The sequence below is a fragment of the Hakea prostrata genome, chromosome 9 (genome assembly GCF_041222555.1).
Source record: "Hakea prostrata isolate BN-2017 chromosome 9, UWA_Hpros_2, whole genome shotgun sequence".
Lineage (NCBI taxonomy): Eukaryota > Viridiplantae > Streptophyta > Magnoliopsida > Proteales > Proteaceae > Hakea > Hakea prostrata.
Genome location: NC_142608.1, coordinates 32,630,898 through 32,775,076, shown reverse-complemented (window position 1 = coordinate 32,775,076; position 144,179 = coordinate 32,630,898). Strand labels below are relative to the sequence as shown.

Sequence of the window (144,179 nt, the reverse complement as noted above, 5' to 3'; positions counted from 1 at the left end):
TATTGGCTGTCATACCTAGGACTTGTCTAGCAGTGTTTGGCTAGGATATTCCCTGTTATATCAGACCCGATTCGGAAGGGTATTGAGACCGAACGACCCGTGGTAGCAATGGGGATTCATGGGCGCTCAAGACCAGTAACCAACCCGTGAGGGGACATGAATCACATTGTGGGGGCCATTTATGGGTAGGGTTGCATATGGATAGACTAGGGCTCATGGGCGCTTAAGACTGGTAACCAACCCGTGAGAGGACATGAGAGCTTCCCGTTTACTATATGTGGATGACCTATAGGGTTGATGAGTCCGTAGTCTGGGACTATGCTGACTCTAGTGTGAAGGATACCGGAAAGGATCGCCAGGGGCGAGGAATGAACCTATCTGGATCTGAGTTGATATGACTAAGTAGAAGACTTGCATTGGGCTAGGCTTTACCTTGACATGCGCCAATACTTAGACCAAACGGTTATGTGAGAGAGCGGTGACTTAACCCCCATCCATGGATTGTCCAAGATGGATGAAGGACCCTTTGCCAACCGGCGTTGTGAGATGAGACCTACCCAAAGAAGTATGGTGCTATGACTTAAAGCATGTCTGCCAATAGAGACCAGCATACATATATAGAGTTAGAAGCATATTTGCATATATTGTTTCATATCATTTCATATATGTTTGTTTGTGAATGCATGTGAAGATGCTTATTGTGTTTGGATTACTTGCTAAGTTCTTTTGAGCTTATCCTTCGGGGGACTTGTTTTAGATGACATTGCAGGTACAAAAGAGAACTCGTGCACCAGCACGGAGAACCTTTCCTAACATGGTACAGCTCCGGATGTCCTTGGACAAGGTAATGAACAGCGAGGCAGCCAACACTCGGATTTTGGCTGCACTGATGACTCCTATTGATGGCAGCCGGCATCATCTTATTCGCCGATGGGATCATGCGCTAGATGCTGATCTGAAGCTTCAAGAGCATGACCCTAAAGTGAAGAAGATGAAGACTGAAGAAGAAGAAGAAGAGCCGACTGAAGATGTTGATTTGTTTCTCTTGTTTCTTCTAGACTTATATTTTACTTGTATTAGCTTAGAGCTTGCTTTAGATTTCGATCTACCTTCCGCATATGTTGTGGGGTATATTTCCGCTATACTCTACAGTTGTCTTTTGATTTGGTATCTTGTTATTCCGTACTCTGATATTCTTTAGTGATCCTTCTGTGATCCTTTCTTGACTTTTATTATTAACTTATTAGAATACAATGATTTGTTCTTGCTTTTGATTATGTTATTGTGCTAAATGGATATGATCGTTCCTAAACTTGATCTTTTGGGCTGTGGATCACTCCCCCGGGTAACCCAGATAGGGTATAGGCTGGGTCTATTTGGGCGGGATGTGACACCTATAGGGTTGATGAGTCCGTAGTCTGGGACTATGCTGACTCTAGTGGAAAGGATACCGGAAAGGATCGCCCGAGGCAAGGAATGGACTTATCTGGACCTGAGTTGATATGACTAAGTAGAAGACTTGCATTGGGCTAGGCTTTACCCTGACATGCGCCAATACTTAGACCAATGATGAAGTGAGAGAGAGGAGACCTAAACCCCTAACCAAGGAATGTCCAAGAGGGATGCAAGACCCAACTACCACCGGTAGACCCAAGATGCCAAGATGGCTGAGGGGGAGTGATTGACCTTCCTAAAGAAGTATGGTGCTATGACTTAAAGCATGTCTACCTATAGAGATCAGCATACATAGAGTTAGATTCATACATGCATTGTTTGTCTTATATCATATCACATTATGCTTTGTTTATGCGATCATGTTATTTATAATATTATGGAATAACTTGCCTTGCTGAGTTTCTTTTGAAACTCACTCCTTTTTGTACAACATCTTTTGTTAGATTATTCTTCTGGCCTTGATGATTATGAAGCGCAAGATGAAGAAGCGTACCATACACAAGGTGTTGGCAACTATGAAGATTACATTGAGGATTCCTCGAGTGGTCTCTCTTGTTACCAAGATTAGCCCTACTGTGGAGTGGGAGGGTCTGAGCGTGATTAATGAAGTCTATGTTTACGAAGACGTTCTTTGCAAATTAGAATAGACTTAGCTTAGTTAGATTATATCTTTCTTTCTTGTCTTTAAAATCAGTTGTAATCTCCTTTGACTTTCGAACTACATTCCACTGTACTCGTGGAGTGAGATTCCGCCTCACTCTACATTTGATTTTATATATCTATTGTAAAACCCAGCCCTAACCTTGACTCGGAAACCTTGTTATTTGTAGGTCCGATGACCCGGAGTAAAGTAAGAAGTCAGCTTTGGGCCATCCCAGTGGAGGACTTGGTGTCTGGCTTTGAATCCATGAAAGTTGATGATGAAGTTCTATTTATGGAAACTGAATCTTGATGAAGATCTGATTAGTTGATGGACTTGGAGTGCTCTCTATCTTGGTTTGAAGGCATTTCTACCTATTAGGTAAGTCACTTGACTTGTGTGAAAAACCCCTTTAGGATTGGATTTGATCTGGGCCTTCAATTCCCTGTTTTGGACTTGCTGTCAGCATTGGTCGACTGATTGGTCGACTGGGCCAGTCGACCAATCCACTCGACCAATGAGTGCTGTCTTTGGCAATTAGGTTTTTCTTGCTCTATTTAAGTCCAACCTCGAGTCCACTTCATATTTGCTGCCTCCAAACTCTTTGGAACGAACCAAAGACCTCTGCAAGTCATCTCCCTTGCATCCTTGGTGTTTTCTTGACGGATCTTCGTCGAAACTCTTCCTTTTGCATCAAAAGGTATGTCTACTCTCTCTTCTTCTCCTCCATCTTTGTTTTTCTTTCCTTTTTGAGTTGAGACAGTAGAAGAGATGCTGCGTTCTCTGTTGCAAACATCTCTGAACATGTTCTCATGATCATCCTAAGGATTTGAGGCTAGAACAATGATCTTAACCATGATCATTGCAAGCTTTTGAAGGAATCATGATCAAACCATGATCTAATCTTGTTAAACTTCTGATTTGAATTCTGATCTCTTTGGATCTTCTATATTGATCATGTTAGTAGTTAATTACTGTGTTTTCTTTCCATGATCCATAATCTATCAATTTCTAGTTGTTCTCTTCTACCATACTATGTGTTCTTCATGAAGCATGGTAGTTACATATATGGTAGGTTTTATTTCCTTATTTAGATTTATGCTTCTAAGCTTTTTCCTTGAAGATCTAAGTATGTTTTCATGATACCTTTACCTGAAGCAATGATCCATCCTCCTATTGTTCTTGTCTTTGATTTCTATTTCGAATTCATCAAGATCCATGGTTGATCTAATTATGGTAACTTTTTGTTTCCTAATTTGGATCTTGATGTTTTGATTTGATTGGTGTTTTGAAGTCCCCTATATGTTAGAATACTACTGATGTAGTTTACCCCTTGATTAGTACCCTTTTGAACCACCAAATTCGGATTTCATATCTTAAAACTCTGTTTTTTTTAGGCTACTGTCTGCATTGGTCGATTGATTGGTCGACTGGACCAGTCGACCAATCCACTCGACCAATGAGTACAGCAACTCCAGAATTGGTCTGTGTTGGATGTTTTGGTATCTTTTCTGTTAGGGATCTTTCCTAATATGTTGTATATACTTGTTTAGGACCTTCTTCTCAAGTTTGCCAAGATCTTACTTGATTCTTAGAATCCCTTTGCAAGTTATAAAAGGTAAGGATGGTTATTTCCTTAATTACATAGATAGCATGAATCTAGTTTCTATATTTGAATATCATTGATATGATTCCTAAATTAGATTCTTACAATGATATACTACTGTTGCATAACTTTGATTACAGTAGCATTACTTATTCATATTAAATTGATTCATGTACGATTTACTTACCAATGTTATACAAGTGATTGTAATTATTGATTTCTTTCCATATATGAAGTTACCATATATGTGATGATATGAATTGATGCATGTGTATGCTTAAGTATGGTTTGGAAAGGAGAGGTGTCCTTTTGACATTTCTGTCCTTGGACTACTACGGGAATATTATGGGATGTTTCCGGAGATGCCCTCTGGACACCTTTCTAAACTGTTGGATGACATATCTAGGATTGTCTAGTAGTGTTTGGCTAGGATGTCCTGTTATGTCAGACCCTAATCGGAGGGGTATTGAGACCGAACGACCCGTGGTAGCAATGGGGATTCATGGGCGCTCAAGACCGGTAACCAACCCGTGAGAGGACAGGAATCACATTGTGGGGGCCATTTATTGGTAGGGTTGCATATGGTTAGACTTGGGCTCACGGGCGCTTAAGACCGGTAACCAACCCGTGAGAGGACGTGAGAGCTTCCCGTTTACCATATGTGGATAACCAATAGGGTTGATGAGTCCGTAGTCGGGGACTATGAGGACTCTAGTGTGAAGGATACCGGAAAGGATCGTCGGGGACGAGGAATGGACGTATCTGGATCTGACTTGATGTAACTAAGTAGAAGACTTGCATTTGGCTAGGTTTTACCCTGACATGCGCCAGTACTTATACCAAATGGTTGTGAGAGAGTGTGTTGACTTAAACCCCCTGCCATGGTTTGTCCTGAGGGATGAAGGACCCATTACCAATCGGCTGCTCAAGACCGGTGAAATGATCCGTGAGAGAATCCAAGATATCTTAAATGGTTGAGGATGTGAGTGGACCTTCCTAAAGAAGTACGGTGCTATGACTTAAAGCATGTCTGCCAATAGAGACCAGCATACATAGAGTTAGATTCATTCATTCATTGTTTGTCTCATATCATATTGCATTTATGATTGTTCTGGAATCCTGCCATTTATGTTATTATGGATTTTAATCGCCTTACCGAGTTTCTTTGAAACTCATTCCTTTATTGTACAATGTTTGTTAGACTATCCTGCAGTCTACCGAGTACTATGACGGTCCCTATGAAGAAGCGCAAGGCGAAGAGGCATATCTCCAGGAAGGTGATTGCGGTTACCACAATTACTCTGAAGATCCCGCGAGTGGTTATGCTTCGTACGATGCTTAGTCCGACCATTGAGTGGAAGCGTCCTTGTGCCATTTATGAGATTTACACTTATAAGGATGTTGTCTATAAAGTGGAGAACAATTTAGTTACCCAATGTACTTGCTACTGGGATTAGATTGTGTCTAGTTTATTCTTTAGAGCTACTTTTCCGCTGGTTGTAGAGTGGGATTTTTGCCTCACTTTACTTATTTGTTTGACACTCTGATTTTATCTATTATTCTGATTCATTTATGATTCATTCTTTCTTTATTGGATCTATGGTTTATCTTCCGCACTTTTATTATGATTGTTCATGATTATGTTATTGTTTATGTGGGAGGTTGATCACTCGATACCTGATCTTCGGGCTATGGATCACACTCTCGGGTATGCCAGATAGGGTACCGGCTGGGAGGACGTGACATCTATTGGTATCATTTCCGCACTCTGATGATTATCTCATTACTTTACTTTGATTCATTTGAATAATATTGTTAACCTTGATTTAGTCTTGTTCTTGATTATATTGTTGTGAATGTGGGAGGTTGATTTTACTAACTACGGGATCTTGTGGACTGTGGATCACACACTTGGGTATGCTAGATAGGGTACCGGCTGGGTGGATGTGACAGTTTGGCTAGGAAAAACCCTGTCATATTTGACCCTATCGGAAGGGGTATTGAGGCCGAGTGATCCCTGGCAGCAATGGGGATTTGTGGGTGCTCAAGACTGGTAACCAACCTGTGATAGGACATAAATCATATCGTGGGTGCCATTCATTGGTAGGGTTGTACATAGTAAGTTTGGGCCTGTGGGCACCCAAGAAGGCAAGAAGCATGAGGGGACATGAGAGCTTCCCGTTTATTATATGTGGATGACCAATAGGGTTAAAAGTCTACATAACCGGGAAGGAGATGGTGACTCTAGGGGGAAAGATACCGGAAAGGATCACGAGAAGCGAGGAATGAAAATATCCCACCATAAGTAGATGTGACTCAATGGATGACTTGCATTGGGCTAAGTTTAACCTTGACACGTGCCGATCCTCATACTAATGGTGGTGAGCAATAGTGTTGACCTAAACCCCAGCCATGGTGTCACATCCACCCAGTCAGTACCCTACTTGGCATACTCGGGTGTGTGATCCACAGCCCTGAGGATCAAGTATTGAGGAACCAACCTCCCACATATACAATAACATAATCATGAACAAGATAAAATCAACATAATATCATATAAACAGTGAGATCAAGATAAGAATAAGCGAGACAATATAATCAAAGTGCAGAATTTAAATGATACCAGTTACGAAAATCATAAGTGTAGAGTATATGGAGAAATCATTTCCCCAAATCGCATCAGAAAGTAGTTCAAATATAATTAAGTTTACAATCCAGTACTCAAAAGAAATAAGGAAGCGATAAACATCTAAACTAATGTTTCCTCAGTCTTATACAATATGTCCTCATAAACATAAACAAATGAAACAAGACAAGGCCGGCTCCGCTCCTGGTATGCAGCATAATCCATCGAGGGATCTTCTGAGTAAGCTTCGTGATTGCAAGCACCTTGATGGTAGTATGCTTCATCAACGGTCGTCTCATAGTAGGGGCCATCAAGCTCTTTTGTTCCTGTAGGATAGTCTAACAAAGCATTTGCACAAAAAGGAGTGAGTTCAGAAGAACTCAGCCAGGCAGTTATTCCATAATAATATAAATAACATGATACAAAACATAGCATGATGCAATATGATATGAAACAAACAATGCATGTATGAATCTAACTCTATGTATGCTAGTCTCTATGGCAGACATGCTTCAAGTCATAGCACCATACTTTTTTGGGAAAAGTTCAATCACTCATCATCGGTTGGTAATGGGTCCTGCATCCCTCTCGGACAATCCATGGATGGGGTTCTGGTCACCGCTCTCTCAAATCACTGTTTGGTATAAGTAATCATGATAACAAGAAAATATAAAAACATGGCACTACTATACTTGAAGTACTACAGTAGTCATATAATGTAAGAAATACGATAAAGAAGGTGAATCTAAGAAGTTTTTAAAGTAGAAACACGATTCACATAATGTAATTATGGTAACAACCGTCCTTACCTTAATTCGAATTGATGATAGTCCAAAGATCAAATAAAATGGTCCCAAGGTTAGTATTTGCACCCTAGACAATCATAGATGCAATATTAGAATAAGAATCAAGCAAATCGGAGGTCAAACAGATCAAATCGGACAAATACATCAAAGTTGTATTCAGCTGGTCGACTGGCTTGGTTGACAGACCCAGTCGACCAAGCAGTCGACCAGATGAACAAGAACGGGGCTAAAATGAGACTTTTGATCCGAAACCTAACTTCCGGGACTAGGATCACTCCGAAATTTGAAAGGAATGTTAGGAATAGTAAATGAAGACTATCTAACAAAGATTTAACATCAATCAATGGTCAAATTAAGATTCCCCAATTTGAAACCCTAGCTTCTAAATGCTAAACATCATGTTCTTCAATGAAATCAATTGCAAATGCAAGGGAAATCAGGGATTCAATGAAGGGAATGATGAACAATAGATTAGAATCAATTACTAACATAAAATCGGACTTGGTATACTATAGGAATCATTTTAGGAGATGAAATCATGTTGCTATGAAGAAAATCATAAGAATGCAAGGTTAACAATCAATATAGGGAGCATAGCATTGATAGAATGAGAGGAGTTTATACAAATGCAAGGAGAGAACACAAGAAGAGGTGGTTGCAAGGTTGCAGCACCATCTTCATAGTCCCAACAGTAAGAATGAGATGAGGTAGGAGTAGATTAGAGAGAGAATGAGAGATTACATACCTTGTAGAAGAAATTTGAGAAGAGAAACTTTGATTCTTGTAGAAGATCTTCAGCAATGCCAAGGAGAGGCCTAAGAGGAGTCTCTCCACATTCTCAAGAGGTTCTAGCAATAGAATAGGGTTCGAACTACAAGGTTCACTTAAGTAAGTCATAAAATAATCAAAAAATCAGAATTTTTGTATTTAATAATAAGCTGGTCGAGTGGCCAGTTGACCAAGCAAGAATAGCAACTTCAGACAATGGAAGGCCAGATCAACTCAAATTCACTTGGGCTTTCTCCTACAACTCAAAAACTAGTCTAGGTCAAAGAATTACCTTCTTATCATGTCCAGGAATGCATTAGGTACATCAACTAAACTCCCCCTCTTCAAGATGTAGTTTCTTATCAAACACTGACAATGCATCGATGTATGGGGCACCATCATTAATGTGAAACCCAGCCCTATCCTAATCCTGACCCTGACCCGTATCCTTTGAAGTTTGTAGGTCTGAAGACCTGGAGTGGTGGAAGAAGAGACTTGTGGGCCCTCATAGTTGAAGACTTGGTGTATGATTCTGAGCCCATGGATATTGACAGTGATGCCCCTTACTTGGATACACTGTTAGTGTTCAATGAGAAACTGCACCTAGAAGAGGGGAAGCTTAGTTGAAGTACTTGATGCACTTCCGGTCTTGTTTCGAATGTATTTCTCTAATCAAGACTTGTTAATTGACTTGTAGGAGAAAACCCAACTCAATTCGGATCAATCTAACCCTTCAATTCCTTGGAACAAGCATGCTGTCCATGCTTGGTCGACGGAATTAGTTGACTGGGCCAGTCGACCAAAGGATGCCCAAATCCGAGAAAAAGATGCTTTTTGGATATTCTCTTCCCTACTTAAGTGTTTCTTGAGTCTTGAACCCTATTCTACTCATTTACACTCCTGAGAACGTGGGGAGAGCTTCCCAAAGCACCTTCTTGGTAGTGGTGAAGATTATTCCATTCAAATCATTGCCAATCATTGCCTCTTGTCTCCACTATCATCTACAAGGTATGCATTCTCATCCTCACTCTCTATTCTACTCTTTTCTCTTCTTCTTCTTACTGTTGTAACCTTGAAGTTGATGCTGCAACCTTGCAACCCTCACTTCAAGTGTGCACTCTTGATTAGTACATGATCCTATTCCATTTCTACCTATGCTATGCTCTCATTTTGATTCTTGCATATACATTTCTATGAATCTCTTCTTAACTTCTTGTATTCTTGTCCTAAACTGAAGTATGAAGTATGCTAAGTCTATTTTCTATGCTAGCATATGATCCTAATCCTTTGTTTATCAATTCCCCTAGCTAATTCCTTCATTTCCATTGCAATTTCATTTGATTTCAATTGATGCTATGATTCTTGTATTTAGAACTTAGGGTTTCAATTTGGGGATTCCTAATTAGACCATCATATTATGCTAATTACTTTTTAGATAGTGTTCTTATACTATTACAATCAATCCCTCCAAGTTTCGGATCGATCCGAGCCCCGGAAGATCGGTTTCGGGCCAAAAATCACTATATAGCCCCGACACTGTTCACTTGGTCAACTGCTTGGTCGACTAGGTGAGTCAACCAAGTCAGTCAACCAATTGATGGTTGAACTGTGTACTTCGCCGATTTGACCCGTTCGATATCCGATTTTCCCGATTTCTTTTCTAATCTTTCATTTATGTTTGTCTAGGGTCTTAATACCATCTTTGGATCATTCTTTTGTGACCTTTGGATTATCATCATCGTGACTCAAGGTAAGGATGGTTATACCCATATAACATAGACTATGTTATTATTACACTAATGTTGACAACTTAGTAGGCTTAGCTTATTGGTTGTATTTGGACATCATATGACTACAATAGGTACCTTGTCACAGTAGCATCATGATTATATACTCTTGTTTATCATGTCTATTCATTCTTGTTAAGTACTTATATACTTGATCATGTGATGTTATGACTTATCTTTTAAGATGATGAATTATCATGTATGTATGATATGATGAAACTTAGAATGTGATTGGATAAGTACGAATTGGGATTGGGTAATGTCCTTTTGACATTTATGTCCTTGGTCATCGGAGAGAATAGTATGGGATGTTCTCCGAAGATGCCTGTCACATCCACCCAGCCGGTACCCTATCTGGCATACCCGGGAATGTGATCAATAGTCCAAGGATCAAGCATCGAGGGACCATGCCTCCCACATACCCAATAACACAATCATGAACAATGATAATCAAGGTAAAAACAATAAATAATAGATATCATGAATAAGATAAGATCAAATAATCAGAGTGTGGAAATAAATGATACCAAGTGTATAAGTGTAATCATAAGAATGAGAAAATGAGTGAAAGTCACTCTCTCAATGGCAGCGCAAAAGTAGTAAAATCAAGTTAAGTTACAATCCCAGGTTTAAAAAGTAACTCAAAGAAAGTTAATTACATATCCCAAATGTTTAACAAAAATCCAGGAAAATGGGACAATAAGCAAGGGTTTCTTCTATCTTAATGTTGATCTCCTCAGAAGTACGAACAAAGAAAGCTCAGCATGGCCGCTCCCTCACTACAGTGGGGCTAACCCTGGTACATAGAGTAATCCTCTTCAGCACCATAACTCTGATCTTCACCGTAGCTACCACCCGGAGGGTAGTATGCGGGATCAAAGTCTGTCTTGTAGAGTGTGCCATCAGAGTCTTCAACACCTGTAGGAAAATCAAACAACACTTGCACAAAAGGAATGAGTTCAAAAGAACTCAGCAAGGCAGTTATTCCATAATTCATAATCATATAAATACAAATCATAACATAATGCAATGTGATATGAAACATATGATGCAAGTATGATTCTAACTCTATGAATGCTAGTCTCTATGGTAGACATGCTTTAAGCCATAGCACCATACTTCTTTAGGTAAGTCTCAGTCACTCAATACCGGGGGGAATTGGGTCCTGCATCCCTCTTAGACAAATCCATGGTTGGGGTTTCGGTCACCGCTCTCTCACATCACCATTTGGTGTAAGTATTGGCGCATGTCATGGTAAAGCCTAGCCCAATGCAAGTCATCTACTCAGTCATATCAAGTCAGATCCGAATACGTCCATTCCTCCCATCCCGGGATCCTTTCCGGTATCCTTCACACTAGAGTCACGGATATTACCCACTGGACTCATCAACTGTCACATCCACCCAGCCGGTACCCTACCTGGCATACCCGAGTGTGTGATCCACAACCCCGAAGATCAAGTATCGAGGTAATCAACCTCCCACATAAACAATAACATAATCATGAACAATAATAATCAATGTGCAAAAGATAAACAAAAGATCCAAATAAGGAAAGATTAAATCATATATCATCAGAGTATGAAAGACAACCAAAATGTCTAAATCAATAAGTAAAGTGAGGTAGAATCCCACTCTACAACCAGCGGAAAAGTAGTACTAAACGAAAAGGAAAAGGAATGAAACCTAATCCCAATAGCAGGTACAATAAGTAACTAAATTGTTCTCAATCTTATAGACGACATATCTATAAGTATAAATCTCAAAAATGGCGCAAGGGAACTTCCACTCTATGGTCGGACTAAGCATCATACGCAGCATAACCACCCGCGGAATCTTCAGTCTAATTGTCGTAACCGCAATCACCTTCCTGGAGATATGCCTCTTCTCCTTGCGCTTCTTCATACGAGCAGTCATGATACTCAGAACCTATAGAGAAATCTAACAATACATTGCACAAAAGGAATGAGTTTCAAAGAAACTCAATAAGGCAGTTAATCCATAACAACACAAATAGCAAGATTTCAAAGCAAAGTAAAATGCTATATGATATGAAACACATGATGCAATACGATTCTAACTCTATGTATGCTGGTCTCTATTGGCAGACATGCTTTAAGTCATAGCACCGTACTTCTTTAGGAATGTCTCATCACACAACGCCTTTTGGTAGTGGGTCCGGCATCCCTCGAGACATTCCATGGCTGGAGGTTAAGTCACCACTCTCTCACATCACCAATTTTCTAAGTACTAGCGCATGTCAGGGTCAAAGCCTAGCCAAATTCAAGTCTCCTATTTATTTACATCAAGTCAGATCCAGATACGTCCATTCCTCGCCCCGGCAATCCTTTCCCAGTATCCTTCACACTAGAGTCCTCATAGTCCCTGACTACGGACTCATCAACCCTATAGGTCATCCACATATGGTAAACGAGAAGCTCTCACGTCCCCTCACGGGTTGGTTACCGGTCTTGAGCGCCCGTGAGCCCAAGTCTATCCATATGCAACTCTACCGATAAATGGCCCCCACAATGTGATTCTTGTCCTCTCACGGGTTGGTTACCGGTCTTGAGCGCCCATGAATCCCCATTGCTACCACGGTTCGTTTGGTCTTAATACCCCTCCGATTAGGGTCTGACATAACGGGACATCCTAGCCAAACACTACTAGACAGTCCTAAATATGTCATCCAACAGTTTAGGAAGGTGTCCAAAGGGCATCCCCGAAAACATCCCATAATATTCCCGTAGTTGTCCAAGGACAGAAGTGTCAAAAGGACACCTCCCCTTTCCAAACCATACTTAATCATTCACAAACTAAATCCATAACATCACATATATGGTAACTTCTTATATGGAAAGAAATCAATAATAACATCCAACTTGCATATATATTTGGTAAGTAAATCATACATGAATCAATTTAGTAATAACAAGTAATGCTATTGTAATCAAGATAGTTGCATCAGTAATATATATCAGTGTAAACATCTAATTAAGGAAATAAACTAATAAGATTCAAATATAGAAACTATGATATGCAATCTATGTAGTTAAGGAAATAACCATCCTTACCTTATATAACTCACAAAGGATCTTAGGAAATCAAGTAAGACCTTGTCTAAACTTGGGAAGAAAGTCCTAAACAAGTATATATAACATATTAGGAAAGATACCTAAAAGGAAAGATATCAAAACATCCAAAACAGACCAAATATGAGATTGCTGTACTCATTGGTCAATTGACTTGGTCTACTACCTCAGTCGACCAATGAGTCGACCAACAGAGACAGTGGCCTTCAAAAATCAGATATTTAAGAATATGAAACCGAATTTGGTGGTTCAAAAGGGTACTAAACAAGAGGTAAACTACAATGGCAGCATACTAGTATATAGAGGGCTTCAAAAAACTCATCATATCAAGTCTTCAAGTTATAAATTAGGAAACAAAAGTTACCATAATTAGATCAATCATGGTTCTTGAAGAATTCATAGTAAAAATCATGGACAAGAACAATAGGATGATGGATAACTGATTGTGATAAAGAAATCATGAAAAGCATGCATAGATCTTCAAGAAAAATAAATCTAAGACTGAAGAACATGATCTAAATAAGGAAAGTGAATGAATACATGTTTTCCTTCAAAAGCGAGTGATGATCTTGATGAATATCATCCACCAAGCTTTAGATCCTTAGGAAAAAAGAGAGAATGAGTATAATGATAGTTGCAACAGAGATACAACATCACTACTACTGTCCTCAATCAGAAAAGGAAAGAAAAATAACGAAGAATCAAAGATGAAACATAGAAGATGATGATCACATACCTTTTTGTGTAAAAGCACGAGTTTTGACGAAGATCCGTCAAGATAATCACCAAGGATGCAAGGGAGATGACTTACAGAGGGCTCTGGTACATTCCAAAGAGTTTGGAGGCAGAAAATATGAAGTAGACTCAAGATTGGACTTAAATAGAGCAAGCAAAGACCTAATTAGCAAAATCAGATCCCATTGGTCGATTGGATTGGTCGACTGGTCCAGTCGACCAATGAGTCGACCAATCAGGACAGCAAGTCCGAAACAGGGAAATGAAGGCTCAAATCAAATCCAAACATAAAGGGGTTTTGCACACACACCAAGTGACTTACCTAGTAGGTAGAAATGCCTTCGAACCATGACAGAGAGCACTCCAAGTCCATCCACTAATTCCATCTTCATCAGGGTGCAGTTTCCATAAATGGAACACTGACATCAACACTCATGGATTCTAAGCCAGCCACCAAGTCTTCTACTGAAATGGCTCAAAGCTGACTTCTTGCCTTACTTTGGGTTGTCGGACCTACAAACAATAGGGTTTCCGGGTCAAGGTTAGGGCTGGGTTTCACATTCTCCCCCCTTAAAGAAATTTCGTCCCCAAAATTGAAAGCATACCTGTGCTTCCAAAGAGGTGAGGAAACTTCTCCTTCATATCTTCTTCCTTCTCCCAAGAAGCTTCTTCAGGGGTATGGTTCTTCCACCGAATCTTCACCAAATGAATGGTGTGATTCCATAGCTGTCTGTCCTTCTTATCCAGGATTTCGGCTGGTTCTTCATCATAGGTAAGATCAGCACTAAGTCCTTCAGGTGCTTGCTGTAAAATGTGTTCCGGATTCTCTATGTATTTCCAAAGCATCGAAATATGAAACACATTATGAATTCCAGCAAGAGGCGGAGTTAATGCCAATCGATAAGCAACATATCCAACCTTCTCCAGAATCTCAAAAGGTCCAATGAAATGAAAGCTAAGCTTACCCTTAACATTGACTCTCATCACACCCTTCATTGGTGAAACCTTCAAGAAAATTTTCTCTCCAACCAGAAATTCTAAACCAGTCCTTCTCTTGTCGGCATAAGATTTCTGTCTTGACTAGGCAGACTTAATCCTTTCTTTGATCATATCAACCATCGCACTCGTAGCTTCAATCATCTCAGGACCTAAGACTTTTCATTCACCCATCTCAGTCCAGTACAATGGTGTCCTACAAGTATTACCATACAAAGCCTTGAATGGAGCCATGCCTATTGTTGCTTGATAACTGTTGTTATAGGCAAACTCAACCAAAGTTAAGTGTTCATCCAAATTTCCACCCATATATCCACCACACAAGACCTGAGCATGTCTTCCAAGGTATGAATTGTTCGCTCAGATTGTCCATCCGACTGTGGGTGATGAGCTGTACTCAAATTCAATTGGGTTCTCAAGGCGTTCTACAAACTGTTCCAAAACCTTGAGGTGAACCTAGGATCACGATCAGAGACAATACTCATTGGCACTCCGTGCAAACGAACCACATTGTCCACATACAGCCTAGCTAGCTTATCCAGAGTATGAGTGATCTTCATAGGAATGAAATGGGCTGATTTGGTCAACCTATCAACAATCACCCACACAGTGTCATTGCCTTTACTTGTCCGAGGTAAGCTAGTCATGAAGTCCATAGAGATATCCTCCCACTTCAACTAGGAACAGGAAGGGGTTGAAGTAATCCAGATTGGGGTTGACGAATGGCTTTCACACACTGGCAAGTCTCACACTTGGCAACAAAATTATCAACATCAACCTTCAAACCAATCCACAAAAAATGTTCCTTCAAGTCCTTGTACATCTTGGTGCTTCCAGGGTGTACTGTAAAGACTGACTGGTGTGCTTCCTTCAATATCTCCTTCTTAATATCTTCATTTGCTGGCACGCACAGTCTACCTCTAAACAATAAAGCACCATCCATGGATATACCGAAGTCAGGATCCGACTCAGGATTCGAAGAAATCTTCTCAACTTTGTCCTTAAATTCTTGATCAGAACTCTGCAAGGCAACAATCCTATCTCTAAGGCTAGATCTTGCCGTCATGGCAGAAAGAACGAAATAAGAATTCTCAGGGAAAACTTCCAAATCAAAACTCTCAATAAAAGACAACAAGGGTAGACTCAAAGTATTCAAATCCAAAGTCTTCTTCTGATTCTTCCTACTAAGAGCATCAGCAACAACGTTTGCCTTACCAGGGTGATACTGAATATCACAATCATAATCAGAGACTAGTTCCAACCATCTTCTTTGCCTCATGTTCAACTCCTTTTGGGTAGAGAAGTATTTCAAACTCTTATGATCCGTGAAAATGGCAATCTTCTCACCGTTGAGGTAATGTCTCCAAATCTTCAAAGCAAAGACAACAGCGGCAAGTTCTAGATCGTGAGTGGGGTAATTCTGCTCATAATCTTTCAATTGCCGAGAAGCATAGGCTACGACTTTACCATGTTGCATCAGCACACAACCCAAACCAATCTTCGACGCATCAGTATAGACCGTCATACCACCGGAACTATCAGGTATAGTCAAAACCGGGGCACTTGTAGATCTATCCTTCAACTCTTGGAAATTCTTCTCACAAGCGTCAGACCAAACAAACTTATCTTCTTTCCTGGTCAGCTTAGTCATAGGAGCAGCCAACCGAGAAAAGTTCTCAATAAACCTTCTGTAGTAACCCACCAATCCAAGGTGTCACATCCCGCCCTAAATCCACCAAGGGGGTACCCTATCTGGATTACCCGGGGAGTGAATCACGGTCCTGCCGATCAAGTTTAGGAACGATCATAACCACTTAGCACAATAATATAATCAAAAGCAAGAATAATTCCTTGTATTCAAATAATTTAATAATAAAAGTCTAGAAGAGATCTCAGAAGGTTTCACAAATAATATCAGAGTGCGGAAATGATACAAATAGGACAAATAGTCAAAGTGTGAAAAGGAGGGGAAAACCCGTCCTATAATAATAGCGGAAGGTAGATCGACTAAAATTAAGGGTTACAACCGGTTCCCAACATGACAAGGGAACAGACTAAACTACGCTCTCAACAAATTAACTAAAAGGTTAAAAAGAAAATGGGACGATATCCCAACACTAGCACACAAGTGCAAAGGCCGAACTGCTCCAGATAAGTTCCAATCTCAGACTACTAGTCTTTATCAACGTAGTCACCATAATCAGTAGTTTAAGAGTCATCAACTTAGTCTTCATAGTGTTGACCATCATAGTCAACAGTAGTAGTACCTGCAGTAGAGTCTAACAAAAATGTTGCAAAAAGGAGTGAGTTCAAAAGAACTCAGCAAGGCAGGTTAATCCACAATAACATAGATACATGATACAAAACATAGCATGATGCAATATGATATGAAACACATGATGCAATTATGATCCTAACTCTATATATGCCAGTCTCTATGGTAGACATGCTTTAAGTCATAGCACCATACTTCTTTGGGTTGTCAGTCACTCTCCCTCAACCCATTCCGTATCTTGGGAATGCTGTGGTAATTGGGTAAAGTCCTCTCAAACCATGGTAGGGGAATCGGTCACCGCTCTCTCACATCACCGTTTGGTATAAGTACTGGCGCATGTCACAGTAATGCCTAGCCCAATGCAAGTCATCTACTCAGTCATATCAAGTCAGATCCAGATACGTCCATTCCTCGCCCCTGGCGATCCTTTCCAGTATCCTTCACACTAGAGTTAGCGTAATCCGAGATTACGGACTCATCAACCCTATTGGTCATCCACAAATAGTAAACGGGAAGCTCTCACGTCCTCTCATGGATTGGTTACCGGTCTTGAGGGCCCGTGAGCCCAAGTCTACCTATTTGCAACCCTACCAATAAATGACCCATTTTGGGTATCCCTAGCATGGTTTATGTCCCCTACCGGATTGGTTACCGGCCTAGAGCGCCCATCAAACCATACACTACCACGGGTCGTTCGGTCTCAATGCCCTTCCAATTCGGGTCTGATACGATAGGGACATCCTAGCCATACATCTAGACAAGTCCTATATAACAACAACAACAACAATAAGCCTTGTCCCAACTAAATGGGGTCGGCTACATGGATTCTTGCCCTCTAATCAGTTATGTTCGAGGCCATGCTAGATACAAGGCCTAAGCTATACATATCCTTTCTCACCACTTCTCCTAAGGTTATCTTAGGTCTACCCCTAGCTCTTCTAGTTCCTTCAATATGGATTATATCACTTCTTCGTACAGGAGCATTTATAGGTCTCCGTTGAACGTGGCCGTGCCACCTCAAACGACTTTCTCTAAGCTTATCACTTATGGGAGCAACTCCCAGCCCAACTCTAATATGATCGTTTCTTATCTTATCCATCCTAGTTTTGCCACTCATCCATCTTAGCATCCTCATTTCTGCTACACTGAGTTTATCTATATGATTCTTTTTAACAGCCCAACACTCTGCACCGTACATCATAGCTGGTCGAACAACGATCCTATAAAATTTTCCTTTAAGCTTTAATGGAATACGCCGATCACATAAGACCCCGGACGCACCTCTCCACTTCATCCACCCTATTTTAATTCTTTGAGAAACCTCATCTTCCAAATCACCTCTTTTACTTATGATTGAACCTAGGTACCTAAAACAATCACTCTGAGGAATCTCTTTATCGTCATGTATCACCACCTCATCATCTGGCCAATCCTGACTAAAGTTACAAACTAAATATTCTGTCTTCGATCTACTAAGTTTAAAGCCTTTTGATTCCAAATCTAATCTCCATGATTCTAATTTGGTATTAATCCCCACTTGGGTCTCATCAATCAACACAATATCATCCGCAAAAAGCATACACCAGGGGACCTCATCTTGAATGTCTTTGGTTAATTCATCCATTACCAGTGCAAATAGATATGGGCTTAAAGTTGACCCTTGATGTAGCCCAACTGTTATCGGGAATTCATTACTTTGTCCCCCCACTGTTCTAACACTAGTCACCGAACCATCATACATATCATTAACTATATCTATATATTTACTTGCAACACTTCTTTTCTCTAGTACTTGCCAAATTAACGCTCTAGGGACTCTATCATAAGCTTTTTCTAGGTCAATAAATACCATATGAAGATCTTTCCTACATTCTCTATACCCTTCCATAAGTCTCCGAATTAAGTAAATAGCCTCCGTTGTAGATCTTCCCGGCATAAAACCCAAATTGGTTCTCCGTAACTGTAGTTAAGTGTCTCAAACGGGTTTCAATTATTCTCTCCCATAATTTCATCGTATGGCTCATCAATTTAATGCCCCTATAGTTATTACAACTTTGAATATCTCCTTTATTTTTGTAAATTGGAACCACAACACTTCTCCTCCAATCATCTGGCATTTTCCCTGTGCTCATAATCTTATTAAACAACTTAGTCAACCAAATAGTCCATGGGTTCCTAAGCTCTTCCATACTTCAATTGGGATTTCATCAGGACCTTGTGTCTTGCCGAGTTTTATCCTCCTTAAAGCTTCTTTTACTTCGGACATCGAAATTCTACGTATATAAGTTCTGACCTTGGTGCCTTGGTGAAAAGTGTAATCGTCCGAAACATAAGTGCTTGAAAAATGCTCATTTAGTAAACTAGAGAAATAGGTTTCCCATCTTTTCTTAATATCCTCCTCACAAACTAATACTTTACCATCTCCATTTTTAATACATCTAACATGGTCAAGATCTCTACTCTTCCTATCCCTCATCTTAGCTATCTTATAAATAGATTTTTCCCCTTCCTTTGTGCCCAATTTATTATACAACTCTTCATACTTCCTTTCCCTTGCTTTTCTTGCAATTTTCTTAGCTTCATTTCTATCCAACCTATACCTATGAAGATCCTCAACATCTTTAGTTCTTTGCCATGCCTTAAAACTAGCTTTTTTATTCCTAATGGCAGCTTGAACCTCACTATCCCACCACCACGTCTCTCTATAAGAATGGGTATTTCCTTTTGATTCACCTAGAACATCTTTAGCCACCTTCTTAATACACATAGCCATCTCATTCCACATTGCATTGGTATCCCCTTTAAAATCCCATTTTCCTTGTTTGACTACTTCATTAATGAAGGATTTAGAGTACTCTCCTTTCAAATTCCACCATCTTATTCTGGGATAGTTTACCTTGGACCTTTTATGTGTTCTTGGGACTAAGCACATATCCAAGACCACAAGTCTATGTTGTGCAGTTAAGCTTTCCCCCAGTATCACCTTGCAATCCTTGCACAACACTCTATCAGTCCTTCTAGTTAGGAAGAAATCTATTTGGCTTCTATGCTGTCCACTTTTGAAAGTAATTAAATGTTCATCTCTCTTTTTGAAGTAAGTATTTAATATAGATAGATCAAAAGCATTAGCAAAATCCAAAATTGAAATCCCCTCCTCATTCCTTTCTCCAAAACCATATCCTCCATGAACACTCTCATATCCTCTTTGATCTTTTCCAATATGTCCATTTAAATCACCTCCTATGATAATCTTTTCTCCTTGACGAATTCCTTGCATTAATCCATTCATACTTTCCCAAAATTCTAGCTTTAGACTTTCATCTAATCCTATTTGAGGTGCATATGCACAAATTATATTTATGCATTCTTTCTCCATTACAAGCTTGATAGTAATAATCCTATCACCCACTCTTTTAACATCCACCACATCATTTTTTAAATCTTTATCCACTATTATACCCACTCCATTTTTATTTGTTTTATCCTCTGTATACCAAAGTTTAAAGTCATCCAACTCTTTGGCTTTTTTACCCCTCCATCTAGTCTCTTGGATGCAAGCTACATTAATCCTTCTTCTCCTCATAACATCAATCAATTCTAAGCTCTTACCAGTTAAAGATCCTATGTTCCAAGATGCCAATCTAATCCTACGCTTATGGACTAGCTTCTTTACCCGCACTCGTCCACGGCGCGGGAACCCTTGCCTACTTATCACCGCATCCAGGAGCCGATGCGACGCGTCGCTTACAGGGGACGCCCTAGCTAACCCTTGCCCACTTATCACTACACCCGGGCCATAGTGTAGCGCGTCGCTTCTTTTTTCGGGGAACGCCCTAGCATAGCTTTTATCATATAAGGTCGAATCCATGAAAAAATGTTTGGCTAGATTTTTTTTCCGGTGCCGGCTGCCGACTTGACGCACCAACCCTCCTCCTTTACCCAGGCTTGGGACCGGCAGCAAAACACTGGCAGAGTTTGACAAGTCCTATATATGTCATCCAATAATTCGGAAAAGCGTCGATGGGCATCTTCGGAGAACATCCCATACTATTCCCTCCGATGTCCAAGGACAGAAATGTCAATAGGACATTCCCCAATCCCAAATCATACCTATTCAATCACATTCTCAATTCCATCATACTATACATAAATGGCATTTCATCATATAGAAAGATACATACCATGACATGATCAGTTACATATGAATTTATTAAGAATACATAATCATGATAACAAAAGAATATGTAAACATGGCACTACTATACTTGAAGTACTTATAACAATCATATACTGTAGGAAATATGATAAAGAAGGTAAATCTACTAAGTCTCTAATATAGAAGCAAGAATCACATAATCTATGTATTTATGGTAACAACCGTCCTTACCTTAAGTCACGATGATGATAATCCAACAATCTCAAAAGAATGATCCAAAGATGGTAATAAGACCCTAGACAAACATAAATGAAAGGTTAGAAAAGAAATCGGGAAAATCGGAGGTCGAACGGGTCAAAATGGAGCAAGGTTGCTGTCAGTAGCAAGTTTGGTCGATGGTCCTTGGTCGATGGCATCAACCAAAGAGGATCAACCAAAATGTCTTCGGGACAGAATAGTGGGTTTTGGGGATTTTGGTCCGAAATGGGTCTTTCGGGGTTCGGATCGATCCAAAACTTGGAGGGAATGCTAGGAACAGTAGCATGAGACTATGTAGTAAGAATTAACATGATCCAATGGTCAAATTGAAAACCCCCAAATTGAGGTCCTAGGTTCAAACTTGCAAAAATCATGTTCTTCAATGGAATCAATTGCAATTGCAAGAGAACTTAGGAATTCAATTAAGGGAATGATGGGCAGTAGATTAGAGATACATACTAACATATAATCAGACCTAATTGAAAGAGAAAATCAGATTAAGAGATGAATTCATGTTGTAAAGAAGAGAAAAATCAAAATAATAAAGCAAGAACATCATGTATGAGAATCATAGCATAGAAAGGGTGAAGAGAGGTTTAATCAAAGCAAAAGAGCTTGTAGAAGAAGTGGTTGCAAGGTTGTTGCACCTTCTTCACGAACTCAGTAGCAAGAACAAGATGAGGTAGAAGTAGATTAGAGAGAGAGTGAGAGATTACATACCTTGGAGAAGAGATTAGAGAAGAGAGACAATGATTCTTGTAGAAGATCATCACCCAAGCCAAGGAGGAGCCTAAGAGGAGCTTTCCCACGTTCTCAGATGTTGAAATGAGTGAAATATGGTTCTAGGTTCAAGGTTTCAGATATATAGATAATATCCAAAAAGCATCTTTTTCTCGAATCTGGGTAACTTTGGTCGATGGTCCTTGGTTGATGGCATCGACCAAAACAGGTAACAGGTTTCAGCAGAAAATCCAGAAATAGTTCAGCAACTTCGAACAGGGATTCAGAGGGCTATACGGGGTCAAATTGAGTGAGGTTTTCTCCTACAAGTCAATCAAGAAGTCTATTTTCCAGAAATACCTTTTTATTAAGCATGGGAGTTCATTAGGTTCACCAACTAAGCTCACCTTCTTTGATGCGGAAGCAGGATTTGCCAGACATAGTTCAGCAACTTCGGACAGGGATTTGGAGGGCTATATGGGGTCAAATTGAGTGGGGTTTTCTCCTACAAGTCCATTAAGAAGTATAGTTTTTGGAAATACATTCGGATTGAGCACAGGGGTTCATTTGGTATTTCAACTAATTCACCCCTCTTCGGTGTGCAGATTCAAAGCTAACACTAACAATGCTCTCAAGTGAGGGGCATCATCGTCAATGTCCATGGGCTTGGCCTCCGACACCAAATCATCAACCAAAAGGGTCCACAAGTCTCTTTTACCCCCACTTTGGGTCTTTGGACCTACAAACATAACAGATTCCGGACCGGGCCAAGGTTAGGATAAGGCCAGATATTACAAATCTACCCTAAAGGAAAGGTCTGGCATGACTTCTTAAGGTTTTCAAAGATAATAACACTGAAATCAAGGTCCAAATTTAAGGTCTAATATCAAACAAATCTTTCTTCACCCAAAACAAATAGGGTGTCCTGGTTAGGTTTGGGCTGGATGTCACACAAGGAAACTTCTTATTTCCGTAACTGTCTTCGGTCTTTCCCAATCAGCCACTGCTTGGACTTTTTCAGGATCGACACGAATACCTTCAGCTGAAACCACATGGCCGAGGAATACTACTCTCTTGAGCCAAAAATCACACTTGCTAAACTTGGCGTACAACTTCTTTTCTTGCAGTCTTTGCAAAGTGAAACTTAGATGGCTCGCATGCTCTTCTTCATTCTTCGAATAGATCAGGATGTCGTCGATGAAGACAATCACAAACTTATCAAGCACATCATGAAATACTCTGTTCATGATGTCCATGAACACTGTAGGAGCATTAGTCAAACCGAAAGGCTTGACTCTGAACTCATAATGACCATACCTTGTTCGGAAAGCTGTCTTGAAGATATCGCTTGGCTTCACTTTCAACTAGTGATATCCAGATCTCAAGTCAATCTTCAAGAACACAGCTGCACCCTTCAACTGATCGAAAAGATCATCAATTCTGGGCAGCAGGTATCTATTCTTGATGGTCAGCTTATTCAACTCACGATAGTCGATGCACAAACGCATACTACTATCCTTCTTCTTGACGAACAGAACCGAAGCTCCCCAAGGTGACACACTAGGTTGTACAAAACCTCTATCAATGAGTTCATTCAACTGGTTTTGTAACTCCTTCAACTCAGTAGGAGCCATCCTATACGGAAGCCTTAGATACCAGAGCGGCACCAGGGATGAGATCAATAGAAAACTCAACATCCCTATCTGGAGGCACTCCCGATAGATCATCAGGGAAGACGTCAACAAAGTCACAGACAATTTTGATTTCGTCAACCCTTTTCTCCACTTTACTCTTGCCTTTTGATGAAGCATCATCCACTAAGGCATAGACTTGCATCAGTGCAGACAGTATCTTCTTAGAAACCCTTCTTTTCTCACCTTGAAATTCAAAAACCGGACTTCCACAAATATGGAACTGAATCTTCCTTGAGGAACAAAGAAACACAGCTTTGTGGGTTGTTAACCAATCAATTCCCAAAATGACATCAAAGTCCTTCATATTAAGAAGTACCAAATTGGCTTCCAAGTTCTTCCAACCAATCAACACAGGACATTTAACTAACCTTTTATCTAGTTTCACAACAAGACCAGTAGGTGTACTAATCAATAAACAACTAGACAATTTCTCAGGGATTAGGTCAGTCTTCTTGATGAATGCAGATGACATGAACGAATGAGATGCACCCGTATCAAATAAGACAAATGCAGGAATAGAAGCGACTAACAATGTACCTGTAATCATGTCATGGCTTGCTTCTTGCTCAGTACTGGAAATACTGAACATCCTACCAGAGGGAGGAGCAGGGGCATTCTTCACCACAGGAGTAGACTGCTGGGCATGTCGCTTCGGATAGGCACGAGCAAAATGACTAGCTTGCTTACAGAAAAAGCAAACAGGATTGCTACGTCCCACTGGAGTAGCTGCAACAGGAGGCTTCTGAACCAATGGCCTAGGATTCGCAATCACAAGCCTAGCATTTGCATTCACTTGTCACATCCTCCCAGCCGGTACCCTATCTGGCATACCCGAGAGTGTGATCCACAGCCCGAAGATCAGGTATCGAGTAATCAACCTCCCACATAAACAATAACATAATCATGAACAATAATAATAAAAGTGCGGAAGATAAACCATAGATCCAAATAAGGAAAGAATGAATCATATATAAATCAGAGTACTAGATATAATCAGAGTGTCTAAAACAGATAAGTAAAGTGAGTCAAAATCCCACTCTACAACCAGCGGAAAAGTAGTTCTAAAAGAGAATAAGCAAGACAAAATCTAATCCCAGTAGCAAGTACAATGGGTAACTAAATTGTTCTCCACTTTATAGACAACATCCCTATAAGTATAAATCTCATAAACAGCACAAGGGCGCTTCCACTCAATGGTCGGACTAAGCATCGTACGGAGCATAACCACTCGCGGGATCTTCAGTATAATTGTTGTAACCGCTATCACCTTCCTGGAGATATACCTCTTCTCCTTGCGCTTCTTCATAGGGGCCGTCATAATATTCAAGTACTGCAGAATAGTCTAACAAACATTGTACAATAAAGGAATGAGTTTCAAAGAAACTCAGTAAGGTAGTTAAATCCATAATAACATAAATGGCAGGATTTCAAAACAAACATAAATGCAATATGGTATGAGACAAGCAATGAATGAATGAATCTAACTCTATATATGCTGGTCTCTATTGGCAGACATGCTTTAAGTCATAGCACCGTACTTCTTTAGGAAGGTCTCAATCACTCATCATCAGTTGGTAATGGGTCCGGCATCCCTCGGGACATTCCATGGCTGGGGGTATAGGTCACCACTCTCTCACATCACCATTGGTCTAAGTACCGGCGCATGTCAGGGTAAAGCCTAGCCAAATGCAAGTCTTCTACTTAGTTACATCAAGTCAGATCCAGATACGTCCATTCCTCGTCCCTGACGATCCTTTCCGGTATCCTTCACACTAGAGTCCTCATAGTCCCTGACTACGGACTCATCAACCCTATTGATCATCCACATATGCTAAACGGGAAGCTCTCACGTCCTCTCACGGGTTGGTTACCGGTCTTGAGCGCCCGTGAGCCCAAGTCTGACCATATGCAACCCTACCAATAAATGGCCCCCACAATGTGATTCCTGTCCTCTCACGGGTTGGTTACCGGTCTTGAGTGCCCATGAATCCCCATTGCTACCACGGGTCGTTCGGTCTCAATACCCCTCCGATTAGGGTCTGACATAACAGGACATCCTAGCCAAACACTACTAGACAATCCTAGATATGTCATCCAACAGTTTAGGAAGGTGTCCAGAGGGCATCTTCGGAAACATCCCATAATATTCCCGTAGTAGTCCAAGGACAGAAGTGTCAAAAGGACACCTCTCCTTTCCAAACCATACTTAAGCATACACATGCATCAATTCATATCATCACATATATGGTAACTTCATATATGGAAAGAAATCAATAATTACAATCACTTTGTATATAATTGGTAAGTAAATCATACATGAGTCAATTCAATATGAATAAGTAACGCTACTGATATCAAGATAGTACCACAGTAGTATAACATTATAAGAATCTAATTAAATAAATAAATTAACAAGATTCAAATATAGAAACTAAGATATGCAATTTATGTTGTTAAAGAAGTAACCATCCTTACCTTTTATAACTCGCAAAGGAATCCTAAGAAATCAAGTAAGATCTTGGCAAACTTGAGAAGAAGGTCCTAAACAAGTGTATACAACATATTAGGAAAGATCCCTAACAGAAAAGATACCAAAACATCCAACACAGACCAATTCTGGAGTTGCTGTACTCATTGGTCGAGTGGATTGGTCGACTGGTCCAGTCGACCAATCAGTCGACCAATGCAGACAGTAGCCTAAAAAAAACAGAGTTTTAAGATATAAAATCCGAATTTGGTGGTTCAAAAGGGTACTAATCAAGGGGTAAACTACATCAGTAGTATCCTAACCTATAGGGGACCTCAAAACACTAATTGAATCAAGCCATCAAGATCCAAATTAGGAAACAAAAAGTTACTATAATTAGATCAACCATGGATCTTGAAGAATTCAAGATAGAAATCAAAGACAAGAACAATAGGAGAATGGATCATTGCTTCAGGTAAAGGTATCATGAAAAGCATACTTAGATCTTCAAGAAAATAGACCTAAGAGCATAAATCTAAATAAGGAAACAAAACCTACCATATATGTAACTATCATGATTCATGAAGAAAACATGGTATGGTAGAAGAGAAACAACTAGAGATTGATAGATCATGGATCATGAAAAGAAAACACAGCAATTGACTACTAACATGATCAATATAGAACATCCAAGGAGATCAGAATTCAAAACAGAAGTTAAACAAAGACTAGATCATGGTTTGATCATGATTCCTTCAAAAGCTTGCAATGATCATGGTTAAGATCATTGTTTTAGCCATTAATCCTTAGGATGATCATGAGAGACAAGTCCAGAGATGTTTGCAACAGAGAATGCAGCATCTCCTCTACTATCTCAACTCAAAAAGGAAAGAAAAACAGAGATGGAGGAGAAGAAGAGAGTGTAGACATACCTTTGATGCAAAAGGAAGAGTTTTGACGAAGATCCGTCAAGAAAATCACCAAGGATGCAAGGGAGATGACTTGCAGAGGTCTTTGGTTCGTTCCAAAGAGTTTGGAGGCAGTAAATACGAAGTAGACTCGAGATTGGACTTAAATAGAGCAAGCAAGACCTAATTGCCAAAGACAGAACCCATTGGTCGAGTGGATTGGTCGACTGGTCCAGTCGACCAATGCAGACAGCAATTCCAAAACAGGGAATTGAAGGCCCAGATCAAATCCAATCCTAAAGGGGTTTTGCACACATCACAAGTGACTTACCTAATAGGTAGAAATGCCTTCAAACCAAGATAGAGAGCACTCCAAGTCCATCAACTAATCCGATCTTCATCAAGATTCAGTTTCCATAAATAGAACTTCATCATCAACTCTCATGGATTCAAAGCCAGACACCAAGTCCTCCACTGGGATGGCCCAAAGCTGACTTCTTACTTTACTTCGGGTCATTGGACCTACAAATAACAAGGTTTCCGGGTCAAGGTTAGGGCTGGGTTTTACATCACTGGTGGTCGATTCCCGCCATACTGTTTAAACTGGCAGGGCTGCTGAAAACCAGGGCTCTGAACTACACTCCTAGGCTGAAAAGCAGGAGTGGGGTAGGGTGTAGGTCTCACAAAATGCCGATCATTACGATCCACCAATCCAGGGTTTCTAGGCTGCCAGGGCCTTTACACACGTGCATTCTCCTTCTCGGTTTCTTCCAACTTCTTCGAATTCTACACCACTTGGGCATAGCTCACTATAGGCTGGACAGTGAGGTGAGCTTTAATGGCTGGGCGCAGTCCTTTAAAGAATTTCTTTGCTTTGGTGAGATCAAGCTTCAGAGAATAAGGAGCAAAGAAATGAAGCTCCTCAAACTTCTACAGGTACTCTAACACAAACAAGGATCCCTGCGTAAGAACCATAAACTCAGCTTCCTTCGCATCTTTCACCGCCTTAGGGAAATAATTCATGCAGAAAGCTTCCTTGAACAACTCCCAAGTTACAACACCCGCATGCAAACCTTCCAAAACAGGCCAAGTGGAGGTCCACCAAGCGTCAACTTCATGTTGCAACTTCTGCTCAGCAAACAGAATCTTTTGGGCTTCAGAACATTGTAGATGTCGAAAAGCCTTCTCTAACTCACGAAGCCACTTGTTAGGGAACAAGGGGTCCTTGGTCACTCCAGTGAAGGTGGGCACTTGCATCTTCAGGAAACTCTCCATCAGACGAGTATGACGAGTTCCAGCTAAACCTCCCACATTCAGAACTGCGGCATGAGGATTCACATTAGCACCAGCATGAGTCTCATTATGCAGAGTCATGAAACCTGTCAGCATCTAGTTAAACTGGGCTGCTTGCTGCTGCATCATGTTCCCCATGATATTGGCAAAATCATGAAAGCTTCCAACATTCGGGGCACCGGGTATGTCATGGGTACACTGATTGTCATTGTTGGTCTGCTGATCATGACCACCATTGGGTATCTCACCACCTCCATGAGGTATCTCATCATGACCACCATTGCTACTGGATCCACCACGTCCACTTCTCAGAGTAACCTTTCTGCAAAAACTGAAAACATCAAAAACACCGAATTTCGAAGTTTCATCACATTCCACACGTCCGAATGATTTGAAAATTTAAATCATGCTTAAATACATCCATTTAGTCATCAAAAAATAATCCATAGGACAAAAATCACATTTTCCAAAAATTCAGCAGAAAATGAGGTCACTGTGTCCATTGGTCGATTGATTGGTTGACTGGCCCAGTCGACCAATGCTCACAGAATACGAAAATTCGCATTTTAAGCCTCATTTCCTCATTCTAACTTCATTCCAACCATTTCAAAACGTGAGAGAGCTCTGGGGAAAGTCTTCTAAGGTTCTTCCAAGTGTTCTTGAGGTGTTTTAGTGCTTCAACAACAACACAACATCACACATTCATCACATACAAGGTAAATCTCTCATTCCTTCTTTCATTTTCATCTTCTCATGCTTGCATTTCAACAAAATCCATGTTTTGCTTGTATCCAATGTTAGAAATCATGCTTAGTAATACTTAGAAACATATTCCCTAGGTTTTAAACACAATAACATGCATAGACAACAAGTTCTAACACATTCCAGCACTTTCACAACGTTTTCGTAGCGAAATCATTAACTTTAGAAAAATTTCGAATCCTCACAAACCACTTGGAGTTTTCGCACGAAATCAAATGCTACATGCTCAAAATGATATTGTAGATATGTCCATATAGTTTGATTTAACCAATTTCAACCTCTTCAAAAATCCAATTTTGACCTAGTTTGCAAAAATCCCCAAATTCTTCTTGCTGAAATTTCCACTTTTAACCAAGTTTTCGGTCGATTTCCTTCAAATAAACTTCATGACCATGCAATTCCAAGTATTGTGCACATGCTAGTATCTTTGAATCAAATTTTCCCCAAATTTGAAATTTTCCGAAAAATTACGAAAATACCCTTTTGGTTTAAATCTTGAAATAGCACTAACAAGCAATGTCTTTTGTCTCTTCCACAGACATAGACTATGCCAAGAGGAGGGTGAGGACGAGGTCGAGGTCATATCGTAGGGGCACTCAGGGGTAGAGGTCAGGTTCCTTCAGAGCCTAGACAGGAGGTTCGGCGACCAGATAGATTCGATACTCCCCAAGCCGAGTTCTTGTACGAGGCCTACTTCGTTAACTGCAGTATCGAGCTGGGATGTCTACTTCACCTTCGACAGCTCAGAGTTTTCAGGATTTGGCAGAGATTTGACACTATGCAGTGGACACGTCTCTTCACCAAGGATTTGCCGGTATATCCATAGCTAGTGAGGTTGTTCTTTAGCAACCTTACATCTACAGAGGGGTCTAGAGGTCCAGGACATCCTCTTTGGCTAGTCCTCATGAGCAGGGTCCTTCAGACATGGATCCGCTTCTCCACGAGATCATTGGCTGAGATCTTGCGGGTTCCTTACTACCCACGGCAATGCATGTGGATACCTGCGGGAGAAGGGATAGACAGTTACTTGATGTTGTACGAGCTGCACGAGATATGCTCTACACTATGGGATGATCGCCGATGCCACACTCCGTGGAATAGCGGGTGGATGACAAATTCGGCACGGATTATCGATCGCATTGTCAACCGAAACATTATGCCAAAGGCTGGACATCACCATTGGGTCATAGTGATGGAGGCCTTGGTCATCTACCGCATCTACATGGGCTTCGAGATAGACCTTTCCTACATCATTCAGCAGGTCATGCTGGATCTAGTTCTGGGGCCTAGTATGCGGAACCTTTGCTATGGCAGGCTACTGACTTTAATCTTCCGGCACTTTGGAGTGAGTTTCGAGGATACACCAGTGGATGTTCGTTCACTGGGGTACACGATCGGGACTAGGACTATTCTACAGATGAAGCTGAAACAGACAGTGAGATCTCCTGGTCCAGAGGGTGAGGAGGATGAGGAGACAGAGGAGGAGGAGGAGGAGTCAAAGGATGGAGGAGAGGATGTCGGTCCTGATAGTGGTGATTAGGCCGGAGATGATACAGAGATGCACGAGGCTAAGCCGGGGCATCACGAGATTCCTCCTTCATCACACTTCGAGACAGGTGGTCCATCCCATGCAGTTCCAGAGACTTCAGATCTCGGTGCACAGATGAGATCGATGAATTCCATGTTGGAGAGGATGGAGGTCAGACAGGAGCAAATGTATGAGAGGATGGAGTCACGGCAGGATAAGATAGAGCATTAGGTTACTCAGCTAGCAGAGGACTTCGAGCTTTTAGAGATCCAGAGGAGATCACCTAGATAGATGGCACTTTAGGATTTCCATTTATGCATTATTTGATGTAAACGTTGTAACAACATTTGAAATTAATGAAGTTCACTTTGTTTCACCTAATTATTGTGTATTATGCACTTTTCTTTTATTGTATTAAGTGACATTTGTTTAAGTATAATTATGGTAAGTTATTCAGAAATATTCAGTTATGCTTCATTGGTTAAGTTTCTAATCCAAGTGTTCTATTATTCACTTCTAAGAGTAGAGGAGTCATTTCAGATCAATGATTTAGGAATGTTCCGTTATTGTTTTCTGTGGTTAGGATTTCCTTAAACTTTGGGCTTTGATACCACTCTGTCACATCCACCCAGCCGGTACCTTACCTGGCATACCCGAGTGTATGATCCACAACCCTGAAGATCAAGTATCAAGGTAATCAACCTCCCACATAGACAATAACATAATCATGAACAATAATAATCAATGTGCAAAAGATAAACAAAAGATCCAAATAAGGAAAGATTAAATCATATATCATCAGAGTATGAAAGATAATCAGAATGTCTAAATGAATAAGTAAAGTGAGGAGGAATCCCACTCTACAACCAGCGGAAAAGTAGTACTAAAAGAAAAAGAAAAGGAATGAAAACTAATCCCAATAGCAGGTACAATAAGTAACTAAATTGTTCTCAATCTTATAGACGACATCTCTATAAGTATAAATCTCAAAAATGGCACAAGGGCGCTTCCACTCTATGGTCCGACTAAGCATCGTACGCAACATAACCACCCGCAAAATCTTCAGTCTAATTGTCGTCACCGCTATCACCTTCCTGGAGATATGCCTCTTCTCCTTGCGCTTCTTCATACGAGTAGTCATGATACTCAGAACCTGTAGAGAAATCTAACAATACATTGCACAAAAGGAATGAGTTTCAAAGAAACTCAGTAAGGCAGTTAATCCATAACAACACAAATAGTGGGATTTCAAAGCAAATTAAAATGCTATATGATATGAAACACATGATGCAATATGATTCTAATCTATGTATGCTGGTCTCTATTGGCAGACATGCTTTTAGTCATAGCACCGTACTTCTTTAAGAAGGTCTCATCACACAACTCCTTTTGGTAGTGGGTCCGGCATCCCTCGGGACATTTCATGGCTAGGGGTTAAGTCACCACTCTCTCATATCACCAATTTTTTAAGTACTGGCGCATGTCAGGGTCAAAGCCTAGCCAAATGCAAGTCTCCTATTTAGTTACATCATGTCAGATCCAGATACGTCCATTCCTCGCCCTTGGCGATCCTTTCCGGTATCCTTCACACTAGAGTCCTCATAGTCCCTGACTACGGACTCATCAACCCTATAGGTCATCCACATATGGTAAACGAGAAGCTCTCACGTCCCCTCACAGGTTGGTTACCGGTCTTGAGTGCCCGTGAGCCCAAGTCTATCCATATGCAACTCTACCGATAAATGGCCCCCACAATGTGATTCCTGTCCTCTCACAGGTTGGTTACTGGTCTTGAGCGCCCATGAATCCCCATTGCTACCACGGGTTGTTCGGTCTCAATACCCCTCCGATTAGGGTCTGACATAACGGGACATCCTAGCCAAACACTACTAGATAGTCCTAAATATGTCATCCAACAGTTTAGGAAGGTGTCCAAAGGGCATCTCCGGAAACATCCCATAATATTCCCGTAGTTGTCCAAGGACAGAAGTGTCAAAAGGACACCTCCCCTTTCCAAACCATACTTAATCATTCACAAACATAAATCCATAACATCACATATATGGTAACTTCTTATATGGAAAGAAATCAATAATAACATCCAACTTGCATATATTTGGTAAGTAAATCATACATGAATCAATTTAGTAATAACAAGTAATGCTACTGTAATCAAGATAGTTGCATCAGTAATATATATCAGTGTAAACATCTAATTAAGGAAATAAACTAACAAGATTCAAATATAGAAACTAGGATATGCAATCTATGTAGTTAAGGAAATAACCATCCTTACCTTATATAACTCACAAAGAATCTTAGGAAATCAAGTAAGACCTTGTCTAAACTTGGGAAGAAAGTCCTAAACAAGTATATATAACATATTAGGAAAGATACCTAAAAGAAAAGATATCAAAACATCCAAAACAGACCAAATATGAGATTGTTGTACTCATTGGTCGATTGACTTGGTCTACTACCTCAGTCGATCAATGAGTCGACCAACAGAGACAGTGGTTTTCAAAAATCAGAGATTTAAGAATATGAAACCGAATTTGCTGGTTCAAAAGGGTACTAAACAAGGGGTAAACTACAATGGCAGCATACTAGTATATAGAGGTCTTCAAAAAACTCATCATATCAAGTCTTCAAGTTATAAATTAGGAAACAAAAGTTACCATAATTAGATCAATCATGGTTCTTGAAGAATTCATAGTGAAAATCATGGACAAGAACAATAGGATGATGGATAACTGATTGTGATAAAGAAATCATGAAAAGCATGCATAGATCTTCAAGAAAAATAGATCTAAGACTAAAGAACATGATCTAAATAAGGAAAGTGAATGAATACATGTTTTCCTTCAAAAGCGAGTGATGATCTTGATGAAGATCATCCACCAAGCTTTAGATTCTTAGGAAAAGAGAGGGAATGAGTATAATGATAGTTGCAACAGAGATACAACATCACTACTACTGTCCTCAATCAGAAAAGGAAAGAAAAATAACGAAGAATCAAAGATGAAACATAGAAGAGGATGATCACATACCTTTTTGTGTAAAAGCACGAGTTTTGACGAAGATCCGTCAAGATAATCACCAAGGATGCAAGGGAGATGACTTACAGAGGGCTCTGGTACGTTCCAAAGAGTTTGGAGGCAGATAATACGAAGTAGACTCGAGATTGGACTTAAATAGAGCAAGCAAAGACCTAATTAGCAAAATCAGATCCCATTGGTCGATTGGATTGGTCGACTGGTCCAGTCGACCAATCAGGACAGCAAGTCCGAAACAGGGAAATGAAGGCTCAGATCAAATCCAAACATAAAGGGGTTTTGCACACACACCAAGTGACTTACCTAGTAGGTAGAAATGCCTTAGAACCATGACAGAGAGCACTCCAAGTCCATCCACTAATTCCATCTTCATCAGGGTGCAGTTTCCATAAATGGAACACTGACATCAACACTCATGGATTCTAAGCCAGCCACCAAGTCTTCTACTGAAATGGCTCAAAGCTGACTTCTTGCCTTACTTCGGGTTGTCGGACCTACAAACAATAGGGTTTCCGGGTCAAGGTTAGGGCTGGGTTTCACATTCTCCCCCCTTAAAGAAATTTCGTCCCCAAAATTGAAAGCGTACCTGTGCTTCCAAAGAGGTGAGGAAACTTCTCCTTCATATCTTCTTCCTTCTCCCAAGAAGCTTCTTCAGGGGTATGGTTCTTCCACCGAATCTTCACCAAATGAATGGTGTGATTCTGTAGCTGTTTGTCCTTCTTATCCAGGATTTCGGCTGGTTCTTCATCATAGGTAAGATCAGCACTAAGTCCTTCAGGTGCTTGCTGTAAGATGTGTTCCGGATTCTCTATGTATTTCCGAAGCATCGAAATATGAAACACATTATGAACTCCAGCAAGAGGCGGAGGTAATGCCAATCGATAAGCAACAGGTCCAACCTTCTCCAGAATCTCAAAAGGTCCAATGAAATGAGGGCTAAGCTTACCCTTAACATTGAATCTCATCACACCCTTCATTGGTGAAACCTTCAAGAAAACTTTCTCTCCAACCAGAAATTCTAAACCAGTCCTTCTCTTGTCGGCATAAGATTTCTGTCTTGACTAGGCAGACTTAATCCTTTCTTTGATCATATCAACCATCGCACTCGTAGCTTCAATCATCTCAGGTTCTAAGACCTTTCTTTCACCCGTCTCAGTTCAGTATAATCATATTACATCATATGTCTCATATCATCTGCATTATTTTACTATTGTTATCATGTGGATTATGTGTTGTGGAATAACTACCTTGCTGAGTTCTTTTGAACTCATTCCTCTTCTGTTGCAATGTTTTGTTAGACTACCCTACAGGTGATTATTCAGATGGTATGTTCCCCGAGACGGACCCGAATACCCCATACCACTATCCGGAGGCTAGCTACAATGAAGACTTCAGTGACGGTACCGAAGAAGATCCTTCGGCGTATCAGGGTTAGCCCTTGGATAGTTTGGGAGCAGCCATGTTGGATCTCTATGGTCTTCACTTTTGAAGAGAACTTGTATGTTGTAGAGGAGACTTATGAGTAGATGCCCACCCCCTTTCTTTTGTGTATGTTAAACTTGGAGAATTTGTAATAACTTTTGATTTATCCTTATAACTTGGGATTGTAATTAACTAGATTTGACCACACTTTCCACTTGATAGAAGGAGTGGATTCCGCCCACTGGCTTTTTATTTTATCTGATAAGATAATTATTTCAGCACTCTGATTATCTTGGGTATCTCATTTCCGAATTCTATTATTATCAATTGCTTAGCTTGATATTGATTGTTCATGATTATGTTATCGCCGATGTGGGTGGTGTGGTCCCTAGACTATGGATCTTTGGGGCTGTGGATCACATCTCGGGTACGCTAGATGGGGTACCAGCTGGGTGGATGTGACAGTCCTTACCTTAATCAAGTCGTAAATAAAATCAATGATCACCAAGAATGGTCCCAAAAATCAGTGTTGGTACCCTAGACAACATACAAGTAACATCAGAGAAGAAAACAGTCGAATCGGAGGTCAAACGAATCAATTCGGCCAAGTACAGGGATGTTCTCATATCTTGGTTGACTGTGATAGTCGACCAAGCAGTCGACCAAGACTTGTTAACCAGGGGCATAAATGAAGACTTGGTCCGAAACTGACCTTCCGGTGCTCCAATCGACACGAAATTTGGAGGGAATGTTTATAATAGTATGAGGATACTACACACTAAATTTCATGACGATCCAATGGTCCAATTAAAAATTCCCAATTCGAAGTCTTATGTTCTATATGATAAATATCAAGAATCACATTGGAATTGATTGGAATTGTAAAGAATGATGGGAATCAATCAATTGAATGTTACGAACCAAATTAGAATCCTGAATTCATAGTAATCTAGACCTATCATGCATTTACATATCAGTTTTGAATCAAGACAAGGTTGAAATGGAGGGAATCAAAGTAATGAAGTGCAAGTAATCTTAATGGAATTATAACATAGCAAGAATGGGGGATGATCATGGAATTGAAAGGGGAAACTCATGGTTAAGTGTTTGCAAGGTTGCAGCACTTCAACCATGGTTTTAGGATCATAAATTGATAGAGTAAAGAATAGATTAGAAGAAGAATAGAATGAATCATACCTTGAGTTGATGATTAATGTGTAATACTAATGATTGGAGTCAAAGATCTTCCCAAACATCAAGAAAAGCCCAAGAGAGTGTCCAACCTCAAGCTCTGGAGTGCCAATGATTAGTTTAGGTCCTCATTCACGAGTTCCAAAAAGGTAGGGGCAAAATGGGAAGTGATTTTGTAAAAATTTGAATTCCATTATTGTTGGTCGACTGGCTGGTCGACTGTCAGTTGACCAAGCAGTCGACTGTCAGTCGACCAAGGCATGATAGCAACTTCAAGAGTGGATTTGGAAGGTCAGACAGGTCCGAATTGAGTTGGGTTTTCTCCTACAAGTCAAACAACAAGTCTAGTTTCAAGAAATACCTTCGAATTGATCACGGGGTCCAATAGGTGCTTCAACTAATTCAATCTTCATCGATGCGCAGATTTTCACTCAACCCTGACAATGTGCTCAAGAAGGGGCATCATCGTCAATGTCCATAGGTTCTGTATCAAGCATCGAATCATCAACTAAGAGGGCCCACAAGTCTCTTCTACCTCCACTTCGGGTCTTCAAACCTGCAACAGTATAAAATCCGTGCCGGGTCAAGGTTAGGATAAGGCCGGATTTTACACATATCGCTCGAGATAATGATCGTGTCGCTCAGGATAATAATCATGTTGTTCGAGAGAATGATCGTGTTGCTCGAGGGAATGATTGTGTCGATGGGAGCCGGTCCGCACATATTGGTCAAGAATTGGCCAATATCAATCAAAAGCTCGGGCAATTAGCGAGAGGAAGGATAACTGATGATATCTATTCAGTTATTCGAAAAACTCCATTTGCCGAGCCCATTGCTAGATATCAGTTTCCTCAAAATTTCTGTTTGCCAACTTTTTCCACGTTCGATGGCTCTGGAGATCCCACGGCCCACATCAGTTTATTATCACAGACTATGGCAGTTGCAGGTAATTCTAATGAAATTCTTTGTAGGGTCTTTGGTTCATCCTTGACAGGAGCAGCACAGAAATGATTCTCAAACCTCCCATCAGGAAGGATCCTTGATTTCGACGAATTGGCACGCAAATTCATAGGACGATTCCAGAGTGGAATCCATATCAAGAAGACCGAGGAAACCTTGTTTACTATTAGACAAGGGAAGAGTGAATCGATTCAGGAATACCTAAAAAGATTCAACAGGGTGCAATGGAGATAGAAAACCTAGATGAGCAAGTAGCTAAAACTGCTTTGTTCACTGGACTCACAAATTGACGACTCTTGGAGTTATTACTTCAAGATATGCCTACAACTTATGCTGAATTGGTACAGAGATGCCAAAAGCAGGCAGAAGTCACGAAAATCTTAGACACACGTCAGGGGGACAATAAAGCCACTGCGAAAGAGCAGAAGGCTCCTGAGAACAGGCAGAAGCCGAAGCAGAAGCAGAATATTCGTGATCGAGTTGGAAAGCCTCATCAAACGTGGCGAAAGAGATCTCCTGACAAAAGTGAGTATACTCCATTAAATACTCCTCGGGCTGATATTTTAAACATTATCAAGAAACGGAATATCTTGAAGTGGCCTCCGAAGCTTCCTACTAAAACAGGGGAGCAGGATCGGGAAAGGTATTGCCGTTCCCACAAGGATTATGGTCATTATACCAATGATTGTAGACATTTAAAGGCAGATATTGAAAGATTGATATCCTAGGGACATTTGTCCAATTTTGCCAGTAGAAGGCAAGAGGAACCACGTGATACAGGAGTAAAAAGGGACCATTCGATTAGCCCAGATCAACCGAAGGAGGCTCCTAAATCTAAGAAGGGTAAGGAGGTGATCGATGCTACTCGGTCACCAATCCTTACAATCTTTGGAGGTCCAGAGCCTGTCACTCCGAAGGCTGAAAGCGGAATCCAAGGTTGTTGGGACCGGAGAGACACAAAAGCGTAAAAGGCCAAATGGTGAGGGTTCCATCACCTTTGGCGAAGAAGATGAAAGAGGCGTTTGCTTACCTCATGATGACGCCATAGTCATCAAGGTAGAGATTGCACGCCGAGAAGTACACAGGGTGTTAGTTGACACTGGGTTTGCTGCAGACCTCTTATCTTATGCAGCCTATCAGAAACTTAAGGTGGATGAAGACTTGATGGAGCCATCATCCACACATCTATATGGCTTTGCAGGATCATCTGCAATAGCGGAAGGATCGGTCCAGTTGGATCTGTCAATTGGAAGCTTCCCCAAAGAAGCTACCGTTCGGGTAAATTTCTTAGTGGTTCGACAGCTCTCAGCTTACAATGTAATCCTTGGGAGACCATCCTTATCAAAGTTAGGTGCTATCATTTCAACGAAGCACCTCAAAATAAAATTCCCGACTGAGATGGGAATCGGTCAAGTTTCATCTGACCAGAGAATTTCTCGGCAATGTTATGTTACATATCTGAAAGACAAGGAAGGCCCGAAGAAGGAGACAGCATTACCAATTGAAGTGCGAGATGATCGGGATGAAGCAGAAATGCAAAGGCCCGAGCCAGTAGAGAAACTGGAGAATTCAGTTGTATCCCGATGATGAAAAAGGAGTTACTTATATCGAGTCTAAACAGCTGGAAGAATTCAAAGGGGAGTTGAAGTCTTTTCTTCAACAAAATAGTGACATATTCGCATGGTCTGCAGATGACATGCCAGGAATTGATCGGCATGTTGCAGAGCACAAACTTTGGATAGATCCAAAGGTAAAACCAGTTATCCAGAAAAGGAGAAATTTCTCCATGGAAAAATACGAAGCTGTTCTGGGCGAAGTTGAAAAATTGAAGAGCTCTGGTTTCATTGAACCAATTGAATGCCCAATCTGGCTGGCTAACGTGGTGATGGTCAAAAAGGCAAATTGGAAATGGAGGATGTGTACAGATTACACAGACCTCAACAAGGCTTGCCCATTGGCCAGGATTGATCTCTTGATAGATGCAACTGCAGGCTATGAAACATTGAGTTTCATGGATGCATATTCAGGGTATAATCAGATCCTCATGAACAAGGAGGACAAAAAATTTACGGCTTTCATGACTGATCGCGAAAGTTTTCATTATAAAGTCATACTTGTTCGCCTGAAGAAGGAAGGAGCTACTTATCAGAGGGCCGTCAACAAAATTTTCAAAGACTTGATCGGGAAAAATGTCGAGGCTTATGTTGACGATATGCTAGTAAAGAGCATTGCAAGGGCGAAACATATTGAAGATTTTGACGGAGGTATTTTCAGTACTGCAAAAATACCAAATGAAGCTAAATCCGGAGAAATGTGCCTTCGGAGTTTCGCCAGGCAAATTTTTGGGCTTCATGGTATCACAAAGAGGTATTAAGGCTAATCCTGCCAAAATACAGGCTTTAATTGATATAGAAGCCCCCAAAATTGTTCGGGATGTGCAATGTTTAACGGGGAGAGTAGCCACTTTAAACAGTTTCATCTCACAGTCAGGAGAAAAGTGTCTACCTTTTTTCAAAGCACTAAAAGACTTGAAGGGCAGTAAGGAGGCAAAATGGACTGAGGAGTGTCAAAAAAACTTTCGAAGAACTGAAGGAGACATTGGGAAGACCACCACTATTATCTCGACCCGAGAAGGGAGAAATCTCAGCAATATTTAGCAGCATCCCCTTCGGCAGTCAGCGCAATACTCATTCGGGAAAAAGACAAGAAGCAATGGCCGATTTATTATGTCAGCCACGTACTACTTGATGCGGAGAAACGGTATTCTCAGATCGAGAAGCAGGCTCTAGCTCTTATGATAGCAGCTAGGAAACTACGGCCATATTTTCAGGCTCATTCCATCGAGGTATTTACTACTTTTCCCCTTAGTAAAGTTCTTTGTAAACCTGATTTGTCTGGAAGAATGGTAGCTTGGTCGGATGAACTCAGTGAGTTCCAAGTGAGCTTAAGCCTCGCACGGCAATCAAAGCTCAAGCACTAGCCAACTTTGTAGTCGAGACTACCGCACCAATGGAAGACATTGCCGAACCCACTATCCTGACCATTTGGGAGGTATATGTGAATGGTTCGATTAACAACCAGGGGGCAAGCGCTGGAATTCTCCTAAAAAGTCCGACAGGATTCATTATTCGGTATGCATTGAGATTTGCATTTGAAGCAAGTAATAACGAGGCGGTGTACGAAGCCCTAATAGCTGGACTTAGATTATCAAAAGCATTGGCAATAGCAGACGTAACTATTTATAGTGACTCACAACTTATTGTCAATCAAGTACAAGGGGAGTATGGCGTTAAAGAACCCTGGTTACAGAAATACCAAGAGATTGTGCAAGCATTGTAGAAAGATTTTAGGAATCTGAAAGTATGTCAGATTCCAAGAAAAGAGAATACAATGGCAGATGAGCTATCCCGATTAGCCAATGCCAAAGAAAAGAATTTAGACCCTTCGGTCTACATAGAAGAGATAACATTTCCAAGTTATCACGAGAAGGAAATGTCCTATATTGAAGCGGAGCATTGTTGGATGGATGCAATGGTAGAATATCTGAGAGGTGACGAACTACCAGAGGATCCGAAAGAGGCGAGATTAATCAAAGTGCGATCAGCGCGATTCATTACGCAGAATGGAAGGCTGTACAGAAGATCTTATTCTGGACCCCTCTTGAGATGTTTGGGTCCCAAGGGATTGGAATTAGCTCTGGCTGAGGTGCATGAAGGAATTTGTGGTGCTCACATGGGCAGTCGAGCCCTGGCACACAAAATTTTGAGGCTTGGGTTGTATTGGCCTAAGCTCCAACAAGCTGCTATGGAATATGTTCGCCGGTGTAGCAATTGTCAAATCCATGCTATGGTATCTAAATGCCTAGCTGAAACCATGACTTCGATTCTAGATCCCATCCCTTTTGCGATGTGGGGAATCGATATCATCGGCAAATTCACCAAGGCGTCAGGCGAAAGAGAATATCTTATAGTAGCAATCGACTACTTCACCAAATGGGTTGAGGCTAGTGCCCTAGCAATCATCATTGAAAGAAAAGTGTAGAAGTTCGTGCTCGAGTCAATTATATATCGGTTCGGGATGCCAAAAATAATTGTGACAGATCATGGCACTCAATTTGACTGTCCACAATTTGAGCAATTCTGCGGAACTTATTCGATTGAGCATTGTATGTCATCAGTGGCATACCCACAAAGAATGGTCAAGTAGAGGTTACAAACCGAACGCTACTTGAGGGAATAAAGAGAAGACTCGAAGCTGACAAAGCCTTGTGGGTCGAAGAATTGTAGAATGTACTGTGGGCCTACCGAACTACAGTTCGAACACCCACAGGAGAAACTCCATTTTAAGTTGGCTTATGGATCTGAAGCATTGGCACCTGTCGAAGTAATTGCTGGAACGCTGCGGTATTGAGAGTTCGAAGAAAAAGCGAACGAACAAGGACTGCTAGATAGCCTTGATTTGTTGGATAAAGTTTGTGCAAAAGCAATAGCACGAACTCAAAATTATCAACGAAGGATAGCATCACATTATAATACCCGAGTGAAGAATCGTCGATACATAGTAGGAGACTTGGTATTGAGAAATACCTTAGCTTCAGATCCGCGCCATCAATAGAAATTGGACCCTTCATAGGAAGGACCATATATGGTTATTAAACCAGTCGGTTCGGGGGCTTACAAGCTGAAGAATATGACAACCCAAAAAGAGTTGGATCGTTCGTGGAATGCCAGGCATCTGAAGAAATATTATCCTTGAAGATTATCATTTTCGTTCATGATGTAATAATTTTCAACTCAATCAATACAATTAGCAGTTTTCAACATACTGTCTTTTGATTGGGGGGCATCATACAACACTCAAGAGCAGATCCAGCCGACAAAATCCAAAGGCATCAATTTAAAACCCGAGTGAGTTCCTTCTCAGACTTATTGAATTTCTCTGGAAATTCTTAAGTAAAGGCATCGGTTTAAAACCTGAGTGAGTTCCTTCTCAGACTTATTGAATTTCTCTGGAAATTCTTAAGTAAAGGCATCGGTTTAAAACCCGAGTGAGTTCCTTCTCAGACTTAGTGAATTTCTTCGGAAAACTCTAAGTGAAGGCATTGTTTTAAACAACTAAGACCTACTGCAACAATGACTCAAGTGGGTGAAAAAGTTCAAAGATGAAGTTAATTCTATATTCCTTTAAACGACCAGAAGGGGCCAACCTTTACATCAAACATACATATGAGACAACAAGTGTTGGGGTACAATCTTCGCTCAGTCAAAAAAAAAAGTCATCATTGGTGATCATTAAGATGTTAAACAAGATCGAAGCAACTTTGTCAGAGGTAACACAGAGTCAAGAAGCAACACAGATTCAAGAAGAAGAACAACAACAAAGTCGGGAAAACATATGTTATCAAAATCATCTGCAATTCCATACTCTTTATCCAACTTGGCTAGGAGAAGTTTGATCTTTGAACAAACCAGCATTCAAGGCAAGCTCTTCATAACTGAATCCTTTGAAAGGAGAATAAGGAGGAGAATCGTCAAGATAATGCATGATATCCTGATCTGGGGGTGGAAGGTCTGTTGCATCCTTGGTCCAGGCAGGAAGAGGAAGTCCCAGCTTTGCAAACACTTTAGGATGACAATTGGTGCGGTGGGGAGTCATGTTGAAATAAGGATATTTCCTTAATATCGATTCCCATACTTCGTTTTCGCCATGCTGATATGTCTGCAAGTTATAAGCGTTCAGCATATCAACAAAAGGCTTACTATGCAACTACTTGAAGATGCAAGCCCTGCGAACATCAGTTGGGAGGGACTCGGGCAAAGGGATAACAGCTTGCCTTTGGGGTAACGCTTCAGACCCTTTTGCCCTTGACTTCCCTGCTTCCCATTCCAGCCGGTGGATCTTCTCCCTGGCATCATCCAAATCCGAACGAAGACGTTCGATCTCGAAATTCTTCTCTCGGGCAATCTCCCAAGCTCGGTTTCCAAGATGAGCAATCTCAGTGTCTTTGGCTTTGGAGTCTTCCCGAAGCCTGGAAACTTCATCACTCAATCTACTAAGTCTAGAGGCTGCTTCCACTTGGTTGTGGAAGTTACCAGTGAGACTCCTGCAACAACTTTAGAGTTAGTCATGAGCAAAAGAAAAGTCTTCAGAACAAAAGGTAATGAAGAAAAACTTACATCACCAGTGATTTCATAAAATCACTGTCTGGGATCGTGGAAAGGGCTCTACTCTTGGCAGGCATCTGAAAAGCAGTGCACAATTCCAGTGCCTTGTCAAAATCGCTTGTCATCAAGTCAGACCTCTTCAACGAACAAGAAGGATGAGCTACATCATCAGCCAACCTAGGGCGCTTCCTAGTGGCAAAATCCTCCAGCTCCAAGGAAGGAGTGGAGGAGGATGCCAAACAAGCACTAGAGTTGGAAATAGAAGCGGCACTAGCAGGAACCGCATCTTCCTCAGATGCCCGATGGGTCTTCATCATGGAAGACCGAATGATATCTTCGGCAGGGGCATCATCAGTATAGGCAACAATGGAGGGAGCCACGTCCTCCTTGGAAGACCGAACGGTCTCTTCAGCCAGAGGGAGTGTAGGAGAAACATCAACAGAAACTGTGGGAATTTGATCTGAAGATTCGCCAACAACAGTCTCCTCACGTTTAGAAGATTCACCAGCGGCAATCACCTCAGAGGAAGCAACCTTCGTCAGTACTGGGGCTGTTTTCTTGCAGGAATTTGCCCTAATAAAGTCCAAGTTAATTCTGGGAGGCACTGCAAAAACAAAAAAGCAGTGTCAAGACAAGAATCCAACAACAAACAGAAAAAGGGAAAACCCTAGATCTCTGTTGAACATGAACTACTCAGAACATCCGTCATAAGTAAACCCCAAGTATGAATACTGTGGAGTTTACTCAGGGAGAAGAAGAGGTTCATGACATGGACAGAGCAGAAAACTTACTGGTTTAGAATCTGATCGAAGATATTGTTGGAGGACAAGAGTACGGATACAGCAAAGGAAGACAGAATGTCGTTTTGCAAATCTATTAGACAGAAATAACTTGCAGATAGCGAGATAAGGATGAAGTACCCTTGAGGAGTACCCTTGAGTGGCTTAAATAGCCTCAAAGAGAGATGCGATGGTTGAAAGCCTAAGACAATCAAGGGACAAGATCGAAGAGACACTTCGAATTCCTAAAAACACAAGATCAATGTTCAGGGGATAACGGCGCTTCAAATTCAAAATTCGAAGGTTGAACAAAGTTTCCACATGGAACAGTATGCACTTGATACGAGGATACTGCCAAAATACCAACCATCGCACCAGCATTAAATAATAGAGCATTTCCAACTCCTTGGGAGGAGTGATTGGAATACGAATACAGGAAACGTTTGGACTTCGTCATAAATAAAGGAGCAGTTGGGAGTAAAAGTTCAGATGGCATAAAGTTCAGAGTTGAACACATCTCTCCCGAACGCATCTTCATGATATCCCGAACGTTATCTCCCATTAAGGTACAAGTTAATCTACGTAATAACTTATATCATTCACTTATTGTTCTTAAGACAATTTTTTATGAGATGAGGAAGTATTAAGGCAATCATTGGAAGAGTTCGAGAAAAAAGATTGGTTTCCATTTCTATTAAAATTGTGGAGGGCCAACCCTTACAAAAGAAAGAGGAAAATAAGGATATGGTTTCCTATGTTTTTTCCTTATTGTCGACCGAAGGCTCTTTCTCAGGATCTTTCTCCGAGGCAGGCTGTTGAGGTTCTTCGGGAAGAGGTGGCGAGTCAGCAAGATACTCCTCAATATTCGGGTCATGCAGTCCTTCCGAAGACCCGATCTAATATGTTCGGGCTTGCTAGGAACTACCATCTTCGACAGGCGTTCATTATCCAAGGACGTAAACTCGAGGCTCTCACCAAAGGCAATAGCCTCATTCTTGTACTTCTTGGCCTCACGTTTGGCAACAACAGCACGAGTAATTGACGAGTCAAGTTCCTTCTTCAAGGAATTCATCTCCTCATCGTGCTTCTCCTTCAACTCATTGGCTACTTTCTTCAGCCGATCTACTTTAGAATTGGCCTTTGCCAAATTCTCTTCATAGGTCAGCAGCAAGGAGCCATTGCGACCAGCTCGGTTCAATGCCTCCATGTGTTGATAAAAGCTCAACACAGCATTCCTAGAAAGACAAGGAGATTATCAAAGATCTCATGAGAGATTACAAAACATTTGGTGGAAGATCAAGAAAAATAATACCTTGTGGAATGACGAACGAGAACGTCATCCTCCAGGGCTTCAAAGGCCTGACGATCGGCAGGAAAAAGACCAAGAGAGCTCCATTCCGCAGCCTTCTCTGGGTCCTATGTTGCCCTTTCTGTCCGCATCAGCGTCCATTAAGGCACAAAGATCTCCTCAGAATCTTTATTCTTCTTGGATTTCTTCAGGGCGGAAGCATCAGCGGAGTCATGCTTCCTTTTAGTTTGAGCGGGAGAGGGGATATCTACCTCTTCCATCATTGGTTTTTTCCCTCTCCCAGAAGCCTCAGCCACTGGCTTCAGGTTCCTGATACCCTTGTAGGAAGGGTCTGGAGGTGGTGCAGAAGCTACCTGTTTTGCAGTCAAGGCTCAAGGAGACCGTTGTTCAGCAGTCACAACAGCCCTGGCAGCCTTTACCCAAAGACTTTCGGGATTCATTCTTGGAGACACTGCAAAGAAAGACGAAAGTTAAGTTGAAAGAATTCGCAGTATTTTCAGGAAAGTGATACGTGGCAGTTAGAAAGCTCACGTTGAGCCAACCCCCAGTATTGAAGGATGGAGTTGTATTCCATCTCATATCCATGTATCTCTTGATACCATGGAATTGACTTGATCTTCCCAACGGCCGTTCTGTCTTCTTCGGATAATGGAAGGACCCGGTTACCCTCAGAGTATGAAATGTACTGCTTCCAGATGGTCGGGAAGTTAAGGTCTGATTGAGGCGCTCGGCAAAAAAAATACCGCTTGCGCCATCCTTTATGATTGGAAGGGCAAGTTCCTTTGGCAAGAATGCTACCCACTTTATTGCGCTTAGAAAGCACAACCCAGCCGGGAAGATGGGAAATAGAAAGAACAGGAAAATGTACAAAAAAAGGAAGAGAAGGCGTGATGCCAAGTTCAAAGCATAAACCCAAGAAGCCGACGATGAGACGCCAGCTATTGGGAAGAAACATTCCGGGACAAATGTCCCAATGATTCAGAATGGCTGCAAACAAAGGATTGAAGAAGGGAAAGCGGACCCCGCTTTCCAATGTATCAATATACAGTGAAAATTCGCCCGGAAGGGTTGAATTGACTCTCTCATCAGAATTGGGAGCCCTAAGATGGTATGAAGAAGGAGAGTTAAAACCCTGGACGGCTAAAGGAAGGTTTTCCTCATTATAGGAGGAAGCAACAGAATCAGGTCCACCGGTGGATTTGGTAGGTTGTCTCGACTACCCAGAAGATTCGGCAGTCACCATAGGAGTCATGGAAGGTCCAGACTCAGGAAGGGCAGAAGAAGTCTCAGCTTTTTCTTCTACTCCTTTCTGTTGGCTAACTTTTGCAAAGTCACGCCAGAGAACAGTTAGGGTTTTATTGTCACTATCCGATTGCCCAGAAGGTACAGAAACAAAGGCCTCATCACTATCGCCTTTACCGGCACTAGGTACAGGGGAAGTCTCAGAACAAACCCTTCTATCTTCCATTACCAAAAGGTCTGATTGAAGTTTCTAGAGAAAAAAGAAACCTGGAGACGAAAGTAAATTTTGCGAAGGAGTCAGTAAACTTACTGAGTCACTGAGGCAGAAAGCTCGAGGACGAGAGAATCGTGAAGGCTCAAAGAAGACGACCAGATTTCAAAATTCCAAACTAAGAGATGAAACCTACGGAGAAAACGAACCGCTTTTAAGCACCCGCACGAGTGTTCGAGAACGTGTACGATCGAGATGAATTTGGCATCAACGATCGAGATTTGAAGATGGTTCGAAAGTTTGAACTCATGAATCCAAAGCAGGCGTTCAGAAACCGTCGTTTTGGATTGCGTGAGCATTGATAGTTTCGGCTACAAAAGGACACGTGGCGTCACCCTCACAATGCTCGAGGAAAAAGCGACACAACCGCATTAAATGTGAAATGACATTTAAATGGGTTGAGGATTACGCAAGGCTATTGTTCGACGAAGAACCCAGTTAAAAAACAAGGCCTCGGGATCGACCGAACGCTTGGTTTGGGGGGCTCGTGATATGGATAAAATATGATCGAACTTGGTTCATTCTTGGTTCGACCCTCAACTCCGGTTGGGACGAAAGGAATCGACTTGCTTCCAAGCTAGCCAGGTCCATGAGATAGCTTGCTGAGGAAGAAAACTTACTCGGTCACAAGCACGCCCTAATCCGATACTTTCGGAGTAGGTTAATCAACCTAATGACGGCCAGCAGAATTCGGCGGCTGTCACTCATCACTATCATATGGATAACCATCACATAATAGTCGGGTTATCCTAGGAGTCATCTACTAGTCGAAACTAGTAGAAGTCTATCACTCAACGGATCTATCAGTTAAGACCCAACGACTATCCGAAGAAGGCTCAAATACATCCAACGAAGAAGATTCGAAGGTACACTCTATATAAGACATCAACCTCCCCACAAGGTAGGGACGGACGAAAACACTCAGATGCTTACTATCTAAATCGTATTCCAGTTATTCATTCCTTAGCTTTGTGCTCTAGCAGAGCCGTTTGTGATTAAGTTCATCAACTGACTTAGCCTTCGGAGGTGGACTCCCGACCCTAGCGGTTGGGCCACATTTGATGCTCTATTTTGCAGGTCATTCTAAGAATATCTAAGGGCTAAGCAAATTTTGGATGCATCATTATGTTATTATGGATTGAACTGCCTTGCTGAATTCTTTTGAACTCACTCCTTTTTGCCACATCTTTTGTTAGACTTTCCTACAGGTAATACAACTTCTATTGATTATGATGGTCAATACTATGAAGACCAGGTTGATGACTCATACACTACTGGCTATGGTAACTACGTCGGTGAAGACTATCAGTACGAGACTGAAGCTTATCAGGATTAGGTCAACTCTTGCACTTGAGTGCCAGTGATGGGACATGTAATTATGGTGCCGAAGAGGATTACTCTATGTACTAGGGTTAGCCCTACTGTAGTGAGGGAGTGGTCGTGCTGGGCTTTCTTTTTTCACACTTTTGAAGAGACAATTATCAAGATAGAAGAAACCCTTGCTTAGTGCCCCATTTCCTTGGATTTTGTTAAACATTTGGGATATGTAATTAACTTTCTTGAGTTACTCTTTAAACATGGGATTTAACGTAACTTGATTTTTACTACTTTTCCGCTGCCTTTGAGAGAGTGACTTTCAATCATTTTCTCATTCTTATGATTACACTTATATATTTGGTATCACATATTTCCATACTCTGATTATTTGATCTTATCTTATTCATGATATCTGTTATTTATCGCTTTTACCTTAATTATCATTGTTCATGATTGTGTTATTCCATATGTGGGAGGCATGGTCCCTCAATGCTTGATCCTTGGATTGGGGATCACATTCCCGAGTATGCCAGATAGGGTACCGGCTAGGTGGATGTGACACTACATCCCTTTCGAACATTCCTTGGCTAGGGTTTAGGTCACTGCTCTCTCACATCACCATTGGTCTAAATATTGGCGCATGTCAAGGTTAAGCCTAACCAAATGCGAGTCTTCTACTTAATTATATCAAGTCAGAGTCAGATACTTCCATTCCTCGCATGTCGCAATCCTTTCTGGTATCCTTCTCACTAGAGTCAACGTATCCTATGGCTACAACCAACTCGAACTATGGACTCATCAACCCTATTGGTCATCCAAAAATAATAAACTGGAAGCTCTCATGTCCTCTCACGTGTTGGATACCTGTCTTGAGCACCCATGAACCTAAGTCTATTACTTGCGACCCTACCAATGAATGGCCCCACACAATGTGATCCATGTCCTCTCAATAGGGTTGGTTACTGGTCTTAAGCACCCACAAACCCACACTACTGCCATGGGTTACTCAGTCTCAATACCCTTCCGAATCGGATCTGATATAACAGGGACATCCTAGCCAAACAATGCTAGACAAGCCCTAGGTATGACAACCAATAATCCGGGAAAGAGTCAAAGGGCACCATAGGAAATGTCTCATACCACTTCCACTGATGTCCAAGGACAGAAATGTCAAAAGGACATTCCCCAATCCCAAATCATACCTAAACAATTACATTCCCAATTCAGTCATAACATACACAACTGATATTCTAACATATAAACATGATCAATTAAATAAGTAAAATTATATGAATAAGACCTACTATACTTGAAGTACTTACAACAGTAATATCATAATAAGAAAATGGAAGAACAACAGTAAATTCATGCAATTCCCAATTTAGAAACTAAGATCATGCAAATCTAGCTTCGAAGAAATTCTGGAGGAACAAGAGATCAAGTCCAAGGTTAGCAAATAAACCCTAAACAAACATAAATACATCATTAGCAATAAGCCCTAGAAGACTGAAGGTCAAACGGATCAAATCGGACGAAGAAATCCCATACTGTCACACCCCACCCGTCGGTCTCAGTTACCCGCCCGACAACCCGTGGGAGTGATCCGTCACAAGATCCACGGTTTTAGTCTATCAACAATAATAAAGACAAATAAAGACAATCAAGAGCAGTAATAGTTCAATAAATGAATTAAAGGGTTACAAGAGTCCAAATACTCCAATAAAATAATAATAAATGAAAGAATAACGAATCAAAATGAATACGAGTTCAACGGAAGCAATCAAAAAGAGTTATATTATTTTCTTTCCAGATTCCTTTTCTAAGGCTAAATAATGTTTCTCCTGAATCTCTAGAAAGGGGGTCCTCCAGTTCGTCTCCATTCGCTGAGCGAACTGTCTAACCACTTTTCGTCGCTGTCCATCAATAGGTGCGATAAGCGCACTCCATGCACTTGCAGGAGCTCCCACACAGGCTATCTCCATTTCTCATTGCCGGTGCCACATCCTCTTCATACGGGAAGGTTCCTTCATAGGAACCAATCCATCTTCCGACACATTTCCTCCATCTGCGCAGGCTAATAAAACATATACAATAAAGGAATGAGTTCTAGAGAACTCAGTAAGAACCATTACAATTCCCATCCAAATATCCAACAAATCAGCAATGCATGTATGATATGAATGAGTGCAAAGTATGAATGATACTATGATTCTAACTATGCAAGTCTCTATCAGCTGACACGCTTTAAGATATACACCAGCCCTCCTCTGGGTAGGTTTAGTCACTCTGATCCGGCAAGGACTGGTTACCTCTGTAGGGATCCTGGGTAAAATGGAAAGTCCACACCTGGCTCTCAAACCATGGCTGGGGTTAAGTCAGCACTCTCACACCACGACCATTGGTAATGAGTACTGGCGCATGTCGGGGTTTCTAATCCAATGCAAGGTCATACAGGTAACATGTCTACATGAAGTCCAGATACATCGCCTATGACACCAACCAACTCGGTTCAGTATCCTTCGCAACTTAGGAATGAGAATCCTCACGGACTGGCTACCGCTATTGGACTTCATTCCATAACCCTATGGTCATCCACATATTGTTGGGGCGGAATGCTCTCATGACTCCTCACAACACCCGGCCCGTTCCTTGGACGTCCATGAGCCCAACCCTAACATATGCAACCCTACCATTTATATGACTAACAGTGGACCAACGTACATCACTGTCATCACGGGTCATCCAGTTTCAATCCCCCTACCGAAAGGGTAGTAGCATGTGGGGTACCTAGCCATGAAATTCTAGACTCTACCTAAACATGTCATCCAATAGTTATGACAGTGCTGGAGACATCAGCAGGCATGTGTCCCATACCACAGCCTTCTGATATCCCAATCTAAGATATCCCAGAGGAATACCTCATCCATCAGAACCACATACTAACCATCATCAGTATATAACATTCATAATCAACAAAGTACATATGTAAGATAAATAGCAACAATATAACAAGATCAGCATGTAGAACATGATTACAACAGCATATAAAATGAAAGGCTAATACTAACAGACACTAGACTAGCATGTTTAAGTCTATTCATAAAGATAGGATTGAATGTCCTTACCTGCATATAAATAAATCGTCCGTAAAAAGAAATCCGTAAACTATTATAAGACTTTCTCTTCAAACAGAGAACACCTATATACAGGGTTACAATAATGCATAAGTCAATTGAATCAAATTGGATCAAAACCAAAAGTCAGTTGGTCACTGTTTACCAGCCGGTCGCTCGTGCCGGTCGCTCGTGCCGATCGCTCGTGCCGGTCGCTTAGGTTGAGCGACCGCCACTAGTGACCGCCCCAAAAACAGAGAGTTTCAATCCAAAACTCAAGCTTCTGATCATCTATTTTACTCCGGATTTCTAGTGATGATAGCCTAAATCTCGAATCTAACACTCCCATAACCACTGGGTGACAAGAAACCTAACAAACATCATAAATGGATTACCCAGAACTCTCCCCTTGACTGGATCTATCCTTTTCACGAAAGCAAGGTTTCGTTTTCGGATGAATCACATCAAGAAGAATGGAAAGAGAGTTACGATTGATCAAAAAGGTAACCACCATGTAGGGGTGTCAACGGTGCGGTTTGGAGCGGTTTCGGGCTGGGCTTAACGGTTTCGGGCTGAAAACCCCCCAGCCCAAACACAGCCCATTTAAAAGATAACGGTTTCGGTGCGGTTTCGGTTCGGGTTGGTTAGCAGTTTGGGCTAACGGTTTGGATTCGGTTTGGGCTAACGGTTTGGACTAAATTAAAAATCAATATTGAAACTTATTTTTATTTTTCCTCAACTCTTCACACAAAAAACTACGATAGAGAGAGGAAGAAGACTCCAAGTAAATCTAGTGATGGCATTAGCTTGATGCCTTGATCCAAACACCCCCAACCTAGGGGTGTCAACGGTGCGGTTTGGAGCGGTTTCGGGTCGGGCCTAACGATTTCGAGCTGAAAAACCCCCAGCCCAAACCAGCCCATTTAAAAGATAACGGTTTCGGTGCGGTTTCGGTTTGGTGCGGTTTGGGTTCGGGTTGACTAACGGTTTGGCCTAATGGTTTGGATTCAGTTTGGCTAACGGTTTGGACTAAATTAAAAATCAATATTGAAATTTATTTTTATTTTTTCCTCAACTCCAAATTCTAATTTCTCACACACAAAACTACAAAAGATAGAGGATGAAGACTCCAAGTAGATCCAAGGATAAGTGATGGCATTAGCTTGATCCAAACCACCCTCCACCCTCAAAAAATAAAGAATTTAGATTTTCTATCATGTGTAGACCAACCTCACAATTTTCACCCAATGAAATTTAATTTGTAAGAGTTAAGAGTTATCAATTAAGACTTTTAAATTTTAAAATAATAAAACTAAATGAAATTTGAAAACTAAAAAGTTAACGATTAAGATTAAGACTTAAGATTTAAGAGTTATCAATTAAGAATTTTAAATTTTAAAATAATAAAACTAAGTGAAATTTAAAAATTAAAAACTTAAAACTTAAAACTTAAACTGTTAAACGTGTTAACACTCAACTCTCTACTACTCAAACTCGAATCTCAACGTCTCAAACACCGAAATTCAAGGATCATTAATTACATTTAAACAATACAAAAAATAATAATAATAATTACATTTAATATTTTAATTTATATATGTGAATGATTAACGGACTGACGGGCCGCACACGGGCTGGGCCGGGCCAGCCCGAAACCGTTCGGGCTGAGGGTCCTCAGCCCAATTACGGCCCATTAAGGATCGGTTCGGGCTATAACAGGCCGGTCCGGTTTGGGTTTTAACGGTTTGGGTTGAAAATTGACACCCCTACCCCAACCCCAAAAAAATAAAAAATTTAGATTCTTCTATCATGTGTAGATCAACCTTACAATCTTCACCCAATGAAATTAGATTTATATGAAGGCTCAACTTAAAATTACTTGTGATAAGAAATAGATTTGCTAGAGCCTAGTAACAACACATGGTCCATTGGTCCTACCATAATGGCATACAATGTAACAATTACGAAAACATGATTCTAATTTCTAAATATCAAAGAATAAAAACACTTAAACACCATTACAAAAAAGCTCTATTTTGAAAGGAATAAACAAAGGCCAAAGGATAACAACAAACACAAGAAAGTAACTTAGAGAAACTTCAATGAGTTCATCCAAATTCCAAAAGCATTGAATTTCAACCTCCTTCTTAACTGTTGAATACTTTGTTCAAGTCCACCTATTTGAACCAAATCAAATAAAACATGAGAAATGATAATAAATAAAAAAAGCTAAGCTACTATAAAATCTGAAGTCTTAACAACATGACAAAAAAAATCATAACATAATAGAATGTATGCTACTAGATTTCAAATGGTTTAATAGTACACTACCTTAGTATTTAAAAGTTAGAACAAGCAGAGGAAGTAGCAGCTGTTGAACTTGATGCCATGACGCTTCCTAGCACATTGCCTAACGCATTGTTTAACTCATCAAGATCATCAGCAGGTTCAGCTACACACCAAAGTAAACAAGTTATTAATTGATAAACGAAAGTTCATTATAAAATATGTGATTAAAGGGGAGGGAAGGGAAATGGGGAAGAAAAAAAAACCTCTGAAATCAACATCAAACATCCAATCTCGAAGACATATTAATGCTTCAGCGTTAGTTGGTAGTAGCTTGCTTCAATACTTATCAATGACACGACCTCCAGCACTAAAAGCTGACTCAGATGCCACAGTTGAAACTGGAATAGCTAGTACATCACGAGCCATTCGAGCAACATCTGGATATCTTGACCCATTAGCCTTCCAATAAGCCAACACATCAAAATTATCATCATTATCAGTGCATGGGATCTTTGGGTCAGATAGATATAAATCTAGCTGAGATGTACATTCACTATCCAATTCAGCTATCACAGATGCCGTAAATTCCTAAGGAATACATAAATTGTTAGTAATATTAGTAATTAATATAGAAATTTACAATTCTAAAAAAATAAAATAGTAGAATTTAAGTAAAGACTAAGGAATCACATTTACTTACAGTTCTTGTTCTAAATTTTCCAGGACGAGGAGGCATCGCACTTGATGGATTCTCATTTCCACTTTTATGCATACTCTTGTATTCATCAAACAGTTGATATAGTGTAATCTTGACTTTGTTGAACATGACATTGGCATTTGAGTCTAAAGGAGCAACTTTTGAAAATGCTCATTTTACAAAATCAAGCTTGTAACGAGGGTCAAATATCAAAGCAATGGCTAAAATTATACTATAACCACTCCAATACTTGTCAAATTTCTTTTTCATCTCTATTGCCATTGACCTCATGAAACTTCTTTCATTTGAAATCTCCTCTAACAAATTTAGATGTATCTCCCATATATTGACAAAGTATAGATTGGATGCAGGATATTTGGAGCCAGACAATAACACAGTAATTTCATAAAAAGGATGCAAGAAACCTATCAAACATTCAATCTTTGACCATTGATCTGAATTGGGGCATGCTTGATAATTGCTCTCCAAGTCCTTAAGAACTTCAAATGCTTTTCGATAAAAAAATTCAAGATTCAAGCATAAGATAAGTTGAGTTCCACCTTGTGGTGACATTTCCATGCAATCCCTTATTACTTTCCAATCCCACTTGCTTACAAACTTTCAAAAACTTTACCTTCCTTGATTGAGATGCTTTCACATAGGTTACACTGGATCGCACTAACTCTACAGACTCATCAATACATTTCAATCCATCATGCACAATTAAGTTAAGAATGTGTGCACAACACCTATTGTGAAAAAATTCTCCATTACATAGAAGAGCATTCTTGAAGTTTAAATTCCTTTTCAACATCTCAACAAAACTGAAATTAGAAGTAGCATTATCCAAAGTAATTGAAAACAATTTTCTTTCAATGCCCCAATCATTCATAATTTGAGAAACCATGTTACAAATATGCATACCAGTATGAGGGGGTGGCATTATGCAAAAACTCAATAACTTCTTATGTAACACCCAATCCTTATCAATGTAATGTGCAGTTAATAAAATATACCCATCATTGGATATGGATGTCCACAAATCACTTGTCAAAGAGATCTTACCATTAAAAGAGTAAAGCAAAGACTTGATTCTATTACCCTCTGATCGGAAGAGCTTCAAAATCTCAGTCATTTGTGTATTTCTACTTATATGAGTATAGTCCGAAAAAAGGTAAGAGATCAATTCCTTAAACTCCTCATACTCAAAAAAAGCTAATGGTAACTCATGTCTAACCACAAGCCTAGTGATTTTGTCACGTACAAAATCTTGATCCTTCTTTTTGTCTCTTACTATCATTTGCCCTTCATTTCTAACCATAAGCATTTGTCCCACATCAACATTTTCCCTCTTTGGACAAATTTGAAGATGTCTTCGAAGAGTTCCAGTTCCATTTCTAGTACTATTAGCCTTATACATCTTTCTACATTTTTTGCATTCAGCTCTCTCTATTCCATCCTGAAAATCTTTTACATCAAGTACATTGAAGTCATCCCATACTGTACTTCTCCTACCCCTCTTTAAAGTTGTTGCAGTAGTTATGGTAGCTTCACTAGATTGAGATACCATGGATGGCACTTCAGGATATCCCAATGCATCATCAGTCATCTCATCAACATCAAGCTCATCTACATTGATAGGTCTTCTTGACATTTTCCTAATCAACCAAAATAAAGGTGATATAATAATATACTATTGAGTACAATTAATAAAATTCAATATTAATAACAAGATGAGATGGAAATGTTTTTAATCGTAATCTATAATTGTCACCATAAATCATAATGAACATTCTCATGCACACATATTTAGAATATAATAATTAGAAGATTTGATAGATCATAAATACAACTATACAAAGTTAAGGCAAAATGAAAAGAAGATGTTTTCATTTATCTAAAGAAAATTTACGCCTACGGTTTAAGTGAGTTTACCATTTTCAAAAAATAACCTCTTCTTATCAAATTAATAAAAATAAAAAAATGATGGTCAGAAGAAGGAGGGTAAGAATTTGCTAGGATTTCTAGTGAACGTGCAGTGGAGACATTGATTTGATGACATTATTCTGAGTCTTTTTTGTTCGGATTTGGGAAAAGAAATCTTAACATTTAAGCCTCATTGTGAAGCAGGAGAACTGATTCCATAACATCCAGAGTGTTCTATAGTTTTTTTCCCTATTGAACCGCAGATGTTGTGAAAAGTTTACTCCATTAAGGATGCAAGAGAATCAACGAATGATTGTGAGATTACCTGGAATCGCCAAGGAGATTAAGAGCAAGAAAAAGAAGAACCAAGAAAGCAGAATCTCGTTGCTGCTTGCTTGCTTCCGAAGTTACCACTGCTTGCTGCTAACGTTAAGTAAAATAGTAAAAGTGAAAATCCTTTACGAAACAGTGAAAGAAATTCTGCAACTAAAAGTGAAACCAAAAAGGCAGAAAGGGTAAGGATTAACCGATTAAGGAATTAAGGCATTAGGTTCTTTTTTGTTTTTGGTAGAAAACTAAGGTGGTAGGTTTCTAAAATTAAATGAAATAGCCAAATAGGGTTTGCTACCGTTTTGGTAAAATTTAAAATTTAAAATAATGAAAATTTTGAAATTTAAAATTTAAATTCTCAAGAATATGAAACGTGGGGTGGGTTGAAGTTGAACAATGAGTTAATGCGCCATAACCTTAAGGAATAAGGGTTTTTTTTTTTTTTTTTTAATTTATTCAAACGGGTTAACGGGCTGGGGTTCGGGCCTACCGGTTCGGGCTAGCGGGCCGCACATGGGGTGGCCCGGCCCAGCCCGAAACCCTTCGGGCTGAGGGTCTTCAGCCCAAACACAGCCCATTAGGGTTCTGTTCGGGCCGGTTCGGGCTATAACGGACCGGTTCGGTCCGGTTTCAACGGTTCGGGTTGAAAATTGACACCCCTACCACCATGATGAGGGGATGGGTTAACACGAAATTGAAAGACAAAGGAGATAAAGGATGAAGGGTGAATCCATTACCTCACTCCAGAATAGCAGAAACAGGAAGGATTGATCTCCAGATCACTTCTAGCACTCCAAATCTGCTTTCAGCACTTCTCCGCAGCCGTCTAACCTCCAAAAACGGTAACCACGAATAAAATATTCATAAATTGGACGAGGGTTACCTTTTATAGAAGTTAGGGGGTAAAATAGGGCAAAACCCCAAAAACAGACCAGGTGGTCGCTCCAGGCGGTCGCTTGGTTTGATCGACCGCCACTAGCAACCGCCCCCATGTATTTTGCCATACAATGGTGCTTTTGCTAGGGGGTTGATGTCCAAGTACAACCTAGCCCTAAAGGAGAGATGGGGAAGATCTTACCTTCATTCCCGATATCTCCAGACATCAGTTGCCTTCCAGAAGTCCAACTACCAAGCAAGGCAGGCTCTTCAAATAGAGGATCCAGATCCATGGGTTCAGGGTATGGATCATTGACTTATATCCGGACACTCCAAAAATTTACCCGACTAGACCTTCAAGTTCTCGGACCTGCAATACGGATCTCGGGTTAGAAATACGGAGGTTGTTACACATACTGTCAACCTTGGCAGCTTGGTTGGCAGCTTGGTCCAATCAACCAAGCAATCGACCAAGTGAACAGTATGCAGTAGAAATCATAATTTTGATTCGAAACTCATCTTCCGGGATTCAAACACTCCAAAAATTCAAAGGAACATTAGGAACAGTATTCTAAGACTAACTAGCATGGATTAGACACCAACAATGATCAAAATCATGACTTTCTTATTTGATCAAAAACATGGTTTTCAATGAAAACAAACCACGGATTCGAAGGAGAAATTAAAGGGAACAAGGTTTCATTCTAAAGGAACATTAGCAATAGATCAGAGATAAGAAGTATCATGAGAATGGATCTAACATGCTAGAGAAATAAAATTAAACATGCATTCATGAAGATATCATATGATCTCTTCTAAAAATCAAATATGGAGATCATAGCATCATTGGAATGAATGGAGATTCATTCTCAACTTTGAAGATTTAAGAAGAGGTGTTTGCAAGGATGCAATACCTACTTCATAATCATAGCAAGGAGATTAGATCAGTACAAGAGTAAATCAAAAGAAAGTTAAGATATTACTAACCTTAATAATGAACAAGAGATGGAGAACTTTGAGAATTGGCAAGAGTCCTTCAACAACACCGAGGAGAGGCTTTGAGAGAGGTTCTCCACGTTCTCTAGAGGTTATAGAAACAAAAGAGGCTAAGAAACACAAAGTCCTATTAAATAGAGCAACAAAACCCTAAACAGAAGATCGTCACAGATTCAGTCAGTAGTTGGTCGATTGGTTGGTCGATTGGCCCAATCGACCAAGCCTGATAGCAAGCTCAAATCAGGGACTTCAAGGCCCAAACCTCTTCAAATTCAAATGGGCTTCCCCCAACTCAACAAATGACTCACCTAGCATAGAGGAATGCCTTCAAACCAAGTCCAACTATGCTTTAGGTCCACCAACCAAGCTCTTCTTCATCAAGGTGCAGTTTCTTCTCCAACTCTGACAAAGTTTCCAAGTATGGAACACCATCATCAATTTCCATGGGTTCTAGGTCAAAAACCATGTCTTCCACTGAGATGGCCCATAGTTTCCTTCATCCTTCACTTCAGGTCTTCGGACCTGCAAACAATAAGGTTTCCGGGTTAAGGTTAGGGCTGGATTTCACATGACCAATAGGGTTATGAGTCTGTAGTCCGAGTTGGTCGGTGCCATATGATACGATGACTCTAGTGGGAAGGATACTGGAAAGGATCGCAAGAGGTGAGGAATGGAAGTATCTAACCCCAACTTGATATAACTAAGTAAATGACTTGCATTGGGCTAAGATTAACCTTGGCTTGCGCCAATACTCAGACCAATGGTGGTGAGCGATAGTGTTAACCTAAACCTCAGCCATGGAATGTCCGAGAGGGATGCAGGACCCAATTACCACCAAAGAACCCAAGATAACGAAATTGTTGAGGGAGAGTGATTTGAGACCTACCCAAAGGAGTATGATGCTATGACTTAAAGCATGTCTGCTACCAACATACATAGAGTTAGAAGCATACTTGCATATCTTTCTCATATCATATTGCATCCCATATGTTTTGCTATCATGATATGTGAGTTGTTTATGGAATGAATTGCCTTGCTGAGTTCTTTTGAACTCATTCCTTTTTGGACAATGTTGTTAGATCTTTCTTCAAGTACTAAAGTGTAAAATCCGGCCTTATCTTAACCCTGACTGGCCCGGATTTTTATACTGTTAACAGTCCGAAGACCTGAAGTGGAGGTAGAAGAGACTTGTGGGCCCTCTTAGTTGAAGATTCGATGCTTGATCCAGAGCTTATGGACATTGACAATGATGCCCCTTACTTGAGCACATTGTCAGTACTTAGTGAAAATCTGCGCATCGAAGAAGATTGAATTAGTTGAAGCACCTATTGAACCCCGGTGCTCAATCCGAAGGTATTTCTTGAAACTAGACTTGTTGATTGACTTGTAGGAGAAAACCCAACTCAATTCGGATCTGTCTGGCCTTCCAATTCCCTGTTCTAAGTTGCTGTCAAGCCTTGGTCAACTGCTTGGTCGACAGCCAGTCGACCAGCAGTAATGAAATTCGAAAATTCACAAAATTACTTCCCATTTTGACCCTACCTTTTTGGAACTCATGAATGAGAGCCTAAACTAATCATTGGCACTCCATAGAACAAGGTTTGACACTCTCTTGGGCTTTTCTTGGTGTTTGTGAAGATCCTTGACTCCAATCATTAGTTTTACACCTCAATCATCAACTCAAGGTATGATTCCTCTTATTCTTCTTCTAATCTATTCATTATTCTATCAATTTATGATCTTAAGACCATGGTTGAAGTGCTGCAACCTTGCAAACACTTAACCATGAGTTTCCCCCTTTCAATTCCATGATTATCACCCCACTCTTGCTATGTTATGCTCCCATTAGGATTGCTTACATTTCATTGCTTTGATTCCTTTCATTTCAACCTATTCTTGATTCAAAACTGATATGTAGATGCATGTTAGGTCTAGATTATTTTGAATTCATGATTCTAAGTTAATTCTTAACATTCACTTGATTGATTCCCATCATTATTTACAATTTCAATCAATTCCAATTCGATTCTTGATATTTATCATATAGAACATAGGGCTTCGATTTGGGTATTTATAATTGGACCATTGGATCATCATGAAATTTAGTGTGTAGTGTCCTCATATTGTTATAATCATGCCCTCCAAATTTCGTGTCGATCGGAGCACTGGAAGGTTAGTTTATGGCCAAATCTTCATTTCTGCCCATTGTTAACAAGTCTTGGTCGACTACCTTGGTTGACTGACAGTCGACCAAGCCAGTCAACCAAGAGATGTTAACATCCTTGTACTTGGCCGAATCACTTCGTTTGACCTCCGATTCGATTGTTTTCTTCTCGGATGTTACTTGTATGTTGTCTAGGATACCAACACTAACTTTTGGGACTATTCTTGGTGATCATTGATTTTAATTACGAATCGATTAAGGTAAGGACGGTCGTTAACTCAAGTACATTGATTATGCAAACATGCTTATACTTTGAGAACTCAGTAGATATACTTCATATGTGTACTCCTTAACCATGCATGACTATTATATGCATTTTTATCAGTAATTGTATGTCACGTGTCATTCGGAATATCATGCTTAATTATCCTTTATGATTATGTATATGATTAATCATGTTATGACATGCCTTTAATTATATGATGAATTATTGATTTGATATGATATGATGAGATTGAGCTTGTGAATGACTACGTATGACTTGGGATCGAGAAGTGCCCTTCCGACACTTCTGTCCTTGGACATCGGAGGGAATAGTATGGGATATTCTCCGAAGGTGTCCATCGACACTTTCCCGGGTTATTGGATGACATACATATGATTGTCTAGGTGTATGGTTAGGATTATCCTTGTTGTATCAGACCCGAATCGGAAGGGTATTGAGACCGAACGACCCGTGGTAGAGTATGGTTGATGGGCGCTCAAGACCGGTAACCACTCCGTGAGAGGACTTAAACCATACTGCGGATACCCGAAAGGGGCCATTTATTGGTAGGGTTGCAAATGGATAGACCTGGGCTCAAGGGCTCTCAAGACCGGTAACCAACCCGTGAGAGGACGTGAGAGCTTCCCGTTTACCATTTGTGGATGACCAATAGGGTTGATGAGTCCGTAGTCCGAGTTGGTGGGAGCCATAGGATACGCTGACTCTAGTGTGAAGGATACGGAACCGAGTTGGTCGGTGCCATAGGGAAAGTATCCGGATCTGACATGATACGACTGAGTAGATGACTTGCATTGGGCTAGGTTTCGCCGTGACATGCGCCAATACTTATACCAATGATGATGTGAGAGAGTGGTGACTTAATCCCCAACCATGGTTTTGATGAGGACTTTACCCAATTACCCCGGCAGACCCAAAATATCATGTATGATTGAGGGGGAGTGATAGACGACCTAAAGAAGTATGGTGCTATGGCTTAAAGCATGTCTACCTTAGAGACTAGCATACTTAAGGTTAGAATCATATATCATCATTGTCTCATATCATCTTGCATCATATCGTGACTTGCATCGTATGAATTGTGTATTATGAAACGACTTGCCTTGCTGAGTTCTTTTGAACTCATTCGTTTCGTGCAAATTGTTAGATTATCCTGCAGGTATAGAAGACTCTGATGGTGCACTCTACGAGACGAGCTATGATCCCGCATACTACCCTTCAGGTGATAACTACGATGAGAGTCAGGATTATTGTGCCAAGGAGGATTATGGTTCGTACCAAGGTTAGCCCCACCATGGTGAGGGAGCGGCCGCGCTGGGTTCACTTCGTCCACACTTATGAAGAAACAATCATAAAAATAGAAGAAACCTTTGCGTAGTGCCCCATTTCCCTGGATTACTATTAAACACCTGGATATGTTGTCATTAACTCTTATGGATTTATTCTTGATATTGACTATAACTAAGATTGATTAACCACTTTCAGCTATATTTGAAGGAGTGATTCCTGATCACTCTTTCTGTTTTGAGATTTCTTTATGTGTAATTGATACTTGATAAATTCCGCACTCTGATTGATTATCTTTTCTTATTCACTTAATCTGTTTATTACTTTAAACATTGATTATATTGTTCATGATTATGTTATCGTGTATGTGGGAGGCATGGCCGCTCGATCTTGATCTTCGGGCTGTGGATCACATCACCGGTATGCCAGATAGGATACCGGCTGGGTGGATGTGACAAAAGACTATGAAGGAAAACTATATGAGATTACCCCAGTTGACTCATACGGTTCCCAAGGTGCTAGCTATTATGACTATGACGGTGAAGACTACCAAGGTGACTATGGAGTGTACCAGGATTAGTCATACTCTGGAGCTAGTGCAGCGGCACTTGGATATTGAGACTTATACATTTAGACATATTTTTTTTAAGTTAGAAGAGGCTTATGTTTAGACTTAGTTTATTTCCTTTCTTATACTCTTGAGACTGTTGTAATCATATTTACATTTTGAGCTACTTTTCCGCTATTATTATAGAGTGATTTTCCGCCACACTATATATTTGATTTATTCTTTTGGTATCTTATTTCCACACACTGATTGAATTGAAATCTTTCTAAGAATCTTTCTTTGATTTTCCATTTATACTACTAACACATTGATTTAGTCTTGTTCTCAATTGTATTATTGTAAATGTGGGAGGTTGATTTCCACGAATTGATCTTTGGGGCTGTGAATCACACACTCGGGTACCGCAGATAGGGTATTGGCTGGGTGGATGTGACAAAGATGGACCTTGAGTTCCATCCTGACATCTTTCGAAGGTCCTGAGAAGTCAGAGAAGACCCTTTCTTAAGTTGGTTGAGGACCCAAGTGTTGGTTTTGACCTCAGAGATCCAAATTTCAGCAAGCTGGCAAAGGGGGATTGCTTGGTCGATCCTCCCTTGGCCGATACCATCGACCAAGGCAGCTCCGGATAGAATTGTTCTAATTTTGGAAGTTTTGGATTTTTAGATCTATATATATATATATATATATGCAACCTTGGTCTAAACAATGTGCCTCTTAACTATCGAAGAACGTGGGAAAAACCCTAAAGCCTCCTCCTCAAGCCAAGGAAGATCCCCAAGCATCTAAGCAAGGTTCCTCCTTTGATTTTTCTTCTTCAAGGTTAGTATTCAATCTCTTACTTCTTAGATCTACTCTCTTTGTTGTATCTTCAAGTTGTTTTGATTATGAGGAAGGTATTACACTACTGTAATGACCCAACCTTTGATCTTCTTAGTCTTAGAGTGAATCTTCATTCACTCTATGTTTTCCTTGAAGCCATATGATGTTTTCTATGTTTTGATCTAGCATTGATGTCATGACCTACTCTTACTGTAGTTTTCTATTCTAATTGTGTTAGACCTGTTCCTTAGTAGTTTCCTATGCATGATCTACTATTTTCCATCCTTTAGAATGAATTCCCATTCTTTCTAGCCTTTCCATGAAGATCCACGGTTTAGGCCTAATAGGTGATTTGTTGGGATTCTATTCCAAGGGTCTTTTTAGAAGGTTAAATCATCATAGACAGTTTTGGTATATTGTTTTAGAATTTTCCTGTTAATTTCAGAGTGATCCGATGTGTTTCGAAAAGTTTCCGACCAAAGTTGGGAGTTACTGTCGATACACAATATGCTTGGTCGATCTTGCTTGGTCGATACCATCAACCAAGCATGTTGCTGACAGCAACTTTGCTCCATTTTGTCTCTATTTCGTCTCCAATCTTTAGAGTTGGTTCCCTATAATCTATACATGTTTGTTTAAGGTTATTTAGGTGTTTTGGACTTGCTCTTTGATCTCTTACTTGAAGGTTACAAAGTCGGATACAAGGTGAGTACTTTAGTCACAATTTACATACTTGCATTCTAAAGTTGGTTAGATTTCGTTTACTTATGATAGCGTTACTGTTTGGTATCCTTTTCTATATTGTTTCAGTTCTGTAATTACAGTAGGTTATTCATGTTATGATTTACATTCTGTTATTGGTTATGAATGATGTGATTGTGTATTCGATCATATTGTGCTATAATGGAATCATGATGTGATGTGATTGCCTAGGTTGTAGTTGTGGAATGGGGAATGCCCTTTTGGCATTTCTGTCATTGGACACCAGTGGAGGTAGTATGGGACACATTCCTATGGTACCCCTTGGCACTTTCCCTGACTACTGGTTGACATACCTGGGATTGGCCTAGAAGTGTTTGGCTAGGAAAACCCCTATCATATCTAACCCTATCGAAAGGAGAATTGAGACCAAGTGACCCGTGGCAGCAATGGAGATTTGTGGGCGCTCAAGACCGGTAACCAACTCGTGAGAGGAATCAAATCACATTGTGGGGGCCATTCATTGGTAAGGTTGCATGTAGTAGACTTGGGCTCGGGGGCGCTCGAGATTGCGGGTAGCATGAGAGGACACGAGAGCTTCCCATTTAATATGTGAGGATGATCAATAGGGTTAAGAGTCTACATAGCCAGGAAGGAGACGGTGACTCTAGGGGGAAAGGTACCAGAAAGGATCGCAGGAAGCGAGGAATGGACGTATCTAACCCTAAAGTAGATATGACTCAATAGATGACTTGCATTGGGCTTACTTTAATCCTGACATGCGCCAATACTCATATCAATGGTGGTAAGCGATACTGTTGACTTAAACCCCAGCCATAAAATGTTCAAGAAGGATGCCTTGACCCAATTACTGCGGAGAACCCAAAAGACCAGGAAGGTTCAGGGAAGAGTGACTTGAGACCTACCCAGAGGAGTATGGTGAGCAAGTGCTTTTGAAAGTTGTTTTCCTGTCGGTTATGAGTTTCAAGGAGGTGAGGCGAATGATCTCCCAGGACCTTTTGCTTTTGATGAGTAAACATCGTCGGAGCTAGTGGCAGTAATGCTACTTCCTTCATCTTCCTCTTTGGATTTTTTCCTCTTAACTCTCTCTGACTAGTTTTTGCTGCTTTGTTCATTGGCATCTCCTCCTGTTGCTCAGATGACTGCGTCATAACTTTTGATTTGAAAGTAGTTTCCTACAGACGGCGCCAAATGTTGGTGCAGAATTCGCTGGAATCTATGGACCGTCACACCAAACTCCTCAGATCTAGTTCGATCTAGACTTGAATCCACTCTAGTTTGCAAGAATAAGGAAGGACTGTTAGAAACGAAGCCGACCAGCTGGATCGGCGCTCCGTCTCTAGGGTCAAGTCAGTGAGTGTCGAAGATTTTTGGTTGCAGAGCTCCTTGGAGCTTAGGAAGTGTTTGAATGTTGCAAGGTGGGAAAAGTGCAGGCAGATTGAGTGATTAGAGTCTCTTACCCTCTATACATGCTTCACACCTTATTTATAGATTCATTTTATTGACTTGAGCTTCTCTTAGCCATCGATTGAACACTTTAAATCCGACGGTCAAGATTAGATCCTTGTATGACTTTCGGGTTGACCCCATACTTGGTTCAAATCATTGGTCAGTCCCGGTTGGACTAGCGCAAACCGGGTTTTGGGTGATTTATTCACAACGTCCTTGTTACCTTCTTGGCAAGGCAAGGCAAGGTAGGGCACGGCACCATGGGTTCTAGCAATGGGGCTTCCATACTAGTTAGGAAGAAATGTAAACAACTTAGCTCTCTACAATTGACCTGGCTAAGAAGACGAGAAAGATATAACAGAGCTATACAACTTGATATAACCAAGAAACTAAGAAAGACATAATAGGAATTACTACGTAGCTAGATCATAGAAGTACGAAGACCACAAAATAGGATGGTTGGTGAATGTGAAGTTTTATTTAATTATGTGAATTACACTAAGAACCTGACATGTGGGTAGCATAGGAAAGTTCCTTTTTAGTCCTACTGATTCAAATGATCTGAATTGCTCTATATCAAAGTTGGGGAGATGAGACCTACTCGTGGGAAAAATTAGAAACCCACCAAACTCAAAAGGAACTCGAAGAGGTATGCCTTGAGAAACATGGCTGCTTGAGAAGAATTTTATAGCTCCTCTTTGTCATTACTACCTTGTCTACCTAAAGTGTGCCTGTGACATGCTGATTGCAAACTAGATTCTATTGAATGCTTGAAACGAATAATGTTAGAAAGGAGATAGGTGCCACATTACAATCTGAAAATGCAATTTAAAACCTTGATCATTGAGACATCACCATACATAAAGTTCAACAGAAAGTATTATCCATTTTTTGCGAATTGCATTGGACCAATAAATGGAACGCACATAAGTTTATCAATTCTAGTTTCAAAACAAGTGCCATATAGATCTGGTAACAAAGGTCAAGTTACAAAAAATCTATGTGTTGTTTGTTCTTTTGATATGTTCTTCACTTTTCTTTGGGCTAGTTGGGAGGGAGCAATACATGATAATCAAATACTATGGGAAGCTATCCGCACTCCTCGTCTAAACTTCCCACATCCACCACCAGGTAACATTCCATATTTTTTATGATGTAGTAATTAAGATTTTTTTTTATTTTAATTATGTCTGATTTGTTGACATTTTATTAATTGATTTTATTGGAAAAAATATTATCTTCTTGATTCTGGATATACAAACGCATCTGGTTTTATGGCTCCTTTGAGAAATGTACTGTATCATCTACAAGACTTTAGGCAGCGTCAACATCGAAGATGAGATGAGCTACTTAATTTTACACATTTTTCATTAAGTACCGTTATAGAGAGGTCATTAGAGTGTCGAAGAAACTATTCTCTATTTCTAAGACAATGTCACTATATAAGTTCAAAACCCATATTTTGATCGTTATTGCTTGTGCTATCTTATATAACTTTATTAGGAAACAAGTGGCTTCAGATTTGCTTTTTCAGAAAGCTGGAAAAAAAAAGCTTGATGATGAATTTGAAAATAGTGATGATCAGTGGCGGAGCCACGTTGGGACCGGAGGGGGCCATGCCCCTCCCCCCGGAATTTTTGAAATTGTAATTATCCTTTGTTTTTTTCCTTATTTCTCTATCTTTAAATGTGAAATACCACTATTTGGCCCCCCTCCAAAAATTAAAAATAAAATTTAAGATAAAGATGATGGGTACAAATGTCATTCATAATCTTTATCTAATGGTTATCATTAAATCCCTAATTTTAAGGAATAAAAGGTTAAATTCTAATTAAAAACTAACTCACGATCCATGAATTTCTCCTTATATATTCTCTCCTATTTTCATTTCTATTTGTTCTCTCATGAATCCCCTCATTTATTCCTATTTTTTCTTTTTCTTTTTTTGTCTCACACGTCTCACAAAATATTGAAGTAAATTAGCAAATTTTGGAATTTTCCTAAATCTTCTCCACATCAGGTATTCACTCTCTCTTTCTCAAATTATTCTTTTCTCTCTCTTACACTCACGAATTTTCTATTAATTTACCTAATTTTTAATGTAGACTCCACATTAAGATATAATAATATATTATGAGATGAGACCTACAGTGGGTCCCACATACATTCGCCCCCCCCCCAATGTTCAATCCTGGCTCCGTCCCTGGTGAGGATGATGAGGTCTTGGACATTGCCAATGTAGTAGGCCGCACAGAGCAATTATGATTAGTATATCGAAAGAAAATTGCGGGACAAATTATGAAAGCTTATTAGGATAAATGATGAACGTATAGATACTTATTTTCCTTGCAAATGTTTGATACAGTTTATTTTTAATAAACATTACAAGTTGTAGTGAGCATGATTGTTTTCTTACAAGACTCATAGTTTATATGAAATTTGTTAACCTACTATTTTGTTTGATGCATTTTTTAAAAATTAGTTAATGGTTGATATTTTGATTAATAAGACTTTTGACATATCAAATTTATTTTTCATTCCATAATTTATTCTCAACAAAAGTCATCAAACCATTTTTTATTCTTGTCCAATAATGAATTCTTAATACTCATTTCTTTTAGGCTCTGTTTTGGTATCAATTATCATTGTCAATTATGAGAAATTTTCATTATTTTAAATTGTTTGGCATCTATTCTGAATTTTATTTTTATTTAAAATAATAGAAAAACCTCCAAAATCCATAATGAACTTTTTGTCCATTATGGATTATGATGAGAATTTCATTATCTTCATTTGTGTAAGTTTACTTAAAGTTCTATAAGTAAGATGAGGGTAAAATAGTCAATACACATTCTTTTATAACAACCATACTTTTTCCTTCTTTTCTCACTTGTTTACTATCATTTTTAACAATCTTTTATCTTGACACCAAACTTATTTTCCATTTCATAATTTATTTTCAATAAAATTCACCAAACCATTTTTCATTCTTGACCAAAAATGAATTCTTGTACTCATTTATTTTAAATAGGCATAATAGAGAATGAGAATTGATACCAAAAAGAGCCTTTAAGTAGGCATAATAGAGAATAAGAATTGATACTAAAAAGAGGCTTAATGGGTTTTATTTTATAAGGATCTTGATGCCCTTTCTATCCAACCACTTCATCAGATCAAGATTGCATGTCGAGCTCCAGAAATCATTAATCCCTCTTTTGCAGATGATACGTGTATTTTCTATCCAGCCACAGGAGGCAATTTCTTAATAACTAGAGCCACCTCGAATGCGACCCAGACGTGATCATATCTTGAGAAAGAGATGGAATAACGTTTGCAATCCAATTCAGACGTTTTCACAGCCAAGGATGGCAGTCTACTCTATAGGAGAAAGCACTAGCTCTTGCACGGGGAATGCTGTACTATTTGGCGGAGAGACTTCAATAATTATACGTAAATTGAACCTGGACAAAATGGTCTGTTCCAACAGACTCAAAAAATTATCTTGGACTCTCCATACTACTTCAGAGTAGACCTGTAAATGGATAGCCGAAATCCGCCTCCGAATTCGCATTCGTAGTCGTTTAAGGGTATCCGTATCCGAAAATTTTCTTACCGGAAAATATCCGTATCCGTCCGCTAAGCAACCGGATTCGGATTCGGAAAGTTGCTTATCGGATCGGATAATATCCGGATAAATTTTTATCCGGATAGAGTAAAGTATTTAACATTTTTTCTTTAAAAATATATGATAATCAGATTCGGATACCGGTAATCGGATTCGGATAGCGGTATTCGGTAATAAGAAATTAGAAATTTTATAATAAAAAATGTAAAAAAGTGACAATTATCAATCAATAATCGGATATTTTATCGGATCGGATTATTATCGGATATCCGATAAAGTTTCGGATTCGGATTCGGATGCCTTCTCTAAATTTTTGCCGGATTCGGATAGCGGATTTGCTAATCGGATTCGGATAGCAGATTTGCTAATCGGATTCGGATTCGGATACTGGTGTATCCGAGCCGAATCCGGTCCGTTTACAGGCCTACTTCAGAGGCAAATTGTACTGCCAACTCCGAAGTAACCTATCTTCACCTCATAATTACCTGAACTATGTATATTTCCGAAGCCTTAATGGCTATGCCTTTTCCACATTACGTTATCATCTCCGTCTAAGTATGGCCCACACCATATAAATAGAATCAATGTTTGTTTACAATAATAACTAATAACAACGGTCCCTAGAAGGCCCGGATTACCTTAAGTGCATCTTCCTCTAACAGTAAAGTCAGAGTCATTAGAAGCACAAAGCTACTTAGGCTTTCTCAAGCAATCAGCACCATACTACCACTTAAATTATACTAGCTTAACCCTGAGAGGGGATGAAACAACAATAAATGGCACACCTGAAGCCAGGATAGACACAATCAACAGATAAGCTTGAAACAAGATTCAGGAACTACAGCAATTCACCTTGGGTGTTGTTTAACAAAGAAGTCATTGTTTTCCCCAAACGAGAAGGCAAAAGCTGAATTCCATGTTCTACTAATGGTGTAATCATTTAAAATGGAAGAAATTCACCAGCTTATATATAATTTATATATACACAAACGCAAATGACTAACTTACATTGCCTATTAGAGCATTTATAACCACCTATCAACATCAAATGCAGCAACAAGTATAATTGGGTCCCATCTCAGTAATGGTAAGTATACCCACAACCCAGAATCCATCAAATTCTGATAATGGGTCCTTTGTAAACCCCTCTCCGAACAACAATGTTGTCAGGGGGTTGGAACTCTTCCAACAAAGCCACTTCAGATGTGTTTAATTCACTAGACTCGTCAATCCCCATACCTTAAAAACATCAATTGCAGCAACAAGTATAAGTTTGGGAAATTCCAACAAGGAAACACATTGTAAATATGTGTAAAACAAATCGAAATGTTACCAGATAGATCCAGTCTCGGGGCCGTTCGGAAATAAGAGCAGTGTCGTCCATCTTCAGAAGAGTACGGAGGTGACAGAATGTCAAAAAGAGCACAGGGTGTTATGGCTCTGAAAGAATGCATGTTGCCACCACTTGTTGGGTAAAGGACTGTTGTCCCACATGGAGCAGTCATTTCACAATCCTTAACAAGCTTTGCAGGCCTCGCTGCATGTTATGACCAATCAAACTCATTCAGTAGCCACAAATAAAGAAGTTGAATAAACTAAAGAGAGATATTCTTAGAGGTTCAGACTGAATAACAAGAGCTACACATGACATGGCAAGAAGTCAAAGATAGAAGATGCATTCATAATGTAGTAGAATAAACTAAGAGGAAAAACAATCTTGATAGAAGCACTTGTTCAAATTGGCCAAAATTTTCCCAAATAACAAAAAATACCAGATTTCTGGTAGAACCACAGCCTAGTTTTTACCCTGTTTCAAGCAAGATCTACACATTCAACAGACCTCGTCTTGCGATCCAGGGAGATTTTGCCCATTTCAAGAAAATATGTCATTTTTTGAGTTCACATCCCTCCACTCTTTGCCACTAAACATCTACTTTGCTGGATTGTTGGGAATTACACATCATTTGAAGTAAGGCATGTGTACTCATTCCTTAGGTTTTGATTTCTTGATAGTTGATGTATTAAAACATGTTTGTTTCTTTTCAATTCAATATATGTTTAGTTTAAGAGTATGATCTATGAATGAATGCTGTTTTTTTTTTCTCCCTTTTGAGTGCTAGAATTTTCTTCTGGTTTTAAAAATTAATTTCTATATAATGCATTTTGAAGAAAAAACTAGTACTTATACGTGACAGATGACATTAAATCTAACATATCTGAGACACCATCACTTGATCCATGCTGTCTTACTGTCGAATTAATTTTTTTTGTTAATTATTTATTTAAAGTATTTGAAAAGTATTAAATAATTACTAAAGTACCAATTTTTTTTATGTTCGATACTTAAAAACAGTGGAATATTAGTAACAAGTACGTAATTATTGGTGTGGTTTAGCTGTTTAGGATGATGATGTTTATGTTTCTTAATTAAATTTAGTTAATGATATAACTATAAATTATATAACAATTATAAAAATAGTTTAAAAATGACAAAGATTTCTACCAATTGCGAGTAATTTAGTATATCCTTCTTTTTGTTTAGGACTCACTTAGAGTATTAGTAATTTGTGTTTTTAAAGATACTTAGCATGCACTTATTGTATCAGGTTTCTCACTTACTCCTGCTTGAAAGGTGGGGGGGGGGGGGGGGATGGGGAATTACTTGGTTGCACAAGAGGCCATTGTCTGCAGATAGAAAGTTTGAGGATGCATGTCTAGATGATAGATCTAGGAGAGCAAGACTGTAAATGAGGAACCATATGAGTTTGGGGGTTCACAATCTAGAGCAGATGAGAAGAGCCATGATGATGGGCAGAGAGCAACAGAGGATGGATGAGATGAGAAGATTACATATGGCAAAGGGAGCAGGTTCATCAGGACAACCTAGCTATAACCCAAAGTCTAAAAGGAGAAGAAGAGTGGGAGACATTCCATTGAGGAGGATCAAGAGTGTAAGGACCTCAGAGCCATAGTCCCGTAGTCCTGAGGTTCATCCGAGGCACCCCTAGTACATGATCCAAATATTGAGATTCTTCGCACAGATCCTTCACGTTTTATGAAGCTAAAGAGAAAACAGAAGTAGTTGAAGCATATGTGGAGTAATGTGAAGGAATAAGTGGAAATTGGTTTCTCCAAATGAACTTTCTAGCATAGCATTCCTGCAACTGTAGCCCAAGGCCACACTACAGTGCCGTGTTTGATGAGATTCACAAGACTGCAACCAAGGTGAAGGGGCCAATCCCATATGAGATCTATGTTGTCTCTCTTCCATATCAAAAGGAAGATTTGAAGCCTATACGAGAGCATTATTGGGTGATGTGATGTTTAATAATTGGACTGGTCTCACTAGATAGTCTATCATCAATTTTAAGCTAAATTGTGATAGGCAGACAGTGTTCCTCAAGTATGTTGATGCATCCAAGAAGAAAAAGGATACCAAATATGCTTACAAGCTACTAAAGGATGTGGTGCAAGAGATTGGAGAGGGTAATGTGGTACAGATTGTTACTGATTGGCTCCAATTTCAAGAATGTTAGGATGAAGACTAAGGGAAATCCCAGGAACACGCTCTTTTGGACTCATTGTGCTGCACATTGCATTGACCTGATGCTAAAGGACATGGGTCAACTAAATATTGTGAAAGGAGTGGTGGACAGGGCAGGACAGGTCAGCACCTTCATCTACAATCATGGGTACACATTGTATATGTTGAGAACAAGGTACAGTGGTGAGTGGTGACTTAGACCAGCATTACAAGATTTGCAACCAATTAGAATGCAGCGAAGAGTTTTGAGGCTAAGAACGTCGACCTCAAGTCCATGTTTGCTTCAAAAGAGTGGTTCAATTGGGAGAATTCTGCAATCCCAGGAGGACGAGCAACTTCATCCACCATATCTAGTAACAGCTTCTGGTAAAGTCTGAAGAAAGTGATAAATGTTCTTGCCCCCCCCCCCTGGCCAAACCCCATTCCAGGGGTACTTTGGTCATTTTCCAGCCATTTTAGGGCTTAAGATGGGTCTGGTTGGAACACCCTTGCTCCAAGGGTTATGAATCTATCTCTCTTTTTTTTTTATTTGGATTAGTATTTTGTGAGTTATGAAAGAATCCTAGTCCATTGTAATTTCTTAATTTGAGTTGTGTTTGATTCGGTTAGATTCTGTATAAGATAAAACTCTTTAACAAAGAGGGTTCTTATCTTTTAGAAGTTTTCTTTTGATTAGGATTTGTTTTTATTAGTGATTCTGAGTTACTTAGGTAAGGAGTCTTTTTCAAAAGAGGACTCTAATAGATAAAGCAGTCTTTTATTTCAAGAAGAAATCTTTTATTTAGGTGGAAGTTAAGTTGGTCTCTTAAGTCTTGGTTAAGTTTGAGTCAAGTTCTTTCTTGTAAAGGCTATAAAACAGCCAAGTATTCTCAGTTCAGTTTTAAATTGAATAAAAGTTAAAGAGTTTTGTGAGACAAGGTCGTGGTTCTCTTCAGGACGGCCATGGCGGGTCTTCATCAGCAATCAATTTTAAGTTCTAGCAACCATTAATAAATTCCAGCATCTTCTTCAACCTCACAATGGCCTACCTTCAACCCCAAGTAAGTAAACAGCAACCCCCAGCCCCTTTCTAACCCGCTCCCTCTTCTTCCATACCACCCGCAAGCTTCTTCTCACCTCCCCATATACTTCTTTTATTTTCCAGATTTTTTTTGGGATTTTCGGACTTTTTCTTAGACCTAAAATTCAAGGTGAGATCTACACCAATCTAACCACTGGATCTGTTGCAAACTTTAGGAACATCATCCCCCTAACCCTAGTGAACCTCCATCCTAATTTCAACCCAATCAGACCAAGCCCTAACCCTTACCAAGAGTCCTAAGCCCAGTAACAAACCTAGTTTGAACCATAGCCTTAAAGGATTAATTCTGAATTTGTAAAACAACAAAATCAGAGTTAGTTCTAGCCTAACTGAACCCTTGAATCATTCCATACTCAACCCTAGAAGCCTTAGAACATACAAACCTAACCCAACTTAGTCTCTCTCCTACACCCTGAAACCTTGGGAAACGTTCTGAAATTACATAACAAAAGCAGCAGCTCATCCTCCCACCTAGCCAAAACCCTAAAACCTTGTTTTTCCAGTCCTTTTTTTATAAAACTCAGATCTGGAATCCATAACATGTTAAAATTCAAATCTGAATTGATTATTACAGCAGGGTTTTCAGAGCTATAAAATACCCAACATATTCTAGAATACCCTTTCTCTTTGCTGGAATTCCTAGACAGCCCTTAGATTGAGGAACATTTCCAAACTACCCTTAATCCTAAATCTAGGTTTTCATCAGTAGATCCACAAAGGAAGCCAAGTTTACCACATATATGGGCTGCAGTGGACCTGATAAAGCTGCAAGCATAGTTCAAAATTTTGTCTCATCTCAATGTCTCAATCATGAAATTTCAGCAAATTAAGTTGCACTTTCGGTGAGTTATAGGTGGTTTTCAGATCTGATTTTTTGCGTACATCCAAATTTGAGGCTAATAAACATAATAGTAATGTAATTTTTATACTAAAATCTAATACAAACAGGTCTTCCTGATTCGCAGATGCTCAACAATATGCAGACAAACTGGATCATGTACTAAACATAGACATACAAGAAAACATTGAAACTTTTATTAAAATGCAAGAACAAATATTATAAAGTAGTCATCTCAATTACAATTTACAATTATAACCCCTTGAAATACTTGAAGTTTCACCGAAATATTCAAATTTTTGTCGGAATTCAATCAACTAACATAATTTCGTTTCGGCCCATGTTTGGTCTCAGTAGGCTCAAGTAGTTGAAATGATAATAATTTCTACACAATTTCGCAAAATTTCAGACCATGGCTACAGGTTGGACAGGACACCCAAGGGGTAACAAGAAATTGTTTTAGATAATCCAAAAAAGATGGGAAAGGCTGCTGCAACATCTACTACATAAGGCTGGTGAGTTTGTATTGATATTTGGTACATTATTATTTATAAATCAACTTATTATCTTGTTGTATTTCTTACTAGCATATTATCTAAATCCCAAGTGCCACTACAAGCATCAACTTGGAATGAGGGAAGATTTGATGAATGCAATCGAAATTATGGTGCAAAGGATGGAAGCAAGTCCATCTCAGCAAGCAATTAGCAATTCTCTGAAGTGAGAGCCAATAAGTGTTATTTATTTTTGTCCATGGTGGGAGAACTCGCCGAGATCTCGTGAGATATCTCGTTTTTTCAAGTAGGCAGGACGAATGGAGGTCGAGAGCAGAGAGTTGGGATATCTCGCTCGAGATCTCGCCATATCTCGCCCTATCTCGCCCTGAATCTCGCTAGAACTCTCAATTTTCGCTTTTTTTTTGGATTTCGGTTGGATTTTCACTTGCACCTACTCTTAGCACATCTACAACATCGAAGGAAGATCAATCATTCTCTACTTGTCATATGAACTTATGATTTAATGACTTATATAGAACTTCTAATGGTCGTACAATTTTATTATTCTATTCTTGAAAATTGAGCTTGTGATACTCTTATGAATGGAATTTTGATAACATTTAAGTTACTTAACGCATTTGATACACTTGCTTTCATTTATATGCCTTAAAAGTCCCATATATTACATGTTGTATAACTTTGCATTCCCTAATCCTATAACATTTTGGTTTCACACTTTGGATAGACTTAGATATCATACTTAGAGTTGTTTTCTGACAAATCCAAGGCCACTAATGTATTCAAAAGGCCTTATATAGGTTAAATACCAAGTTTCAACCCAATTGAGACCCTAAAACCGACCGAGATGGGCCACCAAGTTGACGCCAAAAAATTGTAGATCTTGACCATCTCGGTCGAGATCTCGGTTTTTTAAGGTGGCAAGATCTCGCTCACATGGTGGGAGATCTCATGAGATATCTCGCTATCTGAAGATAGCAAGAAGAGATGAGAGTCGAGAAGGGAGATCTCGACACGAGATCTCACCAAAGGTGGTCCAACCACCTGTTTAGGGGGTTTTAAAACCCCCTGTCGAGAGAGAGAGAGAGAGAGAGACAGCTTGCCTAGCGAGAGAGAGAGAGAGACATCTTGCCTCTCTGGCTGCAAGTTGCAAAATTGGCCGAAAAGTTGATTTTTTGCCGGAATTTGTTGGGGATTTAACTTCTAAACAGCATTAATACATCTACAACAACAGATTATCATCATTCAAGCCTATTTCAATTAGATCTTCAACAAATGTAACATTTTCCCCCAAATTTGAATTTTTTCAAATAGAATGTTCTACAATGGATGTGTGAGTGTAGTATAAATATATGTTGATCTACTAGCTTTGATCTACACTTTAATGGAAACAAATTCAATTTTCTGTTTTTTTTTTTTTTTTTTTGAATTTATGTATTTAAAAAATATATTATCTATAAAATTAAAATTAAAAAATATAAAAAAATCTACTTATGATATGAATGTGATTCTCACTTATGTTAAACTTCATTGAGAGGGCTACAATCACATGTATTCATATTTTGATTATCATGCTTGCTGTATTTATCTTTATTTTTTTATTTAAATAATTAAATAAAATTTTATTAAAAAGAATTTTAAATGATGCTCATATTATGTAGTTTATTTTAAAAATACAAACATGTCTGTTTGAGCATTGTATATATGTTATCTTAGAACAATGTGTGTGTTTTGTTGTTTTATAAAATTTTTTTACATAAAACAATTATAAAAAATAATATTTTGTTAAAAAATTATCTGTTCTTTTTTTAAATGATGCTCATATTATGTAATTTATTTTAAAAATACAAACATGTTTGTTTGAGCATTGTATATGTGTTATCCTAGAACAAAGTGTGTTTTGTTGTTTTATAAATTGTTTTTACATATTTTTATTTATCTAAAAATTATTCTAATGATTATTTAGAAACATTTATGTATGTATTTCAATATTGTAGACTTGTATCTTAAATGGCAACTAGTGGGAGTGGCAGCACTAGCAGTGGGACTCAGGACATTGCTTGGCAACATGAGGATCCACTGACTGCTAACAAGAAAAATTCCCAACGCAAGTATTGCCTCAAGACTTTGAATTCTAGTGGTTCAACTAGATTAAAGCAACATTTGGCTGGTGTTTACAAAGATGTTTCCAAGTGTCCTAAGGTTCCTTATGAAGTGCAAAAAGCAATTGCAACAACTTTAAAGGGAGGCAAACAAAGAAAGGAGGAGATGGCACAAAAGCAAAGGGAATTTGAGGATACAGTGCTGGCTAGACCTTTTGTTAATGTTGATGAGGAGTCAGACGATGATAAGGAGAAGAAAAGGGTTATGGGTATTGAGTCACAGGCCGAGTGGAGACAGATGAAGGCTGCAATGGAAGCTAGCAGACAGTCCTTACATTTTGAGAATGTAAGGCAATATGAACAGACAAGAGAAGCAGGTGGTTCGAGGTCAAGGGCATACATGCCACCTAGACATAGTTTTCATGGAAGTGAGAGGACCGAAAGGAGGACGAAGACTAGACATTATGATGCCACATTTGACCAAGACCCCTCCCTCTTCAAGCATCAAGACACCTATCAAAGAAGCATTTCATATATGTTTGCTGGAGGAGGTAAGGAGGGCAGTAGGGAGGAGGAAGCTAGGTTGGCAATCAGCAAATTCATGCTTTACAACAACAGTGCAGCCAATGTAGCCAAAACACCATACTATCAGGGGATGATCAATGCAGTTGCTAGGGCAGGAGTAGGGGTTAAAGGCCCAACAACTTGGGAAGTAATGAATAAATATTTACCAAAGGTGACAAGAGGTGGAGGAATACATTGGTTCATTGAAGGAAAGATGGACTATATATGGTGTTACTGTGATGGCTAATGGATAGATTGGTCCTACTAGATAGTCCATCATTAATTTCATATTGAGCTGCAATGGAAATACCTCCTTCCTTAAGTCAGTAGATGCCTCAGATAAAATCAAAGATACTGACTACCTTTACAAGCTTCTTCGGCAGGTGGTCCTCGAAGTAGGGCCAAACAATGTTGTCTAAATTGTCACAGATAATGGTGCTAACTTCAAAAAAGCTGGTGAAATGTTGATGAAGAAGAAGAGCAGCAGGATCTGCCTCTTTTGGACACCATGTGCAGCACACTTGATTGAAGGACTTGGGGAAAAGAAAGTCAATCAGTGTTGCGGTTGACAGGGCTAGAAGGGAAAGTAATTTTATTTATAACCATGGTTATGTGCTAAAGATGATGAGGAACCACTGTAAGGGTGATCTAATCAGACTTGGATTGACTAGATTCGCCACCAACTTTGTAGCTCTGAAAAGCTTCTAGATGAAAGTGGTGGGTCTATGGCACATGTTTGCAAGTGAGGAATGGTTTAATTGGCGTGGATCTAGCCATCCTGATGCAATAGTAGTCCTACAAACCATTGATGATGATTCCTTCTGGAGGCAGCTGAATAGGACAGTGAGCATTTTAGAGCCTATTGTATTTGTTTTAAGGATGGTGGATTCGAAGAAGAAGCCCACAATGCCCCACATATATGATGCCCTCCAACAAATAAAAGAGTTGGTCAAAGTTGCTGCCCCTGGCTCCTTCAAATCCTACGAGAGGATCATCGATGATAGATGGGAGACACTTGATGCATCCTTTGCACTTGGCTAGTGAGTCACTTTTAAGTCTTTAAGGTTTTGTTCTATACTTCAATTTACATTATTAATTTGTTATAAGTTATAACTTATAATTTATAAACAAGTAAACAACCAAATCACTAACCAAATTTTTTATTTCCACAATACAAGCTTACTACCTCAATCCAAAGTACCATTACAAGAATGATCTAGGGCTTAATGTAAGGTTGATGAATGCGGTGCAAGACGTGGTGGAGAAGCTTGTGTCAAATCCCGTCATGTAGGGGATAATTAATGGAAAGGTGATAACTTATTCAATTGTTTCTTCAACTTCTTGCATTAGTGCATATACAATAGTAAAACTGTAAAAGTACAATAATTGAAGAATTGGTGTACAGATCAAGGAGTTCAGGGATGCCTCTGGGAGTTTTAGAAAGCCTTCTGCGGTTGCAACTAGGCAAAAAAATGATCTTGATAAATAGTCCATTACTATAAGTCTATAACTATGTAAGTGATAAGTGATAACCGATAAGTTATATAAGTATTAAGATTTACTTGCCTAATGCATTCTTATATTTGGTTATGCAGCTGATTGGTGGATGCTATATGGAACTAGTTCGCCAAATCTCAGTGACATAGCAATTAAAGTACTCTCACAAACTTGCTCATCCTCTAGTTGCGAGAGGAATTGGAGCACCTTCTCGCTCATATAGCATGGTACGGAACAGATTAGGGAGTAAGAGGCTCGAGACTTAGTGTATGTGCATTACAACATGAGATTGAGAGTAGAGCACATACAAGATGATATAGATGACGAAAATCGGGAACCAATTGAGTTGACTGATATATTCCACGAGCCCCCCCCCCCCCACCAGAGGATGAGGAAGATGATGTCATATATCAGTGGGTTAGGGATCAAGGTGGCCCAGTGCTGAATGGGCCAGGAGGTCAGCCAGATTCTACCACTGCTGCTACTATGGGCCCAGAGGTTGTGGCTGACCACGTGCCTTATGATGAGGGTCAGACTGCTGTAGTAGCATCAGTAGGACAAGTGTACCATTTGTGGAGCCACCTGGTCGACTTGAAACAATTGCGGTGACATCTAGTAGTGGGAGTTCAGATGGTGCCGATAATACCAGAGGGCCAAGTGGCCCAAGTCAGCCATCGAGTCATGGAGGCAATCAGACTGGTGGTGTTACTGGTGGAAGTTAGGGTCAACAAGGTAGTCACCTCCACTAGGTCTGAGTCATCCGACACATGCGAGCCACAGTTCCCCGATCTCTCGGACTTATACTAGTAGAAAGGAGCATATCAAACCAGGGGCAAACGAATGATGATGCGAGCATATATGATCTTGAATTGAACATAAGAAGCATGAGCCTAGATCATGGTCACAGTGGTTCACAACAGTAAAGTTTGGATAGTTAGCAGTCATCAAGGTACCTATACGGGGATCACAGCACCGGGTCAGATTACACTGGGTATTCTTCTTATGGAGATCATGCTATTCCTCAAGACCCTATACTTGGAGAGTACACATATGGGAGTGAAGGTGGGTTATTAACTGAGTGGTTTAGAAACCCCTACCCATATATTCAACAGCAACATGAACAACAACAACAACAACAACAACAATGGCTCTTTCACCCAGCCACGATTGACGGTTATCCCAGAGTGCTATTCCTCCAGTACTCTAACATGGAGACATATCGATTCCGTATAAACTGTTATGTGACATACTACAGTGATGAGTCGACTTGGGAGTCATATGTGGCCACCGTTCAAAATCAATTGATGCAGAATGTTAAGTGATACTCTTGTTGTCTTGTAGAATTGTAGTTTTGTAACATACAAGTTGTAAGTTGTAACTTTGTAAGTTGTAAATTGTAATCTTGTTACCCATGTACTCTTATGATTGTGAACTTATGGATTATGATTTATAACTTAGTAAAAGTCTAAAACTTCTTATGGTTGTAGAATTTTGAAGACATTTAAGTTCTTTGACAGTTTGATGTGTAATATTAATGTATTGATACTTGATACTTGATAACTTGAATTACTTGATATCTCTACATTACATGTTGTCTAACCTTGCATTTCAAGCATTTCGATTTTACACATAGGGTCGACTTAGAAGACATACTTAGGGTTATTTTCTCACAAATCTAAGGCCACCAATGTGTTCAAAATGCCTTAAATAGGCTAAATACCAAGTTTCAGCCCAACCGGGGCCCTAAACCCCACCGAGATGGGCCACCGAGATTACACCAGAATTTTGGTAGATCTCGACCAAGATCTCCCCATCTCGATCGAGATCTCCCACCATGCTCACTCGAGAGCGAGATCTCCCACCATGCTCGCTCGAGAGCGAGATCTCCTACCATGTTTTTGTCTAGTAACTTAGTAAGATTTATGTTATACTATCCTAGTTATATTGATTTGACATGAAGTCTTTTAAAAATACCACTAGGATTTTCTGCCGATTAAAAATACCATGTAAAGTGCTCTCAAAAACAGGTTCTACCCTTTGAGTGAGAACGCAACTGGAGCACATTCAACCCCATAACCTCTATGAGGCAGAACCAATTGGGTGTGAAGCAGCTAGAAGACCTAGTTTATGTACACTACAATGAGATTGAGAGAGGAGCACATGAAACTAGGGATGGAATGTGATAATAGCCCAATCAAGTTGGCTAAGATATTTAAGGTAGACATTGATGATAAGGACCCCCTCTATGAGTGGATTAAGGACAGAGATGAGCCTTTCTTGGATAAGGAGGGAGGTCGACACAGTACACATATTGCAGAGTAGATGGGTGTGAATGAGGATGAGTAAATGGCCACAGATGTGAAAATGCACACAAAAAATCCCGTACATTCGAGTCACACCCTAGTGCATCTCATAATACTGAAGATGAGTTATAGTGATCTGACACAAATGATGATGCCACTTAACCACCCACCCAAGGAGTTGATGACAATGACGATAGTACTAATGGTGCTGGTGGTAGTGGTGGTGCAACATCAGCTAACGCAGCCTTACGTTGAGTTCTCTACACAAGGAAGTGGAAAAATGCTCCAAGGACAAGAAGCTAGGTCTTGGAGTCAGGTAAGGCCACTGTGATTCATAGTGGAGTCTTTGTTTACTCACACAACACAAGATCAAGATCATAGTGCTCCGTCACCACTGTCTCATACCTATAGCCAATGCCATCACAACCTTGGAGCCAAGGATGATAGATATGGATCACCGATGGATATATCCACCTTTCCAACTACTATGGGATTTATGAGCTTGGGGTAGCCTAGAGGATATGGACATTGGAAGGAAACCGTCATTTAGTGATATGTAGGACAATGCTTTAGAGCGCAATGAATCAACACCATACGAGGGTCACAATTATGGAGCATAACGTGGCTTCACTGGCCTTCTGATGAAATCCAAATTCTAGGGTTTTGGGATTTGAGATTAAAACCTAAAATTGGGTTCATTGTAGAATCCTCTCTCTGAGAACCAACAATCTTAAGGGATTCTCTTAAAGGAATTTAGGTTTCCAACCACCCAAATAGTACCCACGATGGGATAGAGAGGCTTGGAATAATGAATTACCGAAACTAGTAACTTTGTTGTGGAGTCAAATTCAGCCCTAGGAAGGTATTGCGTATAGGTAAAAGGGTATTGTGGCAAAGGGAGCGTGGTGTTTAGGCTTGCAGTTGGGTCTAGATAGGTTTAGGGATGAAGATAGGTTGCTGTCCCAAGATTCTCAAATGGATTTTTGATCTTCTTTTTTTTTTTTTTTTTTTTTGCATTCTTGATCTTTCTTGGGTTCTTGATGGGATCTTGCTTTCTTTTCTTTTCTTTTCTTTCTTTCTTGCAATCTTGATCTTCTTGGGTTAGGAAAAATTCTGCACTTATGTTTTCTTGGTTTTCCTAGGCTGCCGCAGATTAAAGAAGGAAAGAGAAGGGGGAAGGGCTGTACTTGGGCTTTAGGGTTAGGGGAGGGTAGGGGATGAACTAGGTTTTGTAGGAGAAGGGATCCTATGGGTGCCGTAGGGTTTAGAAAGGGGGATGGGAAGTCTGCGATAGAGGGGAAGGGTGGGGAAGGCTTGCAGGTAGGTTAGGAGAAGTGGAAGGGCTTAGGGAGGGGTTGGGATGGGTTTATACTTACTTGAAGGTTGATTGATGATGCTGGATCTCTTGCTGAAATTGAAGAACAAGAGCTAACTTGAAGAAATATATCACTCAAATCCTCTGTGGCCCTCCCCAAAAGATTATCCAAAACTAACTCAACAACTCTTGACTAAGACTTCGACTTAAAACAACAAAACTCAATAATTAACTCAAAAGGACTCCATCCCAAATTCTAACAGGAGACATGAAATCCTAAAAATAAGGAGAATTAAATGGATTCAAATTGTGGGATCCCAACATAAACTGGGAATCTCACTTGACTAAGACTCTTAAAATAACTTGCAAAATAATAAACACAAAAATAAAATGAAAACATATCTAAGTCCAGACAACACCCTGGACTCGACGGGACACAGACCTAATGATAACAAATTTGAGCAAAGTTAGCCAAATAACCCTGGACAGAATTAGGGGTCCCAAGGTTTGGGGATTCAGCCCTAGGTCTTGTGGAACCCATGGAAATGATTTACACCACCTACCTTTGAGAGCACAACATATGGACATGAGAGTAGATATGGGGGGTCATCTGCTACTAGCATGTCTACACAAGGATATGGGGATGGATTAAGATCAGGATCATCATTTGTAGGCTCCATCTTTTGATACCCATAACACCCAGTTCGTCCAGTAGTTATGGTGACCCATTCCCTAGGTTAGGATCTCTCTCTCTAGCTAATGTTGGGAACTATAGATGGGTAGTTATGGACTACCAAAATTATTGTTCCCACACCATAACATGGGATGTGTATGTCCACCTCTAAAGGTAACGGTAAGGCAAATGCAGCGCCATGCAGCTTGTGGGATGGATCACTGAGGAAATCATCGTGGATTTAAGTGCAGATTCTGGGTTCTCAACACAAGTTTCTTTATACTTATTTAGTCTATGGTCATCACTTATCATGTTGTTTAACATTCCATTTGATCGTGTGAAATATTTAAAGTTTTTTTCACAATTTACAACTCTTCGTATTTGTTGGAACGGACACAACTCTCTCAATTAGAGGGATATGAGTAAGTACTTTTAACTAATATTTTATGCAAAATACCTCTTCCATTGTGTTAATTATGCTTTAAATAGGATTTATGCAAAACCCAAGTAAAAAACAACCAATAGGACCAAAACCAAGGATCAAAATTTCCCGGATAAAGTACCTAGTTTCAGTCAAGATGGCCAAAATTACAGCCATATTTCAATTTCTGTCCACAGTAACCCAGACTGCTCTTTACCTTCCTACATGGTCCGCAATAACCCATACTCTTTTTTACTACCCACTACACCTGCAGTAACCTATACTGCCTATTTGATTTATAGTAACCTACATTTGACTTGTAAAGACATTTGTTTGAGGCTCTATTTCTTCCTTGGGTTGAACAGAATTATTACCTTCACTTGCCCCCTTGCGAAGATCTTATCTGTGGACATTGGAGCTGCACTTTGTATCTTCTCTTGCAGAGATTCCTGCCTACTACCTGCCTCTTGTGATATAGCCATTATAGATGCTACACTTTTTTGAGACAAGTATCACTTACTACTACTAGCATTATTTGGATACAGCCTTATTGTTGCCGCAATACTTGGTGTGATTCGTGTTCACTACCGCCTATCATTTTCATTGTTAGAACACGAAGATTTTTTGAAGTTGTTATTGTTGGTTACCTGCTAGTTGAAGATCTCTCAGTTTATCAGCACCTGCAATTGCTACTTGTGCTCAAGATCGATGAAGTTTTTTAGTATATGTTCTTGTTGTTCCAATCTGGAGGATTTGATATGCATACTCCAGCTTGAGTGTTAACAAATAAGTATTGTAAGCGGCATGACCTTGTGTACTGCAGGGGAACACACGGGTCATGCACATGCCCAATGTTCCATTTATTAGTTTCTTTCCATTTTTATTATGATAGAGTCCCTAGAGCGTTAATTTGGCAAGTACTAGAGAAAAGAAGTGTTGCAAGTAAATATGTAGATATAGTTAAGGATATGTATGATGGTTCGGTGACTAGTGTTAGAATAGTGGGGGGACAAAGTAATGAATTCCCGATAACAGTTGGGCTACATCAAGGGTCAACTTTAAGCCCATATCTATTTGCACTGGTAATGGATGAATTAACCAAAGACATTCAAGATGAGGTCCCCTGGTGTATGCTTTTTGCGGATGATATTGTGTTGATTGATGAGACCCAAGTGGGGATTAATACCAAATTAGAATCATGGAGAGTAGCTTTGGAATCAAAAGGCTTTAAACTTAGTAGATCGAAGACAGAATATCTAGTTTGTAACTTTAGTCATGATCGGGCAGATGATGAAGTGGTGATACTTGACGATAAAGAGATTCCTCAGAGTGATTGTTTTAGGTACCTAGGTTCAATCATAAGTAAAAGAGGTGATTTAGAAGATGAGGTTTCCCAAAGAATTAAAATAGGGTGGATGAAGTGGAGAGGTGCATCCGGGGTCTTATGTGATCGGCGTATTCCATTAAAGCTTAAAGGAAAATTTTATAGGACCGTTGTCCGACCAGCTATGATGTACGGTGCAGAGTGTTGGGTTGTTAAAAAGAATCATATAGATAAACTCAGTGTAGCAGAAATGAGAATGCTAAGATGGATGAGTGGCAAGACTAGGATGGATAAGATAAGAAACGATCATATTAGAGTTGGTCTGGGAGTTGCTCCCATAAGTGATAAGCTTAGAGAAAGTCGTTTGAGGTGGCACGGCCACGTTCAACGGAGACCTATAAATGCTCCTGTTCGGAGAAATGATATAATCCATATTGAAGGAACTAGAAGAGCTAGGGGTAGACCTAAGATAACCTTAGGAGAAGTGGTGAGAAAGGATATGTATAGCTTAGGCCTTGTATCTAGCATGGCCTTGAACAGAACCGATTGGAGGGCAAGAATCCATGTAGCCGACCCCATTTAGTTGGGAAAAGGCTTATTGTTGTTGTTGTTGTTGTTGTTGTTGTTGTTTCCATTTTTAGTCTGTTTCCCTTCTTGTCTTGTTGCTCGGATGTCAAGCAAGTGTAGTTTAGAATTGCATATCTGTTCCTTTTTCAGTACAGTAACCATATTGGAAGATATGTGAAGTCTATCTAATCTGGAAATATTTGAAGATAATTTCTAGTTTGAAAACTTTCAGCCATATAATATACTACTGAGGGGGAGACTCGTATCTCTCACAACTCTGCATTCCCTCCTCCATCTCTTTTTCTCCACCACTTTTTCTCTCTTTCTTCAGTTCTCTGTTTTATCTAGTCATGTTAATTTTCATTCTGTTACATTTATTAATAAGCAGGTTGTTAAAAGGGAAAGGGATCCAGTGCATTGAAAGTTCGTAAACAACATTAATTCATAGCATTTTTTTTAAATAAGATGGGTTCTGAAAATAAAAATACGACTATCCTGAGTTCCAAAAGTCATCTCCGGGCACCTATGGAGCTCCATGAGAACAAAATTCTAGACTCAAATAGCGCACCTTGCGATGGATCAACAGGCCCTGGTAAATCAAGCCAGTCATATGATTTTACATGTAATGAACCATACAGAAGCTTGCTCAACACAGTCATTCCCGGATGATTGTGAAGGGGTATGATAGACGATGGTGACATGCAGAATATTCCTATCTGCAACAAACATAAGAATAGAAGAATAAATCACTCAATAAATCAGAAAGTAATTAAGCATATTAATAAATATTACCAATACAACTTTCAGCCAATCGACCATATTTCACCAGTGTGTCCAATTCAACTTGTCAACAAAAGTACTACTAGTAATTTTCAAGAGCTCACAGTGAAGCTATCGCACTCATGTAAATGCACATATTTGATTGGAGGCAGGTACTGGTGGCTCCCATTACGTCCTTTCTTGCCATTGGTGCCGTGTGAAGAATCATTCCACCGGCGTACTAATTGCGCCTCCTGTTCAAGACCTACATCAGAAGGTCTAATCTTGTCTGGAACAACATTCAAAAGGGTCAGCAAGGTAAATGAGAATTGAATGCACATTACAAGGCCACAATTCTATCAAATAGAAATTCACAACAGATGAATGTATAATCTACAGATATCATCAACAGGTTACATCTTTTTCAGAATAATATATATAAGCATCCCGAAGGGAAAAGGGAGAAGATACAAAAGAGGGGGGCTCCAATGCTAACCTAAAAAAGGAGGGGATAAATTAAGCCAGCTAGAATGAACAAGCAAGTCAGTATCAAGTCCCTAGGTAACAACAATATGCATGTTACCAACATAACCAAACTTAGAATAACCTCCCAAAGAGGAGCTTGGTAAGAGAACTTGCCAAAATTGAATGGACCTCTCCACCTTTCATGTCGGGAAATCCCTTCGACGGTAACTCTCCCCTGACATTTCCCATGGACCCTCCTCAGTGCTTATCCCCCCTAACTCTCTAACCCCCTCTTCCTACCCCTCTAAAATTCCTCCATCATCTCCTACCACCTCCATCCCTGTGACAAACCCAGTACCTTCTCCACCACCTCCGTCTGCAACCTCTAAACCATGGAATTCTCTTTTTCCTTCCTCTAATACACCTGCTACATCTCTTGACCTATCCTACGTTCCCCTTGTCACTGATAACGATAAACCTATTGCTCATTGCCCTGCCACCTCCACTGCCGCCGGAATCCTTCGATAGCTAAATGACGTCCTTGGACAGTTCCTATGCCCCATCCCACCCATTAATATCCTCAAAACCTCCATAGCTAAACAATGGAAAGCCATCGGTTCTTTAGAAACTCACCTCCTTGACTCTGGAACTTACCTATTTAACTTTGACTCTCCGACAAGCAAGGCTCATGCTATCGAAGGTTCACCCTGGTTCATCGGCAAATCTCCTGTATTTGTCAAACCTTGGACTCCATTGATTCCCCTCCACAGGGCCGACTTCAGCACCCTTCCTCTGTGGATAAACCTTCCTGGGCTCCCTCTTGAAATCTGGAATACTGACTGCCTGAGTCGAATAGGATCAGTCATTGGCAAACCCCTCCACTCAGATTTGAAAACGATCAAGCTAGAACATATTGCTTATGCAAGGATTTGCATCGAATTCTCTGCTGCTGCTCCTCTTCCGCCTTGTGTTCAGATCGAAGATGATATCAGTCTCAAAAACGACCAAGTGATTGTCTATGACTAGATCCCTGATCGCTGCAACAATTGCTCCTGTTTTGGCCATGACACCAGCAACTGCTAGACTCTATTAAGAAGCTCTCGAATCCCTCCCGCAACAAATCCAAATTCAAATATGGATTTCATGCCCTACAAGACCCCTAAAGATCCGCCAACAAGAACTATCAATGTTTTGGAGAAAAAAATACCATCTCGGTTGATCCTACTTCCTCTGCCGCCGCTTTGCTGGATTCTCTGCCTGAAATTACAGCCGCTGCAACTAAAGTTCAAGCTCCTACCGTAGCCAATACTTACCGGAGAAGAAATTGTCGAAACAAGCTCCATTCGGTAGTCACCGTTCCCAAGAAATCACTGATTATCTCTGCGTCGACCAGTCTGCATTCCGCACTCGAAGAAGCTAACATAGTCCACTCTGCTGCTGCTGCTGTTCTGCCTTCAACTGAAGGTCTGCTTACTGCTGACCGGTCACTAAGGGACACCTGGTCTCTCTCTTCTGTCGGCTTAACCTCACATAACCAATCCCATGCAAACCTCGAAGGCTGCAACCTTGAAACCCAGCTGCTTCAATCTATTTCCATCACCTCTGCTCCTCACAGCGAATCAGGTAACTCCCTCACTTTATCCACTGTTTCACCTCCCAACCCCAACCCTTTAATCCCTAAATTACTCTTCACCCATCCCATCCCATCTGTGATGGGCCCACTCCTTTAAGCCTCTCTCGGACCTTATCCGTCCACGGTCCTAAACACTTGGCCCGAGCCCACCTAACCCATCATGGGCCTCCCCCTTTATCTCCCCCTAAGCCCATCACTTACCCCCTAACCATCACTAAAGTCCAGAACTCCTTTTCACTCCCTTAATACCCATCTCTCCAAATATAACCGTGGCAAACCCAATCCCATTAAAGCCCCTCTGTCCCTAACTGCATCTCCAAAACCATCATTGCCCCTCTTTGAGTCTTCTATTGACCCAGATATCTTTGAAACACCCTCCCCTTTGAACTCCCCCTTGTGTGAGACACATATCCCTTCGCCCCTAAGCAGTTCTCTAGTAACCACTAACCCCCTCTCCACCATCAGCCCCAAACCAAATTGCAAGTTGAATGGCCCCCCTCTGTCCCTTTATCAAGTTCGATCTCCTCATTTGGAATGTGCGGGGTATTAACTCCCTTGTCAAACAAGTGGAAGTTAAGCACTCTCTTACAGAATCAAAAAGCTTTAGTTTGTGCGCTTCTTGAAACCCATGTCCATCAAAATAATGCCCCATCGGATTACTCATGCTATAGCCCCCTCTTGGTCTTTCATCTCAAATGATGACCACCTTTTTAATAGGAGAATTTTGATTTCTTTTGGGACCCCTTAAAGTTTCAAATTTTCCTCATTAATTCTTCTCCCCAATTTTTGCACCTAAGCATTACCCTTCCTTCCCCTTCTCTCCCTTTCTTTACCACTATCATCTGTGGGTTCAATCGTGCTTGCCATCGCATTCCTCCTTGGGAGGATATCTGATCCATCTCATTTTCCATTTCAGATCAGCCTTGGTGCATTGGTGGGGATTTCAATATTGTTCACTTTTCTCACGAGCATATCGGTGGTCATCCCCCTCACCAAGTTGCGGTTGATGATTTCAACTCTTGTATCAAAGACTCTGGCCTTTCAGACCTACGTTGGTCAAGACATCTTCTTACTTGGCATAACCGCCCTATGGGTTCGGCTAGAATTGCTTCTAAGCTAGACCGGTTCCTCACTAATGATCATTGGCTCTCCAAATATCCTTCATCCCATGCCTCATTCTCTCCTCCTAGCCTTTCCAATCATTCCCCTTGTCTTGTCCACATTCTTCCCCCCTTTCCTTTGGTCCTAAGCCATTTAAATTTTTTGACATGTGGGCTTCTAGCCAGTGTTGCCTAAGGGACTGCCTAGGTGGCAAAGCAATTTTTCAACCGCTTTGTTTTGAACCGCTTAATTGACGTGCTGCTTTTTTGCCTAAGCGCTACCGTTTTGTCACCTTGTGTGCCTTATTGCCGCCTAAACGCTAAAGCATCCGCTTTTTTTGACATTTTGTACATAATATTTTTTTCATAATTTCTTTTTTAAATCAAAATTTGTTCTACAAAACCATATATAAATTTAATAGGTTAGTCATTTTGGAATCGAGTCCCAAATTGCAAAGGAATTCTGAGGCCCAAAGTGACACAGGACATCTACAAGCTCCGAGGGAGCTGCCCCTACCGGGGCAGCCTCCCAAAACCCCGTGCCTGTCAACAACAGAATGTGAAACATGAGCCATACTCAACTTCGAGAATCAATGAATCATTTAATGGACAATGACTTGAAAATTGGAATAATGAGATCTATTAATTTATCGTGTTTGCCTTATTAGTACATAATCATTGTTATGATGAACTTATGTTTGTGTTAGTTTTTTTGGATAATTTGTCATAATTATGATTCTTGAATGCTTTTTTTTTTTAATGAATGTGACTATTGAATTTTTTTTAACTTATTATAGAAAGTAGTTGTATTAAAAAGTAGTTTAAAAGTAGTTGTATTGAAATTTTTGACCCAACAGCTTTGGTCGCCTTATTGCCGCCTAAGCGCCGCTTTGTCGCCTAATCGGCTAGACGAAACCCCAATCGCTTTTGTCGCCTTGCCGCCTTGACAACCTTGCTTCCAGTAACTCCTCCTTATCCACTATCACTAAGGCTTGGCAGAAGCCGGTTCATTGTCACTCTCTCCCCCTCATTGCTTTTGCCCGTAAGCTCAAAAACACCAAAGAAGCTCTTCGCTCCTGGAATGCTACAGATAAAAGCCTTCTAATATCTCAGAAAATCAATACAAAAATACAAGATTAACAAGATAGAAGTGGTTTTAATGGTACCAATCACCCCCACACCCAAAGGTGTCCCTCAGCTTACGGTTGCCCAAGAAAACTCTCCAAAACATTCCATCTTCAATAGTCACTCTATTTATTACCCCCTTAACTAACCCTAATTCTCTCTCTCCTCCACCTGACCTCATCCTAGGGTCCTAACAGCTACCACTTTTGGTAATATATCCTCTAGGGTTACTTCTTGTCGATCGGATCTTTTCGGCATCCAGACCTTCATTTATAATGATCCTTTCAACCCTTCTTTGGCAGACTCTGAGAATTCGCTCTCAGGGAGCTCTCTTCTCGTCTCCCAAGAAAAAAGCTTTTTTCCACCAAAAAGCTCGAATCAAATGGCTTGAACTTGGGGACTCCAATACGGCTTATTTTTACGAGTCCCTTAAAGCTCACCTCAACTACAATTCCATTCCCATCCTCCTATCTAGCAATGGCTCCTGGATTTCCGATCCCCCAAGTATCAAAGTCGAAGTTGTCTCTTTCTTCTCCAACCTCCTCTCCCCTCCTCCTTTCCTCCCACCCCGATCCCCTATCCCCTCTAATCTCCTCAATAAATTTATGAACCCCCCCCCCCTTTTCCCCTTCCTCCGCGCTATCCCATCCTCTGAGGAAATTCTTCTCGTTATCCACTCCCATAAATCTAATCATGCCCCTGGGCCTAATGGATTCAGTATGGGATTCTTTCTTTCTTATTGGGATCTTATTGAAAGCCATCCGTAGTTTTTTGCTCAATCCCTCCCAACTCCCCTCCATCAATCAAACTTTCCTTTGTCTTATCCCCAAAAAGCCAGGTGCTTCTTCGCTCAGATTTTCGGCCTATCTCCCTCTGTAATCTCCTCTAGAAATTCATCTCTAATATCCTTGCAAATCGGCTCAAAAAGGTAATGCCCCTTCTTGTGAGTTCCAACCAATTCGCTTTTATCTGGTCGTAGCATCGCTGATAACATCCTCCTTTGTGCGGAAATAGTTCAAGGCTTCGATAGATCTTCCCATTTTCCTGCTGCTCTCTTGAAGGCTGATCTCCATAAAGCCTTTGATTCTATCCGTTGGGACTTTTAACGGTGTTCTCTCCCTTATAAGATTCCCGCCCCCCTTCCATCCACTGGATTGAAATCTATATCTCTACCCCCCCCTCTTTTCCATTATCACTAATGGTTCCCCGGTCAGGTACTTTCCTTCCCGAATCAGTATTCGTCAAGGCTGCCCTCTATCCCCTTACGTCTTCTCTCTAGCTTTAGAGGTCCTCTCTCGTATCCCCAATCGGGCACTTATCAGCATCTTATCTCCCCCATTCCCAAATGCAAGGCTCTCAATCTCTCCCACCTTGCTTTCGCAGATGACCTTATGATCTTCTCCAAAGCCGATCATCAATCCATTTCCTCCATCCTCTCAGCTCTCTCTACTTTTGAGACTCTCTCAAGCCTCAAAGTTAACCTTGATAAATCTACCATCTTCCTCTCTGGCATCCCTGACTCCTTGAGTTCCTCTCCCCTTATCCCTGGTAGACTCATTCGTCACCACTGTTCCCCCATGCTTAACCATATCCAAAAGAAACTCCAACTTTGGAAAGGCAACCTCCTCTCCTTTGTTGGCCAAGTTGTACTCATCAAATCAATCATCCAATCGTCATACCTTTACTGGTGTGGTATCTTCTCCCTTCCCAAATCTACCACTAATGCTATCGAATCCCTTTTCTATGCTTTCCTTTGGAAGGGTCAAGAAGCCTCCTGCTTCCTTCACCCCATCAGTTGGCCGGCAATTTGCCAACCAAAATCCGAAGGAGGTCTGAGAATTCGCCGCATCTTGGATGTCAATTTCTCTCGTCTCCTTAAGCTCATCTAGAAAGTTGTTTCTAAACAAGATTCCATTTGGGTCAATTGGGTTCACTCTCACCTTCTCCGTTCCGACTCTTTCTGGACCATCCCCATTCCCTCCAAGCCTTCCTGGGTTTGAAGAAAGCTTCTTCTCCTTAGGTTGCGTGCACTCACGGCAATCTCTACTCTCATTTCCACTGGCACCACTACCACCTTTTGGCTTGACCCGTGGCATCCGATGGGCATTCTCTTCACCCTCCTCGGCCCCCTGCACTGTCTACAACTCTCGTATTCCCAAATCCACCCCCTCTCCCTCTTCATTTCCGATGGCTCCTAGACCCCTCTCCTTCACCTCTGTCTCACACAAGTCTGGAATTCTCTCCCATCTCTTTCAAATGCCCCTCATGATATTACAGTTTGGCTCCCTTCCCCTTTTAAAAAATTCTCCACTTTCTCAGCTTGGAACCTCCTTCGCACCCCTTCCCCTCCCCCTGGCCCCCATTGGTCTAGTTTAAAGGTCATATCCCCCACCATTCTCTCACCCTTTGGAGAGCCCTCATGCTCATTAGCCGTCATATCCCTGCTAACCCAAATTGTACCCTTTGTTGGTGCGACCATGAGGACCTCAACCACCTTTTTTTCCTTTGCCCTTTCTCCAATTCCCTTTGGAGAAAAGCACTTGCTTCTATTTGGGGCTGTTCGTGTCACTAAGGATTGATCTTGGGTTTTTAGGAGCTTTTCAGGTTCCTCCATTTGTGACCGGATCGGTAAGCTAGTCTTCAGTGCTTCTATTCATCACCTTTGGTGGGAACACAACCTCAGAAGATGGACCTCCAAATCCCATTCTATTGACATGACTTGGAATGCCATCTATTTTGATGTTTCAGCTAGAGTTTCTTCTCTTCCCCATCCCCCGGTTGATGACACCCCAAGGAACAGGCTTATTGTTGTATCCTGGGGCCTCACTTCCTCTTTCCAGTCTCCTATTTAGAGGTTGCTTGTTGTTTCTTCCTTTGTTATATTAATTATTCATTCATCCAATATATATATATATATATATATATATATATATATATATATATATATATATATATATATATATATATATATATATATGTCTGTTCCTTGGGGATTCTACAAGTGATTCCTTAGGGAGGGACGCGATCTTGGAGTTAAACATCCCAACAATTGGCCTTTCAAGTCTGGTTGGTGGATCTCGATTTGGAAGTCCATCTATGGAGGTTAGGTCCATCTTTACGTGCCAAATACAGGTGCCAAAGATCAGTTTTCCAACATATCAGCAATCGGGGGACCACTAAAAGAAGATGTGAGCCAACAACACTTGGAAACAAAGTTAGTGGATTGGTACCTGTTAATGACTAAAATAGTCATTCTTCCCTGACCGGTCCGACCAACGGGTTCAATACAGTCGTCTCGACCATAGTGTTAATGGACGGTCCGACCATCATGTTAAGGGTGCCCGATCAAGGTAACCTTTTATTACCTGTCAACTACCTAGAAGGATAAGTCAAGTAAATAACTCTTCCTAGAGTTACTTTCCTAACACAACTCTTCTTAAAGTTATATTCGAAGTCTAACTCTGATATCTAAAGCTATATAAGCACCTTAGGCAGGCTTTATGTAGTAAGTATTGATATTCTGTGTGATCAATTACTTGAATTCTCTATTGAATAGTGGAGATCATATATCATTAGCACTGACTTGCTCGTCGGAGACGTACCTCGACCCCCAAGGTCAAGCACGTGTTTTGCAGGAACGTAACAGGGAAGGATAAGCAGGATTTCGTATCAACAGTACCCAATGGAGGCATTAAAAATAAGCCAAATAGATTTGTAAGAGGGATAAGCAAAGAAGAGGTGGGGAATGGTTTCCTCCTTGGTGCAAAAGATACAAGGCAGGTTTATTGGAATGGAGCAGTGGCTTCAGAAAGATTGTGTGGGGAGACAACGGGAGAGAGCTCTCCAAGAAGTTGAGGCTTGGCGAGGAATGTGACCTTTTTTTAGATGAGGTTTGACCAAGGGACTTTGGGAGATGAGTACGGTTGTGGTTCCAAGCAAAGGTTGTGGTGAATACGTCATTTCTAGAAAGGAGCCAAAGGATTTTATCTCTGAAGGGGCTAATGGGAGAAAAGGGGGGAGGAGATCCCAAATAGTAGAAGGGAGGACAGGATCTAGGATCTCGAGGGGTTGAAGTAAGATGGGGGAGTTTTTTGGAATAACAAAGGTGTACACAGCACGCAGCCCCGCAACATGGTAAAGTATACCAAGCGGGTGCCAGGGGTCGAGCCTAAAGGAGATATTAGAGCCATCAAAACTGAAAAGGAAGCTAAAATAGTTAGTGAATGCAAAGAGAGGAAAGATCTCCAAGTCCAGGAAGGGTTGGAAGGGAGGGTAGGCAGTCCAAAGGCAAATGCCTCTAAGGAGGTGGGAGTAGACCCAGTTAACTTAAATGGTGTTTCTTCTGAAGAGATTCTCCAAATGAGCTTAAGAGGGCCCACAATACTATAGTCTTTGTGATGTAAACTAAATTCAGGACCACCAAATGCGGGGCCAAGGGGTTTACCAGCACCCTACGGCCCTACCAACAACCCCAACAATTTCATCCAAGTATAGGGGTATTTTGGTGATTTTGCCAATTTTGGGGTGTCCTAAGTCTGGGTCCCATTAAGTCCAGTTTGTTGTCCGGACTCCAGACCCTAGATCCATTTTTATATCCTCATTTGGATGAGTATTTTGTGAGTTATTGTAGAGTCCTTGTCTAAGTTTGATTCCCAACTATAGGATCCTATAATTTGAGTCCACTTTGATCCTACTTATTAGGACTCTATATCTACTCCTAGAATTTGGACTGGACTCCTTCAGGGTATGTTATTAAGGATCCTTGTGCAAGTAAAGTCTTAGTCAATTAGTAGTTAAGAGTTAAAATTGGTAAGTAGTTAGAGTTCTAATTGGTTTTCCAACTTTTGAGTCTTTTTATGATTTCTTTTTAGAGACTATAAATAAAGCCTCCATTCTCTCTAATGAAACAAGTTGAATTGAACAACAAAGTGAGAGTTTGGAGACAATAAGGTCGTGGGCTTCCTTGGGAAGGCCATGACGGATTTGAGGGTTTATCTTCTTCAAAGTCCAGCAACAATTCAACAATACCAGCAATCTTCTTCCATCTACAAGTACTGCATCCCCACCCCCATCCTTAGCCTTCCCTCTTCTTCCCCCATCCATTGCATCCGTCTTTTTTATTTTCTGGAATTTTTGGACTTCTCCAAAGACCAAATTTCATGGTCAGATCTACACCAATCTAACCTTTAGGGACCTCATCTCTTCCCCCCCCCCCCAAAAAAAAAATCCTTAGGGGACCAATAGATCCCATTTTGAGCAGCCAATTTCAAGATATAATTATTTTTTGAATTTTCATACTTCCTAAGACCCTAAACACAAGAACCTTTATATATTTTAGTTTAGTCATCTAAACCCCACCAAATGGTGGGAATCATATCCCTATATTATTACCTACATTCCCTCCAAGTCTCAGCCCAGTTTAACACCTATATATCCCAAGCTTCCATCTCAAGGAATTTATCCCATATTCCCATTGGATGGGTTTCGTATCTTTGAGATCCACAAAAACACTTCTAACTACAAAACATTAACCTAACCTTTCCCCTAGGAAATTATCCCTTCACAACCCCCATCACAAAGGAACCCCATATCCCCTGAATTCCCAAAACCCTAGCAACCCTGATTCCTCTCAAAACCTAAATTTCAAAATCATAAGTGATAAAATTTACCCATAACCAACCCATTTCCTTCAACTGCAGGGTATTCTAAACCCTAATTGACTACTGATTCTATTGAAGAGAATATTGAAGTGAGTCTAAATCTAGGCAACATCCCTACAAGCTAAACCCTAGGATTTGATTCACATCACTTTGATTTCGACAGATGCCAAGGCCACCTTCGTATTTCCATTTTCAGATTTTGGAAAAACTGATGGGATGGAGGAATCTAGATCTTTCCAAGCCTTTACAGAGAAAGCCACAGAAGAGACACTACATGGCCTGGATTGAAGACATGGGAGTAGGGAAAGCTCTGCGCTATTACATGTAGGAGGATTGGAGGACAAGCTTGATCAAAAGAGGTTTCTACTAGTGAAGAGGATCTTACAGATTGTGATTATGAATAACTTCCCAAGTCCAGTATTAGAGAAGTACATATGGTACGCACAGGAAACTGGCAGTCATGGAGCTAGATGAGTCCGTAAAGATTGTGCGTACAATAAACATTGATACTTAAATTCCTTGCTTAACTTACATAAGCGTTTTGTCTTAGGCTGTGTTTGGCATGGTGTTTCTTTTTTATTTTTACCCAAGACAAAAAATCGTTTTGGTGTGTGTTCGGCACCAGTTATTGGACCTGTTTCTGTTTAAAAAGGACTGAAAAAAAATAGAAAACTGAAAATAGGTAGAGAGCTGTTTTTAAGTTTTGGTTTTCAACTCTTTTTGCGCACGACTTAAAACCCGCGTATTACCATAAGGATAAAATAGTAAATGTGTAGATTTTTATAAGATTTCTTCTTTTTCACTTGTTCATTCGTTCCTCAACAGCATGAACAGGGTGAGCAACCAACACCCAAGTTTGATCAGTTAAATTCTTAAGCAACCTACAAGATTTAGATTTTTGGTTGTAACGCCACTAAAAAAATTTCATCTATCTTGGTGAAATCTTAAAATCCTGGAGATTTGTGTTCCAATCAACTAAACGTCGTGGTATCGTCAATCGCTGTCATGGAAGAAGAAGAAATCGGAGGTAGCTACAGATGCTCATCACAAGGAAATTGCCAAAGTAGAATCTCTTACAAAAGATGAAGAGTTTGCAGTAAGGGAGCAGCTGAAGTGTTTCGTTAAATCCTTCTCAGTAGATACGTTCAAAACTTTCCCCTGATTTTTTGAATCAACCAAAATATTTTTTTCTGGCATTATCTTGTTTTCTTTTCTTCCAAATTTCCAAGTCGTTTATATAATTTTCCTAGTAATCTCCTTTTTTCCTCACCACCAATAACCTTCCCCTTGTTTAACATCTCGAATTCAGTCTGGTCTTCATATCTGTTTCAGATTGGGCCGATCAAGTTTGATCTGTCAAAAGTAACTGTCAGATTTGGGTGATGTGATTCTCTCCTTTGTATTTTGAATCTTTTTTTTTTTTTTTTTTCTTCTTCTTCTTCTTTGTGTTGCAGGTTTTTTTGTATGAAAGGAGACATTTGCATAGCACAAGCTATATTTTACTGTCTCTTGAAACAACTTTTTGTCGTGGTAAAGTTGCTGTGATTTTCCAAACGAACTGAGGCAGAAGAAAGAATATGTTCACCATTCTTTTAAAAAATTATAAAACTATTGGCAGTTAGGTTATCAACAGAGGGTTTCCAAATGATTTTTGTTTTTTCAAGCAAAAATGGTTTTCGCTATTGATTGTCAAAAAATAGGTAAAAATCAAAAAGAAAAACTATGCCAAACACAGCCATAGTTATTAAGCTGAAAAACATGTAACGGCGAGCAGTTCAATATACTTTGATGGATTTGTTTACAATGATTAAAAGGCAAAGATCCATGCAACTAGCCCTGCAAGGGCTAGTTAATTTGTAAACCAGACCCACCCTTTGGATTGAAAAGTCGGGTTGGGCTTCCTCGGGCTCAAGGCAAGTTTGGTCTGGTTTGGTCTGACAAGGTTTTATTGGCACCCCTAATATTAATAGTTCAATATTTCTCCTTTCTGTTTCTATAATTACTTGTGTCTCATTGACCCATTAACATTGAGATCTAATGGTTCAGATATGAGATTTAACCCTTAAACTACATGATCTGGGTTTGTGTGGCGTGACAGTGTTGCATACTAATTATGCCCTAAACCTAACCATCTACACAGGTTTGATAAGCAACATGGTTGACTTAACTGCTGAACATTACAACCAATGGCCCCTATATAAGATTGCTAGGCTTCTAAATAATAGAGCATTGAAACTTAAAAAATAAAGAAAATAGAAACTTAAAACCAAAAAGGGAAGAACACAAAATTTGAAAGTACTGAAAATGGAAACTACTTGTCCAACAACGGCTTACAAAAACAGACTTTCCAAAAACTAACTTGTTCTTGTTGAGCAACCAACATACAAGAAACAAAAATATAAACAAATCAGCCTCTAGAAGCTTCCCACACAAAGGAGTTTGGCTATGACATTGTTAACGTGAAGACCAACTCAGGTACCGTTCACATGAACAGTAACTTGTTTTGAATTTATGCTCCTCTTCTTAATGATTTGATCTAAAGCAACAGAAGAGTAAACCAAAGCTCATATCGTAGGGGCGGAAAATATCTGTATTAAAGAAAATCAGTATCACATAAATAAGGTGAACTGATCAGCTCACATTTTGATTGAAGGTAGAGCTAGAATTAAAGAACGCAGCCCAAGAAGATGTATGAAACCCAACAGCCTCATAGGATTCTTCAGACAGTTTCAAATATGGCAACTAGAGTTACTTGAAATTAGGAGGTTCAGGATATAACAAGCCAGAGATCATGTCCGACCAAAACTAAAGTCAAAGACTCTCCTAAGGACAGTAATTGATTACCCAGACCATGACTTAATTCTAATGGCTAGACCATGCAAATCAGATTGAGTCAAAAGCAATATAATAGTGGAAAACAGAGCAGCCTTGGAGTAGATTTCATTAGATGAGATCATATATCCTGGCTGCAGGAGCAGAAAATAATGACAGTGAAAAAAGAAAAGAGTCATCAAATCAGGGCAACTCAAGAAACAAGATAAAACTTCACTCACAGTTGACATCAAAGTAGATCAGATAATATATTTGGATGCAAGGGCAGATTAATCATAGAACTGAAAAAAAGGCTAATTCTTACCCCAAAAAAGGCTAATTTTCAGTTTAGACCTCCTGAGATTTTACCCAATTTCATACCAAAGAAAATGACATTTTGCATTAGTCTCCCCTGTAGTATAAAAAAGACAAACTAAGGACACACCGTTAGTTATATCCATTTTTTAGGGATAATTTCAAGGACACCCCAAGATATACGGCCCATGCCAAATAGGCAATCACCCCCTTTCTGGTAGAACCGTTATTTGAAAAAAGAAAAGACCATTATAAGTCGTAATTGTCACGTCCCTGTGCATATCTCCCAGTTTGAAATGACTATTATTCCTTTTATTTTAAAAAAAAATTCCATTTCCCTCCTTTCTCTTCTCTTCAATTTCTCGGTTTTGCATCATTGCCATTCTTTAACTTTCACCACTGCAGGAAGGGCAAAGAATGATTGGCCCGGTTTTCCTTGGCATCTGTTTTACCATGATTTGCAACTAAGTTCTCCTAAACCCTAAAATCGCTGCCCATCAATCAGCTTTGCCATGGTGTACCAAGGACTGAAAAACGAGATGCAATCCCATAAATTACAGTTGCTAAGAAGCTCTGGAATGAATCAGTCATCGAATTAACCCACCACCATGAGGAGAGCCGATAACAGGAATCGTGATTCACTTGTGGTAGTTCAGAGAATCAGTTAGATCAGAGTCATCAGACTAACTGAAATTATCAAAAATTTCTCCATCCTAACGCAACTGAATAGCTTGAGATGATCGAGATCAATCATAGAAAAATTCAGTTTCATAGCAAAATCTAGAAGTTAAGGCAAGAAACTCAGTTTCATCATAGAAGGTCTAGAATTGAAAGAAGATTTTGGTCTCCGGTTACTTGAATCTAGATTTCCGTTACTAAATTTGAAAAATTCGATATCAGTCGTCAACAAAACTAAGGTTTAGTCACGATTCACTATTCTTCCGTTCATCCTTTATTTTATTATTATTATTATTAGCCAATTAAGGCCATTCCTCTACATCACTTTTAGTCTCAAAACCGTCCAATGTCAACACAGAGATTAAATTCAGTTGATATGGCAGGGATTAATCACTGATGCTTAGGTGAGGCAATTCGATGAGGGTTTGAGAGGATAATGGCATTATGGATTTCAATATGATCAAATCCTGTGTGATACTGGGGACTTGGAGCTTGTTGAGGCGATAACAGTCAGCAAGGCAATGGATGGCCTCTGCCATCGTTGCTGCCATGGTGTTCAACTAAGAGGAAAGTGCAGAAGAGCACTCTATAATTTTTTTCCTGACTAGGGAGATGAGCTCAAGATCACTGTGAGGGGGTTTGGGGGTGAGCAGTATGTGGTACGAGTTTTTAAGTGTTTGGAGACAGGTGTTTGGGTATCAATGGAAGGTGGCTTCATATCAGACAACGGGAGGTTGAGGTCGAAGTCGTAAGAGAAGGCATTGAGATACCTTCTTTTTTTAATATTTTTTATTTTAATTGAGGTTAAAATGATAAATTCACAATAATATAGGGGTAGTTTAGGGATTAAAAGTTATATAACTATGAGGTCAATGACTTAAAGGAAAATACTAACGGTGTGTGCTAGTGTGCAATTTCAAATAGCATTTTGGGGTGTCTATGCTTTTTGCCATTTATCTTGGGGTGTCCCTGAAATTTTCATAAAAATATCCTTTCCCTCCTCTCCAACTCACTCCCTTCTTTTTCTCTACAACCCTCCCCATTTCAATTCATCTAAAAATCAATCACAGGTCGTCATTATAGAGTTCTTCAAATGAGCATAGTGGAGTAATCAGATGTTACCTTCCAATTCATCAGCTTCTTCTTCTTTTCTTTTCTTTTCATTTTTTTCTTTTTTTTTCTCCCCTTTTTTTGGTGGGGGAGGCCGCCAAACATCAGCTTCTTAAAGGTAAGCTTTTACGCAATATTTCTATAAACATTAACATAGGTTGATATTCTTGAGGGCGATCAGCCCGAACAAATTCTTACTGTCATTAGTAGAAGATCTGAAACACAGATCTATGGGAACCGAGAAACTACCCAAGATTCTATCAATATAAAAAAATATACTTTATAAAAGTAAAAATATAAATCAAACTAATGGAAGCATTAGGATAGAATCTTTCTCCAATTGATAGGTCTCAAAAATGTTATAGAAAGCATCACTAAATAAAGCAAATATCAGATGTGACCATTCATGAGAACAGTGTTCTGGTCTTCTTCTACCTCATTCATGATTCCATTGTCAGTAGGGCTGCCTTATTTGCTGTTTCATCTAACCAACATATTTTTGCCCCATCATCAAGCCAGGCTGCTGCTCCAAGCAGTCGCATCCCACAACTTTGCTAGGGTGGTTTTTTGTGGCTTGTTTCTACATTTGCATATAGGTTTATGATCAACATGAAGGAGCCTTATGATTTTGGCACAGTTTTCCTCCCTTCTTTTATTTTGGATTTTTTTTTTTTTTTTTTTTTTTTTTGGGTTGGGGGGAAGAGTTGATAAATAAATAATTCATTAACCGAAAGGGAGAAGGGGAGGGGTAAGAATACAAAAGCAAGCCAAAGGTAAAGAAAACAGGGCTCAACAAGTGGCATGAAGACGACTTACAACAAAGCTAGAAGCAGAACACTAGGCCAAAATGGACAAAAAACCAAGGCCAGTAGGCCAAGCTAGCCCGGCAGAGAGGGGATCTGGATGTTGACCTCACAAACCGTGTGATCATCATGTAGAGGGCTTCATGGAGGACCAAATACGAAGATTGGGAACTTCTTGGAGGTGAACTTAAAGCAGGAAAGGCCCTACTCTGACAGAGATGATGAGGGAGAGGGGGGAGAGAGAAGCAGCGGCAGAGGGAAGAGAAAGAGAAGCAGAGAGAAGGGGAGAGAAAGTGAAACAAAGGCAGACAGGAGAGAAGGGATTCAGAAAGAGAGGCAGAGGGGCGAGGAGTAGAATCCAAGAAGAGAAACCAAGAATGAAGGAGATCAGGGGGGGGGGGGGGAAGAGAGAGACAGAGGACAGAGGCAAAGCCAACAAGCAGCAAAACAGCGAAAGAAAGAGTAGTAAAGAGGAAGGCAGAGAAAGAGAAGCAAGGGCAGAGGGAAGAGGATAATAAATTCAGAAAGAGAGGCAAAGGCAGAAGGGCGAGGAGTAGAATCTTGAGAGAGAAATCATGAACAGAGGAGATCAAGAGAGGGAGAAGACAAACGCAAACCCAACGAGCAGCAAATCAGCAGCCATGAGCCGACTGTCATCGTTGTTCCAACTCCACCCCAGCAGACATGAAGGCAGAAAACAAAGAGAAGTAGAGGTGAAGGGAAGAGGACAGATTCAGAGAGAGAGGCAGCAGGGTGAGGAATAGAATCTAGAAAGAGAAATCAAAAACAAAGGATCTTAAGAAAAAGCGAGAGAGGGACTGCTGAGGCTGAGAGGACAGCCATCTACAACACCACCTCCACTTGTTTCAAGCACTTACAAATTACAATGCCCCCATCAAGGTATCTGGCAGCCCACCCCATCCCACTTCTCATTACCCTTTAATTGCTATTTGAAATCCCATACCCCAAGTTCAATCCCTTCTTTTCACCCAATATTAAGAAACATCACAACCATCAGTAACCATCACTTTCCATCCAATCTCCAACCACCATACTACCACCACAACCCTCACCTTTGATCCACATTCAAGCCTAGAACACCCAACCAAAATAATTCCATAACATTTCCAAGCAATTAAAAATCTTAATTATGATTACTGCTTTGCTGCTTATTAATTATGGTAGACCAACGGAGCAGTAAAGTTGGATTTCTAATAAAATAGAAAATACAGATCTGCGGCATCTGCCCATTCTTGAGTTTGACACTATATTTTCCCTTCAAAATCAAGAAAAATCTCCAATTCCCCCCATTACCCTATTTTCTTGATTTCTTGAAATATACCCTAATCCCTCCAAACCAACCACCACTACCCTCTATAAACTCAACTTGACCTTGGTTTTGGAGGCTACTAGTTCAAACCCAATTGGGGTCACCACAAAAAGATCAGCCCATAAGCCATAACGAATTCATCAATTTGGACCTGGAGTCAACCGTACTTTACAAAACTTAGAAGATTAGTACTCATTCGATTGAAGGCACAATACATCATTGATCAAAAAATTCCACTTTCTTCGTTCATTCTAACCTGAGTAAATCATTATTCTCTAAATGAACAATTACCATACAAAAACCAGTATGTTTACTTGAATTTTCATTATCAATATCATGTCACAATGTCTCGCCATCTCATAGCAGCTTAGCGGCTTGATGGGAAAAGATGGATTGGGGCTAAGGAGATTGTAAAACAATGTTTCATGGTTGAGGGAAAGAAAGTATGGATCAAATTCTAATCAGTTCAGAACAGGATAAGAAAAGGGAAAATGGGCAAGATACAAGAAAGTTGTAGGGTACTGAGCACTTGATCTGTTTAGTAGTAGTGCCTGATAATGAACTGCAATCCATTTATGAGTCGTTCACTTCAGGTTTGAAGATTAGTTCTTGAGAAGTGCACAAGTAAGGCAAGAGGAGAACTAACGAGACATGTGAAGTCGTTTGTGACTCAGGTAAAAATACAAGGTCATTTGTGAATCAAGTAAAAACACAGGGTGGTCTATGATCGGGTTATTTGCGTCAGAACTTTTTCTTTTTAAACCCTATCTACGTTACATAATATTCCTGACTAGGTGATGCAGATCCATCACCAAATTGGGCTTCTTTCCTTAGGGATATACTAGGATTGGATCATATATGTTTTTGGCCTCAAATCCATGTGTTTAATTTATAATTGACCAATGATGGGCCTAAAATATGGGTAGAAGGTAGGAAAACAAGATTTATTTCATCAGTTAAGAGTCATATTTGAGTTTATTTCCTTTATTACTCTCTTTCCCTGTTAGTTTACATTACCTAATAGATAAATGATTGAATTACGCCTTTCCTTTTAGGATAGAAGTCTGTTGGAGTCGCTTCCTAATTGAGTTGTGATTTGGGTTAGAAACTATATCAGCCAATGTGGCCATAAATATAGATGTAATTGCTCAGTTGAATCATGGATTGATGAATTGAATTTTGAGTTTTGTACTTTTGTTTACTGCTATCACTAAGGTACAATGGCATAATGTGGTACCATCTTCCCACAACCCCCCCCCCAAAAAAAAAAATCCATTCTATCCCAAAATTGTAGCTATCAAAGCCAATCTCCAACCAAACTAACCACCATAATATATTAGAAATCCATACCATGGCCTATACATATCACTCCCTTCTTCCAGTAAAGAGTACACATCAAATGGCATCCAAGATTCAAGCTTTTAACCCCCTTTCTTGAATTCTCATACTCCCCAAGGAACCCAAGTAAAAACTTAGATCTACACCAATCTATTCATTGGAGTTGTCCCAACCATTGGGGATCTCCCCATATATCATTACCTAAGTTTTCTCAAAGTTTCATCCCCAACTGACAACCATACCTATGTTCTTGTGTACAGAAATAAACTATCCCAATATCCTCAAACCCTAAAACCCCTAGTCATTTATTGAGATCCTGGAAGACTGGCTCCTAGTTGATTCTATTTAATATAAAGCTACCTCACTATGTTTTGTAAAAATTTGACTCAGACGACTCGTCCAGATCAAACCTGATTTTCAAACAATAACACAAAACTTAAATTCCAACATTTGAAAACAACAAAATAGCAAAGTACAAATTTATAACATAAGAGGATAGAGTGAAATGAAAAATTAGCAAGTGCACTATTTATCCCATGAGCCCTATGACAGTTCGGAGAATAACAGCAGCACATAATCAAGCATCCAATAAGGGGGAAGGCTGGTCATCCCACCAATATGTCTCTGCATAGGCAGTACAGTGAAACAGGATTCCTTTCCCCAAAATTTTACCTAAATCGTTGACACCAATAATATTTCATCTATCTCAAACGATGACAAATATCATGTCAAGGTGAAAGAAAAAAGAAGGAATAAAGAGAAATAAAACGAAATTGAACTTCCTACCTAACATAGCACGAACTTTTTCAAGAGCTTCCTCCGAAATTGGTCCATTTGGAGAGAACGATAATTTGCAAGCTTCATACAGCTTCTGTATGGGTGGCATAGTGCGAAATCAGTGCCAACTCACCCCGAGAACTCCGTTCTGAGAGAGCAGCAATATAACACAAAGTTGACTCTAAAGAACCTTACTGATACACCCAATTTCTAAATGCCTTCTGATATTTCTAGTACATAGAAGACCACTCAACACCATATCCATTCCTGAGCAGAGATTTCACATCAGATTTTGGAAAGATCTGGATCACATTCAGCAAAGTGGTAGTCAAGGATCTGCATGGTATCGGCAGCCGCAACAGAATGATACAATAGAGTTGTAGTTCTCCATTCCTGTAATAATAGAAGTTAAGCTCCAATTATTATAAATAAAAAGTAGAAACCAAAACGAGTAGCGACCATCTTCGTAAATGTTACACGTTTCTCACATTTCATCAATTATCATCTCTAGTTTCTCGAGATTAAGCGCAATACAACTGAGACTTCATAAATGCAATCATGTTTAAATTTAAGAATATAAGAGCACGAGTTTCAAGTTTCAACTGCGCATTATTTTCAAGCGAACCGTCTAAATAAATAACAAGGCGCTCAACAGTGAAAGAGAAGCGTAACAAACCCTAGAATCAGCATGGGTTGCAGGACAGCATTAGTTTAGAAACGCTCAGGGGAAAAAGCCGTCCACTTTAAGACTAAATCCCAGACGAAAATCAAACACTCCCTCAATTTCTAAACAGATTGATCGATTTCCAAAGGAGAAAAATCACTAACTCAGATAGTAAGATTTGACAAACAACGAAAAACTACTGAAAAGCAGTATTATGAATCGCTAAAGAGAAACCTACACAGAATAACAGAATTTTCTATAGGTACTGTGTGAGTATAGAGAGAAGAACAAGAAGAGGGAAGGAACCAAACGTACCTGGAATTCTCAGCGTAAGGAAGAAATCAGGTTGATGTTCCAGGTCGATGGTTCATAGAATAGAGACAGACTCCAGAAGGAAAAGGGAGAAGAACTAAAAGCTGGAGTCAGACAAAGGATATATATAATGGGGTGAAGAATGCAGAAGCTAGTTGAAGATCTTCAAAAGGGCATCGCTTTAGGGGCTATACAGAGGCCCTCCGCTGATCCGCTGACGCAGTTGTCCACGATGAGGTCCAGACTCCTGAGAAGTCATATTCGTAAATCGTGACTCATCACTCATTGTACGATTGTGAAATTACGAAATACCCTCACACGTCGTCCACCGTGGATATCTTAAATGATAATTCACATGGAAATACCGGAAGGTTACATTTGGTGCCCCATACTCGGACTTCTATTTGCGACAGTGACGGCCCTGATTTTGCCATGTTAGCAAAGTTTGAATGAATGATTGAGTGTTGGGGGGGTAATCTGGTATTTTCCTCTTTTAAGTCATGTATCAATTGAACCGGTTTGGTTCATACGGTTCAAGGTTTTGTATGTGTTAAGGCTTGGGGTTGGTTCATGGGTATTATGCAAAATCGATCTTTCTGATTTGGGGGTTTCTGTTCTACGGGATTTGGAGCTCTCTGTGTTCATCCATGGCTGCCATCTTCGAGCTCCTGCAACTATGAATCTTGGAGGATTTTTGTGAAGATTATTTGGGGCTTTTGATCAGTGGTGGAAGATGATCACTCGATGTTGATATTGGCTTCTATTGTCACCTGTATCAGGTGTTATCACATTCTCTCTCTTTCTTCTCCTTCTCTGTAAAGTTTCAAACTATAGTGGATTTGGATTCGAACTTGAATCTCAAGAGACGAGGCAGTCTTGCCAAACTCCGTCATTATCTCTCTCTCTCAATTTTGATTAGCCTTGCATGTTTCGATCCATATCATATTTTAGGGCATGAGGTAAAATCGATCACAGATTGGCATCAGAGCCTTCTGGTTCATGTTTCTATTATTTCATTTTAGGTTTTGTATAACATTTAAATCCTAATTTGATTGTTTACTTATATGGTTAACGATTATCTCAATTTACAAATTTCTTGTTTCTTTCGCTGCCTGCCTCTGATATATGCTTCAATGTTTCAGTTTTCAAAGTCTTCTATATAATTGTCATATATGCTATCTCTTATGATATGATATGATGTTATATGTCAATTATAAGATTCGGTTGTATGTTAAACCATGTTAATTTGATTCATATGTTCTTGGTATCTTGTATAAATCTGTTTGTAAATTGTTAGGTGATAATCTAGTATGAGTAGGTTGATTCTGAGATGATTAAAGATTAATTGATCACATTAATTTCTTGATTTCTGATTATACTAGCTGTTGTCATGTTTCTTTTGTTAATATTTGATACAATACTTGGTCTGTATTGATCTGCTATGTTAACAATTTGTTAATAAAGGCTGCTGCAATTGTATAAAGTTAGCTTATGATTTTGTGGTTAATTAATATCTGATTATTTAATCTTTGGTTAAGATAATTTTCTTTTTTCAAAATTGTATATCAGTATTGTGAATTTGTTATTCTTGTATATACTGATTGGTGTATGGTACTGGCTTCAAAGTGGAGCTAAGCAAGGGATTTGGTCTACCAGGGGAGGTACTCCTCCCAGTGGGGTCAGTGGGGTTACCACAGGCTCGAGTAGAGCAGTAGGTCTAGGGGGAAATCCTAGTTACCTAGGTTTGGATACTCTTATGGGGGGTTCCAGGGTAGATATTGAGAAGTTTGATGGGACAGGGGACTTTGGGAATTGGAAGAGAAAGGTCCTAGCTTTAATGGCTCAGCAAAAGCTCCTAAGATCCAGAGATTACCCAGATGCTTTCTTTGAAAGCATTGACCCAGTCTTGAGGACTGAAGTGATGGAGAATGCAATTGGTTGCATGCTCTGGAACATCACAGATGGGGTTATCAGGTATCTTGATGATGAAGACAATACCCCTATTAAAGTTTGGAATAAGCTTGAACAAATATATCAGAAAAAGAATCTAGGCAATAAGATTTATCTAAAGGAGAGATTGTATGGGTTTAAGATGGACCCTACAATCAACCTTGACAAGAACCTAGATATGTTTAAGAAGTTGATTCAAGACTTATCCAACACAGGGGAGAAGACTAAATTGGAAAATCAAGACTTGTCTATTATCCTATTGAATTCACTTCATAATGATTATATTGTTGATAAGAACTCAATCAAGTATGCTTGTCAAAACATTTCCCTAGAACAACTGATTGATGCCTTAAAAAATAGGGAGTTAGAACTATTGGCTTTTGGTAAGACTAAGGGCAGTGGGGAAAATCTGTTTGTTAAGGGCAAAGGCTATTACAAACAAGGGAGACCCAAGGGGAAGGGTAAAGTATATGAAAATCATGAAAATAACAACAAGATTAATAATAGGAACAACAAGTCTGATGCGAACCTCAAGAGATGCTTTTATTGCAAGAAAATAGGACATTTTAAGAAAAATTGCTTTGCATATAAAAAGAAAATGAAGGAATTGGAGACTTCCCATTTTGATATGCCTGGTTCCAAGAATGGTCAAGCCAATTTCTATGAAGACATCAGTGAGGTGCTTACCATATCTGAGGGCAATAGGCAAAAATGATGGATTTTAGATTCAGGATGTACTTATCACATGTGTCCTCACATGCACTGGTTTACACATTTGTCTGAGTTAAATAATGCCAAAGTTATGATGGGAAATGATGATTTATGTGATGTAGTTGGTATTGGTTCTGTTGAATTGATGAATCACAATAAATCTATTTTCACTTTACATGATATTAGATACATACCTGACTTGAAGAGAAACTTGATTTCAATTAGTAGCCTTGATAGTGCTGGGTTTGTAACTAGTATCTCTGGGGGTATTCTTTCTGTATCTAAGGGATCTCATGTATGCTTAAAGGGCACTTCTCAGTCTGGTTTGTATGTTTTTGAGGGTAGTATATTCCTAAATGATATCTCCAATATTTGTTGTTTGTTAAGTGAGTCAACTATCACTAGTGTGTGGCATGCTAGGCTAGGACACATTAGCAATAAAGGGATGCAAACTCTAAGTAAACAAGGCCTGTTTGGCAAGGATGTAATTGAAAACTTAGAGTGTTGTGAGTCATGTGTCCTAGGTAAGAGGCACAGGTTAAGCTTTGGAGTTGGGTCTCACTTATCTGAGGCTATATTAGAATATGTACATGTTGATTTGTGGGGACCTGCTTCAATCTTGTCTTATGGTAGAAACTCTTATTTCTTATATCTTGTTGATGACCACTATAGGAAAGTGTGGATCTTCTTATTGAAGACCAAGGATGAAACTTTTGAAAAGTTCAAGTATTGGGTTGCTTTGGTAGAAAACTTGAGTGGAAAGAAAGTCAAAACATTAAGAACTGACAATGGATTAGAATTTGTTAATGAAATGTTTAATGGATTTTGTAATGATAAAGGGATTCAGAGGCATAGAACTGTTAAGTATACCCCTCAGCAAAATGGCATTGCTAAAAGGATGAATAGAACAATATTGAACAAGACTATATGTATGCTCATCAGTTCAGGGGTACCCAACGGTTTTTGGGGTGAAGCTGTTACAACAGCTGTTCACCTAATCAATAGGAGTCCCTCTGTTACCTTAGGGTTTAAAACCCCAAGGAAATGTGGTGGGGGAAACCCCCCCAATCTTGGTTATCTTAGGGTATTTGGATGTGAATCCTTTGCTCACCAGAGCATTGGTAAATTAGAATCCAGGAGTAAAAAGAGCATTTTTCTAGGGTATCCTGAGGGGGTGAAAGGCTATAAGCTGTGGGATAGGACTGTGCCTGGTGTCAAGACCTTTGTTAGTAGGGATGTTCTCTTTAGGGAGAGTGTGTTCCCTTGTCTTTCCATTGACAATACTAATTTGAATCCACTTGATCAAAGAATGACTGACTCCACTCAATTTGATTTAGGGCAGGTTGATGTTTCCTTAAGTCCTGCTCAGACTCTTGATTCTAGTATACCTGAAAAACCCTCGACTTCCCCTCAGCCCAGCTCTAGTGATAAAGAGTCTGAGGTTGTAGTTTCTGATATTGAGAGTGGGCCATTGCCCTCTCCTGAGACTTCCACTGGAGAGGTGGAAGAAGTTCCTGATCTGAGTGGTTACCAACTGGCAAGAGATAGAGTTAGGAGAGTGGTTAGGCCACCCAAAAGGTATTTAGCCAACTTTGCTCTTGAGACTGATATTTCAGTTTCTGAGATTGGGTCTGATGAACCTAGTTCCTACGAGGAAGCTTTGGATTCTAAAGATAAAGATTTATGGGTTCAAGCCATTAATGATGAATTAGATTCATTAAATAAGAACCAGGTTTGGGAATTAATTAGCCCAAGGATCAAAGGTTATTACCTTGTAAGTGGATATTTAAAATCAAGGATGATGGAGTTGATAATTCCAAAAGATATAAGGCCAGACTTGTTGCAAAAGGTTTTGTTCAAAGAGAAGGGGTGGATTATGATGAAATTTTTTCTTCAGTTGCCAAATATAAGACTATAAGATTGTTGTTGTCCCTAGTTGCTCAGACAAAAATGACAATAGAGCAATTGGACGTCAAAACTGCCTTTCTTCATGGCAATTTAGAAGAAAAGATATATATGCAACTTCCTTTAGGCATCTCGGGGAGAGGAATCACAAGCTTGCTTGTTGAAAAAATCTCTCTATGGACTTAAACAGGCTCCTAGGCAATGGAACAAACGTTTTGACTCATTTGTGTTGAGTGTAGGTTTTAAAAAGAGTGTTTATGACAGTTGCCTATATTTTCTCATTTCAGATTCTATTGTGTTGTATCTAATACTTTATGTTGATGATATATCGATTGCTTGTGTTGATTCTAATCTTATTCAAGATGTTTAGGACAAGCTGAAATCTGAATTTGAGATGAAAGAACTTGGGACAGCCAAGAAAATTCTAGGGATTGAGATTTATAGGAATAAGGGGGAGGATGTTATGTTCATTAGTCAAAGTTTATACTTGTTGAAGGTTCTTAAGAAGTTTAAGATGTTAAATTGTAAACATGTGAATGTTCCTTTGGCTGCACATTTTAAACTTTCTAATGATCATTGTCCTAAGAATAACTTTGAAAAGAATGAAATGTTAAAGATCCCTTATTCTAGTCTTTTAGGTTCTCTTATGTATCTCATGATATGTACCCGACCTGATATTGCCCATGCTATTAGTGTACTGAGTAGGTTTATGTCTAATTCTGGTAAAGAACATTGGCTTGCTCTCAAGTGGTTCTTAAGGTATTTGAGAGGTACTGTTCATAAAGGTTTAGTGTTCAAGTCCACACCTGGTGATCTTATTCTTGAAGGATATACTGACTCTGATTATGCTAGTAATATAGATAACAGGAAATCATTATCTTCTTATTTATTTATGTTATCTGGTAATTGCATCAGTTGGAAGGTGCAACAACAGCCTATAGTTGCTTTGTCTACTACAAAAGTTGAGCTTGTTGCTGCATCTGAATGTGTTAAAGAAAGTATATGGTTGAATGGTTTATTGTGTGAACTCGGTATTTTAAAGATTAAACCTGTTGTCTTTATTAATAACCAGAGTGCTATCTTTTTATGTAAAAATCCGGTCTATCATGATAGGACCAAACATATAGACATTAAATACTTCTTTCTCAGGGATAAGATAACTGATGGTTCACTTTTAATTGAAAATGTAAGTACTGAGCATAATCCTGCAGACTGTGGTAATAAGTCATTGCCTCTTTCTAAATTTCTACATTGTCTTGATTTGTTGGGAATTGGTGATGTTGTCTCTTAGTACATATGTTCTGTACTTTTGAGTTGTATATTACTTGTTTTAGATTGTGGTGTGTGTCTTGTTGTTGTCTTGTCTGTTTATCAGATTTGCATTTGTTGCAGTTTTAGGGGAGATGCTGCCCAATTTTTTTATAACTCTTGCTCTGTTTGTCTCAGTTATGAGATATATGTCTGGTGTGTGCATGTGTGGTCTTCATAATTATATGAGTGAGTTGTGAATCATGAGTTATTGATTAGGGTTTCTCTACCTAGTGCAGTTTGTTGCATGGTGTATCTGCATGGAGTCCTTAATGTTGCATAGTTAGTATATGTCTAGGTATTTTGCATATTTGTTATTTGCTTTGTAGTGTGGTCTCTTTGTTTTGTGTGTGCAGGTACACTTGGATGATGATGGTCGTAATCCAGCTCACTATAGTTATTTTGGATGTACAGATTATGGGGGAGATTGTTGGGGGGTAATCTGGTATTTTCCTCTTTTAAGTCATGTATCAATTGAACCGGTTTGGTTCATACGGTTCAAGGCTTTGTATATGTTGAGGCTTGGGGTTGGTTCATGGGTATTATGCAAAATCGATTTTTCTGATTTGGGGGTTTTTTTCTACGGATTTTGGAGCTCTTTGTGTTCGTCCATGGCTGCCATCTTCGAGCTCCTGCAACTATGAATCTTGGAGGATCTTTGTGAAGATTATTTGGGGCTTTTGATCAGTGGTGGAAGACGACCACTCAATGTTGATATTGGCTTCTATTGTCACCTGTATTAGGTGTTATCACATTCTCTCTCTTTCTTCTCCTTCTCTGTAAAGTTCCAAACTATAGTGGATTTGGATTCGAACTTGAATCCCGGAGATGTAGGCAGTCTTGCCGAACTCCGTCATCATCTCTCTCTCTCAATTTTGATTAGCCTTGCATGTTTCGGTCCATATCAGATTTTAGGGCATGAGGTAAAATCGATCACATTGAGATTTAAACAATCAGGGTTTTTGTGTAAATATTAGTTTTTTTTTTTACATTTTAAAGGATTAAATTTATTAATTTATAAACTCAAGTCCCTCATTCACCAATACCCAAAACCTTCTCTCTCTCATTTTATCTTCTCACACGGACGCTATTTGGGAGCACGATCCGAGAAACCAAGGCACTTAGGGCCGTTGAAGCTGTATTTGCAAGAAGAACCGACGCTATGGTTCTACCTTCTCCTCCAATGGCACTGCATGGCATTGTGGATCTATTTCAGGATATCACCGTTGGATTCTTTTTATGGACTTCTTCTGTCACATCCACCCAGCCGGTACTCTACCTGGCATACCCGAGTGTATGATCCACAACCCCGAAGATCAAATATCAAAGAAATCATCCTCCCACATTTACAATAACATAATCGTGAACAAGATAAAATCAATATAAACAAAGAGATCAAGATAAGAAGAAGAGAATGACATTTATGTGTGAAATCTTAGGGCATAAAGCATGCATTTTACACACTAGGAGTTGAGCTACCTTGGGTTTTATGTTGTTTTTGTAGATTTTAGGACTTTTCAAAATTTAAGCAAATATTTGGAGTTTTGGGGATGAATCATGCAATTTTACACATCAAGAGGTCCATTCAAATTCTCAAATGCGAAAATGGGCCTGATCTGGAGCATGATGGGCAAGAGATGTGATTATGGGCCAACTCCAAAATATTGCAGAGTTAAAGAAGGCAAATTTGATCTACGGCTGAGATTATAAATTATCAACCAAATTTACAAAGATATTATTGAGAGAGTCCAAATGGAGAAAAGAGTCCTTGCATACTTCAATATCTTATTTCCTATTTGGGATTTGATTAAATAAATAAAAAACAGGAAAAAGAATTATATTCAAATAAGGAAGAAGGAAAAATCCCGTTTTTGAATGTCTCTGTTCAATTTCAATCAAGCCCTTCATCGAATGGTTATCCGATGTCCGATCGAGCTGATTTTTGGAGGAGAGCTTCACGACTTCTTGGTACTCAAATCCAACGGTGGAATTGTGCATTTGATATCACTAAGTTAGTCCGATTAGTACGCCAAAACCCTAATTGGTTAAACATAGGAACTCCGAGTTTGATTCAAATTATGTCAAGATTCAAATCCTATGTAAACTCTATAAAAGGAGAGCATACTCCATCAAGGGAGATGGGTTTTAGAGCTTAGGAAGAGAACATTTTATTTTCTTTTCAGTTTATTTTAGGCTTTCTTTAGTTTTCTTTGCTTGCTTTTGTGAGATTCTAATTTTTAGATTAAATGTTTAGGTTTAATTTTTTTTATGTAATGCAATTCAAGTTCAAGTTTCAAGTGTCAATGTTCATTTTTCTCTGGGTCTAGCAATTGTAGATCTAGATCATTCTAGGTCTAGATCTGGTTGTTAGGGTTGGTTGAGATTCGAATCGTTTGTTCAAATTATTTTTTATTGTTTGAAGTTCAAAGATGCAAGTAAGTAACATCCTTCAATAATCTTCTCTCCCCCCCCTTCCATTCTTGATTCTATCTACCCCTCAATATTCTTAATTTATGATTTATTTTCAGCATTTATTTATTGTTCTCCCTTCCCTTGGGTCCTTGATTAGAGATGCCTACAATCGTGCCTCTCTTTGGTTAAGGTTTCCATTTCCTTTTATTACTCTCTTATTTACTTTCTGCAATTTACTTTCAACATTTATTTATTGTTCTCCCTTCCCCTGGGTCCTTGATCAGAGATGCTTACAGTCGTGCCTCTCTTTAGTTAAGGTTTTCATCTTTTATTGCTTTGATTATTTCATTTTCTGCAATTTCTTTTTCTCTAATATCCGTTCACCCGATCGGTGGACTGTAAGCTACAGCAAAGGGTCCACGGTCAAAGTCATTATAATTATACTCCCCTTCCCTAGATCTAGAGCTGACACTCGGATCACTTCCCTTTTATTTTTATTTATTTATTATTCGCATTTTTTTCTGCCTTTACTAATTATGCGTCGGTTATGTTTGCTTTATTTTTCGTCTCAATTCGATGGCATTAGATGTATGGATTATGACTGTTCGTTTAGTTTAATTAAGTAACTAACAAATTTGAATCATTGCACTCTCGCATTATCATTAAGAAGTTAATTCTTAAGTGACATATCTCCTTGAAATCGACTTGTTAGCTACACGATACTGTGCGCTTGCGATTATTTTTAATTTCACAAACAAGTTTATGGCGCCGTTGTCGGGGAGGTATTAGTCCATTTTATTTTTCTCATTCTTAGGTAAATCGAAGTGTTTAAAAAAAAAAAAAAAAGAATTCAAAGATATTACTCTTAACTAGAGTAAAAACAAAAACGTATATTAGTCCCCACTCTACTGTAGAATCCCTAGGATTCGATTGTAGGTGGCTCCGAAGACTATATGGATTCCCTTGTTGTGAAACCCAGCCCTATCCTAACCCTGACCCTGACCAGGATCCATGATGTTTGTAGGTCCAAAGACCCGGAGTGGTAGAAGAAGAGACTTGTGGGCCCTCATAGTTGAAGACTCGGTGTATGATTCGGAGCCCATGGATATTGACAGTGAAGCCCCTTATTTGGATACACTATCAGTGTTCAATGAGAGACTGCACCTAGAAGAGGGGAAGCTTAGTTGAAGTGTTTGATGCGCTTCCGATCTTGTTTCGAAGGTATTTCTTTACTCTAGACTTGTAGGAGAAAATCCAACTCAATTCGTACCCGTATAACCTTTCAATTCCCTAAATCAAGCTTGTTGTACATGCTTGGTCGACTGATTGGTCAACTGGGCCAGTCGACCAAGCCAATCGACCAATGGTTGTACAAATCCGAGAATAAGATGCTTTTTGGATATTCCTCTCTCTATTAAAGTGTTTCTTGTGTTTTGAACCCTATTATACTCATTTAGACCACTGAGAACGAGAGTGGAGCTTCCCAAGGCACTCTCTTGGTGTTTGTGAAGGATTCTTGCCCCCAATCATTGCCTCTTGTCTCCATTTGCACATTCAAGGTATGATTCATCACTCTCACTCTCTATTCTACTCTTTTCTTTTTCTTTTTTTGCTGTTACAACCTTGGAGCTGATGCTGCAACCTTGCAACCATCACTCCAAGTGTTCACTCTTAGCTAATCATTGATCTCATTCTATTTCCATTGATGCTATGCTCTCATTTCAATCCTTGCATATGCATTACCTTGATTTTCTTCTTAACTTCATGTGTTCTTATTCTAAACTGAGGTTTATAGTGTACAATGTCTACGATTCTATTCTAGCTTATGATTCTAATCCCTTGCCTATCAGTTCCCCTAGCTAATTCATTCAATTCCAATGCAATTTCATTTGATTTCAAGTCATGCTATGATTCTTGTCTTTAGAACATAGGGTTTCAATTTGGGGGTTTTCAATTGGGCCATTGGATTAGGCTAATTCTTGTTATGTAGTGTTCTTATACTGTTACAATGAATCCCTCCAAGTTTCGGATCGATCCGAGCCCCGGAAGATCGATTTTGAGCCAAAAATCACTATTTGGCTTCGGCCACTATTCACTTGGTCGACTGATTGGTTGACTGAAACCAGTCTGCCAATCAACTGCTGAATTATGTGCTTCGCCGATTTGATCCGTTCGACCTTCGATTTTCCCGATTTCTTTTCTAATCTTTCATTTATGTTTGTCTAGGGTCTTAATACCATCTTTGGATCATCCTTTTGAGATTGTTGGATTATCATTATCACGGTTTAAGGTAAGGACGGTTATACCCATATGATATAGACTGTGTGATTGTTACACTGATGTTGGCAACTTATTAGGCTCAACTTATTGGTTGTACTTAGACATCATATGACTACTGTAGTTACCTTATGACAGTAGCACCATGTTTAATTACTTTATCCATCATTTCTATTTTATTATTGTTATTTACTTATATGCTTAATCATGTGATGTTATGACATATCTTTCAATATGATGATATATCATGTATGTATGATATGATGAACTGACAATGTGATTGGATAAGTATGATTTGGAATTTGGGAATGTCCTTTTGACATTTCTATCCTTGGATATCGGAGGGAATAGTATGGGATGTTCTCCGAATATGCCCATCGACGCTTTCCTAGATTATTAGATGACATACATAGGATTTGTCTAGATGTGTTGGCTAGGACATCCTTGTTGTATCAGACCTGAATCGGAAGGGCATTGAGACCGAACGACCCGTGGTAGTAGTATGGTTTGATGGGCGCTCAAGACCGGTAACCACTCCGTGAGAGGACATAAATCATACTACGGATACCCTAAAGGGGCCATTTATTGGTAGGGTTGCAAATAGATAGACTTGGGCTCACGGGCGCTCAAGACCGGTAACCAACCCGTGAGAGGACGTGAGAGCTTCTCGTTTACAATTTGTGGATGACCAATAGGGTTGATGAGTCCGTAGTCTGGGACTATGCTAACTCTAATGTGAAGGATATCGGAAAGGATCGCCTGGAGCGAGGAATGGACGTATCTGGATCTGACATGATATGACTAAATAGAAGACTTGCATTGGGCTAGGCTTCACCTTGACATGCGCCACTACTTAGACCAATGGTGATGTGAGAGAGCGGTGACTTAAACCCCAACCATGGATTGTCCGGAAGGTTTCAGGACCCATTTACCCGGCTTGAGTGATTGAGACCCACCTAAATAAGTATGGTGCTATGACTTAAAGCATGTCTACCATAGAGACTAGCATGTGTAGAGTTAGTATCATATTTGCATCATGTGTTTCATATAATCTTGCATCATGTTATGACTTGTATCATATGATTTATGTATTATGGATTAACTGCCTTGTTGAGTTCTTTTGAACTCACTCCTTTCTATGCAATTGTTTTGATAGACTTCTCTGCAGGTACTGAAGAAGTCGATGGCTCATACTTTGAGACGGACCAAGATCTTGCATACTACACTGAAAGTCTTGGCCATTATGAAAGTTACGGTGAAGGTGCCGAGGGTGATTACCCTTCGTACCAAGATTAGCCCGACTTTGGTGTGGGAGAGGCCTTGCTTAGTTTCCTTCATGTACACTTATGAGGACACATTGTATAAGACCAAGGAGACCCTAGCTTAGGCTTTATACTGTTCTTTTGGAACTTGGATCTGTAATTTAATATTCATTGATATACTCTTTACATTTTGGGATATGTAACTTAACTTGATTTGACTACTTTCCGCTGCCACTGAGGGAGTGACTTCTGATCGCTCTCTCTCCTTTTGAGAAATATTTATACTTTTGGTATCATCTTTATTCCGCACTCTGATTATCTGCTCTTATCTTATTCATGATTTCTTTTATTATATGCTTTTACCTTGATTATTATTGTTCATGATTGTATTATCGCGTATGTGGGAGGCATGGTTACTCGATACTTGATCTTCGGGACTGTGGATCACATACCCGAGTATGCTTGGCAGGGTACCCTATCTGGCATACCCGGGAATGTGATCCACAGTCCAAGGATCAAGCATCGAGGGACCATGCCTCCCACATACGCGATAACACAATCATGAACAATAATAATCAAGGTAAAAGCAATAAATAATATATATCATGAATAAGATAAGATTCAAATAATCAGAGTGCGGAAACAAATGATACCATGTGTATAAGTGTAATCATAAGAATGAGAAAATGAGTGAAAGTCACTCTCTTAAGGCAGCGGAAAAGTAGTAAAATCAAGTTAAATTACAATCCTATGTTTAAAGAGTAATTCAAAGAAAGTTAATTACATATCCCAAATGTTTAACAATAATCCAGCGAAATGGGGCACTAAGCAAGGGTTTCTTCTATCCTAATGATTGTCTCCTCATAGGTGTGGACGAAGAAAGCCTAGCACGGCTGCTCCCTCACCATAGTGGGGCTAACCCTGGTACGTAGAGTAATCCTCTTCGGCACCATAACTCTGATCTTCACCATAGTTACCACCCGGAGGGTAGTATGAGGGATCAAAGTCTGTCTCGTAGAGTGTGCCATCAGAGTCTTCAATACCTGCGGGAAAATCTAACAACATTTTGCACAAAAGGAATGAGTTCAAAAGTACTCAGCAAGAAGGCAGTTATTCCATAATTCAAAATCATATAAGTACAAATCATAACATAATGCAATGTGATATGAAACATATGATGCGAGTATGATTCTAACTCTATGAATGCTAGTCTCTATGGTAGACATGCTTTAAATGAGAGCATAGCATCAATAGACAAGTGAGAGGATCATAGGTTAAGCAAGAGTGGACACTTGGAGTGATGGTTGCAAGGTTGTAGCACCATCTCCAAGGTCTCAACAGCAAAAGAGGGATAGAAAATGATAGAAAATAATAGAATAGAGAGTGGGAGTGATGAATCATACCTTGTAGTTGTTGATGGACACAAGGAACAATGATTAACAATGATTTTTGGTGGGATCTTCTTCACAAATGCCTAGGAGGTGCTTTGGAAAGCTCTCTGATGAGCACATTTATGTGTGAAATCTTAGGGCATAAAGCATGCATTTTGTACACTTAGAGTGGAGTTACCTTGGGTTTTATATTGTTTTTGCAGATTTTAGGACTTTTCAAGATTTAAGCAAATATTTGGAGTTTTGGGCTTGAATCATGCTATTTTACACGTCAAGAAGTCCATTGAAATTCTCAAATGCGAAAATGGGCCTGATCTGGAGCATGATGGGCTAGAGATGTGTGATTATGGGCCAACTCCGAAATATTGAAGAGATAAAGAAGGCAAATTTGATCTATGGCTGAGATTTTAAATCAAATCTACAGAGATATTATTGAGAGAGTCCAAATGGAAAAGAGTCCTTGCATACCTCAATATCTTATTTCCTATCTTGGATTTAATTAAAGAAAGAAAAAGAGGAAAAAGAATTATATTCAGAAAGAAAAAGAGAAAAAATCCCGTTTTTGAATGCCTCTGTCCAGTTTCGATCAAACCCTTCATCGAACGATCATCCGATGTCCGATTGTGCTGATTTTTGGAGGAGAGCTTCATGACTACTTAAACCTCAAATCAAACGGTGGAATTATGCATCTGATCTCTCTAAGTCAGCGTGATTAGTACGTCAAAACCCTAATTGGCTGAGTCAGATAGAAACCCTGAGTTTTATTCAAATTCAGCCGTCCTTCATATCTCATGTAAACTCTATAAAAGGAGAGCATACTCCATCAAAGGAGAACATGTTCTAGAGCTTAGTAGAAGCATTCTTTCTTCTCTCTTTAGTTTATTAAGGTTTTCTCTAGTTTTCTTTGCTTGCATTAGTGAGATTTAAATTTCTAGATTCAATGTTTAGGTTTAATCTTTTTATGTAATGCAATTCAAGTTCAAGCTTCAAGTTCAAGTTTCAATTTTTTTAGATTTGTTTTTCTCTGGGTCTAACAATTGCAGATTTAGATCATTCTAGATCTAGATATGGTTGTTAGGGTTGGTTGAGATTCGAATCGTTTGTTCAATTCGCAAGTAAGTAACCTTCTTTATTAATCTTCTCTCCTCCATCCATTCCCGCTTCTATCTACCCCTCCATATTCTTAATTTAGGATTTACTTTCAGCATTATTTATTGTTCTCCCTTCCCCTAGATCCTTGATCAGAGATGCCTACAGTCGTGCCTCTCTTTGGTTAAGGCTTCCTTTTCCTTTTATTGCTTTGTTTATTACTTTGTTATTTACTTTCTGTTATTTACTTTCTGCCTATTCATTCATCATCTCGGACCATATACCGGAGCAAGCCTACAGTCGTGCCTCTGCTTCTGGTGATGGGTGGTGTTGCATCTGCATTTTAGCTATGAACTAAATTTTACTGACTGCTTTAACATACTAACTGGTTTTATTTATTTTTTTCCTTTCTATTTTTATTGTTCGCATTTTTTTCCTGTCTATTATTTATGCATTGATTGTGTTTAATTTATTTTTTCGTTTCAATTCGATTGCATTAGACGTATAGATTAGGATCGTTTAGTTTAGTTAATTAGTTAACAAAAATTGAATTATTCTACTCTCGCATTACTATTAAGAAATTGAATTCTAAGTGGTATATCTCCTTGAGATCGACCTGTTAGCTACACGATACCGTGCGCTTGCGGTTACTTTTAAATTTCACAAACACTCTCCCCACATTCTCAGGAGTGATAATGATTGGAATAGGGCTCAAAACACGAGGCTAGTATAAATAGAATAGGGAATATTCCAAAGAATCATTAACTTGTCGGTCTGGGAAACTTTGGTCGATGGTCCTTGGTTGATGGCATCGACCAAAGAGGACAACCAAACTAGAATTCAACAGAAAACATAATTTGTTCAGCAACTTCGGACAGGGACTTGGAGGGCTATATAGGGTCAAATTGAATGGGGTTTTCTTCTACAATTCAATCAAGAAGTCTAGTTTCGAGAAATACTTTGGATTGTGCACAGAAGTCCATTAGGTACTTCAACTAAATCATTCTTCTCCGATGCGCAGATTCTCACTAAACACCGACAATGTACTCAAGTAAGGGGTATCATCGTCAATGTCCATGGGCTCGGACTCCGACTCATAATTATCAATCAAAAGGGTCCACAAGTCTCTTCTACCACCGCTTCCTAAAAACAATAGTGGATCCAGGTTAGGGTCAGGGCTAGGATAGGGCTGAATTTTACACTTGCTGTCAAACCTAAACAATGCTCAGCTATATGGCAACCTTACAGCTTTGGAATCATTGTTTCAATCTTGATGGTGGGAAATTCACTACTGTCCCTTTCGTTTTTGTTATTTTCTTTTCTTTTATTCTTTAGTTACTTTATATATAACTCATTATTTCATAAGAGCCTTTAATTGCATTAGGTGGTTAGTGCATGCGTGTTTGGACTCGTGATTCTACAAGTAGAATTGTCCGAGTGTCTACCTTGACCATGGAAGAGCTACCTCCACCTAAGAGTCTTAGAGATAGATTTTATCCAACTTGATCTGCACAACCCTCCTGTATACGTTTACCTGATGTAAGGGGTAATAATTTTGAACTTAAATCTCATTATCTGTGTATGTTATCCCAATTTCATGGGTTACCTGATCAAGATGCATATTTGTTCCTTAGGGAGTTTGAGGAGGTTTGTGTCCTTATGAAAGTACAACAACTCAATGATGATGCCGTAAGACTACGGTTTATTACATTTGCATTAAAGGACCAAGCCAAAAAGTGGCTTTATAGCTTACTTCGCGATAGCATTACCACATGGGAACAATTCACTGTCCTATTCTTGAAGAAATTCTTTTCTTTTTCCAATACGAATAAAATAAGAAATGACATTCTTCAATTTCATTAGAAACCCAATGAGTCATTTGCTAAGGTAATGGAGAGGTTCCAAAGCCTTCTCCCAGAATGCCCTCACCACGGTATAGAAGTATGGCATTTATGCCAAATAATTTATGAGGGTATCGATTATCAAACAAAGCAACTTTTGGAATCAATGTGCCTCACAGGATTTACATTGTTCACTGATGATTCCGAAGCTTGGGAATTTCTTTTAGATCTAGTAGATAGAACTAGAGAAGGGGAGTCAACCCAAGAATCTGAAAGGACTAATACGGGATATTTTGTCGATAGCCAAGTTCATAAGGATGCACAAATAGATAGTCTTTTGAAAAATTAGAGACTTTGGTAGTTAAAGCTGTACCACTACCACCAAGTCAAGCACATTTTATTGACAAATCTATTGTTATGTGTGAATGGTGTCAGTCTCCTACACATGTAATTAAGGAATGTCTTATTCTGGAGGCCAACATGAAAATGTCAATGCGATGTTTCCAAACCCGTACAATAACACGTACAATCCTGGGTGGAAGAATCATCATAACTTTTCATGGTCTCAAGGGCAAAACCAAAATGGATTAAACAATTATTCCACACAAAATCACTTTGGTGCCCCTCAACAACAAAGTGCACAGTTTTCTCATAATCAAAATTTTCAATTCCCTCAAGCTCCTAATTTTCAGAATGTCAATTTAGATAGGCCTGCCAATCCACCTATTGTGCCTCGTATGCCTCATATTGCACAAAATCAATCATCACCTGGTTTCAACAGAGGTAACAATCCAGAGTTTTCTCGTCTCTCTTCCTAGAGAAATATGGAAGTGCTTTCCAACACCTTTATAACTTCTATGCATAATATGGAAAAACAAATTTCCAATCTTGCAAATGCTTTGTCTGAGCAAGAAAAAGGTAAAATGCCTAGCTAACCTGAGTTAAATCCTAGGATTTAGATTCAACAAAGACCATCAGATTTATCAAATCAAGTCAACCAAGTTGAATCCTCCCCTTCTTCTTTAGCCTTAATTAATTTTGTGTCTGCACTGAGAAGTGGGAAATGGTATTTACCATGTGAGTCACATATTAATGAAAAGAACGAGATTAGTGATGTGAAACCCAACCCTAACCTTGACCCGGAAACCCTGTTGTTTGTAGGTCCGAAGACCCGGAGTAAAGGAAGAAGTCAACTGTGGGGCATCTTAGTGAAAGATATGAAGTATGACCCTGAACCCATGGATGTTGATGTTGGTATTTCAATTATGGAAACTTGCTCTGAACTAGAAAGGAAACTTCACCTGACTAATGATGAGATTAGTTGAAAGACTTGGAGTATTATTTGACTTGGTTTGAAGGCATTTCTACACACTAGGTATGTCATTTGATGTGTGTAAAAGCCCTTTAGGTTTGGTGTTCATTTGATCCTTCAATTCCCTGTTTGGACTTTGCTGACCTGATTGGTCGATTGATTGGTCAACTGGGCCAGTCGACCAAGCAATCGACCAACTGTGTGTTAAATCCAAGAAAATCCAATTTTAGGGTTTTTCACTCTCTATTTAAACACACTTCGTGTTTCTTAGTGTCCTCTGCCTCCAAAACACTCTGAGAACGTGGGAAGACTCATTTGAAACTCTCTTCGGTGATTTCGAAGAATTCTCCGCTAGATCTGAAGTCTCTCATCTCCGATCTGCCAATTCAAGGTTAGTAATCTTTTCGGTGTCATGATTTATCTTTCGATCTTGTTCTTGGTCGAGATTTAGAAGAAGATGCTGCATCCTTGCAACCATCTCTTTCATAATCTCATTCTTTTCTTTAGGGTGTATGATCAGCATAGAGATCTCAACCCTAATCCTTGTAAGATCCTTTTGAAACCCTAGTTCTTCTTATGGATTTGATTTCTTAGCCGACTGAATCTAATTTTTCATAACATACTTGTAATTGATTCTGATTATCTTTTTCTTGGATGAGATCTAAATCATCCCTTGTCTTTTCTGTGATTTTCATAGTATATTTTTCATCGAATTCTAGGGTTTTCTCCCAATTGGGGAAACCATGATTTTAAATTAGAAGGTTGTGTTTTAATCATTATTAGTACCCTATCTTTGCTCCCTTAGTGTTAGAATACTATCCTAAAGTTTTCCTCCAAGTTTAGTGAAGTTCCGAACCCTATAGATTGAGTTTCGGATGAATTTTCCCGTATTTGCTTCGGACCTGACTCGTTGGTCGACTAATTGGTCGACTGGGTCAGTAGACCAATCAATCGACCAATGAAGTCAGAAGCTCTATTTTTCGCTCTGTTTGATTCGTTTGCTCTCTAATCTTTTAGGCTTCTTTCCTAATGTTGTATCTATGATTGTTAGGGGTTTAATTGCTAAGTTTGGAACCTCTCTCTTTGATTTTGGATTATCTTCGACGATAATTAAGGTAAGGACAGTTATTTCATAATAACATAGATCACGTACTCTTTGGTTTTTAATTTAAGAAATTATGAGTTTAACTACTGTTATTGTATTCTATACTTATGATATACTACTGTAAGTACAGTAGCACTTCACTTATGTTTTCTTTTTCATTATTCAAGATTATATGAAATGCTTATTACTGCATATTGTTTAATGATTGGATTATGCTTTTACATTTTCTTTGTATGATGAGGTGTTGATTTTGTATGTCATGACTGATTTGAGAATGTGTTTGATTAAGTATGGTTTGGGATTGAGAGGTGTCCTTTTGACACTTCTGTCCTTGGACATCAGCGGAAATAGTATGGGATATTTCCGGGGTTGCCCATTGACACCTTCCTGAACCATTGGTTGTCATACCTAGGGCTGTCTAGCAGTGTTTGGCTAGGATGTCCCCGTTATATCAGACCCTAGTCGGAAGGGTATTGAGACCGAATGACCCGTGGTAACAATGGGAATTCATGGGCGCTCAAGACCGGTAACCAACCCGTGAGAGGACAGGAATCACATTGTGGTTGCCATTTATTGGGAGGGTTGCATATGGATAGACTTGGGCTCATGGGCGCTCAAGACTGGTAACCAACCCGTGAGGGGACATGAGAGCTTCCCGTTTACCATATGTGGATAACCAATAGGGTTGATGAGTCCGTAGTCAGGGACTATGAGAACTCTAGTGTGAAAGATACCAGAAAGGATTGCCAGGGGCGAGGGATGGACGTATCTGGATCTGAGTTGATATGACTGAGTAGATGACTTGCATTTGGCTAGGCTTTACCCTGACATGCGCCAATACTTTACCAATGGTGATGTGAGAGAGCGGTGACCTAACCCCTAGCCATGGAATGTCCCGAGGGATGCCGGACCCATACCAATCGATGATGAGTGATTTGAGACCTTCCCAAAGAAGTATGGTGCTATGACTTAAAGCATGTCTACCAATAGAGACCAGTATACATAGAGTTTAGATGCATACATACAGTATATGTTTCATATTGCATTGCATCTTGTTATGTTCTGCTGTATGTTATTTATGTTGTTATGAGTTAACTTGCCTTGCTGAGTTCATTCGAACTCACTCCTTTTTGTGCAATATTTTTGTTAGATTATTCCACAGGTATTGACTATTATGAAGGACAATACGATGAAGCACAAGTCGATGAAGCGTACTACACGCAAGGTGCTGGCAACAATGAAGATCACACTGATGATCCCTCAAGCGATCAAGTTGCGTACTATGTTTAGACATAATGTAGAATGGGAACATCTGTGTTGGATTGATGAAGTCCACTATTTTGAAGATGTTATCTATAGAATAGAAAACTCGTAGTTCAATTTGATTTTCTTTCCTTACTTTCCTTTAGAAACAGTTGTAATTCTTTTTAGACTTACGTGCTACATTCCGCTAAACTGTGGAGTGAGTTTCCACCTCACTCTATTTCTTTTTGATGTGCTTACATCTGGTATCATTTTCCGCACTCTGATTATACTGATATTTATTTCCTGATTTAGATCTTTTGTTTATAATATTGAAATGTTGATTATTTTCTGTTCATGATAATGTTATTGTATATGTGGGAGGATGATTTCCTCAATACTTGATCTTCGGGGCTGTGGATCACACACCCGGGTATGCCAATTAGGGTACCGGTTGGGGGGATGTGTGATCACTGTGATGAGGAGAATGTTCAAGTATCTCCTAATAAAGGTTTGTTTAAGAAACCCATAGAAGTTGAGAATGAGCTAATTAATGTAGCAGTACCTAAGTTTGTTGAACCACTAGCTGAAACTATGAGAAAAGAGCAAATTTCAAATGAGAGTCCTTATGTTCCTAAGGCCCTTTATCCTAGCCGTCTTGTTAAGAAGACTGCAACTATGGAGAAAAATTTTGATGTCTTCAAAAAGGTAGAAGTGAATATCCCTCTTTTAGATGCTATATCCCAGATCCCCGCCTATGCGAAAGTGTTGAAAAATTTATGCACTCATAAAAGAATCAATAGTGTTCCCAAAAAGGTGTTCTTGGCAGGTAACATCAGTTCCATAATTACTTAACCTGTAGCAGCCAAGTATAAGGATCCAGGGAGCCCTACCATAGCTTGTGTCATAGGCAATACACACATTGAACATGCTTTACTTGATCTTGGTGCCAGTGTGAATCTTTTGCCTTACCATGTTTATAAGCAACTAGGATTGGGAGAATTGAAAGCAACTAGAACTACTCTTCAGTTGGTAGATAGGTCACTTAAAATTCCTAAAGGGATGGTTGAAGATGTTTTACTGAAGGTGGGAGAATTTATTTTTCCAGTTGATTTCATTGTGCTAGATACTAAACCTTTTTCAATTAAGGATGAAATCCCAATAATTCTAGGAAGACCATTCTTGGCTACTAGTAATGCATTAATCAATTGTCGAAATGGCCTCTTACGGTTGTTTTTTGGAAATTGAACTTTGGAGTTTAATATGTCCTGGATAGGGAAACAACCACAAATAGAAGAAGATATCAATATGCTTTGGATTTTCATAATGATGTGATTACCAACTTTGAGATTGATTTTGATTATGAATTTCAAGAATGTATGTATATGTTGGATGATGATAGTGAAACTTTCTTTTCTAAAGTCTTGAATTTTGACACACCTTTAGAGCCTGTTAAACCGCTATCCATCTCCATCTCCATTCCGAAGCGCTCAATAACTGAACCCCCCAAGCTAGAATTGAAAGAGTTGCCTTCTCATTTAAAGTGTGCTTTCTTGGGACAAGATAATTCTCTTTCTATCATTGTTGTCTCTACTTTAACTTCTGACAAAGCAGAAGAGTTGATCACACTGTTGAATGATAATAGAGAAGCATTGGGTTGGTTTATCACTCATATCTAAGGTCTAAGCTCTTCCATTGTACAACATTATATTCATCTTATGAAATATGCTAAACCTTCTAGAGAACCTCAACGTATGATTTTCTCTTACATGGTGAAGGTTTTTCTTGAAGTATTTAGGGATGACTTTTCTATTTGATACGAGGAAAATTGCACCGAACCCATTGAACCGGGTTCACACCTTTTGTTCTGGTTGGACCATGATCGAAACCTACTTTAACCTAATAAAAAACGATCGAGAGGGCGTCACACTTGTGTTACCAGTCATGAACGACCTCCCAAATCTGGCGGTAAGCAAAGCTGACATGTAGGAAGCAACTATCATCAAGACGGAGAGGGAATCGTGCTGAGATCGGTAACTACCAGCACCCTCGAATATGTAAGGTAAAAGCCTATGATCGGACGGCCGCCTAAAGAGATCGAGAATTCCCTTGACGAAGAGAAGATTGGTTGATGACCATAGAGCTTGGTTGGATATGATTTGAAGCCATTTTTCCATGCTAGGTAAGTTATAGTATATGTGTTTAAAGTTTCGTTTGATTCCGAGTAGTGGAAGGCCCTCAAATCCCTGATTCGGTCTTTGCTGTTAGCCTGGGTCGATTGCTTGGGTCGACTAGGCCAGTCTAACCAGCCAATCGACCCAATGTTGCTGAACTCGAGCAGAATCTTCTGTTTAAGTTATATTGCCATATATACCTCATGACTTCGTGATTTTAGTATCCCTAGCCTCCAAAACACTTAGAGAACGAAGGGAACTCATCTCCAAGCCTCCAAAAGTGTTGAAGAAGACCAAACCTTGAAAACTTGCAAGTTCTCTCTCTTGTTCTTCAATCAAAGGTTAGTAATCTTACTTCTATGATATTGATTTATTCTTTCCATGATCTTTCTCTTCTTTAATCTGAGATTATGAAGAAGATGTTGCATCTCTGCAATTGTATCTTCTACAATCTCCATTCATTCTCATACCTATGATCATCATAATCAATTCTTACCATGATTCTTATGTTTTCTACATGCATCTATGATCATATTCTTATTTTGATTTCTTCTAGCATTATAGATGCCTCTCCATGATTATTCATACCTCTGATTTACTGTGTTCATGTATTAGAATGAGATCTCATCATCTCTAGTTCATCTCTTTCATTCATAGCATGTTTTCAATGAAAACCATGATTTTTACCAAAATAGAAAGTATGATTTCAAATTAGTAAGTAATGATTTTAATCGTTGTTTGATGTCTAAAATATGCTTTTTAGTCTTAGACTACTGTGTTAGACATTCTCTCCAAGTTTCGTAGCATTCCGGATTGTATAGCATAGGTTTCGGATCAAAATACTATTTTTGGATTCGGATTACTCTCTGGGTAGACTGCTGGTCGGTCGATGAACCGGTCAACCTTGACCAATCAACCGAGTGATGTAGTTGGATTTCTTCGTCCGTTTCGATTCGATTGATGCTCATTCTTTTAGGACTACTTCCTAATGACTGTATGATGTTATTCTAGGGTTTGTTTGTTAACTTTGGATTCATCCTCTTGTCCGTCCGGGATATATTCGAATCTATTTAAGGTAAGGACAGTTGTTACCATATTAACATAGATTGCATAGATTTAGTTTCTAATTCGGGAACTACTTAGATATGATAGTTTCTATTATGATATGAATGCTGTAAGTACAATAGGATCTTATTTCCTTATTTACTTTATGTACTTGATCATGTATGAATACTTATTCATGTATGTTGCTTATTCATTTGATCTTGTCTTATTATACTCTTTCATTCGATGAGATATCTGTCGTGGATGATATGACTGAATTATGATTGTGATTGTTTAGGTATGATTTGGGATTGGGGAATGTCATCACGCATCTCAATGTCATCTCCAGCCTGGTCATCTGTATTTTGACCCGCATCGTAGTCACCACCATCTGGCTCATCCTCCTCCTCATCTGACTCATCACCATCCTCATCATCTGACCTCTCAGTCTGAGTAATGTGCATCTGATGAATAGTCCTCGTCCCGATGTCATAGCCCAACAATCATGTCTGCATCAATGTATCCTCTAGTCTCACTCCGAAATGCCGGAAGATAAGTGTGAGTAGACGTCCGAAGCAAAGGTTCCGTATGCCTGGAGACGTCACAACCTCTAGCATGGCGTTCTGGATGATGAAGGAAAGATCAATCTTGAAACCCCGGTATATGCGGTAAATCAGTAGAGCATCCATCACTGATACTTTCTCGTGATGCCCCGCCTTTGGGATGATGTTACGGCCCACAATGCGACCGATGATTCTAGCTAATCTGTCATCTGTGCACTAGTCCGTGGTGTATAGCACTCATCATCTTTCCAAAGCGTGATGCAAATCTCATGCAGCTCATGTGGTAGTAGAAAAGCATCTATCTCTGCCCCAGTAGGTATCCATACACACTCATGAGGGTAGTGAGGTACCCGGAAGATCTCTGCCAGTGTGCTAGTAGAAAACCGAATCCGTGTCTCTTAAACTTGACTCTCTAGGATCAACTCAAATGGACCTCACCTCCGACCCTCCTAGATTGATGTAAGGTTGCTGAAGAACAACCTCACTAAGTCCGGATAGACCGGAAGATCCTCGGTGAAAAGATGCATCCACTCCATCGTATCGAATCTCTGACTGATCCAGAAAGTGCTAAGCTGTCGTAGAAGACCTCATACAAGTACTCTACTCGGGGTGTACTAAACAGATCTCCTCGAATGATTACATCTCGTGGCTCCAAGAGTGGAACCTGACCTCTGCCTCTGCCTCTGCCTCTGCCTCTCCTACCACCCATATGTCGGCCGCGAGGAGGCATGATGTCTGTGTTGGTGCAACCTAGAGGGGGGGTGATTAGGTTGTACCTAGTGGTTTATACCAAATTCTTGGTTTGGTTGCAATTTCAAAATGAATTAATAGTTTAGAATGAAATTTAATGAAAACAGCAATCACAAACACATAATTTATAGTGGTTCGACTCTACGAGTCTACGTCCACTCCTCTCTTAGTGTAATGCCCCGCATCTTTTTCTAGTATTATTTTATTGTTGTGGGTGAACATCTCATTGTGATCGAGGTCAGACATCGTTTGTGGGTCCCACAACAGTGGAATTAGACTGAACCGAAAGCGAGGAAATGATCAGCGTAAATTTCTGGACCTAGAGGTATGAATATTAGCACCTGAAAGTGGGCCCTGCATAAGATATTACAGCAGGCCCACAAGCCCAGATCAAAGCCCATTAGTTATTTAATTAAATATATTCTATATGTACAATATGTATATGTCTTATATATATATATATATATATATATATATATATATATATATATATATATATATATATATGATATATATATATATATATATATATATATATATATGATTAACCGACTTAAGAAATGGATAAGCTTGCTGTTGCGTAGTGAAGAAGCAAGAGAAGAAGAAGTAGAGATGAGGAGTTAAGAGTGAGTCTTATGAAAAGAGAGAGAGGAAGCTAAGCATGCGTGTAGTAGAGGAGGAGGAGGAGTTAAGAGGTAAGAGAAGAGTGGAGTGAAGAATAAAGAAGTTGCAGAAGAGGACAAAGAATTTTACCTATACGTGGAAGTGAAGTGAAGGCAAGAAAATCAGAGGGAATAACATAGAGAAGAGAGAGGAAGTAGAGGAGGAAAGAGCAAAGAAAGAGAAAGCAAAGTACTTGCAGTTGCAATTGCAGAATGCATACAGGAAGAGAGAGAAGAAGAATAGAAGAACGGAGAGAAAAAGAATGAAGAATGAATAATAAAAGAGAAAGAGAAAGTGGGGTGAGGTCATTAAATGAGAAAGAGAGTTGAGTTGGAAGATTAATGGGATTTGTTACTTGTGCGTGAGGTGAGTTGAGTTGAGAGAACAGAGAAGAAGATAGAAACAAAAGAAGAGGAGCCATTAAAGGCCTTAGAGGAGAACGTGGAGAAGAGGAGAGAGAAGGAGTGGAAGTAAGTAATTAGATGAGAGAAATAGAGAAACTGGAGGGAAGCCATTAAAGGAAGAGGAGAGAGAAGGAGTGGGGAGAAGAGGAGAGAGAAGGAGTGGAGACAGAAGAGGAAGACAAGAGGAGAGAGAGAAGAAAAACCGTAGGGAGGAGAGAGAAAAGAGGAGAAAGAAAGGAGGAGAGAGAAAAGATGAGAAAGAAAGGAGGAGAGAGAAAATAATATAAAAAGGGAAAAATTCCCTATTGCTCTTGCGTTTTCGCAATAGCCGGTAATTGATCGAGATGCAGGGAGAGCAGATTTTAAAAGAATCAGGGTCAAGACACACACACACGAATGGAACAGGTAAGTAATATTGACCAACCTGTAAATGTTAGTGGGTGATTCCTTTTAGTAGACATGTAATGTGCACATGATGACATAAAGTCTATTTTATTTATTCATTGATGCAATATATGGAAAGTACATGATATATGTGTGTTTGTGTATTGAACAAAATGCCTGGATTGGATGACAGCCTAATGATTTGACTGAACTGCTTGACTTAGAATGCTAATAGTATTCTTGAACTGTCATCGTGAATTTGAAAGGATGTTATGCATGTTAAATGTAAATTATCATGCTCTCATATGTAAATGATGAAATGTCATAAACTATGTTCAGATGAGATTGAATGATGCTTATGATTATCAGATATGGAATTGTCATGCTCACATATTTACATGATTGAATTGCATGAATTGTGTTCAGATGAGACTGAATGATGACTGGATTGAAAAATGTTCATGGAAATATGCAGAGCATGGTAAGGCAATTTTAAGAAAGAGTAAAAGAATAAAATGTTAAATGCTTCTGTAAAACCTGGTACTTATGTACCCAAATGGGAGGGCATGAAGCGGCTTCTGTAAGTCCTGGGAGGGCATGAAGCAAGACTGTAAAGTGAAAAGAAAAGAAAGGAAATAAAAGAAATAAAGAAAGGAATAAAATGTAATGGCTTCTGTAAGTCCTGGTACTTATGTACCCAAATGGAAGGGCATGAAGCGAGACTGAAAAGTGGAAAGATATACTAGACTGATGATGGCCTCCTGTAGAGAACACCTGGCCTTGAGCCAAATGACTGATGCCTCTTGTGTGGTTGAGACTGATGCCACTTGTGTGGTTTTGACTGATGCCGCTTGTGTGGTTGAGACTGATGCCACTTGTGTGGTTGAGACTGATGCCACTTGTGTGGTTGAGACTGATGCCACTTGTGTGGTTTAGACTGATGCCACTTGTGTGGTTTAGACTGATGGTGCTCTCTCTACAGGTAGCGCTTAGGTCTAGTTTAATGAAAAAGGAAAAAGGAAAAGGAAAAGAAAAGGAAAAAGGAATAGAAAAATGATAAAGGAAAAGAAGAAAAGAAAGGAAAGTTTGGAATGTATGATGGTATATGAATTTGATGTGATAATTGATGCATAATGACCTGCATGACTTACATGGTTGTCTTTATTGCTTACTGGGCCGCAAAGCTCATTATTGTAAATTTTGACACGTACTCAGATTCATGATAAAGGCAAGGTGTTGCCATCTGTCAATGCCTTTAAAGTTGAAGATGTAATCTCATTCATTTCGTTACGTTTGATGTTTGTATAACTGGACAGTGAATGTATATATTTCTTTGAGACTGTATGCATTGATCTAGACATTGTTGAAAGGTCAAATGTAAATATAACAGGACTTTAGACTGTGTTCATATATATGTTTATGAGTCAAACTGTGAACCAGGTTGTTTGTTTTTGAGAATGTTTTGTCTAGCATTTTGTTTTATTGATTATAAAGAGGTGTTAACGAAGAGGAGCTGTCACGTGCCCTAGTGGAATGTACATGATGTGGGCCCCACCAAGCCTGTGAAAACTGGGGTCGTGACACTTAGCCTCAAGAGAGTTTTTCCACTAACAAATCTCTTTCAATACTCTGGGTAGAGAATCAAACCCTTACAATCTTTGTTACGGGACAAGAGTACCCTTTACAATCTTTGTTCACGGGCAAGAGTACCCAATACAATCTTCGTTCACGGGCAAGAGTACCCAATGCAATAAATTCTAATCAACCTAGACTAGAATTAAATAACCAATTCAAAATACAAGAAGTATTAGATATTACTTATCAAAGGAGAGTAACACTTTACCCCTTGAGTGCGAATGATGCAATAAATGAATCAAGAATAGCAAGCATCAATATACTTCAGTGGCTTTCAATAACTCCAAGCTTTGCTTCAGTAAAAACTTGCTTATTAACTTTGGAATATCCCTCAAAGTTAAACGGAGTTGGGATGACAGTAATAATGGTAAAAACACCAAGGATTTGCTTTTTCACATGTGAGTGAATATGTGCTTGATGGGGGAAAAGAATGATTCTCAAATGGGGGTGGTTGGGCTTTTATAGACCTCAATTCGATGCCCTCCCCATTTCCCCAACGGATATAAAATCTTAGCGAGATTTTAGTCCAGACGGTCGTCCGTCTGCCCAGAAGGTCAGCCTTCTCAAAAGTATCCGTTGCAAACAGCTGTTGAGAATATTCGCTTCAAACTAGCCGTTATAGTCAAGTCAAGGCCAGACGGACGTCCGTCTGCCTAGACAGTCATCCGTCTGGCCTGGACTGGCCCAGATGGACGTCCTTCTGCCAGACGGAAATTCCGTCTAGCCTTCTGTTGTTTCTGAGAAACAAAATCATCAAAACAGAAGGTCGACCGTCTGAGCTCTGTTTTGCTGAACAGTTTTGGGGCTGGGACATGGCTTGGGTTTTTGGATCTTTTTGTCAAACCTAAGCGTTGTACACCTTACTAACATGTCCTAGGTCACTCTAGTAACATGAATTACATATTATGGATGCATTTACATGTGTGTGTATGCGAAAGTGTCCTAAGCCCTAATTTAGCTTAAGTCTTGATCTTGATCAACGGTCTTGATACTCCTTTTGATTTGAGTTGATCTTAAGCTTGACTCTCCGGTAATTTCTTTGATCCGGGGTTATTTGCATCGAGATCGAGATTCTCTGTAGTGATGAGCTGGACAAAACATATCTACATGGAAACATTAGTAGAGTGCTTGTCATCATCAAAACTGATTGGAGGCTGATGTGGCAAATGCTGACATGGCATTTTTCAATAGTCTGTATAGCTGTAAAGAAGACAAAAAGGACTTGACATTAGTAGAATTACAAAATTCAGCATGAGGGTATTTTCGTAATTTTTTGAAAATTTTCAATTTTGGCGAAATTTCAAATTGAGCATACTAGCATGTGCACGGTACTTAGATTAGTGTGTTAGCATGTTTTATTTGAGAAAAACTTTTCAATTTGGTGGTTTAAAAGTCGAAATTCAGCAAGGATAGAAAGGGGGGAAAATTCTCAAATTATGTCAAAATGCGATTTTTTGAAGTTTGGTTTTGGCTCAATCAAATTACATACACATATTCATCATATCATTGCAAGTATGTAGGAATTGATTTGAAGTCGAAACTCTTTGCGATTTGAAAATGAAAGAAGATTTTCAAAAGAGGGTTTTCGGTTGAGAAATCGTTAACAAGAGACCATGAAATTGATAGCAAGCGTTGTAAAGACATGGCATTGTGTTAAAATCACCTAGAACACATTTCTATATGTTCCTAGACATGATTCATAATAATTATAACAAGTAAATCATGACATTTGGAAGATTACATATCAGATTTGAAGTTGTTAAGCAAGTAAAAGAAGGAGATTTACCTTAGTTGATGTTGCAAGAACGTTGGAGACTTGTTGTTGATGCTAAATGGCCTTGAATGACTCTTGAAGACCTTAGAGAACCTTGCCCTAGAGCTCTCCCTCGAAGTCTTGTGTTTTGGAATGAGTTTGAAATGAAAAATGTGATTTTTAAGGTGTTTTTCGTGCACTGTATGCGTGGGTCGACTGGGTCACTCGACCCAACCAATCAACCCAAAGAGTAAAATTTTTGGATTTTGGTTATATTTGGGGATTTTGATATATGGTTAATGAATGACTATTTGATGATTATATTGATGATTTTAAGCCTTATTTGGATATGCTAAGACTAAGGATGAGTGATTATTGTTGGTATATTGGAATTTGGGTGTTTTTGACTTGGTTGTCGGGTGGGTAACTGAGACCAATGGGTGGGGTGTGACAGTTAGGGTTAAGATCATTATGATGATTATAAAACCCTAAGAATGGAAGGAGATCAATGAAGTGATGGTAGCTAACAGAGAATGCAGCATCATCTTCATAGTCTTAATCAAGAATAAGATACAGGAGGAGTAGATCAATACAACATAAGAGTGATCACTAACCTTAGATTGAAGGACTGAAGATGAGAAGTTTGAGATCTTGCAAAAGTTCTTTGAATTCACCAGGGAAAGCCTTGAGAGAGTCTTCCCACGTTCTCTGAGAATTTTGGAGGCAGAGGATACTAAGAAATACGAAGTTCACTTAAATTGAAAGCTAAAAACCCTAAGCATAGGATTTTCTAGGATTTCTGGCTCTATTGGTTGATTGGTTGGTCGATTGGCCCAATCGACCACCCAGTCGACCAAGCCAATCAGCAAGGCCAAGACAGGGAATTGAAGGCCCAACTCAAGTCCAAACCTAATGAGCTTCTCCCAACACAACATATGACTTACCTAGTATAGAGAAATGCCTTCGAATCATGTCTAACTATATTTCAAGTCCATCAACTAGACTCATCTTCATCAAGGTGTAGTTTCCTTTCTAGTTCTGAACAAGCTTCCAAGTATGGCACACCATCATCAACTTCCATGGGTTTTGGGTCAAACACCATGTCTTCCACTGAGATGGCCCATAGTTGGCTTCTTCCTTTACTTCGGGTCTTCGGACCTACAAACAACAGGGTTTACGAGTCAAGGTTAGGGTTAGGATAGGGCTGGATTTCACAGGTACCCTATCTGGCATACCCAAGTGTGTGATCCACAGCCCCAAAGAACAAGTATCGAGGAAATCATCCTCCCACATATGCAATAACATAATCATGAACATATTATAATCAATGTGTAATAATATAAACAAGAGATCCAAATAAGGAAAGAAATGACAATGTAATAAGAGTGTGTAAAATGATACCAAATGTATATATAATCAAAAAGGAGTAGAGTGAGGCGGAATCTCACTCCGTAGTTACAGCGGAATGTAGCTAAAAAGAAAGTAATACTGTTCTCAAAGAAAAGTAAGGAAATGATAATCAAACTAAACTAAGAGTCTTCTACTTTGTAAAGAACGTCTTTATAGATGTAGACTTCATCAATCAAACTTGGACGTTCCCACTCCACGGTAGGGCTAATCATGGTGCGTAACATGATCATACGAGGAATCATCAACGTGATATTCATAGTTGCCAACACCTTGCGTGTAGTACGCTTCTTCAGCTTGCGCTTCCTCATATTGGCCTTCATAATAATCAGTACCTATGGAGCAATGTAACAACCCCCGTATTTCTAACCCGAGATCTGTATTTCAGGTCCGAGAACCCGAAGGTCTAGTCGGGTAAGTCTATGGAGTGTCCAGAGAGAAGTCCATGATCCATACCCTGAACCCATGGATATGGATCCTTTGTCTGAAGAGCCTGCCTTGCTTGGTAGTTGGACTTCTGGAAGTCAAGTGTTGTTCGGAGATGTCCGGAATGAAGGTAAGATCTCCCCCATCTCTTCTTTAGGGCTAGGTTGTACTTGGATATCAACCCCCTAGCAAAAGCACCCTTGTATGGCAAATTACATAGGGGCAGTTGCTAGTGGCGGTCGATCAAACCAAGCTACCGCCTGGAGCGACCGCCCGATCTGTTTTCGGAGTTTTTCCCTTATTTTGCCCCCTGACTTCTATAAAAGGTAACCCTCATCCAAGTAACGAATATTTTATTCGTGGTTGCTAAATTTGGAGGTTAGACGGCTGCGGGGAAGTTCCGAAAGTGAATCTGAAGTGCTGGCAGTGACCTAGAGATCAGTCCTTCCCTTTTTCTGGCTTTCTGAAGTGAGGTAATGAATTCACCCTTTATTCTTTAGCCTCTTTGTCTGTTATTTTAGTGTTAACCCATCCCCTCATCATGGTGGTTACCCTCTTTGATCATTGTGACTCTCTTTCCAATCTACTTGAGATGATTTATCCGAAAACAAAACCCTGCTTTCGTGAGAAGGATAATCCAGTCAAGGGGAGAGTTCTGAGTGACCCAAAGATGGTAATTGCTAGGATTTCCTTCACCCTTTGGCTTTGGGAGTATTAGATTTGAGGCTTAGGCCATGATCACTCGAAATCTGGATTGAAAACGGGTGATCAGAGCCTGAGTTTCGGATTGAAACTCTCTGTTTTTGGGGCAGTCACTAGTGGCGGTCGCTCAACCTAAGCGACCGGCCCGAGCGACCGCTGGTAAACAGATGACCAAATGACTTTTAGTTCCGATTCTCTTTGATTCAATTAACTCATATAATATTGTAACACTGTGTTTAGGTATACTCTGTTTGAAAAGAAAGACTTGTAATAGTTAACGGATCTCTTTTTACGGACAGTTTACTTATATGCAGGTAAGGACAACCCATCCTATCTTTTGAATAGACTTGAAATATGCTAGTCCAGTGTCTATTAGAATTAGTATTTCTTTATATATGCTATTGTATTCATGTCTTATATATTAATCTTGTTATATTACTGTTGTTTGTCTTGTTTACATATATACTGTGTTGATTATGAATGTTATGTATTGATGATGGTTAGTATATGGTTCTGATGGAAGAGGTATCTCTTTTGGGATATCTTAGCTTGGGATATCAGAAGGCTGTGGAATGAGACACATGCCTGCTGATGTCTCCAAAGACTTATCATGATTGTTTGCTGACATTATTAGGTAGAGTCTAGAATTGCATGGCTAGGTACCCCACATGCTACTACCCTTTCGGTAGGGAGATTGAAACCAAGTGACTGATGACAGTGATGTGACGTTGGTCCACTGTTAGTCATATAAATGGTAGGGTTGCTTATGTTTGGGTTGGGTTCATGGACATCCAAGGAACGGACCGGCTGTCGTGAGGAGTCATGAGAGCATCCGCCCCAATAATATGTGGATGACCATAGGGTTAAGGAGTGGAGTCCAACAACGGTAGCCAGTCCGTGAGGATTCTCTCTCTTAGGTTGCGAAGGATACTGAATCGAGTTGGTGCCATAGGGGATGTATCAGGACTTCATGTAGACATGTAACCAGTATGACCTTGCATTGGATTAGAAACCCCGACATGCGCCAATACTCATTACCAATGGTCGTGGTAAGAGAGTGTTGACTTAACCCCAGCCATGGAAATGAGAGCCAGTGTGGATTTTCCCTTTTTCCCAGGATCCCTATAGAGGTAACCATGGATTAGGCAGACATGCTTTAAGTCATAGCACCATACTTCTTTGGGTAAGTCTCAATTCACACATCCTGGGTTGGTAGTGGGTCTGGCATCCCTTGGGACAATCCATGGCTGGGGTATAAGTCACCGCTCACTCACATCACCATTGGTTTAAGTATTGGCGCATGTCAAGGTAAAACCTAGCCCAATGCAAGTCATCTACTTAGTCATTCAACTCAGATCCAGATACGTCCATTCCTCGCCCCTAGCAATCCTTTCCGGTATCCTTCACACTAAAGTCATAGTCCCTGACTACGGACTCATCAACCCTACTGGTCATCCACAAATAATAGACGGGAAGCTCTCATGTCCCCTCACGGATTGGTTACCGGTCTTGAGTGCCCATGAGCCCAAGCCTACTATTTGCATCCCTACCAATAAATCAGACCTAGCATGCTAGCAAGGAATGAACACATGAAGTGGTGGTTGCAAGGTTGCAGCACCAACTTCATGGTTACAACAGCAAGTAAGAGAAGGGATTAGAGTAGAATAGAGAGTAAGAGAGAGAAATCATACTTTAGAGATGATATTGGGGATGGGAGGCAATGATTGATGCAATATTCCTTCGCCACTACCAAGAGAGTGTCTTGGGAAGCTCTCCCCTCATCCTCAGGAGTGTAAATGAGTAGAATAGGGTTCAAGTCACGAGGTTCACTTAAGTAGAGAAGAGAATATTTAAAAAGCATCAAATTCTCAGATTTGGGAATCCTTTGGTCGCCTAGCTTGGTCGTTTGGCCCAGTTGACCAAGCTTGTACAGCAAGCTTGACACAGGGAATTGAAAGGCTAGAACAACTCAAATTCAAGTGGGTTTTCTCCTACAAGTCAATCAACAAGTCTAGATTAGAGAAATACATTCAAAACAAAACCGGAAGTGCATCAAGTACTTCAACTAAACTTCCCCTCTTCTAGGTGCAGTTTCTCACCAAACACTAACAGTGCATCTAAGTAAGGGGTACCACTGTCAATATCCATGGGCTTGGAATCAAACACCAAGTCTTCAACTAAGAGGGCCCACAAATTTCTCCTTCTTCCACTCCGGGTCTTCGGACTTACAAACATCAAGGATTCCAGGTCAGGGTTAGGGTTAGGATAGGGCTGGATTTCACAGATTCTATCCCTGTTGGTCGATTGGTTGGTCGACTAGCCCAGTCGACCACCCAGTAAACCAAGCATGTCAGCAAGGCCAAAACAGCAAAATGAGGGCCTAAACAAAATCCAAATCCAATGAGCTTCTCCCAACACAACATATGACTTACCTAGTATAGAGGAATGACTTCAAATCATGTCCAACTATACTTTAAGTCCATCAACTAATCTCATCTTCATCAAGGTGCAGTTTCATTTCCAAATCTGAGAAAGCTTCCAAGTATGGAACACCATCATCAACTTCCATGGGTTCTAGGTCAAACACCATGTCTTCCACTGAGATGGCCCATAGTTGGCTTCTTCCTTTACTTCGGGTCTTCGGACCTACAAACAACAGGGTTTCTGGGTCAAGGTTAGGGCTGGGTTCACACTTAAGATATGGACACAAATGATCCCAAAACTCTCAAATTTCTTACAACTACATGTTAGGCTTTCTTCTACTGTATTACGCAATATTCTGTATGCATTCCCTGTATAATGTCCATTCACATCTGCCTTCAAGATCACATATTCAGCATAAATATTTGAGACATTCTGGCTGTTGACACCGTAAACTTCCACTAACTCAAACTCCATCATAAATTCTTTGAATATAGTTGGAGTATATAACTTGTAAGCTTGAATCAACATAAGTATCATTGAATGTGAACGCCCAAGAACTTCATTTCGTGCATCAAATTCTTTTTCAATTCATTCGCACATTTTGCCTCCACAACATCCTTGAAATGTCTCATAAACCTTACAAGATGAAGTTTGCATCCAAGACATTCTTTCAAATCAGCATTCACACTTTCATCCAATTGTGTGCTCCTTGCACCTTGTGAAACAATCCTTCATGTAACAACAAGCCCATTTTTTCCTTATTTCATATGATCTATCTAGCCAACCACTGTTTACAACCCCATAATTTTCTCTTAAATTCCTCCATGCAAATTCAAATTCCTCAACTTCTATATAATCGTAGATGCATTTATACAAAATTCTAGAGAATTGTGACCTATCACTCATCAAATATCCATGGTGTTTCTTTGCATTTTACCAGAGATGCCAAGTGCACAATGCATGGCATGTATTATGTGCAACCTCAGTTAGTGCCCTTGCCATTGCAACGTCCTGGTCAGTAAAAATTGTCTTTGGCTTATTTTCACCATTAAATCCAAAGAAAGTTCGAAATAACCATTCAAATGACTTAGCTGTCTCATCATAAAGCAAAGCAGCTCCAAAGATAACTGCAGTCCTATGATAATTAAATCCCACAAACATAGCCAATGGTATATTTTTCTTGTTTGTGCAGAAAGTAGTATCAAACACTACTACATCACCAAATAGTTGATAATCACATTGCATTTGTGGATCAGCCCAAAATACATTTGTCAACTTATCCTCACTGTCCATCTGTACATAATACACAAAAGTTGGGTTTAAGTTTCATTGATTGTCTAAATAAAGCATCAAGCTCCCGGCATCCCCATATGCCAAATCACGTTGTCGTTTGCTATTCAAATAATTCTGCAAATCTTTCTTTGTGAAACCAAGGTTTTCATTGCCTCCTGCTTGCAAACCCATCAAATTATATGTCAATCTTGTCCCCATTCTAGTTATGTCAACCAATTCTATTTCTGTAGCTTGGGTACTTGATATTACATGCTGGGAGGGTAATAAATGTACAACTTCTTTTTTCTGAAGATCATGGTTGTGTTCATCACAAAATTTTTCAACTACTAGTCGCCCATCATGATCTCTTCTTACATTCATCCTTGTTAAACAACCAGTTCTAGTCTCAAGACATTGTAGTTTTATATCTACTTTTTCTCTTCGATGTCCTTCTTTGCTACAAACGTAACACCGTTTCACGATGATACTCTTATCTATTGTACTCCTATGCAAATAATTTTTCCTAATACAGAACCCACACATACGCCCATACTTGTTATAAAAGTCATTAGTTTCTTCATATGATTTAAATTCCATACCAGTTCGAGGTGTCACCTTATCTTCATTATCATCCATGTCCACCAATTTTGACAGTTCACTACAAAGACACATTTATAAAAGTTAGGTATGAAAAACAGTAAAGATTATTCAACAACAAAGATGAAGCCAACAAACATTATGAGATGACAAACACTTTATCACAAACTTTAACTAGTTTAACCATATTCGCCTCCCACATGAGAGACCTAGAGGAGACCTTAAGTGCCTTTGGAACCCAATTATTCTTTTTTTAATTCGAAGCAGTTTGAAATTGTCACATCCACCAAGCCGGTATCCTATCTGGCATACCCGAGAATGTGATCTAAAGCCCAAGGATCAAGGATCAAGCGGCCATACCTCCCACATACACGATAACATAATCACGAACAATATAATCAAATATTTTAAACAAGTAATAACCAGATCAAAAGGATAAGAAAAGAAAATCAATCAGAGTGCGGAAATTATCAAGTATCAAGAACATTCTCAAAAGAGGAAGAGAGTGATCAAAAGTCACTCCTTCTCAAAGGCAGCGGAAATGGTTGATCAATTTAGTTACAAATCCCAATATCAAAGAGTAAATCCAAAGGAGTTATTACAACATATCTAGGTTCCAAAATGACATAAAGGGGCATAAGCTAGGGTCTCCTCTGTCTTGTATAGAGTGTCCTCGTATGTGTACACAAAGGAGACCAAGCACGGCCTCTCCCAAAACAAGGTCGGACTAACTCTAGTACGGAGGGTAATCACCCTCGGCACCTTCACCATAATCTTCGTAATAGCCAGGACCTTCACCGTAGTATGAGGGATCCTGTGCCGCCTCATAGTAGGAGCCATCAATGTCTTCGGTACCTGCAGATATGTCTAACAAAAACAATTGCAAAAAGGAAATGAGTTCAAAGAACTCAGCAAGGCGAGTCGTTCCACAATACACAAATCATATGATACAAGTCAAAATATGATGCAAGATGATATGAGACAATAATGAAATATGATTCTAACTCTGAGTATGCTAGTCTCTAAGGTAGACATGCTTTAAGCCATAGTACCATACTTCTTTAGGTTGTCTGTCACTCCCCCTCAATCATACATGATATCTTGGGTCTGTCGAGGTAATTGGGTAAA

At 39.6% G+C, this 144,179-nt stretch overlaps 1 protein-coding gene and 2 pseudogenes across 2 annotated transcripts; 1 reads left to right on the top strand and 2 right to left on the bottom strand.

Moving 5' to 3' along the window:
- Window positions 1-45,592: 45,592 nt before the first annotated feature.
- Window positions 45,593-56,035, bottom strand: LOC149005129 (zinc finger BED domain-containing protein RICESLEEPER 2-like; annotated as a pseudogene).
- A 10,585-nt stretch (window positions 56,036-66,620) lies between these two features.
- Window positions 66,621-69,065, top strand: LOC149005128 (uncharacterized; annotated as a pseudogene).
- Window positions 69,066-69,306: 241 nt separating this feature from the next.
- LOC149005127 (plant cysteine oxidase 5-like) lies at window positions 69,307-107,268 on the bottom strand. Of its 2 annotated transcripts, XM_089168715.1 has the most exons (7): window positions 107,052-107,268; window positions 106,749-106,858; window positions 106,082-106,465; window positions 87,053-87,216; window positions 86,737-86,884; window positions 70,758-70,961; window positions 69,307-70,663 (listed from the first exon to the last, which is right to left on the bottom strand). In XM_089168715.1, the coding sequence occupies exons 3-7, from the start codon at window positions 106,179-106,181 to the stop codon at window positions 70,539-70,541; spliced, it is 741 nt and encodes a 246-aa protein (XP_089024841.1). In that variant the 5' UTR covers window positions 106,182-106,465; window positions 106,749-106,858; window positions 107,052-107,268; the 3' UTR covers window positions 69,307-70,538. The 2 variants fall into 2 exon arrangements, with proteins under 2 accessions (XP_089024841.1, XP_089024840.1); XM_089168714.1 differs by lacking the exon at window positions 106,749-106,858.
- Between the last annotated feature and the right edge of the window lie 36,911 nt (window positions 107,269-144,179).

What these genes read in the sequence shown, in the direction of transcription:
- LOC149005127 (XM_089168715.1), bottom strand. Translation starts at nt 106,181, where the DNA reads ATGCCACCCATACAGAAGCTGTATGAAGCTTGCAAATTATCGTTCTCT. An exon ending in AAAAGTTCGTGCTATGTTAG is followed by an intron (nt 87,217 to 106,081) that starts GTAGGAAGTTCA and finishes ATGTTGTTCCAG; the next exon opens with ACAAGATTAGACCTTCTGAT. An exon ending in GCCTGTTGATCCATCGCAAG is followed by an intron (nt 70,962 to 86,736) that starts GTGCGCTATTTG and finishes CATAACATGCAG; the next exon opens with CGAGGCCTGCAAAGCTTGTT.